This window comes from Tauraco erythrolophus, chromosome 3 (assembly GCF_009769465.1).
Source record: "Tauraco erythrolophus isolate bTauEry1 chromosome 3, bTauEry1.pri, whole genome shotgun sequence".
NCBI classification, from domain to species: Eukaryota; Metazoa; Chordata; class Aves; order Musophagiformes; family Musophagidae; genus Tauraco; species Tauraco erythrolophus.
In genome coordinates, this window is record NC_141467.1 from 60,986,578 (window position 1) to 61,130,756 (window position 144,179).

Below are 144,179 nucleotides of genomic sequence, written 5' to 3' on the forward strand. Positions count from 1 at the left end.
GACTCTTTTTCCATGTACCTTCCAAGATCATTACACTTCCCTGTGTACAGTCATACTTGGATAGCATCAGTGCTTTTCAGGAGACTTTTCTTTGAAAGTGAATCCTTAGGTGACTCGCATAAACTCGGTGTCTGTGCCTTTGCCTCTATTCCAGCAAAGGAGCAGTTTATGGGAGAGCAAAAGCAGCAGACAGAGAGCTCGTGGTAAACTTACAGCTGCAAAATTGCTGGGTTTGTGTTTCCCTGGTTTACTTTTGTCTTAGTGTGTGTTTAGGCCTCAGGTCTGGCATTACACGGTCTCAGTACAATCACAATTGGAATATACATTCGCAACAAATTGTGGTGCAAACATGAACATTTTAACTTTATTTTGCAATTCTGGTTAGAGGATGAACCACGAAACCCTATACTTTTAAAGTAACACATCCACTTCTCCTGCAGATTAATCATTCTTATGTGGCCAAAGGGAGTTGGTCCAGGCAGAAGGGTACATAGAATGATGTGTCTGATGTCAGTTTGGTTTAGAGCCAGGGCTGCGTTAAAAAAATAAATTTTAAAAAAAGGCAGGGAAGAATGAAGTTAGGAAAAAAGCCACTGCGCTGGATCACTTACTCATTGCTTGTTCTGTGAACCTGGATCAGCCTGATATGTTTTTGTCTTATGAGTCTTAATACTATCTGTGCCAAAGGAGTTTCTACAACTTTGTAATAACCTGCACCACTGCTCAGCTCTCTACCTTGCTATGCTATAAAATTGAGCCCAGATTTTCTTTAGCCCAGGCTAACTCATTATTTATCTGTGAAAGAAAGAGAGGACAATAGAACATCATAACCTTTTACTGATCAGAAGATCCATATACTTCTCAGTTCCCCATTCCAGATCAACAACTCAAACTCATACAATTTTTCTGCGCAAGTCAAGCATCTTGTTAGATGTTTAGACAGAGGCTCTATCTTTCTTGGAATGGGATACTCACAGTATTTGCACAGAGGAGTAAATTAGTTCCTGTATCTTACCACAGTATTCCTGCTAATACAACACAAAAAGTCACATCCTAATTAGTTTGTGATCCAGTCCAAACCTCTGTCGAGTGTACAAGATGACTGTGAATTGCCGTAAGAGATACATGCACGGTAATCACTAAAAAGCTGTGTAATTCAAAAGCTTGGCTGTCTTTAAGCCAACAGATATATTCCAGTCCTCTTTCCCTTATTTCGCATTACTCTAATACAACTCTGCCATCATGAAAGCATGCTTCTAAAAATATCCTTCAAAACAAATCCTTGTCACATAAATGACCAAAACCTACTTGCTTATTCAATGAGAAAGCTGCTATACATCTGCCAAATAAAAATGAAAATGCATCATTTAATCTGAAAAAACATGTATTGAATTTTTGTGTTGTTCAATCGTTCATTTTCCATAAACTGCGTGAGAAATCATGCAATGATGAACACTCCTAAAAACCTACAGTACCAGAAAACTTCTAAGTAAGGTGCATGATTCAGAAGTGAAACAAAGACACAACGCTGCTGGGCAGGTTTTGCCACACAGCTACTCACATACTCTTCCCTTTCGTTAAAGATGTCAAAGAACAATACTGAAGAAGAACCTGAAACAATGGATCCAGAAGGACCTCTTGAATTGAGCCACAGTGGGATGAGGTGGGGAGGGAGAGCGTGTCCTTCCTACTTCTTCTGTCCTTTACCTTTCTTCTTGGAAAAAAGCAAACAACAGGAACCAGCTTTTCTACTCAGACCACCATCAGTTCAATTGTAATATGGATTAAATACGAACGTGTGAACCATCCACATATCCTCAAAAGTAAGAGTGGATGGATTAGGCTAAATAAACCGCACATATCTGAATGCATGTTACACTTTTCCAATCAATAATAATTGTTTACTGTCCAAAGCAGCAGGAAATATTGTTAGATATATTATCATTCCAATAGTGCTTTATATGCCATCACTTCCTAATTGAAATATGAAGATGCTCTATTTTTAAAAGTATAGGTATCTGGAAGGAAATTAATACTTAGGGCTTCATTCTATTCTTGTAAATCTGAAACTCTGAAGGAAAGAAATCTGAATCTACAAATGTATTCTACATTTCACATTTATTCTTCCACACTTTGAAATGAAAAAGGTTGCGAGTATTTTGGAAGCTATGTTCTTTCTCTGATTTTTTATTTCTGCACATTTAGACATTGCTTCTCAGATTAGGTCTACAGAGTTACAAAATGGGTTATAGTTTCTATCTGTATTGTTCTTATATTTTATTCCTCCTGCAAAACAGATGCATCTCCTGCTCAGCATGTCGTGCTTTTTTCTCTTGGGAGAGTGGGTGGTTCTCACAAAAACATAAACTATTAAGCGCTGTAAGAGAGAAACAAATTCAGCACAAAAAAAAAAAAAATCCAGCAAAATGTAATGCTGCACTCTGCTGAAATAATCTCCTTTCTTCTCCTGACACTTCTATCGAGTCCATGACAATGTCCGTGCATTCTCCCTCAAGTTACAACAATATTATTTCCTAAACCTGGCTGAACATTTTAGAAAGGAAGGCAACTTTTAACCCTCCAGTATTCAGCTCATCAGATTATGTCTCAAGTCTGGTGTTCAATTCTCAATTAATAAAAGAACTCAAAATCGGTAGCAGCTAATTATAATTCCCCTACAATTGTCAAGGCCTCAGAAGAAGGTTTAGCAACCTGAAAAAACCTACACACAAAGGGATCTCATGACACAAGAGGATGACTAGTTATGTATCCAAAAATCAAACACAATCGAAATGAAGACAGACGTACTCATCTTTGTACAAGCTGGCATTTCATCTATAAAAGACATCTGTCACTTAGATATGGCACAACCCTCAGCACAACAGGGGGAGCATTATTAAGTGCTGTAGAGCAAGTCTGAAGCTCAGAGAGGCAAGTCAAAAAGGGACAGGGACTTCAAGGGACCTTGTCATTTCATTAACACTATTTCTCTGCACAATCTGCAGAATTCAGGCTCCAAAAAGGTTTCCTAGAACTGCGCAAAAACCACAACCAGTTCTTCCACCAAAAATTGTTTCATGCTGTCTTTGGTTGGGGGAGGTGACCAAAAACCTGTGTTAAATATTGACATCCAGTTGTGTATTTTCTCTGTTAGTAACTCCTCATCTTCACAGAAACACTTGGTTCATTCTTGAGAGAAAAACATTTTATAAAACTGTGGCAGTCAAATCTATAAAAGACAGATAAGCATTGGCCCTTCCCCTTTGCTACAGGGCAACAAGCAGCTTTGAAACATCCTCAATACTCACTGAAGGCCAGATTTTCAGGAAAGCTCAGGTGCCTCACTCAAGCATCACTAAGCCTGTGCATTGGCTAGTCAAGAGAAAGAGAGAAAGGAAAGAAAGAAAGAAAAGAGAAGGGGGGAAAAAAAAAAGAGGCTCTAACTACCTCTATTCTGTACTATTTTCTTTAGGACTGGCCTTGAAGTCAAGACCTCAGAAAACCCTTTTCAAATCCTAGGCTTATATACCACTGTGCTAAGAGCTGCAGCTCTCTGAGATCCTTCACTTCCACCTTTTGCTCTCTGCATCACAGCTCTCTTCTCTTTGTATTCCGACCCATGTGCAGAATTCATTAGCCACTTGCCTTCCATCACAGCATTTAAATAAAATGAGTGAATTTTCCAAAGGATTCAACACCTAAGAGCTTCTGTGGGGAAAAAACAAGCATTTAGCTTTTCAGTTCCTTTGGAGCTGCGGCTTTCAGCAGTTCTTGGTAAGACTTTTAAAGCAAATAAAAGGGGAAAAAAATGAGAGATATTTCTTACTTCCCCCTTTTCTCTCACTGTCTTGCAGCCCATGGGATCAGAGCGGATGGAGATGCGCAAACGGCAGATGCCTACGACCCAGGAGACCCCAGGTGCTGCACAGGCTCAGCACAGCACAGGAAATCGAGGGTCCAATGCCTGCTGCTTTTGTTGGTGCTGTTGCTGCAGCTGCTCATGGTAACCCCGCTCATTCCAACCTCTGGGGAACAGAATAGCAGGGGAGGGAGGCCATAGCCAGTGTACAGGACAACATAAGCCAAACCAACCACCTGGGTAATGCTGCAAGTCTGGGACTGAGAGAGATGACTCTGCTCTGGTACGAGACACAGCCTTGTGCTTGTTTACTTCCCTCTCCTCCCCATTGAAATAACAGCATTTTAAAAGTCTCTGTACAGTATTTCTGTTGTGCTTCCGTTGTAATGGAAGGTCTGTTCTGTGCAGGACTGGTTCTCCTCAGCCTTCAGCTTCACCAGGGCTTCCAGTAAAAATGAAAGCAATACCAGAATATGTAACAGCTTTAGATTTAGGACTGGGACATAAGAAGCAGCACAGACTTTTTGAATGGAATTAAGAGTAGGTGGAATAATTTGTAGGTCAGAAAACAGATAACCAGGTGCCCAGGACTGTTCTTTTGTTTCAAAGGCAATTGAATCTGTTGTCATTAATTAGTGCTGCCAATTCCTGGCACCTGCAATTCATGTGAAGTTAATCCTTGAGATCAGAGACTTTTTGCTGAAGATGAGGAGTTAGGCAGAACACAATTCAGGAGAATTCCCATTACAAGGTGTTAAGGAGGAAAATTTATCAGAGAAGTAAAGTAAAAGAGGAAAAGGAATCACTTGATTCCTTAACCTAATGACGTGTTCACCTTCTCTCTCTTACCAGCTCCTCCAGATCCAAGTGATTTCATTCAAAACTGAAGTAAACCTTCCCATACTCAAAAGTCTTGCGTCTGTTCAGGGCCAAGTGTTAATTAATGGGCAAGACCAGAACTTGCATTCAAATAAAGAAAAAAGTCTTCAACAGCCGTAGGGGTTCAACCAAAACACTGAGTGTTTCTTACAAAGAAAGACTCAGCTTCTTAAACCAAGCTGAGTGCTTCTTATAAACGCGCTGTCCACCACATGAACACTTAAGAGCAAGCAAACCTGGCACTGAGGTGAAGGGAAGAAGTCATAAATAACCTTACAGTCCCAGCTAGGAATCTATTCCACCATTATTTTTTTTTCCAGCAGCAGCTCGTAGCAAATGCTTTGGAGAACACCACTGGAAGGCAAGGGAAGAGCAGGTTACCATTCCTTTGCTATTGGTACTCAGCTCACCAGAAGCTGAGATACTAAATTCTGCCCGCTCTCATGCAAATAGTGACTATTTTGTAAGGACAAAAGGCTGCTTGGATTGTTTTGCAAGATGCCAGGTACTCTGGCTCTGATCCTACAAAGCTTTTCAGCAGGTGCTTAGAGGTAAACTCAGGTCGATTTTAAAGAGACAGTGAGCGCTGTGCCTGTACAGGATCAGAGTTTGCTACCTTGCAGAATGGCATCTACGTTAAAGCATCACCATACAAATTCCAGTGTCATCTGAACAGTTGTCCAGTGCCATCGCAAGTGGCTCAGTCTAGAGCTGCACATTACAGAATACACGTGTCGTTCCATAAAAGGAAAAAATGAGGCACATTTATCTACTAAATCAGAGTACATAAAATTTGCATTTTATCTTTTAAATTGTTGATGGAGTGCTTTTTTGCCATTTTACCTGGTATTTTCCAGGATGCTGATTTTCTGTGCACCTCACTATTAAAGTAATTCAAAGAAAGCAATTTACTCAATAGAGTGCATGAAAGTACCCAAATTTCATGATGCTTAAAATTCCTATTTGCATTTCAGAATCATCTGGGAAACCAGTAGAGGCTCCAAAACAGAGCAGCTTGGTTTAGCTTTAAAATATTTTTTTTTTTGAGAACAATTGTTTTCTAGTAGCAAGAAATGCAAAACAAACTGTAATTAAGCTATTTATATTCCCTATTCATAGAGCCTTTCCTCAGAATAGCTCAAGTACTTTGAACAGAAAAATTATGAATAGGAATAAAAATAACAGTCTACATGAGTCATGCAGCTGAACATCCAATGTTCAGCATACTCTTAATAGTGGATTTAGAATGAAGAAATGGTGAAATGAGCCTCTCAGCTGGATGCTCTGAGCCTGTGTTCATTCCTACAGCCAAAACTCAAGCCTCCAGCCTGTTCCTCTTCCAGATCCTGAGAAGATGCAGTATTTCACGAGCCTCTTTTTTTGTTTACCTGTACACTTCTATGGAAAGAGCCTGCCTGCAAGTCATTTTCCGAGGCAAGGCATGTTCTCTTAAGGAAACTTTTGTTATTTATTTTGTGTTTTTTCCCCTTTCGTGCATTATCCTGTGAAAACTGCAATGCTTTCTGTTGGATCTGTTGGCTCCCCTTAATCAAAAAATAACTCTTGACAAGAGTATCACTTCTTGTCTGTGTGTGAGGAATACAAAATATATCACTTTTCATATTAAATAAAAGGTCAGAATCACTGGTAAAAAGGGTAGTAAAGGATTGAGACCCATACACCCCAAAAGAATACAGTAGTAACATGAATGACTTACTTTTTTTTTTTTCCCCTCTGAAAAAGTGAATTGAAATAATTCATTGGTTTGAATGTATGGTTCAGATGTTGTGGTAAAAAAATGTGTTTGCAATAACTGCTCTCCAGATTAGCAATAGGAAAGCTTCCCTACCTCTTCAGTGCATGGACTGCCTTGGCAAAGGGAAAAGCAGGTCTCTGCAGATTATAGACTAACACTGGAAAGAGCAAGAGAAGGAGACAGCCAGTAAATATTAAGGCTGCAAATAAGACAAAGCCATGAGTTTAGAAGGCAGAAATGACACAAAAAAACCAACTGGTTTAACAAAAAGCCTTAATAGAGAGAAATGAGATTCTTAAGAATTAAGGCAACAAAACTGTTACAACATTAGCATTAAAGAAAGGTAACATACAAATGAAGAAATTAAGTTTGATATTTTTCCTAGAAGTTATACCAACTATATTGCTTTATTTCAGCTGGAGGACCTGTTTCATTTAAATTACATCTTATAATTCACCAGGACCTTTTCTTCTTGACAAGTTTTAAGCAGCTTTGAAGATTACATGAACATGTGTGTGTGTTTGTGCACATGCATTTCTCACTAAAATATGATAGCCTGTGAACTGGAACGTAGTCTCTATTCCCTAAAAGAAATATGTATATTCTCAAATCCAGTCACAGATGAAAAGAATCATCTGGCAACTACAAAAGGATTTTTTTAAAAAGCTACAGTTATTTAAACTAATATTTGATAAAAGCATGAGGAGCTGACAGCTACCCTTCCACGGGTCATGAAAAACCCTCTCTCAGTGATTGCAGCAAACTAACTTTTTTTGTAATGCTACAAACGAGCTAATACGAATTTCCAGGTCAAACACACTCAAAACAATATTCAGCATAGATATATCTGCTCTTTGTGCTCCAGGCCCACATTTGAAGCACATACTAGCACTTCCTTAAAGCTGCAACCAGTTACTGGCTATAGCTACATATGAACTCTGAAAGATGCTTACACTTCCAACATCACATACAGAAGTGTTGAGCTTGCTTCAACTTATGCTCCAGCTTCTGAACTCTGGCTTCTTCTAACATGGTATCAGCCATTCTGAACCCGAGTCTTGCCCTCATTGTGCCCTACGGATATAAAAAAAAGCCAAGGAGAAAAACAAAAACAAACCCAACCCAACCAACCTTGAAATCTAACTCACATAAAACAGTGCATCAAGTCTAACTAAGTAAAAACATTGCATCAAGCACGCACAGTTTAATAAGCATCAATAGAAAAACAGATTTGGTATGTGATCACGGGTACTCATGTAACATATCTATCCTATATATATATATTCATGTATACATATACACAGGGAATCGGACTTGATGATCCTCATGAGTCCCTTCCAACTCGAGATATTCTATGAATCTGCAATCCCTGTATAGAAAGTCTATGTGATTCAATATTGAACAGCCTTCAGCTATGTTAAAGTTGGTCAGATTATACAACTGTAAAATTAATGTCAGAGTGTAACTATGGGTAATGTGGGTGCTGTTAGCTCATGTTCTTCTGGCTTAATTTATTTTTTATATCAGAGGAAAGCATCTAGTATACGTTCAGCCTTTTCCTTTATAAAGGTGACTAAAATTTTGTTTTCCTACCTCACAGTCTTACTGTTAGAAATCAAGATGAAGAGAGAGCAAGGAGAACATCTCATGAACTGCAAGCAGAGGGTATTCCAAACTGCGAGGAAAGGTATGGTCTTTACAAAGTGTTCTGGCAAGCTAAAATGAAACAAACCCAACAATCAATACTAAATAATTAAAGTGAATTACCTGAAATATGCAAGTAACTATCATTATCTATTTGTCATTTATGCTGAATTTGCAGTCATCTGTCTCTTACCTCCTAAGGAACCAAAGGCCTGATCTATAATCTTTTACCTGATTTATATGCAGCGTGTAACCACATCCCCAATTCCATAACATGGCAGATGAAAACCAGCAGTGTAAACACAGTCTCACTTTTTTCTGAAATGATTTATAAATACATCCTGTTCCCACCCAGCAACTATGTAATGAACCTAACTGGCAGTGCTCAGCCTTACAAAAACAACAAATATAAAGAGGAACTCAGATCCTCCCAAGAGTCAGGCAACTGTCTGCAGAAGTGCTCAAACAGGTAGAAATATCTGTAAAACTGCAATAGAGGGTGCTTTTTATGGCATTTGATTAATTGCTTCTTTCTACTATTTTCATCCAATTTTTAAGAATGATCCAACAAGGACTATTAGGTATAGAAAAAATGCTTAGTTGTTGCAGAGGGACTTCTTTGTTGCAATTACTTTGAGTGGTAAACTGCAATTTCTGCATCAAAGCACTGGCAATCATCTGCATCTCAGCTTTTGATAAGCACAATACGTTTACTAGAGTTTGCACTTGGGTAGTTCTAGTAAGGAATTAGAACCCCATGAACCTTGAGATCTGGTTCCATCGCGATGGCAGATGCCTCCAGCCAGCTGCAAAGAACTTGAGTAACAATCATTCATTTCTCTCTTCTTGTCCTCTCCTTCCTCCTCAAGCCCTGCTCCTACTCTTGAAGAAGTAAATGCCTGGGCTCAATCATTTGACAAGTTGATGCTTACTCCAGCTGGCAGAAATGCTTTTCGTGAATTTCTACGAACAGAATTCAGTGAGGAAAACATGCTTTTCTGGATGGCCTGTGAGGAACTAAAACAAGGAATCCAACCAAAGTGTCATTGAAGAAAAGCAAGACTAATTTATGAAGATTACATTTCTATCCTTTCTCCAAAAGAGGTATATTTCTTTCTCCAATACATTCTTTGATGCTGCTTTGCACAGTAGTTCTAACACGCGTTTACACCTATGACAATACTCATGGAGAACATTTTTCCCCACATTCCACTGCCAACAAGTAGATATTTTTTGGGAAGAAGGCAGACCGAGGTGAGATGGTCAAAGTTGTTGAGGCAAGATGGTCAAAACTACTGTCACTGGCTGTTAAGAAAGCTCTTCCCATGCTACCCTAGCATGCTGATGTGAAGTCTTTAGTTTGAGGCACAAACATACAGATGATCACTTTATCCTTGCTCAACTTAAATTTTATTTGTTGAACAAATCAGGTCTTTTTTTTTCCACTAAGAAGGGGGGGTGTGTCTCTCTCCAAAAGCACAGTAACCACAAATAAAGTGTTTGCGAAGCACAAATTGCTCAAAGGGCTGCTGACAAAATATGGCATAGGACAAACACACTGACTTCCTGAAAATTTTCAAAACTACTTGTCACTTTGCTGTTAGCAAGTAAGTGACATTTTGAAGACACCTCAGTTCAGTTTGAATATAATCCTACCAAGTAAGCTGCAATTTTGAACCTTCCAATATCCTTGCAAAACTCAAACTTAATTGTTCGCAGTGCAAGCTGTGCTTATAAAAATGCTGTTTAAATCTAGTCAGTCTATTGCAGTAATACTAACATCTTTCTACAGACACTAGAGCATTGCAGAAAAAAATGAAAACATTACTTGTATGTTGTATGAATCATTATATAGCCATACCTGTGGTTTGCCTCAATCCACCCTGCTTTTTAACAGGAATTTGATTAAGCAACAGCTTCCTAGTTACAGTTTCCGTCTGCGTCATACTGCTTACTCCAAATTCAGTCTCTTTACAACAGCACCAACTCCTAAGGAAACAAACTGTCACAAAAAATTACAAATCCTCTCTACTACGGAGCAGGAAGTTGGTCTGGAAATAGTCCGCCAGTCTCTCAGGTTTCAGTAATAAGGGGATTGCAGGCAGCCTTGTTCAAAGTAAGGTCACCTCAGTGAGGAAGTTTCTCTATCCATACTCAAGAGACTAGTACTTCCAAATTTCAACACAGTCATTTTTTGCCCAAGTATATATTTAGCAGTTTTTTACATTCTCAAAGGACACCGGCTGAAATGGTTAAAGACGACTGCTTTTTCAAGCCAATAAAACAAACCTGAAAATCCCACGTGTACTATTCACTACTATTAATCATGTGACTTTGTATTTTAACACGCAGGTCAGTCTGGACTCCAGAGTAAGAGAAGTTATTAATCGAAATATGCTGGAACCCTCACAACACACCTTCGATGACGCACAGCTTCAAATTTATACCTTAATGCACAGAGACTCCTATCCTCGGTTTATGAACTCTGCTATTTATAAGGACTTACTTCGGTCCTTATCTGAAAAATCCATTGAAACATAGGATTTTTTCTTAAATGTATTTATTTTAAAACAAACGGAACTCTGGGCTACATCAATCCACAAGAAATTTAGAATTAATCAGATATTCACCTGAAAATAACTCAGGCAAGTTTTACCACAGACTGAATGATTTAAACCTGCACAAGGCTCTGACACAATCAGCTAACTACAGTTTCTGATCAAATTCAGTGTTACTTTGCAAAGGAGAATGAAGAGAATGAAAAGAAAATGTTCAAAAAATGCGGTATTTTTTCAAACGCAGCATGCAACTCAGATGCAAACCTGTTATAATGTATGTCTGAGGTACAAATGCCAACTGAGCATGAAAACTAAATTTTATTTTTAAGTGGAGTGTTAGAATTTTCTTTAAAACCAAACCAGTTGCCCCATCCACACTGTGACCAAAGTAAAAACAGTACTGTCAATATCTGGGTTACACTAGACTACGTTTCACATGTGTACAAGTTGTACCTGGCACAGGTACACTCCACTTGTCTTGGTATATTTAATGCATATACGGTGCGCTAATGGAAATCAGTATGGCAATCTCAAGTTTACGAAAGCTAATGGTTGAAATAATGCTGCCTATAAAAATCTTTTGCTGAAGAATTGTTATTTTACTACTAGAGTCTGCTGAAAGCATTTTTAAGTTCATATTGTTGATGTTTATAAAGTTAAATTATTTACTTAAGAGGAAGAAGAGTCTGGGCATTTAAATTCCGAAATAAAGCACAAGAATTCTCACATATTCTTCTCTTCCCTTGGTAGGTAGATAAAAAACCCCTTCACTATTCACTCCAGAGGGGATGGCAGTTATCAACCATCTTGGGTTTGTACATATTAAATTCTCCCACTACCTGACAGATCTTGTAAGGTTTCTATTACAGGTATGCACACCTTTAATCAAAAAAGAAGGAAGTTGAAAGTATTCTGTTCTGATACTGCACTATTTCAGACTGTCCAAAAGAAAACAACAGCTCTATCTCCTAATAAACCATGTTCATTTACAGTATCCCCAAAGCATTACACTTGATTTCTGGTCATATCACAAAATCAGTAATCACAGGAAGCAGTAGGAAGAAAGTAAGTTGAATCCACATGATCTATTTGTAGATCTGTTATTCTAATAGCTTCTTTATTTTAAATTACAAGACTCACAATTTCACTATGTTAAACTTTAGAATTTATAGTGGACTTCCACTGAATTGTGTTTTTCCTGAACATTTGTTTAAATGACACATATAGGTAGGAAAAAGACACGGAGAACAGAAAGAGTCATAGAATGGTTTGGGTTGGAAAGGACCTTAAAGATCATCAACAAGAAAAAACGCCCCCAGAAGGGATGCAGCAGACAGGCATAGTTCAGTGACATTTACTGTAGCCTTTCTAAAACCCACTCTTTGCCTAATTCCGACACTATGAAAAGCACAAAACGGAGACTTTCTCTGAAAAAAGGAAATGGGAATAACAAGGCAGAATTTAGGAAATCAATTTAATTGTTTCCTCAATGCACTCAGCAGGAGACACGCTCTCCCCTTCCTGCATTCGCACTACTAAACAAATAATGATGAGATTTTCATTACACGGCACCACAGGAAAAGACCAGATACACGGTAAGTTAACAGTAGCTACGGACCAGTTCCCATCATCTCCTTCCAAAAATAACACACTGTCCAATGTGTCAGCACAAAAAGAATAAACCAAAAAACTTCAGAGAGACGGCCAAACAAAGTGCTTTTGCCCTCTGTAGCACAACACTGGATGACTACGTTACGAGGAAGCCCTTCTATATACTACTACTTAAGACACGGTCCAGTTAGTGGTTGCCGCTGCTGAACGTATCAACATTGGTTATCTCCGCTGAGTTTGTAGTAAACATATCCAAAGCACTATCGATACAATCTCAGTTTAGGTAAAGTATTACGTGATAGGTGGTAACTTCAACAAAGCCATCTAGATATATCTGTAAGACAGCATTCATGGGCAGCTTGCAGTCAAACTGACAATGCTGTACTTGTTTTAATCAGGGCGGGTAAGACTGCTCTAAAGCTCTAAGTTGACTAAGTTTAACTAGGTCAAATTCAGCTTGCTGGAAAGATCAGACACACACACCAAAAAAAGTTCAAAGTGTGTCATCTCATGAAACGGAGGATTTTGTTTCTTTTAAGTTACCTCTCTTCCCTGCAAAGATACCTCATTAAGAGCTGGAAGACAGACCGAACACTCGTACTTTATATCAAACAATATATTCTATTATTCTGCAACAAATAGAAAGAAAAAGATGCAATGAAATTAGAAGGGCAAGAAAACTATATTGGTTTGGGCAGTTCTATAGTTAACATTGGATTATTAGAAGAAAATAATACGTTCTAAGCTTATTTTCCATGTGCCGCAACTTCTAAGCAATTAAAATTCTCCAGGCATTTTTCATTTACTTCTGCATTACAATACACTGACATTTGCAATGCACATCTTTCCTGAAAAATCTTACTAAATTTTAATGCTGTGTTTTAAGTTTAAGCTTACACTTGGCAGAATGCCAGTCCCTAAGTAAACTTGGTCTTAAAAAACCCAATCAATCAACCCACTCCTCTAAATACCATGTTTTTGAGGCTGCTTAATGTTGGGTTTAACTGAAGATGTAAAATCAAAACCAAACAATAAAAAACACAAAGAAACCCACCACCCACACAGAAGACAGGTTTTTAACTACACTTCATTACTCTATACTTGCTCATTATGCACAAACTTTTCTCACAGCGAAAGTGAGTTGCACTGAAAAGTTACTATAGACAAGCTGCTAGTTACATGAATAGCAGGAGAAAATAATCATATTGACACAAGATATTATTTATAATTCATCAAGTAAGAAATTATCACAAAATCAATTTATCCTAGCTTGAAAACAAGCACGGTTGGTTTGCCTTGGCATTTATTTAACTGCAGGATATCATTAAGCTCTAACAACTTTCCAGTCCACTGGTATTCTTTCTTCAATGCCTGCACTTCACACACCAGTAACTCCCACAGAAAGACTGCTCTTTTCACGAGCCTGCTAAGCAGTATTAAAATTGCATGGGCTCCTTCAGCCAACATATTGTGCTTTGCACTGACCTTTAAATTCCAAAAGTCATTAGCACAATACAAATGGAGGGTGAAAAATATTGTATTTTTATACATATATCTTGCCTGAAGGGCTCTACCATATAAAGATAGATTAAAATTAATCACACAAACATCATGTATTTGTGCATCCTGATTACAAAGGATATCTGAAAAAGAAAAAGTGAAAGACTATCTCAACGTGAAGTAATTTTTCAACAAGCTTGCTCTAAACAGTACTTGAGAACACGTGTCTTCTGCCATGAAAGGTTATCAGTATAATTTCAGTGACATTAATGAAATATTTTCTGTACTAATGTTGTAACTAAATTAATCCCAGACCTTTTAAAACAGTAAAACAATTCAAGATTAGTGATGATCTAGTGAAATAGAAGCTAATATACAGTTGTATGAAATTATACTTAAAGAGGTGAAACTCCTCAGGTTTATTTATATGAATGACTACTAAGGATCTATTTCAAGAGGTATGCGTTTGAAAGGTAATACAACCACTTTTTGCAGAATGAAGACTTCATGTCCATTTTAAGCTCTGCAAAAGCTGGTATGGGTTCCAAGTTTCAATTTAAAATTCACGTATGTGACCACAAGTGGAATCCTGAACTCTGGATAAACCCAGGCACTTCCTTCGCAATGTCTGGAAAATGCAATAGGGCTTCAAAGTGGGATTCACAAAAGCCAAGATCATTGAGCAGATATTTACCTTCTGCTTAGTGCTACTCAAAAAGAATCATTCAGTACCAGATATTTTAAACCCCACACTTTCTCCTGAGCAAGTTAACAGAATTATATATGAGGAAATGCCTTCTAATGGAGAATCCAGAAGCTGTGTTTTCTGAGCAGCAGAAACCAATAGCCTTCCTTGCAGAAGGAAGATGGCATCTTGAAAGATCTCCACACACACACTTTAAAAGGAACACAGCCCCCTCTCTTTCTCCATTACATTAGTTTAAAAACTGGCTTAAGTTGTAGGGCAACAACATTCCAGCCTCTTTCATCTGAGAGAATTCAAATGTCCATAAAGGTAAAAAACAAACCTGCTGTTCTTAAATGGGAGAGATTCATCACCAGTCTGCTGGCATCTTTCACTGCACGAAAGATCCGAATGTACTGGATCAGTCGTAGCACGACTGCAGCTCAGTAGAGAAGCCAGCCAGCTGGGGAAACGAGATACGGTCCCAGCCCCACCTCTACATTCTTCTCCTATCCAGACTTCAGACTTTGCATCCTCTGTGACAGAGGAGGGCAATCAGACAACTGGGAAAACTGAAGCACCTGTTAGAAGTGCATCCAAAGTTCACCGCTGCACAGTTTTATTTTTGGATTTGGGTAACCAAACTGAAGTACGAACAAAATTTAGGCACCTATGATCTTTTTTGGATCTACTTCTTGGACTTAATCTTTCACTGCGAGAAAAAAAGTGTTCATTTTACCTTGAGGGGAGAAGAGAGAAAGGGTGAAGGCTGTTGCCCACCCATAAGGTTAACATTAGATGAAACAACATTTTATTCAAACTCCTGCTTGGATATGCCTACATCACAGAAAGCACTATTGCAGTTCTAGTTCTTTTAATAAAGTCCAGATAAAATTTGCTAAGTGCAGAAAGACAATTACTGTATTTTCTTAAAAGGTAATTCTCCTGAGTGTCACAATCAGGCATAAAGATTAAAGGACACACAGCGTGTGGAAGGTTATGCAAATCAACCTGTGCCCACCCTGCATATATGTGGTGAACAGCAGTGGAAATTGGGGTCTACTTAGCATTCAATATGCACTCATTTTTAACATAATCTTTTGAACTTGCTTCTTTAGAAGGGTCCCCAGACAAAGCACTGTAATTGATATCAAATGTCTGTCATTAGTTTGTTGCTGTCTTAAACAACTTGAAAAAAATCAGTTATGCATCTTTAAGCAACTTTGAAGAAGCAATCCTGCCAAAAGACCTACGTACAGGTTGTTAGCAGAAAAAAGAATGTCTTCTGAACTAGGGCAGTAATATCAAATAAATTGAGTTAAAAACGTTTTTATATAAAGTTATGCAAGAACTTTAAATGCTGAGCAATTTTCTGCCTAAAAAAATGTTTGTAACTAAACTACTTCTATTATAATAATTTTTCCTTTCAGCAGAAAAGCCACTTTTCCTTCCTTGCACAAGCTGACTGGAAAGTTTGCTTTATAAAGTATTTACCAGACACTTCTTGTCTTGCAAAGCTCAAGTGTCATAATACTATTTCCAACTCATTTGTTACAACTGCCACCATCACACAAAAAAATATTCAACATAGAAAATCTTGTTTTTCCTTTACAGTCAAGGAATGTATTCTCCAGGAATCACATGTATTCTTCCCATCCCCCCATGAATCCTTTATACATTGCCAGGATACATTGCCTCCTCAGCCTCAGGCTTCAATAAATTAAATAATATAAACTTAGGTATAATGAAATAATTTAATCTCTTCTAAAGAGGTTGACATGTTTTTGCTTGAAAGTATCATTCAAAATACTTTTAAACAGGTGCACTGCTAAAAAGCAGGCTCTAACAAGGCAGTATTTGTATCATTCCACATATGGAAAAGAACATAACTTCGATAATTTGTTCTCACCTGCAGGTCTATGATTGACATCGGACACTCTAGACCTCAAAATTCAGTTCATGAACAAAATGAGTGTCATTTATATGAAGTGAATGTAATATTACCTTCCCAGCCAGTTCATACTGTGATTAATTGGTTATTTGGTGTCATTAGGACAGCCTACAACACAATGCCTTTGCTTATTTACAGTCTAAACCAAACTGAACAATTAAATCACATTTAACCAACTATTTTAAGACATTCCTAAAAATAATACTTACTGATAGGATGTAAAATACATGCTTTGGGCAATAAAATATATTGCATTGAGCAAAGCTGCTTACATAAACAAGCTTAACCAGCCATTGCAAAAGAGGTCATCATATCCACTAATAAATTTCCAAACCCCATGACCACAAATTTAGTCCTAATTCTGAAATGATATGTAAAAACTAGAGAGTTAACTATATTGTGATTTAGTAAACAACTAGGTTGAACTTAATTAGATGAAGTTAGATACCTTTTCTCTTTGCAAAACTGGTGAGCACAGTAGCAAGGAACAGATTCTATTCTTAGAACTGAACAAACGTGGAGAGGTAAAATACATATGGGAGGAGCATGTATGTTTCAGATCGAAAAAAAATACAACACATTATTCACATAGTTAGAAAAAAACAAGCCAATTACCAAAATGTTTAATTGGTAAAAGTTTAATGTCAACTTACTTATAAAAATGAAAAAATATTTTAACATTCACCATACAATTGAGCAACCTGGCCCTACTGACTATCAGCTATAGGAAGGCATTTAAGGAAATGATGGTTGTGTCAAAACAAAGGCTAACTTCAGGCATGTATGCTGCTTAAAAAAAAGAAACCAAAACAAAACCCTCTCAATTGCAGGAAGCTAGATGCTTAGCCTAGTTTTTAAAGCTAATTACAAAATCCTCTTTCACACTGGTCCAGATGTCTTGACAATTTCTTCTTCTAACAGAACTGTCAAAAGAAAAGAATTTTTATGAGATCTTCACACAGCTTATTTCTAAATCTTTGCAAGAAGAAACAGAAATATGACACCATACTTAGGATATGGAAATTACTATTTAAAGCATTTGCTTGTATCATAACCATTCCTTCACTCAAGCATCTTTATACAGACACTTCTGTAACTGCCACCTTACAGAAGGTTCTAAGAACAAATGAACTTTTCCAGGTACTGCATCAAACAAATTCTAAACTTTATAAATTATTCAGATATCTTGGAGTACAGATTTGAACAATATTCATTAAAAAGGTATGTAAACCAAGATGCATAAAAGAATTTTTTCTTAAAGCAGTAATCTTAATGTATGCTGCGCAACATGGTTCTGCAGAGCTGCAGCACTCAACGCAGAAAAAGAATGGAATGAGGGTAATCATGCTTCATACTGCATGCTATCACACCTTAAGTTGTAAATTTTACAGGCTTTCGTTTCAGTGTTTCTTTACTTTATTGGACTACTATTGTTCCTCAGAAGCTTTTATAATTCCCATTTCCTGAGCTTAAAAAAAAAATTCAATCGAGTAATCACTGCCCTACACTTATGCTGACACAAGAATAGTCATCCCTTTTTTTCACCTCCCTTTTCAGAGTAGAAAAACATCTAGAAAAAAAAACAACAAAAGATCTAGAAAGGCCTATTCCACTCATCAAAGCAGCGATTAAAAATAGTGAGAGTATATTTGGGTGGAGAAAGAGAAAATACAGCGAATAACTTGCCACTACTTTGTATGGCAAAGCAGTATTGTAACTTAAATGTCACAAGGACTAAGTCAGTGTCCTGACTTCTCTTCCACCTTGCAGCTACCCCACTTGTGTGGTCTCACACTTTCAGTCAAAAATACTTTCTAACCTAAAGTTATTTGCAATATCCACATGTAATATCATTAAGGGGCTAAGAAATAACCAATAGTCAACAGAAACTTATTTGTCATTTACTGTAAAGCAAAATTAAGCACAGAGCCCGCCTGTCTGCTACAAAACATGCAGAGCAGTCTAACACTCTTACCTTCCATCTGTTTCCACATTCATTACAGACAACAAACGTTGTCATGGGTTCATCAGCACTGCGGGTTTGAACCTTTGGCAAAGGCAAGAGCCAGAGCAGAAAAGGAAAATTAGTATCATCAACTTTTGTTGATGTGTTCAATATAAAGGTTTAAAATCAAACTTTAACATTAAGGAAACACATTTGGATAAAAATACAAGTTACCTTTCCATATCAATGGAAGCTTATTTTATGTCTACACTATAAAGTTATATTTTGATACACTTAGTAGCACAAAACAGCAATTTCAGCAGAGAAACTGACACATACTTGTAGGAAAAGATTCTGCAGTAAAACTACATGTTCAGTACAGCTTTACATATATTTACCAATGCAAAGGCTTAAAAGTCTCATGATTGAAAATCAGCTTTCTACTTAAAGCATCTGATATACAATATTAAATTATAAATGCAGCAGATCCTATGATCAAAATTACATGCCCTGAAGAACCGCTAAACAAATTAAAGTTACCCTTCTTGCATATATTTCCTAATTAAAAAAGGTTGTAGGAATGATTACAAATCAGGGTCTAGTGTTAGCCAAATGGTAAATTATATATATATAAAAAAATATATATGTATATATATTTTATATGTATGAGGCTTTGGGCAACCTGGTGTAGTGGAGGGTTCCCCTGCCCATGGCAGGGGGGTTGGAACTAGATATCTTTGAGGTCCCTTCCAACCCAAACCATTCTATGATTCTATGATCATTTTCTGCTCTTTATTCCATCTGTAAAGAAAAGTTTACACAGATTAAAACTAGTGAATTGGCTCTCTTCTACATAAAACTGTATTAGTAAGATGTAATAAGAAGAATTAGCAAAAACTCATCATTGCAAAGCAAGTGACGATTCAGACTATATAGATACTCAGCTTGGATTTACACAGAATCTTTGGTAAATTACAAAAGAATCTTTGGTAAAATACAAAAATTCTCAATGTAAACACACCTAAGTAGATCCAACTATCTTCACATATTTTGTAATTTGTTAGTATTTTGTTAAAAGTTCATTTTGTAATTAAAACTTTTTTTCTCTGTATAGGACGTAAGAATTGATAAAGGAAAATGAAGAGTCTGAATAACCACGTACCTGGGTGTATGTACAGTTCTTCTTTTTGCACTTGCCACATGTAAACAGATCAGTTTGGGTGCCTCCTGTTTTAGCCATCTGGTGCTCTCTGATAGCTTCTTTGGTCAGATTTTTGCGCATTTCTTTCAGCTCATCACTTGCCATTTCCTGTGAAGGACAAAGAGCAAAGAGAGTTTACTAGAGTTTTTGTTTTAAACAAGTCTTTACCACTGTGCAAGCCCATACCATTTTTTATTTAGAATCCATGAGCAACAACTCTATTGAAGGGCACATTCTAATTTTTAATTTTACAAGACTTAAATTGAGATATCTCACAGCACAGAAGCTACAAAGTTAAAAAAAATAATAATTTTTTTATGCAGCTGGAAAATATCAGTAAAAGTTACAATACCAAACACCTAGAAACCTTTCTATGCAAATGCATTTCTGAAGTTTAGAAATGTAACAGAGACACAAGGTAGAGAAGGACTTGAAAGCTCTGTAGAGAGAAGGAAAAGGATCCTTTCCCTAGGTTAGATCCTCACGTAATCATCTCATTGACTTACAGAAGATTATTATAGGAAAAATTTACACTATTTTGACTATTTCTATATTTGTACTGAGAAATACAGTATAGCTGTAATTTACCATATGTTACCAGAAGCCATATATACTTCGTTTCAAAACACCAACTGAAGAGCTCAGATTCACTGATTTTGTTTTTCCTTTAAAACAGTTCTAGTGTGCAGGATCTCCACTATGTATAGTAATCAAGTGTGCACAGCAAAACCAAGCTGTTCCATTTTTTTTCAACAAAGTTTTACTCCACATCCCGTGTAGATGTGAAATGCAAATCTTGTATTAATGCTGTTTCATTTTAGAACTAATCCTAACACTAAGGGGTTTTTTAGCCATTCAAATTTTAATCCAAGACATTAATTTCAAAAAAAAAGAATGGGCACTGGACCACAAAAACGTATGTTTGCACATATGTGCATACACACATGTAAAACAAAAAAACCCTCAAAATATGCACTGAAGATACAATCTACTTTTTCTTTACATATTCCTTTATCAGCTTCTGTTTGCCCTAACCTTTACGTAAAGCTGGGAGGGGGGGAGGGGAACCTACCCCAAAAAACTTTCCTTTAGAATAAAGCTAATCATTACAGTCATTACTTGATCGTAAATTTATTCTTTGTCTCTAAGATACTCTTTTATACCTGATTGGGTGAGGTAGAATCCAATACATACAAACAGAACTACAAAACTGAAATCAGATGTTAACTGTGCTCTCGTTTTTCTCTTCCATAAAATCTAATTCTTCATTTGACTTTGTAGATTTATTTTGACTTGTAAAGACAGTGAGCATCTGCACAGGAATTTGTAAAGACAGTGAGCATCTGAATAGGAATTTCTATTTAAGCATACAAAACGTTCTTTCAATACTATAAATTTAATTTGATTTAAAGGGCAATTCTCCTAGCTTCCTTCCCCTATCCCCCCATGGCTTTTTCTATTTATTGTTAAGAGTTTCCTTCAAAATCATTTGAAGTATTCTGTCAAATTTGAGGTAAGTTTTAAATAAACATTGAAAACGTGAACAGGAGGATTGATGTTTAAAATCACAGTGATACACCTCGCACAGGAGTATTCCAGCAGAGGTTAGCACTTGAAAAACAAATGGCAAGACAGGCTAAGAGTTACATATCCAGAAAGACGAATGGGTGAGCAGCTTGGAGTCACTAGCCAGGCATACTTATGTCTTCCTAAACTTAAAAAACGTCACTGATATATTATGTGGCCTTTTAAAAACACCACAATATAGCATGTTTCAGGAAATTTATATGCAACAGCTTATCTACCTTTTGACTTACAGACAAAATCAGATATTTAGGAATCATTAACACTTTCATTCCCTCTGCCCTGTAACTCAGACTGTGCAAGCCACAAACAAGCCACAGTCTTTCAAAAGTTCAGGCAGCTTACATAAATTATTTTTAGGGACAATAAATACAGGTCAGGACATAAGCCCAATTGGGAAACTGTTCAAGACCTATGTTTTACTTACCTCTGCTGTCATTTTGGCAAACTTGTCAGGAGGAATGTTCCCACACAACACATTTTTCCTTAGGTTAGGATTCTTTGCATCCTTGAGATTCGCTATTCTACTTCGTACCCTATTTTTGTATTTCATATCAGTGTTTTTTAATTCTTGAAAAATAGGTGCTTTGTATTTAAGGAACAAAACATTAACAAGTAAAACAGAGCACTATAAAGGATTCATTTTGGGGGGAAACTTTTCTAAAGCAATGTACTTCTCCACTGTTGACCAAGTCCTCCCCCCACTCCAACCAACAGTTACTTTCCTGTTCAACATGGCCAACTTCACATCCTTCTGAAGCTTAATCATAGTTTAGCACATCATCAATGAAATGTGAATTTTTGAGTAGCTGGATCTCAATTTAAATTGTGAAAAGTCACCCATAAATTTATATCCAGTTCCTTGACCTCATCCTGAGGATTGATTGTTTCTAAACCAATTATTCAAACACTGGCAGCTCACTAACAGAACTTTAAAACACATTTGCAACAGAAATAGGAAATTCCTTAACAGGAATTGTGTCTGACTGTAACTAGCGAAGGACATTAGCAACTTAGAATCATGAAGCTTAGACTATTTTGGTGCTTAAGAACACTCCCACAAAAAGTACCCTACACTAAAAGCAGCCCAGACTTCTGCTCTGTAACTATTCAAACACTGCTACCAGAACTAATTTCTTGAAAATTCCAAATTAATTTAGAAATAAACTTGTAGAAAATTTAAAGACATTAGAAAAAGATTAAAACTATTAACAAGAAAGATTTAAAAATAACATAGAAGAGCCCAGCATTTTATGTCAGAATGCTTCAGTAAGATAAAATATTGCTGCTGCAAGGAAAACACATTGAACTGAAGAAAACCTACACACACTCACCTACACACATTCTTACATGTTTTAAGGCAAATGATTTAGGTTGTGCTGGTTTTTTAAACACTAAATTTCTGCACTGATGTGTTGAACAGTCTGCTATTTTTGTTAAAAACAAAATTAAAAAATATTTAAAAATATTTGATATATAGATCAAGTTAATTTTAACAGTATCAATGCTTTTAAAAAAATACTCTCGTTCTAGAGCACGCAGACGTACAACAAAGGATATCTTCTTCGATCTGAGAACCCAGCTCTTCCTCATCAGCACCAATAGCAATGTAATCATCTGAGGAAAACAAATATTAAAGTATTAGCAACCTGACAATCTCAGTGTTCTATATCCCTGAGAGTCCCTTCAAAACTCTGAAACTCAACAAATTATGAAACAACTGCAGTGAATTTTCTTTTTGTATAAGAAAGTTTAATTTACTGTAGACTTATCCTTGCAAAACTTTCTTATTACTTGGAAGAACAAAAATAAGCAAAATTAAGATCAACAGAAGTTTTAAAAAGTAGCACAGCCCTAAATCTTTCACAAAACCAAAAATTCTGGTATCTAGTTGTAAATACAAGTAGTAACAAAAAAAAAATGTTGCTATATAGAAAAATTTTAAATATTCTAATAGACTTTGCAAATACCCATCTCCACAGTGTATCTGTGCGTAGAACAGACAATTATAAAGAGGAAACATTTTGTATTGTGTTTCATCAATTCTTTCAGTCCACACAATAGAAGCATGAGCAATTAATGTTTTGCATGCATGCAAGAGAAAGATTTCATTAGAAACACAGTAATTAAATACCAGATACAATATTATTAGATATTTTGAAAAAGTGCAAAGCAGAGACGTGTCATAAAACACATAAATTAGAAGAAATAAACCATAGCAATCTCGAAGACAATGCAACACTTGACCTAAAATGTCTCAAGATAATTGTTTACTGTTTCTGACCAAAACCCTTATTCATAAAGACAGCTGCCTTTCCAAGATAGCTTAGGACAAATTAGAAGCATGTGTTTTCCTCCTTCTCATTTTAACATGGGTGTACTTCAATGAGTAATCCAAACACCTTCTCCTTCCATCTCATGCAGAAGGCCATAAAACCAGAAAATCTTATTTTTTGAGATTGGCATTCAACCCATGGATGATCAGTTTATATGTGCCATAGAAAGTAACATAGCAAAAAGAGTTCTTGGAAAATTAGCTAAAATTAAGACTATATTGAATTATGAATACTAAGATGCTATATGCAACTCTGGTCACAAATTATTTTAGAAGTCTATGAACTATATATCCAGAGGAACACAAATTCATGGTCTTTAGTCAGCTTCAATTACTGTCTATATCTGAATTTATGTGAATTAAAAGAAAGAATAAAAGAGTGAAGAGGGTAAAAATGGATGATTCAGAAGTCTGCTTACACTGGGTCAGGTCACACTAAGCTAAGAAGAGAGGAACAGGAGGTGGGTCCTAAGTTCTGGTAGAAGAGAAGGACCCACAAGAAAAAATTCAGGTCATTCTCAGGATTCCAACTTTTAGTTTGCTCCTTATCCAGCACATCATGCAATTTGTTAGTTTAAAGACATCCAAGTGAACATGAGAGGGAGGGGGAAGAAAAAACCCCAAAACAGTCAAGAATTTACAGATGCCCAAAAGGCATGAAGAGAGAGCAATGCAAAACTCTCTTACTGTGAGTATCTCAAAAAAACTTCAAAATTAAATCAAAACAGAAAGGCAGCCTTCAGAAACCAAAATCTGAAGGTCCACAGGATCTTAGGTGTAATAAAGGCAGGTATGTATTTAGTGGCACTCTCAGTCAGAGATAAAACCAAATGAGGCATCGGGGAGGCAAGAACCTTCCTGAAAAGAAGTTCACTGTAGGCAAGATATCAGATGAACAGAAGTCACAAAATGTCCTGTATCATCAGGAACAAAAAATGTATATCAATACATTCCCATGCTATCAAGGTCACTCAATACCTGCAACTTGGGTGAACTGGCCTATGAGTATATACATACAAATGGACACAAACAGGGCTGATTCTACCCTATGGGGCAGGAGAAAAATACAGTGGGAAAGACAGAAAAAGAGATGAAGGAAACAGTTAAACTTGAAAATATAGTCTACAAAGCTCACCTCCCGTTCTGAGAGCTGCAGAGAGCATTTCTCTACATTTCACTCGTACAGAATCCGAAGTGCTTGGAGCCCGGGGAAAAGAAGGGATGAAAGAATTTGAGGGAGCACTACCTTCCTCCTTCCTGCTGCTGGAATTGCTACTTGAACTGCTAAAAAAAGGCAAAAAGAAAACTAACGTTAATGCTTTTTCCCCCCTCTCTTCCAATAACTTTGTTCCAGGGCAAAACATAGGTCTTTTGTTATATTCATTTGATGGTATTCCAAAAAAAGAACACAGGCTACCTTTTAAAATCTACTTATAGCTCTAGAGCCAATACAATTTTATAAGTGTCTTTAGAATATTCACCAAGGTATTCCACACAATAGAGACACAGTAGGTATTTCATTCTGTTATGTGGCATATAAGTTTTAATTCTGAGCTCTCTACATTAACATGAAATATTTTTTTTTTGCCATGGAACTTCAAAAAACAGTGAAGATACATTACACTAACATTCAGTCTGCAGTGAATGCATTGCATCCAGTCTGCTTACTGCACTGAAGTGGTACCATGGTCATAAATAAACAATTAATGTAGCTTTGCAAACTGTAAACCAAAAAGTTTTCAGCTTGCATCAGTACAAATGGTTAGAAGTTAAATTTCAGTTTGGAAATGGTTGTTGGAAACAGATTCACTAAAACCAGAAATGTATAGAAGAAATGAGCTTGCAGATGCTATTTTGCAACTGTACTTCAGCTCCTATAGTGTCATTTACATGGGCTCATTTTTCTGATAACATATATTTTGTGTATACTAAAAAAAGCACAGAATGAGTTTGTTTATTAAACATAAAAGCTAACAGACAAAACAAGCATTCTAAACTTCTAACATACACAATTTCTACAAAGCTGTGACTGAAAGTTGTTTTACAGTTCTCAAAGCTCAGTGCTAGTATTGAGATAAGAAGTATTTGACAGATGAGACATGGAATAAACAATAACTAGTCTGGCCATATCTTGACCTGTGGCTTTTATATTTTTTTAATGTCAGCAGCAGTAGGATTTACTTCCCTAACAACACACCATTTCTTGAACAACTCTATGTGTTTCAGAAAAAAATGTGGAAGCTGTCTCTAATTTGGCAAATTTGGACCAAATATTTTAACGTCAATTTATACTGAGATTATTTGTATAGTCATGAGGAATTCAGCACCTTTCTTCTCTTGCTTCAGGGCTGTTTTGCGAGGAAGATGCAGGCTCCTTTTTCTTTTCTTCAGAATCTTTATCAGTTGAAGGTCCATCTGGAAATACAAAACATGAGAAACTCTCTTTTACCCAGAAATAGTAACCAATTTAAAGCAGTGGTAAAATATCTTTGATGATTTCTCCTGAGCCAGTTGGAAATGCTATCAGCTCCCACTCTCTGCTTTGACCTTCTCTTGCAGTACAGCCTTCTACTTTCCAACACCCTCCCCAACCCAGCAAATGGAAAATATCACAACACTTCAGATCCTTCGACTCAAGTCCAGCATCTGCTTAAACTAGCAGTGAAAATATGATGAAAACATAGACTTTTATGATTTATTTTTGCCAACTTTGCTCCATGAGGTAGATAATAACTTCTTAAACTACTGCATCAAGTCTCTGGAGTTCACCTTCCATGTTTTAAATGTAAGTTCCTATTAAATACATGTCATTCTTTTTAATTATGTTCACAAGATTTCTACCAAAGGAATGAACCAAACGAAACTGTGGTGTGAAAGCTACCATGGTTGCCAAAAAAAATAAAGATCATTTTCACATGCTTTTGAAGGAGTTTTCCAGACACGAACAAAGTATTTTCTGTAACAGCTCTTAAACTATTTGCCTCCGTGTTTAAAAATATTTGAATTTGCCTTTCTCATACAGGCTATGTTTAATGATGATTTTATAAAGAAGAAAGATGAAAGCCTTTACTAAAAAGGGCAATCACAACATTTAACTTTAGCCTAGTGAGAAAACATACATCTTTACTTTGTAAAGTGAATTCAGAATGGCTAAATCGAGCTCCTGCTTTGATTTGCTCTCTAGAAAGGCTGACTCTCTCCATTGCCTACAGAGAAAACCTAGTGAGATTGGCATCACTCTTTGACGGATTTTGTGAATTCCTCTCTCTAAGCCCTCAGAAAGCTGCCATTACACTTCTAAATCCATCGACTATATTATTGGAATAACCACATATTGCAAACTTTGAAAAGAACTAAAAATAGATTAAGAAAAGGAGGGAAATCTGATAAGGCTCAGTCTTTCTCATGAAGATGTCCTGAACTAGGTATCTAAAAGCATCAGAAAGTATCCTCATTTCTGGAAAAGCCCCATCCCACATTTCTCAGGGGAACTTGGTGGTATGGAACACACAAATTCAGATCTCTTATTCAAGCACTAAGCTTTTTTTTTTCCCCCTAGAGAGCACAAAATCACTGTACTGCCTTATTTCTAATGGGAACAATTTACATGTAAAGCTAAACAGAAGAGACTTTGAACTGGATTTTGATCCTTTCCTTATCTTTTGAGTTAGTTAAGGAATTTAAGAAATCAAACACCACTTTGTTAAAAAAATCATCACCATAAAAGGAGACCACAGAGATACCTGTACTGGATCAAACCAAGCACCCACCTACTATCTTGTACCTAAAAAGAGATGCCTACGAAACAGTATAGGAATCAGGCAAGCACACAAAGATATTCTAGAGTACTTCCCCAGTCTTCAAGAGAGTCAAAGTTTAGTGATTTCCTCACCCACTGTTTGTATTCAATCCTTGATAAATTTCTACATTACAGGGAAAAAAAAAAAAAAAGAAAACAGTATATGATGCACTTGGAATGATTGTCTTTAATAAGCTAAAGGTGTTATTCGAAAAATCTTAATAAAGATATCAATTCAATCAATTATTATTTATAAAAAAGTCATTTCACTAAGAAAGCAAATGAGGCTATAAAACTGAATGGATCACAGAAGTTCTTTGCTGTGACACCTAAAGTGCACAACACTCAAAGAAAACAAATCCCTTTTTTAACATGCATATTCGCATGACTATTTCTATGGCAACAAATGCTTACACGATTTGTAATTTTTTAAAAAATTCTAAATATGCATGTTACTTCATTTACCCTCATCATTTTTTAAGTACATGATCATTTTTATCAGAGGCTTGAAGACGAACCGATAGACCAAACAGGTATCCTAGGGTACAGCTCGCGTTCTGCAAAGCAGCACAGCTGCCTTACAGCTGTGCTCTGCTTCAGCCCATTTACCTTCACATTTTTTTGTGGCACACAAGTTGTCAAATTCAGAGTTGATCTAGGTATCTCCTGTTTATTTTGCGTCAAACACACCACTATGGTATAGCTGGCACCTAGTTTTAGTTTATCAGAAGCTCCCATTTGGCCCAGCACCATTTCGTCACAGAAGGCAGGCACCTGAGAACATCTGCCAATATCCCGACAGCTCCTTTCACTTATGGAGCGCACGGTATACGTGAGGCACACGGATAAAGCAAGAGGTAAAAGCACAGCTCTTCCTACACCTGCGGATTAGTCTATGCAAGCATGTCTCAAACCAAGGTCAAACTTCAGCAGCTGAGACAAGCAGACCATCCTCAGCAAACTTGTCTTCAAAACGGTAATTTCTTTAATCACTTAGAGAAGAGCTTATAGATGCTTCTGTTTAATCCAGTTTCATAAATCTGAAAATAAAGTTAACAATATTCTCTGTCTGCTCAAAATATTCTCCTAAATGTTGAAGTCATTCACTTGTACAGATCACAAATTGGAAAGCACCAGAGAAAGGAGATCCAGTGCCAAGCAGTAATGATCCTTTAACTCATGTATTAATAAAGATTTCTTATTTTATTAAAATATTGTATTGACAAAAGAACAGAATGCAATTTACAGCCTGTTAGACAGCATTTCAACTATCCTCTGGGGAAAAGAAAAAAAAAGTTATCCTTGAGAAACTAAAAGCCCCTACTCATTTACGTATTTTACATTCAACGGCTGAACTCTAACGCAAAGGAAGAACGACAATTAATGGGGACTACAACAACCACAGAAATTCTAACAAAGACAGATGCAAAAAATGGCCCTTCTGTGAAAGCTATTTAAAAATTCCAATGAACATGTAATTCACATCAGGAAGTCTATAAAACGTCATAAATATTCTATTTATATATATTAAAGTTGCTTTAAAGCGGCACAATTACCTTTTCAACTTTGTACAGCTATTAAAAGTTATTAAACTTTTTTTCAGAAACAAATTGAAATTGTCATCAATTTTAGGACTGAAAACTGTAACTTCACAGTTTTAGCTAGCTTCAGAAGGCCATAAAAAATATTTAAGCTTTTTATTTTCACATGACATCAGCTAATTTATATTAAAATACAAAAAACAAGCTAGTAACATGAATTTACTATTATCTATTGAAATAAGACTATCAAATTCTGACTACTGCATTGCAGTTTCTATCTGAAACTTGCAATTAATTTGGAAGATACTTCTACCTTTTCCAGTGAAGGAATCTCTCCAAGGTAAAACATGACATGATGGTGTTCTTTGTTACCAGAACAAAATTTTTAATGTAATAATATATGGCCACAGATATCACAATTAATCTGAATGTCAGAAGTCATTAATAGCTTCATTGTAGATTCTTCTAATTACAGTTATATTACAAGTGAACTCAAGACATTTGCTAGTAAGAAAAAATTAGAAAATAAAAAGATGCAATGTTATTAATTTATAAATTTAACTTTATGAAATTTTTTAAAGTAAGAATTTTGCAGAAATGTTAATGAAAGGTGGCTAGTTATTCCGTGGAAGCACATGAGAATTTAATTTAGTGGGTTATCGTATGTTACTGATTCAGATATTATCACCATAACTTGGAAAGCTTTCTGAGTATTCAGTTTAAATAAGTTAAAGGAAAGAGATATGAGAACAGGTAACAGATAACAGTCATTAATTTAACAATGACTCTCATATTTAATAATTCTTTAGGCCCCGTTTTCCAGACTCTAACCAAAATAATCTTGAGATGCACTTCTCAGCAACTCCTCTGCAAGATGTAGTAAGACATGAAGGTAAAAATCAGAAAATCTTCTTCCTAGTAGTAGCATAGGGAGGAGTAATATCTAAAATCTATAAATAAACAACAAAATCATGTTTGCCATTTTTAAAGATTTTTTTATCATAAGTCACAAAGGAGCATGACATATTCACTTCTTTGCTACACGTTTTCTCTCCTATACAGTATGATGCAATTTGCATCATGTGTTATTATCTCTCCACTGATAATCCTAACAAGTTATCAACAGTACTACTAATTGTACAAGGAACAGTTCCAAATATACATTTGACAGAAAGGTATTTCCACAGGTCATACTTGATATGGAAACGAAACTATCGAAATTATTTTTGCAGTTGATTCTACCTGATATCTTCAAAAGACATGTACTCTTCTCATCAATAGTAAACAATACCCTTAAACACTATTAAACTGTAATTTAGGAACTTGTTTCATCAATAACATTTTTTTTGAGCAAAGCCAGTACGTTACTAGATGTCCCTGAACAACTTTACCCAACAGCAGCATTATCACACCTGTAAGACAGTCCTGCACTGTACCAGCTTGCTCCAGTAGAATCAAACCCAGGTTCGAAACAACAAAGCAATCTGAGTAAAACACTTCTGTGAAGTCTGGCTGGTGGTATTTTCTCTTGACAATGTTAACCACTTCAACATTGTTTTAAACTAAACTTTTTAAACTTATTGCACTTTTTTTAAATAGGCATTTCAAAATGTTTGTGGCCCCATTTTTTTTTTTTTCTTACTGGCAATAGATGATCACGCTTGCACTTTGTGTCAAAATTGTTGTGCAATCATTCTGTATTTCCAGTTCAGTACATAAACTACCGGAGTTAAGTTTACTTAGAGGTCTGGACATTCTTTTTCACTGTATACTCTTAGAGTTGCATAAGTAATTATTTGTAATGGATATGTATAGATTGATTATCTACATAGCATACTCTATATACTCAGCTACTTGTCAAAACAATTGTATTTTACTCTGAGAGCAGAACTTGCTTCTGTACGCAAATCGTGACAACACTTGCAAGTCCTCTGCTGGGCAACTTGCAACTCCCCTGAAAAACCACTGGTAACCCGGCATAGCTCCAGTCAGGCCATAAACATGTGGCGATTCTCAACCTTACTTTGATTTCTTCTCATGTTTCCCATGAATTCTTAAAAGGTGAGGTGTGATAGCATTGAACTTAAACAGTACATGCAGCCTGAACAGTTAATCATTCTTGCCTAAATTCAAAATGTCGTTTATAAAAATAACTCACAAAGACTTCAGATCTGAGTACAATGCTTGGTGCGATTAACAGCTGTCCGCTTCTGTTGCCATCTTTGATCCACACCATTTTACATGCACTACAAACAGCATAATCGAAACTGATTTCTCAAGCAGCTCAACATACGGTATTTCGTATTCTTCTGAGAAAGTCAAAACTAACGATAAAACAGAATAAGAGTACTTTGTAAGACTCCCATCCATACTTTGTGCAGCTCAGATAAAACCTCATAACTATGGAAGACAGGGTAAGTTCTAATGAATCACTCAGTAGTGAAACGAGCAGTGAAACATTTGCCCTGCTATGCTTTATTACAAGGTCTACATTATGATCAGGGAGAATTTAACTATGTAAGTTTTAAATACAAGCAGTGCTGTATTTTCAGGAATAATTTCATTTTATATAATAAGTGCACGACCACAACTGTACTAGATCTGGCACAATAATGCACATGCAATAATATCTGCCTTGTAACGAAAATTAGAGAAGGTCCCAGACCCCTGGACTCAAGAATAAAGTATTCAGTTCTGATTAATGCCAAACATTTGCTATTTACTTCCCAGTTCATCACATTTGACTTCACCTGATATAAGCAGCCTTCGGTAGAGTCTCCCAATTGCCTTAAAGCAATCTGAATGTAGCAAGCTATGAAAAGGGGAAGGTCCACCTTTCTCCAGCTGTATGTTACTGCTGCAACCTGTGCAGGAAACTAACTGCAAACAGGCTGGATGAAGAAAATGATACAGTTGAAATCTAAGCCAGAAGAAATGAACAAAACATTTGTTTTCCAACTGGTCAGTTCCCAGCTCTGGCCTCCTGGGTAGCCACTGGAGTGCTACTGGTAGCAGGGAGCAAGGAGGTACCTGTCCAGAGGCCAGGTCCATCTCTTCCAGCAGAAGCCTACACCCAGTTTGACCTGCCGTGACAATCTTATTCCAGACTTCTACACCATAAACACCCTCTGGTCCTCAGGCAGGAATAATATTCCCCATGTTTCACAATGTTTAAACACTTAAAGATCAGTCAGCTGTAAGTAACAATATACTAAGACAAGTTTGACTGACAAGATATCGTGTTAAAAAAAATGAGACGGAAGACTATTTTTACTGTCTCAATAAATAAACAGCAATTCCTTTGCTCAAAGGACAGCAATACCCAGAAGGGTTAGCCCTTCTCCAAAAAGCAGTATCCAAGGTCACTCCCAAAACCTGAGAATTCTATGGGAAAAAAGAATATTTCCTCTACTTTGTTACCTAAACTAAGTTGCAGTATCAAAAATTCAAACTTTAGAGAAAAAAATGAAACAAAACAAAAAAACTTTGATAAAGGGTTTTTTTTAAGCTTAAATTAATAACCTGAGAGCCAGGTCACTCAATCCAGCTGCTGCTTTTATAAGTTTTTAGAGTAACTCAAGCTAATGTCCATTTCTCCGCTTATGTATCTTATGGCTTTTATGCATTGGATATAATACAGTTGGACTTTGAGTTCTATGTGGAAATTTAAACATAAAAAGTACATATCTTCCACTATTTATCAGTGATCTCTAATCAGATCTTTATTTATAAAGTATGCATTTAATTTATAGTAAAAGTCATTATCATGATTTTTAAAGTATTTTATCAGTATTTTATCTAAATTTAATTACTAAAATTAACCTGATTAGTATTATCTAACTTCTTTAAGGTAGGTTAAAAAAATATGTCTGCTGTACAGGTTGTGGCTTCTTACTAGAATACAGAAGTTGAAACTTGTCACAAATTATCCATTTCTACATACATATACTGTCAGATGGATACAAAGTTATTTCTACACCATTTACAAGAGCATAATAAAGTATCTGATAAAATATTGCATAATAGATAAATACGAGGCTGCCTTCAAATGGCTGGGGACTCTAACACCTCCTAGTGTTTAGCATATTTTTCTAGACAGAATGGCAAATATTTAAATTAGTAGAAAATAACATAAATCATTTTATATTTCAAAATCTAGTTTACCTAAAATTGGATACAAAGAAATAAAACAAGTACACCACAGTGTATGAACAAAAATATATGGTCACAATTTAATTTTAATATATTTGAAAACACTCAAATATTAAGTACTACAAAATACACTTGAATAAAATGCTACTAACAGAAAGGTTTCATTAACTGCCTTCATTGCTTTAAGGGAAGTTAAACAAAAAGTATTAACTCACTAATTAGCAAATTGTTTATAACTATGAAGGTTTTAGAAAGTGTAGATCTATTTCTCACTACCTGTAAGTTCTAACAGATGTTTAACATCCATTTTTATCTGGGTTTTTTTTCTTCACAAACCACTTTATAACCAAACTTCAAAGCCTCCACACTCTCATGAGATTTTGAACAAGTTCTTCAGAATGCTTGTTACAGTTGACAAAGGAAATAGTCAGGAACAGGTTCGTTAGTGCTGACTACTGCAGTACAGTCACTCTAGCTCAACAGCAGGCAACGAGAGTTCAGAAATGAGTCATGTCACAGAAGCTGACTTCCGACTGCTTGCCAGCCCCAGTAAAAATATATTAACTTTTTCTCTGAATACACTTTCACAGTTATGCACTGGTGATAGCCAGAGAGTGAAAAACAACTACATCAGTGCAGAAAGTTTCAATACTTACACAGGAACACAAATATATCTAAAGCAAGACGGTGTCAAGGATTTGCATCAAGACTGCATACAGTTAAAACATGCAAGAGCAGGGAAAAAAAAACAAAACACACTTTGTGTCACCATACCTAACAGTTTCTTCCAAGACTTGATAAGAGATTTTGCTAAAGATGTAACTTCTTCATCTGTACTTTGCTTGCGTATTGCATTCACTGACATTCCAATTCTGGTAGACTGCAACAGAAATAAAAATATCCGCTATAAAAGGTGACATGAAGATAATTTCACAACTAAAATATATAAAGTTGTACTTTGACACTGTTGTTAAAAGTATCTTTTTTTTTTCCTTGTTTTTGGTTTCGTGTGGGTTTTGTGGTGGTTTTTTTAAAGGATATCAGGACGAAATGTTGCAAGCCTTTACAAAACTTATTTTAACAACATGCACGTTTTAAAAAGAAATATAACGTTACCATTTGTTTCCATCACAAAAGTTTGGGAGCAGAAGGGTTAAGGGGAGTTAATCACAACATTTTTTCTCCCAAACCATTTCAAAAAGCTCTGGAGAACTACTTACCTAAACTAAGTATGACATTCAAAACATCTAACGTGAAAATCATATATCCATCTTAATGTTATATAAGTTTTTTAGCAAAGGTTCTAGCCTCAAAAATCTTGTTTTTCTGTGAAGCAATGACTGTATTTGTATTTTGGCACGATTAGAAGCTTGCCAACTGCTTTAGTGACTTCTTACTCTTAGAATTCCCATTTGGCGGCTATGGAAGAAGCTGTAATATCAGCTGGGAGTGACCACGTTTTAGGTTCCTAATACTTTTGGCAATACTAAGATTCTTTGAGATCTTAAGCGCAGAGTTCTGCTTTTAGGTAAGACTAGCCTAGCTCTCGCTATGGAAGAAGCTGTAATATCAGCTGGGAGTGACCACGTTTTAGGTTCCTAATACTTTTGGCAATACTAAGATTCTTTGAGATCTTAAGCGCAGAGTTCTGCTTTTAGGTAAGACTAGCCTAGCTCTCGGAAAAGGCCAAGAGAGTGACACGCTTTAAACCTTTGGCACTACTGCCACCTATAGAGTGAGAAGGAGATGAATTTACAATCTACTCCTTTAAAGACTTGGACGAGGAGGACATAAATTTAGCTCAACAGCAACAGAAGTTCAATTTTAGAAGACTTCTGACTAACATGTTAATCTAACAAGTAGAAGATATCCACTTTTCTAGTTTCACAAGAGAAAAACGTTTAACAATACAAACAGTATTTTATCATCATTTCATATTTTGATTGATGACTGAATTTTTCAAATTGTTCTTAAGATGCTTGGTTTTGTTGCATTTATAATTTATGGTAAATTAAATATAAATTATTCTACTTACTTCTGCAGTAGTTCGTCATAAATTTCTTTCTCCTTTAAAGGAAAACTTAAATCTCTGTGGCTCACTAAAAATGGAAATGATTTGTTCCTGTAGATTACTCCTTACAACCTACACAACACTTTTGAGGCACCATGGATGTGCTAAATGACTGGAAATGTACTGAATACTCAGTAGCTATTTCAGCAAAGGAAACACATAAAATAACCTCAGGTCTGAGCATCAGTATTTTGGATTAAAGAAAACAGATGGTTACTCACCTGTAACTAAAGCATCTCAAGATGGACTCTGCCCATTCAGACTAACGGTACTGGCCAACTCTCCTGACATTTTAAACACATATCTCGACATTATGTTCAGACAATAAAGAACACCATGTGCTTGGAACTCCATAAAATACTCACCATACCTGAATGAGAAAAATGTATTTACAACAAAACTCAACCCTCCACTGATAACTGGGCACAACCACTGTCTATCCTCATCAGTGAAAAGACATCAAGTTACAAAATTACTTCGGTGAATCTCAAAAACTCCAGTAAAACCCAAAATTAACCGGATAAATTAATTTCTTCTTCTGTTCACATAAGAGAAACAGATTATTGTAACTGTCTAAACTGCCAGCTTTCCTTAAGGCCATACATAAACATAGCTCATTTGTTTGCTTTTATAGAGCCCTTGATCTGGCCTTGCCTAAAGAAAGGAGAAGGAATGATCTATCAATTTATTTGCCTGCAAGCTGACACAGGTAATTCACAAAAGATCAGTGTTCTCACTGATCAAAAATGAACTCAAAATGACTGCGCTTTAATAACAAACCAGCTGCCAACAGAAATTTGAAATTTCTTCAGTTTTCCAGCCTATGAAGCTGTTCTTGTGAGAGCCATTTTAAGTGGAAAACTCCGGTATTTTTGCCTAGCTCAGTGTAATCTGTGGAATTGCTTTATCTCTGTGCCAGTTTATAAGCATGCAGATACACGAAAACCTTCCTCCGCCTGGCCAAAATGCATTTTTAATGGATTGTTCTTCCCCAATTGGAATTCTAGAGCACTTCTCACCTGCTTTCTGAGAGTAAAGAGGTTCAGAGACAGTATAAAACAGCTGTTTTCACCCCTGAAGCATTCAAGCTGTAGGCCAAGCAGCCTTCAGCTGGCATGAGCAACAGCCTAAGTAACCTACACCTGAACATAAAACAAAGGATAAAACAAAGGGAAAAATAGTTGGGGAAGAAAGGCAACCACTGGAGCAAGCAGAGCTGTCACCAACTTTGAATTGTAAGAGAGCATAAGGAGAGAATTGGTGAGCACCTGGACCAAAGGAGACCCAAATCAGCCCCTGAAGAATAACCACCTCCAGGTCACCAGGTGTCCCTGGCTCGTGAGCCATGGAGCACATCACAGCCTACTTCTGCATACGTGCGTGTCATTTCCAGTAAAACCTGTTTGTTAAAGACTGTCTGTCTGTCTCACTTTTTGGCTGTGCACTACCCACAATTAGCACCAGGGACAGGATGCCTTTAATACTGTGCGGCTGCTAAACAGATTTGCAGTTCTGACCACCGGATAAATCACGTGTGAGGAAGGCTCCTGGCTCCCTGCCTAGCTGAGCAAGGATCAGAGCTTGCTTACATAAAACTCATTAGATACGACACAGTCGTATTATTTTCTGTAACCACTTCAGCTTTCTGTGGCAAAAATCAGGCAAGAAAGACACAAGATAAAAGCACAACTCCAGGCTACTGCTGTGCCCCTTCCTATTCCACACACCTGTAAATTGTTTAAAGGGTGTCGTCAGCTCAGACCAAAGCAACAGTCATGTCACTTTCCCTACTACACAGGAATAATGGAACTATTACATTAGCTAGCAGTGCTTTTCTCAATGTAACCAGCTTTCAAAATGGCTTAAAAATGGGTGTGGAAGTCCGCTTTTCACTTGCATCCTGAGTCTCAATCAGTCCAAACACATCAACAGATATCTCAGTCTATGTAGAGGAAGTAACTGCTGCTGCTTCCTCATGATCACTGGCCTCCTTGACATCACCACACCGCACCAGAGCAGTGAGTATGATAATTTTGCATTTCAACTGTTGCTCCAAGTCCTCCACTGCTTAAGTAAATTTTGGAGATTAACATAGAAAATTTACAGCAGTCTTTACATATTTATAAAACTCTCAACAAAAACAATGTAAATTTGAGTCTAAACATGATGCTAAATGCAATCTTACGCAGCGGAACTGTTTTGAATACAGCAGTGGATACTTAAGGAAAACTTCTTAAATAAGCTACAGTCAACCTACCATGCAAGAGCAGGCTAAAACACCTGATCCTTTTAAACCTACTGTAACACAGAGAAATCTCCTTTACAAATACAGGTCGTGCCTGCCCCAATACATATTAAAACCAATCTTTTATGATTTCACTCTAAAAACAGGTACGTGTCTTATGGATGGAAATAAAGAAGCTTCTTTCAAGTAGGATGGAAAAGTGGACAGAATTAATATGCGATCCTATATACATGAAGTCAGAGTCACACAAGTGCCCTAAAAGGCAGACAGTTGAGTTAGTTTGTACTTAGCAAGATTAAGAGTCCTCCTCTGATGATAATATTACTAAGGTTTGCATTGCAACTAATGAAAGAATAAGTCATCTACTTGTAGATTCTTCAGATCTCCATGATTCAAGGGTAAAATTGTTCTGCTGTTCTGTGTAAAGCTTCTCCTTCTAGTCTCATTCTTCACACTAAGCGGAACAGGTTTGCATAGCAGCATCTGCAGAATTTCCAGAGCACTTGCAGAGAGATTTTTCATTCCAAAGGTACAAAAATATTATTACAAAATACTTTGTATTAACACCTGCACAAAGAAACTCAAAAGAATCAGGTTAGCATGAGGGTTTTTCTCAGTTATGTTGTTGTTTTGTGTGGGGTTTGGAGTTTTTTTTCAGCAAGGTTTTATTTTGGGTCTTTTTCAAGAAAGGAGGTTGGACAATAAGGGAGAAGGTTGTAGTGTCATATCAGCCATGTTCATTCATGCATGAAGGTGATACTTTCAGATTCCTATTTTCTGTCACAAACAGAATTAGTAATAACGTACTAAGTACATTCTGCAAATATATAGGATGTACATGTCAAGAATGACGTTGCTACTGACACTTAAGATTTGAACTTTATAGCTAATTCTGTATCTGTGACCATTAGCTATCAATTAGAAAAGAGTTACTTTTCAGTCTTTTCCAAATCAGGTGGCTACCACAGCAAATCAGGTCTTACATTTACCTCTGCCATTCAAAAACTTTCACAGAGATAGGAAATATCTAATTACTCTGGAACAAACGTTGTTAATTGATGAATTACATGACAAACTCTGAAACTTGACATGTAAATAAAGTTCACTGAGTTATTTATAAATTCTTTCCAAAAGTAATATATAAAATACTATGTTAGAGATGTAGACATAAGCAATACTAGAGACAACGTGCATGCAAGTGAGAGAGGCTGTACACCACCATTTCTGCCCAGGGGAGTAAAAGGGGAGGAGGAAGAGTAGAATTACCTTAAGAAATACACTACTCAGAGTTACAGGGCCGGGGCAGGGGCAGTGGGGGGCGCAGGGGAAGGAAATGGTCAAATACAACTTGCCTGAACATATGATCTCTGCTTATCCTCACAATTCAAAATCAGAACTAACTACATAAGAAAACAAGTTATCAGCTGTAATCGAGTGCATTCCCCTTCAGAAGGAAGGAAATACATCACATCTGTGTTAGTCAGAACCTACGATTATATGTAAGTATGTTGGGTTTGTGTGGTGGGGTTGTGGTAGCGGGGAAGAGGCCACAGGGGATAGCTCCTGTGAGAAGCTGCTGGAAGCTTCCCCAGCTCCAAGTCAGACCCACCTCTGGCTGGGGACAAGCCAACCAGCACCTCTGTGATAAACATATTTAAGAAGGAAGAAAAGAAACTGCTGGAGGGGAAGGAGCAGCAGAGAGAGAGGGAAGGCACTGGCCTCACTCCTCACCTCCCATGCAGGTGGCTGTCTGCAGGGGCCACCAAGGCTCATCGGGCTGGTCGGGTCCATCATAGCTGCAGCAGAGAGAGGAGTGAGATTCGAGAGAAACAACTATGCAGACACCAAGGTCAGTGAAGGAGGAGGTGTGTCGGGCCTGAGATTCCCCACAGCCCATGGTGAGACAGCAGGTGTGCCCCCTTGCAGCCCACAGGGATTAATGGTGGAGCAGAGACACCCACCTGCAGCCCGTGAAGAACCCTAAGCCAGAGCAGGTGGCTGCATCCAAAGAAGCCATGGAAAGCCTATGCTGGACCAGTCTGCTCCTGAAGGACTGCATCCCATGGGAGGGACCCAGTTCACGAAGAACTGCAGCCTGTGGGAAGGACTCATGTCGGAAAAGTTCATGAAGGACTGTCTCTCATGAGAGGAACCCCTATATTGGAGCAGGGGAAGAATGTAAAAAGTCCTCCTCCTTGAGGAAGGAGCAGCAGAAACAGCCTGTGACAAAATGACTTACAACCCCTGTTCCCCATCCTCTTGCACCGCTGGCAAGGGAGGAGGTAGAGCCAGGAAGAAGGGAGGGGTGGGAGGATGTTTTGAAGATTTAGTTTAATTTTTCATTATCCTACTCTGATTTGATTGGTAACAAATTAAAGTGATGTTTTTCTCCTAGTTGAGTCTCTTTTGCCCATGAGTGTAATTGGTAAGTGATCCCTCCCTGTCCTTGTCTCGACCCACGAGCTCTCCTCCCCATCCCCCCAGGAGTGGGAGGAGTGAGCAAGTGGCTGCATGGCGCTTAGTTGCTCACTGGGCCTAAACCACAACAGTAAGGTAAGTTTATAAGAAGCTCTTTCCCTTTGTCCACAACAAAATTCACTACTTTGAACTTAAACAGAAAGATAAGACTTAAGAGCTTGCTACTAGAAGAAAACACTTATCTTTAAGTGCCTTATGTTGAGATGAAATAAGACTAGTTACCCTATAATAACACTGATTCTTCCAAGGAGTTTCTACATAGGAATCTACTTTAAAAGTGCGATCTTCTTTCAAATTTGCTGGCTTCACCTTCATCGTTATGAACATTATGAACATTGTGCAACACAACAACAAGAAAATCATACCTGTAACAACTCAAGGGTCATGGGAATATTCTTAAGCTCCTTCAATAAATCAAGAGCTCCAGCCTGCAAAAAAAAGAACGAAAAACAGAAAAAAAAAAGTCAATTTAGTAGCAATAAGGTACTTTAAATACCTTATCTGCCTTCAAGGCCCCAGACTGGATTCAAACCATCAGTTCCCAATTTACTCACAGAACAACTGTAGGACAAGGAATGTTCTGCTTCACAAACTCTATGCGTTAACAGGCCTTCACTCAGAAATCAAATTATTCACTCAAAGACTAAAGAAGTTTTATCCCATACAATCCAAACATCAGTTAAAGTATTCTGTCAATTATCACTTAACGAATGCACATCCTCAAGAAAACAGCCTCAAGGGCCCTTCACTTGACAGCATCAGAAACAAGGCAAACAACAGCAGCAATTTGCAGTTCAGAACAACCTCACCTGTTTCAGCACAAGAACTTGGAGTTAAGAAGCTCTTCACAGTCCCTCAATAATGCATATATATATGCACATATAACTATATATATAAAACATGTATAGCCAACATCCTTAACCGTATTTGTGGTGGTGTGCTAAAGCCAGAAAAGTTTACTGGTTTAAAAACTGCGATCAGATTACACTATTTCACTAGACACAGCTATAGTTTCTCCAACAGAAAAAAACAACTTTGTGAGCGTGTCTACCAGCAAACGCCCAAATACAAAAAGCTGAACAAGACTTGCTTTCAAGTCTTATTTTCAACTGTGAAGCTCAAATATTAATTCAATGAAATAGATTAGGCTGCATAGATTAGTGCAGACAACGCTCTTCAGCCTGTACCAGGCTGGCCAAGCATCAACATGTTCCAAACTGGAAACCAGAGCCCATCCTTAAGTGCTCTAACATCTGAGCTAATGCACTTGTTTAATAAACTGTCACGGGTTTTTCTTTTTTCCTTTTCGCCTGCTAAGATAAGGAAGGGTATAAACTAATACTGTGTAAGCAGTAATCTTTTAGATAGATAAATTCATTTCAGAGATTGTACTGCTAGGCTAATTATTAACGACAAACTCTATACCCAGCTACTCTGAATAACAATTAATTCCTTGGCAATGCTGGCCTTACTTTAAAAAAAAAAAAGTTCTCATAAATGTAAGCTCCATAATTTACTTTAACCTCTACATCCTTGATGCGCTCATGCGGCCCAGAAGGCCAACCGCATCCTGGGATGTATCAAGAGAAGCGTGGTCAGCAGGTCAAGAGAGGTGATTCTCCCCCTTTACTCTGCTCTTGTGAGACCCCACCTCGAATACTGTGTCCAGTTCTGGTGTCCCCACCATAAGAGAGACATAGATTTGTTGGAGCGTGTTCAGAGGAGGGCCACGAAGATGATCCAGGGGCTGGAGCACCTCTGCTACAAGGACAGGTTGCGGGAGCTGGGATTGTTCAGCCTGGAAAAGAGAAGACTTCGGGGGACCTAATAACTGCCTTCCAATACCTGAAGGGAACTTACAGGAAGGCTGGGGAGGGACTTTTTACAAGAATGTCCACTGATAGGACAAGGGGAAATGGGTTTAAGTTGAAGGAGAACAGATTTAGATCCGATCTTAGGAAGAAATTCTTCAGTACGAGGGTGGTAAGACTTTGGAATAAATTGTCCAGAGAAGCTGTGGATGCCCCCTCCCTGGAGGTGTTCAAGGCCAGGTTGGACGGAGCCTTGAGTAGCCTGGTCTAGTTGAGAGGCGTCCCTGCCCATGACAGGGAGGTTGGATTACATGATCTCTGAGGTCCCTTCCAGCCTATGTCATTTTATGATTCTATGATGTTTCACCACTTCTATTTAAGCAAAGCTCTGCACCATCCACTTCTTACTGTGCACATGGTTATATCAACCTCCTAAAGGCTGAGATGTGTTTTGCTGTTATTCAAGGGTCTGTGGTTCAAAACCTGTGAGCTGTGAATTGCAAGAAGGCAACTGACTTCGCATATAAGAGGCCACTCTACCCAGGCTAAGCCCATTACCCTCCTGCTTTTTAAAAAAAAAATCCATGGAGGCTTGGAAAAAAAATCCCACAAAAATCCCATCTTGTAGATCTTTGGGATTTGATTCCCTTCTCTTTCCTTACCTCTCTCTCGATTCATTCTATTTTGTTTACTTTAACATGCATTTTGCTCATCTTTATTTTTAAATTCCCCTTCGCCAACTTCTAATATGACACCTGTTGCACAGAAACTCTATAACCTCGTGCTGCATCTGCAGCTCTTACAATTTAACCACTAAAGATAGCATGTAAAATAACCACCAAGAGGCTGAGAAAGACGAAAGTGGAACTTCTGCGTCACATCCAAACAGGCACAGCTTTGGACATTTTCGAATGTATACTACCTCTGCTTTTTTAAGCGCATCTGACAGCAAAGAAGCCTCTAAAAACAAACATTTCACTATGTCCCACCTTACACAAATACAACTCACATATAAACCCAAAGCTTTATTATTGTGCCATCATAGCAAAAAGTCTTATTTAACTTTTATCATGATATACACAACAATTCCAATTTTAACCATTGAATCTTAGCAGCGATAATGCAAGACTGGGAAACGTCATGGTGTTTTCAGGTGCTAAATTGAGTTAGCACACTAAACCATTTCTTTCTCTAAACAGCCATAAGCATGGTTTCTTCTGTGCAAACAGAGATTCAAGTAAAGCAAGTTAATTATCTTCACTGCTGCAAACCAAAAGCAAATTCAAAAAAAATTTTCTTAGCCAAAACAAAACGAATTACAAAAGTCAACGTGACATTTAAAAAACATACAATCCACTAACACTTAGCTCTAAACCAATTAGGTTATTAGCAAACTGTACATGGTATGTGATTTCAAAATAAACACAGGCTATCGCAGTCTGCAATTTCAGCATAACAGTACTGTAATGCAAAGTAGGAATTACTGTGCACTTTTCACTTCATCTTAAAAATAGTCTAGTCAAAATTTCTTTGCATCTATAAAATTCCATTTCAATTGTAGGTGTCAAAACAACTTTATTAATCCCAGTCTTAACATTTTCCAAAACCAGTAACTTGATACACAGGAGGTTAACAAACCATGCAACTAGTCAAAAAACAAAAACAAACAAAAGCAAACAAAAAAACCCAACCAAACAAACCCCCCCAAAAAAACCCAAAACCAAAACAACCCAAACAGGAACTCTATACAGAAGAATGCCACCTACATTTCATGCTGTTTTCTGTACCAAATCACGAAAATTTCTAATGGACTAAAGCTTTCTAAGCCTTCACTCTTCTTGAATCAATCATATTAAACACATCAAGAATTAGGTGCCTTAAAATTAAATTTAAATTGAGTTTAAATTCACATCAACTAAACAGTTTTTCATAATCACTTTTCTCATCAGAAAGTCAAATGCTCTCTTTTCCAAAAAAAACTAAGTGGAAGCTGCACAGTAAAACTTGTAATTCCTATTCTTCCAATGTAAGACTTCACTGTTTAAAAAAAAACAACCATTAAGAACATTATTATAAATCTTCTTTTCAAGGCATTTCTATAATTTTTTAGAAAAATGAAAGGCAATGGCTCATTCCACTTGGCTGGTTGGCTTCCAGTCTACCTTGTTACTTGAAATAACAAAAGTCAGCTTCATACAGATTTAGTAGATTACTCCTCTCAGATTGTCTCAGTTGATCAGGTCATAACACCAGAATGATGTTGTATATTCATATTTTAAAGCTATGCTTCAGGTGACAGAAAACGGAGCGCGTTTCTGAAGACAGTAGAGCTATCCAGTTATAGTTTTGTTCTATTTAAGGGAGCAAACACTTAATAACATAGACCGTTTTACATTATTGTCTCTAAACTTACTCAATTGTCCTTGATTTTTCTAATCCATGGGTGATTATTTTCATACCTACTTATTACAGCAAGTTAATGAAAGAAAAGCTGCACAACAAAACACAACAAAAGCTAGAGGAAGACGCTACATGAGTTTTAACGCAACCATAGTTACTCTGAAGGGGAGTGATGTCTACTTCAAACACGCAACCAATATTTGAAGTAACAGCACAAAAATCTATCTCATAGTGCATTAAATGCAACATTGCAATGATTATTTTGTCCTTCAAAATGAAAGAACTGCGTAACACTAAACTAGTTATGAAATCCGCACAGCTACAATTAAATACTTAGTTGAGGCAAATCACCAAGAGTCTGACTCAGGAAGGGTGTCTGCCCTGACTGCCTTTTCCAGTCATCAAAAGAAACGCCAAACAGCACTTCGCCACAAGCCACAGAGTCACTTTTTGTATGAGAGATTAAGGATCTCTCACCATCTGATTCTTAACAACTTCAGAGGGAAAAGGTATCGAGGTTGGGTTTGTTGGGTTTTTTTTATTTTATGGATAGGTTTCATCAAATCATTCTCATCCAAAGACATACACCAAATACCTGTTGAGTGAAAATGGAGAAAGGAATACAAGAGGTTGTCAGGAGCATCATTATCCAGCGGGTACTTATGTAAGAATGCATTTATCAATTCAGCTTCATCTTTGTGAGACAATGAAGTACCTCTTCATAGAAATTACCTTAATAATTTTGCTAAACTTAGCATTTTAACTGTAGGGCAGGATTAAGTAGGAAATCACGTTGTGCAATTAAAGAAGAAATACCTTACAAATGACAAAGACTATTAAAAAAAAAAGCACCGAGAAATCTCTTGGGTTAAATGTACTTCCTCTCCTACCATACAACTAAGGGGTTTTATCAGGGTACACACATGTCCTTTGGATAAACCGTTAGATCTCAACCATCGGCCACAGAAGCAGCTCAAGCCCTCAGCCTTAGAAGGTTTTTGGGACAGCAACAAACCAACAACAGAGCCCCTTGTGTGCGGTAATGAGATGGAACGAACGAGCTCCGTTCCGACAAAGTACAAAAGCACAACTGCTTCTGGTGCCACACGTGCTCTCTGTCCTGGGACGGGGGTGAAGATGAAGACCCAGCTGCTGACTCCAGCTCAGCACAGCTGTGCACGCCGCGTTTGGCCACATCAGACCAATGCTGACCCCCAGCAAAGACACCGCACTGCTCCTGAGAGCTCTTGACAGTTCATTAGGTTACATGCACTAGAAGGTGAATACGTGTCCCCAGCTGCTGCCAGGAATTACATCCAAACTCCTAAGCCTCTCAGAAGACAGAGAAATACACTGTGGCCACCAGAAGCACCTCCAGTGTCACTGCAGCAATCCTCCCCAGCATCAAGAGTAATTTCCGTATTACCTGGGAGTTATCATTTTCTTCTTATTATCAGAAGTCTTCCAAATAAAACTCAATTGACTGCACTTTATCGTTCTCATTACCACAGTACTTAAACATTTCGCAGTCAGTAGATTTTCACCCTTTCGACACCGCATAGGAAGGATCCCCTATCCCAATTTTAGAAGTCAGAAAACTGAGATGCTGAATCCCTTTGTGCTGAAAAGCATGGGGAATAGAAATAAAAAGAAAGACGGAGGGAACAAAAAGGAAAAAAAATAATCAAATTAATAAATGTTAGTTGTAAAAAATTCTTTCCACTGGACAAGACTCCTGTCTCCAAGCTGTATCATTAGAGGCTTCAAATGTATCGGAGCTAAACCATACCATATTACGGAACATAAAGAATTTTGAAACACAGCAAAGCATGGCCTGTGTGTACTTGCAACGAATTTGCTTGAATTCTGAATCAACAAATTTCATTGGTTTAATGCAATTAGTACCTCTATAAATATGCAAATCTTATTATAAAATATTATTTATAATTTCCATTATCTTAAACAGAAAAAAAAAGACTTCTATAAACTGAAATTCCACACCGCCCAGTTACGAACTATCACTAATATTGAGCATTTAATGCGCTATCACAACTTATAGAAAAAAAATCTTAACTTTATGTATTAAAACGGTAGCTTGCAAGAAGAGCAACAATTACAAATACACAAATTAGAAGAGAGTAACAATGTGTCCACCCAAAAAGAGGTAATAAACAGAGTTTACAATTCACTTGTACGCTATTCTATGTGTAACCCTAATCAGTCGTCTGGCTGTTGCTGCACACTCAGATTTTACTTATTTTGATGCTTTTGTAGGGACAGTACAGACATTACATGTTATCTAAATAAGTTGATATCAAGGGCACACGTAAGATTAACACTTGCAGTAAGCGAATTGAATCCTACCTAAGTATGTTCTACCTCCATTCTGAGCCTGAAGTGATTCCCTGAATTAATAAATACAGTAAAAGTGATAACGATACTTTGTTTCAGGGGTGGTTTTTTTTTAAAAAAAAAAGCGGATCACATCCCCCGGCTGCTTCAGCAGTTGGCCCACGCAGCTCTGCTCGCCCTGCCGAAGCACCAGTAGGGCTCTTCGTTCCCGTTCCAGTTCGCACGCCCCGCACCGAACTCCCGCTTTCAGGCCCGAAAGCAAAACCAGCCCGCCTGAAGGAGACCGCCGCCGCCCGCAGGCCCCCTCCTCCGACTGACCGGGCGTCCCGCACCACCTCGCGAACCGCTCTCAAGCGAGGCTGATCCGGTGACTGGAACGAGCGCGGAGCGGAGGGAAACGCCGTTCGGAGCCAGGGTCGGTGCCGGCGGCAGGGACCTCTCAGCTCCGAGCCGCGCCGGTGCGGGGGAGGCACCGCTCCCTGCCCGCCGGGGCCGAGGGAGGGAGGGAGCGAGGGCCGGCTGACGGGGCCAGACCCCCCGCGCCGGCCGGCGGCTCCGCATCCCCTCGGGGCGGCGCGGGGGAGCGGTGCGGGGGCAGCCGGCGCCGAGGCCGCCGGGCAGCGCGGGGAGACTCAGGGGCGGGCGAAGGGCTCCCGGGCGCCGCGCGGCGGGAAGGGGGAAGGCCCCGAGCCCGCGGGCAGAAGGGAGCGCGGGGCCGGCCGGGGCCCGCGGCGGCTCCCCGCCGCCGAGCCGCCCCCCGTCCCGTCCCGTCCCCGCTCACCGCGTTCTTCTTCTGCACCATCTTGTCCATCTTCTTGGCGATGCGGATGATCTCGTCCTCCGTGGTCATGGCTGCGGCGCGGCGCGCCGCGCAGGGCCCGGCGCGACGAGTAGGGAGTGGGAGCCTCCGGAGCGGAGCCGCCCTCCCTCCCCCAGGGGCGCGGGAAGCGGCGGGGCCGCCGCCGAGCGCGACAGGCAGGAGCGGAGCCAGGCCGCGGCGCAGCGCCCCGACCCAGCAGCCAGAGCGGCGGCGCCAGGCAGCGCGCGTCGAGCGCCGGCCGCGGGAGCCAGGCAGCGCTGCGGCACGCCGAGAGAGCGGGCGCGCCCGCGGGCCGGGGCGGGGGCTGCGGGGGCGGGGCTGCGCGGGAGAGTCTCGCACCCCGCCTCCCTCCCCCCCGCCCCCCCCCCCCAAAAAAAGAGCACAAAACCCCACTGAAGAACGATGAAATGGTTTGACATCTCACAGCGTATTGCCCTCTCCAGCTCACAGCTTTTCAGTGCGTTGTCCTGTTCGTGCAACGCCCGATGCGCGGTGAAACGCGGCACCGGTAACTCGCTTCCGCTGTTCAAGCTTTTCATCAGGAGTCAGAAGGCTCAGAATCGCAGCAGACTCCTGATTTTCTTAGCTTTAAAGGGATGGAAAATCCCCTCTTCCCTGTAGCCGACAAGTGGTTTGGTTTTTGTTTTTGTTTTTTAAAAAAAAAGTCTATCCCAAAAGAGTTACTTTTGTGTAAAATGGAGTGAGGATTTCAAATTGCAATTTCAGAGTTGGTACAACAGAGATGGAGATAAACTTTTGCACTGGCCAAGTACCACACTGTGATGTGCTACAGTGCTTCTACGTCTTACAACTAGTCTAAATCTTGTACGTGTTCCAGTGGGACACACCGAATTGCAACAAGAGTGCAACAAATTCATATTGTGTACCAGCAACGAAGTTCTGCTCATCACTCCAGTTACGTGCCTTGTTACTGCGATTCGTGGCGGGAAAGAACAGCCTCATTAAATCATTTTCTCTGCAAAACAGAAACGCTTACTTCAAGAAAACGGCAAGTGTACCTGAGGGCTACAGAAAGACCACACAAAGATTATCTCCTGCTCAGGTCCAGGAGGGTGCTTGTACACTCTTCTGGTACTCATTGTTAGCAAACAGTTTCACGCTGTGGATACCTGAGGCGCACACTGGAGACGGGTGGTTTTCGGGCACAGAGACACACAAAGAATGGTGGTTTTCGGCGACTTGTACGAAGTGCTCAAGACACACAGTCGTCGCAGCGTCTGCCACCTGAAAGGTCTGCACACACACAGACGTATCAGAAGCTGTTAAAATTATTTGGGAGGTAGACAGGATCTTCCCACAGGTTAGATCTGGGCCGTGAACAGGACAAGCGTACAGAAACTTTGTCTGCAGCTTTTCTGTTTGTTCTGCCCAAGGGGGGAAGGCAGGGCGGGGGGCAGTGACGACAAGGACAGACACCAACAAAGGAATGATTCATTAATGAAAGGAATACCTTTTCTTTCAGGGTCAGATTTTGGGGAGGGGAAAAAAAAAATAAAATAGCAGTGCTCACCACGACATTTAAAGGATCTCATCAGTTCAGGTTTAGACGCAGTAACCTAGTACCTGTAATAATTAACTCCGGTTAAATAAGATGCTAACCTCAAATGAAATTTATCATCATTTTTCCCACAACCACGCCAACAATAAAAGCAGTACACTGTGTTAGCAAGAGCTACTGCTACACTATTTGGCAAACAAGCTCGTACACATTCTATGGTAGGTGCCAGTTAGGTGAGAGATAACGCTATCAGAAAACTAGAAATCTCCAATCAGTATGGTTAATTTGAACATAATTTACATTCTGGAATAAAGTCTTCCAGTACTAATTTCTTTTTAAAATACACTTCAACACCACCTTCAATTGAAAATGCATGGAAAGAGTTTAAAAATGCAGATGAAATCTATTAACATGCAAAAAGTACCAGGTAAGGAAATTATGATTGTAAATTAAATGCTATATAGCACTTATAAAAGGCCTACTGCAGGACTGTAAGGGGAGCACGCATCACACTTGTTCCACATCTCAACTAATAAAAGTACCATCAGAGAAATGTTTCATTAGGGAAATCAAAAACTAACCAGATGGTAATGCATATCCTTTTTTGCAAATGGATGCCCTAAAAGAAAATGAAATAGAGATCACATCATTTGTATTGCATGCTACAACATCAGAATGATGCTCAATTAACTGAACCAGTACTACCCAGATTCTTTAGATTAGCTCCTCCGTCATCCTCAGGTCAGCAACTCTTCATTGCAAAGAAACACGCAGCACTCTTCATGGTTGTTCTTTCTTAGTTGGTTCTAAACTAAGCAGCTTTGTACAGCATCAATCTCTTCTATAACACGCCATTTTAAGTCCAAAGAACAGCACGAAAGTTCAACCATGCAGCTACGCAACCTTTTCCTTTCCGTTTTGCTTCTTCCTCCTAAATAAACCCATTAGAAAGAAGAAACAACACACTATTTGTTGCACTGTGTTACCTGTTACAGCATACTCTCACCGTTCTTTCGCAACGTTTTCTAGAAGGTATCATACACCTGCTGCTGCCAAGAGCCTGCATCTAACATGCTAGAGCCTGCCATTTGCTGGACCACAGGACCTTCTCAATACTGAGGCTTAATAGGCAGAGGTGGCTCTCCTAAGAGGGCGCACATGCAAAATGTTTTAGATTTTTACTAAATAGTCTCATTTGGGATGAGACAGCATCTTGAGAAATTCAGGGGGGAGACGACACAACACAAACAGTAGCACACAAGATTTGTAGTGAAGGACCTCTGAACTCCTATCAAGGCACTTAAAATCCTCCATTTCCAGGACTAACATTCTGCATGGAAAAAGCTCCTCTAATCAAGTGTTAACACAACTATGCAAATTATAAAATTCACAACATTCCAAAAGGTTTTATGGAACCACGTGCTATATCATGTGTTAACTCGTGCCTCTCCCCTTTATTTGAGCTCTCAGCATCACAATGACTTAGGTCTACCAAAACGGAACTTCAGTTGGCCTAAATCAGCCAACGGATCCCCAGCCTCTGCAGAAGAAGAAACGAGCCCAACCACAGATACATGAGGGGAGCTGTAGCAAACGGGTGTTCCGATTCCTCTTAAGGGAAAGATTTTCCTCAAAAATTTCTGAAACAGTAACATGCATCTTGATTAGTTGTTTCTATTATTCTTCAACAGATAGGTTGGTTTTGGTGCGTTTGTTGTTTTCTTTTTTTTACTTCCTCATACTAGATTTTAATGGTATGGCCTGAAGTTAGATCAAGTATCATTTTCAAATTCTGGTGTTGGCAGTATGTTACTAAGTTCATTTTAAAAATGTCTTCCCTTTTTTTTTTTTCCCCCCCAATATAGAGATAGTAACTGGAGGCACTTAAATATTAAAACAAAAAAAAGTTAAGAAAATGTTTTGGTTTGTGTTTCTTTTAAGGTCACGTTATTAGACTGCCACTTCAATAAGCCATGTTCTCTATTCTGGAGCAACCTCTACTTATTTTTTGTACATAGACTGAAAATATGTAAGCCTTTTAAAGATCCCTCCCAAATAATTTTAAATATTACAACATAGACAGCAAATAATTTCAAGCAGAAGATACTTTAAGAGTTTGCTTGTATTCACAACCAGGGAACATTTGGGCTCCAACTTTTAGACTCTGCTCATGCAGACAAGTAGCCTTTTTAAAAAAAGAACCTTAAATAACTCCTGAGGGAAATGTATCTTCCTCACACACAGAAGATAAACCTCCCACTTAGGTGCCTGAAGCAAGGTTCACTACACCTTGGCAAACTGGCTAGGAGTTTTAAGTTCACAAGATTTGCAGAGAAAAAGGAGGCGACAGGCTGCTGTTTTCTAGTAAATGGAACTCAGAGAAAACTATTATCTACTAATTCACTTTGTGGATGTCCATTAAATTACACAAGTACTTCGTTTAAATCAGTTTTAACCAGCTACATCAAAGGCACTTCTTTCACTCTAAGAGAATTAATAAAACTTGTTATCCCAAAGGCAAACAATGGTAACATGGGAGTGGCAAAGAACAAAAAGAAAAGTGGGGGAAAAATAATCTGTTCTACAGCTATTATTCTTCAAAGAATCGCATTTCCAAGTCAACTAATAGACATTCTGAAAACTTATTGAGAGTCACCTTCTTCACTTCCACCAGTGGTCTCATACTATATTTGATAAATATATTTAATAAAATAGTACACTGTAATTTTTTTACTATGCTAATTCTAGGCAATGTTTCTCCTCACAATTCTCTCCTCAGAACGCTAGGGCTGAAAGTAAACAGAAACTGAACATTACTCAAAGTTTTTCATAAAATATAAACTGACAGATTACTCTGTATAGTACCTTTATTGTTACTAGCTATTCCTATATCCTTAAGTTGCCACAGTATATTCACATACAGCACTGCACCTGATGTGCATTTCCACACGCTCATGAACTTTCAAACTGGGCTCCACACTGGCTTTTAGACAACACAGCCTATGGAGAAAAGCAGCCTTTTAGTTGCTTTAAACTGCTTGAGGGGAAAAGTCTACCTTTACTACATGTACACTCCATTCCCTCTCAAGTTTCCTCAGCATCTCTTCCCAGATAATCTCAAGTTTTCTCTAGAGTGCCCCACATTACGTATACCTCTGATTAGCCTCAAATATTTCAGTTAACCTAAAGAGCACGTGTAACCCCTGGCCTGAAAACTGCTTCTTTAAGAAACATATTAAGTGGTATGTATGCCAAACCTAATATAACTTCAAAGGCTCCCTGACACTGTAGAATCTCCACAGAAAGATGTAGCAATCCACAGTGAGATGACTTTGGCTCTTTAGTGTCCTAGAATAAGGCTACTAAAAAATATTTTAATTTCCTCTACCTTTCAAAATTACTGTAAATTCCAATAAAACAAGTTAAAATAAACCTAACCCAGAATATTAAAAAAATCAAGTTCATACTTAGCATTCTCTCAACAAGATAGCAAAACATAAATTGGTGATTTTTTTTTTCTTTTCACTCACTACAAATGATCATTCTTTTGCATTATAGCATCATGCATACATTACCATGCAATCCATTCACAAGAAGCCTCTAAAGTGCCTGTTTCACAGCACATGAAGGCTCGACTTCTTTCAGCTAGGTGCGGAAAAACTCTTCAGTACTTTCCCAAACACTGATTGAAATTTATTTCACAACAATAAAAACGGAAAGATATTACATTTTCCCTACTGTAGAAATAACTTCCAAAGTTAAGATTTCTTATTATAAATAAAATTGGTAAATTACATCTTAGATGTTTACATTAAATATAAATGGCTTATACTTCATAACACAAAGAGTAAATGTTCAGTATTTCTTTATAAAATTTAAGATACACCGGCCTTGTACATATGGCTTCATTAACATCTTACACAGTTTGTTCTCAGTCATATCCATCAACACAAACAGTGCCTCTACATAAAAGATGCATCCTAACGATTTCAATGAAGTGCAGTATACTCCGTTAGAGAGAACATGTTTTAATTAACAGTTCTAATACCAGTTACAGTGTACAGTACTTTTACCAATCTACTGTGTTGTAATTATACAAGACAGGAGGAAGAGACCAAATCCCACAGCCCTCATCACAGTACAGACCCCAGCGCAGGTTTACCTCAAGAATGGCTGGAAGATTTGGCTTATGATACATAATCCAACATGTTTATTAAAAAGTGGGCAACATATTCCCCCAAGAAGTCAAGACTTCTGACTGCACAAAACTGCAGCCAAATTTCAGTACCAGTTTGAAATGAAAAACACATTAGGGAGTCAGATACCCACTGAAACAAACTGATCTGCCAGCGAGGTATTTTCATAACAATGCTTTTGCAGGTTTGACAGACACCATCCCCTTTTGGGGAAAGTCCAACATTACAAAAAATAAACTTAACTATTGGACAGCTTCAAACTGTAGTTTATGAGGATAGGACAGTCACATTTAGAACATTGACAGTCCAACTTCTCCATTTTAACAGAATATTATGAAAACTCCCACACCAGACTGAGCTATCATTCAGCCTAAAAATACATGCAATTATGACAACAATCCCAGCATCAAATCACCTCAGGTCGTGAAGTTCAGCTGCAAGATCATACACACAGCTTTCCCACTAGCTAGGAAGTTACAAAAGACAGGAGCTCAAGATACACACTGTAATATGGGAGGAGACAGGATAGGCTTCGAATACATCCTTGAAGTTTCCTCTAGCTTCTGGGCTCCTTAACAACCCCCAACTACAACATACACATATACTCCTGCGAAAAAAAACACTTGAGAGGAATTCTTCATAGAATACAGAATTCAGAATAGACAACATTTACTTACATTTACTTTGGTAACACAGCTCTTTGTAGATAAAGCAAGCAGCAAAACAACAGTATGAAAAAAATCTTGTTACGATAGCTGAATATTTGAACAAAGTTAGCACATAAAGCATTTCTAGAAAAACATCTGAAAGTGTCATGGAGACAACAGTCGAAGCTGACTTGGATCAAAATGTGTAAGTACTAGAAACTGATCACAAGCTGTGAACACAGTTCACCGAACTGAAGACAGTGTTACGAAGCTAACACAGAATAAAGCTAGGACTGATCTCATTTTAAAATCTTAGAAATATATTTTTAAACTCATTCTAACAGAAGAAAGAATATGTGAAATGAGCACACAGTCAATCAGAATTTGTACAAGACAGCTAAACAGCATTATCAAACGATTTACAAACAGAACAAGAAAATAATAAAGGAAAAATTAGAAGCTTACGCAGAACTTTAGAAACATGCCAATGTTCAGGGAATTATTTAGACAACAGAGGAATGAGGATAAATCTAAAAACTAGGAGAAATAACATAGTTTGCTTACTAAGTTTGCAACTGAGCAGGACTGCAAAATTAGCTAATTCAATTTGTGAATGACTCCAAGCTAGGACATACTGCTTTCTCAACAGAATTTTGGCACAACTACAATAACAATATTATGGCTTCTTCTGTGAACTAAATTAACTGAAAGACAAATTGGCAGATCTACAGAACAGAGTGACTGAGGGACGACTCAAAAGTTAATAGACATGCCCTCTCAACAACACAGATGGAGTATCTAAAAGTGTTTCGACACAATTTAGAAAAAAACTCTTTTTCGATTTTACATATTAAGAAATGTTTAATAATCCAGAGAAACTGGATTAGAAAGAAAAACAGCTTGCTAAAAATGAAGTGCAATACATACGAGAAAAAAAAAACACTGAAAACTGAGAATTCACACCAGGTGAACAAGTCAGATTCCTGGCAGCAGCTGTGTTAAAGAAGGGATATAAAGGCATAATGCCCCATTTATGCCTATGTACTGGCAGATACCTCGGGTGTAAATCCATATACACCATAAGAAGATCACTTGATTACTCTGGGAGAGGAGAGAGTACCTTAAACGCAGGTATGAAGCACAGTGCTGACACAACAGTTGCATCTAAAACAGGAATATTCTTTGCTTACAGACAAACACATTATAGTATAGAATATTGTTATGCAGCATATTATGTAGTAAAAATGGTAGTGTATTTTTTAAACATTCCTAGCGCGGTCACAGCCTCCGAACTCTACAGAAGAACAGCTGTTTCCAGAAGTAAATTATGGCTCTTAACTGCAAAATGCTCTTGAGTGTGCACCAATTTCTGTAACCCAGTGCGTTCTAGAATTTTAAGCTTCTGAAAGAAGAGAAATTCTATATTTTGTAGGGTTTTTTTTTCCCCACAGTAGGTCTTCATATTCCTAGGTTATACTGATCTAGGGAAACGTAGAACAATATATTTGAAAATAAAATTCTTTGTTCTTTTTCAGAAAAAACTCGAGTCTCATTATGCAATAAAAGAAAGTATTAGATGGTATCAATTTAAAGTTTAAGTAAGTTATATTCTAATTGCACTTATATTCCTATTAAAAAAAAACCCTCAAATTAGTTAATATCTGTGTTACAGATGAGACTTCAACAATACACAAAACTACACGGCTGCATTATTTTCAGTTAGTTACTGTAAAGCGGACAGAAAAATCAAAACTATATTGCTCAAATGAAAACTACAAGACTAAAGCACAAGATGAATATTCAGTATGAAAACAGGAATTTTAAAACAAAACTCAAATTACTCCTATGCGCTTCTTCAGAATTCTGTTCCAAGTCAGCATTTGACATGAGCTTCCAGTAATCAAAAAACAAAAGACGATAAGCGACAAATGACAGTCTAACAAGGAATGAGTCCCTTTAGAATTTCCACAATACCTACCTAAAGGAAAACAGGTAACAATTGAGGTGATGTAAATATAAGAAACACCTTCGCTGACTTCTAGCCATCATAGGACAGCTCTCCTTACCTGGAGTAACAATTAATGTTTAACATTTAAAGCTTTGTCCTTGATAGCATTTATTCTCCCATCATATGCCCACCATGTTACATGTTGTGTACTTTATGCATCCATTACACAATGGAAATGTTTTAACATGTTTTCAATGAGTATTAAGAATAAATCATGTCTCAAGTATAACTAAATTGGACACATTTATGCTGCCCACTTAAATTGAGTTTTTAATTACTTGTACAAATAGTTTAAAATTCTGCAATCAAAAAAAAAAAATCAGATGCCTTAAACCAGTATGTTTAGGTTACATTCTGTCATTGTTACCTAGCTGCCTCATTCATACAGTCGCACCAGTGGATGATTAATACCAAAAAGAGTATAATTTCTTGTATATGGGTATTATTTAATCCTTACCCTAAGTATAAATTTGCAACACAGTAGTAACACTGCAGGTATAGAAGTAATGCTTCCTATCTGGCATATGAAAAGATTTACACTCTACCATAGTTGATGCTGGTGTATTTATAGAGAAGGCTTCTCACATATCGTTTCAGTCCACGGGAGGTAGATGTTTGTCTATGAACTGTTTTACATCCATCATCTCCTGTTTAAAGACAAAAGAATGTATTAGTTGAAGTTGCCCACTAACATATATTAAGCTACGCTAAATCATGTCCCAACATTTCAGTTATAATGAGCAGCTGGGCTACAAATATTGAGTAGTTACTCGATAAAATCATACCCCTTTGCAAACAACAAGTCAAGGCCGGTAACTGTTTAAGGCACTGTGCACTCATTAGAGGCTAGAATACAAGAAAGAGCAAAGACTGCTTTCTTTCTCTCTCTCTCTGAAGTTGAGCAGGCAAGCTACACATAATCATCAAGTGATCTGAACAGCAGCAGGCTGAGCGTGGACAGGATTTGAATGGAGCTAAGGCTGTAGCTTTGTGTATACTTTTGCAAGTTAGCAGTAGTGTGAAAAGCCAGCAGCTCCTCCTCCGAACCATTCAGTTTCACCTTCGTGATGCTTCCTTCCTTAAAAAAAAGCAATACAGTGAACTAGACTGGCAAATCAATCCATGTCAAAAACAATTTAATTTTAAATTTTTTGTTCCCACAAGATGTAGCAATCCAAAATAACAATGTTACTGCTGCTGAAAACCAGCAGATCTGTTCCTTCCCTCTCCTGTTTCTTTCTCCTAATGTTTACTTTTCGCGAGTTCTGATGCCTCAACTCACTACAGCTACGAAAACCGAAGCCAGCAGCTTTTGCCATTTTAGCAAGTTCAAATAGTTCAAAGACGTTTCTCATCAGCTCCAGAGCTGGTGCAAGAAGGACGAGAGGGCCACAAGGTCATGAGCAGAGGGAACTAGTCCACCCCTTTCTGGCAGCAGCAAGGCATTACATCAGCTCAGCTGCCTGCTGAGCCACAACCATAAATATAGGTTCAGAGAGGCTCCCTCTTCCATACCATCAACTCTCCCCCCCTATTCCTTCGATGTCTCCATCCACAGAACTAACAGAATTATTCTCTCAAAAATATCACGTTGGATTTGTGCTGTGAGAATTTGCCTTCCAATTTAGTGATTTTTTTCAAGTTAGCAACTAATAAAACTTAGCGGAAAAAAAAAGTATTATAAACTAACCAGCCTGCTCCCAAAAATACAATCTTCTGTGGAAGTTTCAACTAGTCATATAAACTTTTGACTTGGAAGCTGTTTCAGCCAGGCACTCAGTTACTCCCTAAAATAAGTCAGCAGCATCAAGCACCTGTGATTAAAAAAAACAAACAAACAAAAACCCCAAACAACTCCTCCCAAAAAAACACCTAACACATATTTGTTTTGAAGGAAAAAAAAAATAACCATACCTAGCAAAAAACATTGTATATTAAGAAAATTACCTCAATACATGAGCTATGCATCATGCCAGAGTACGTCCTGAAGGTTATGTTGGCTGGATTTATCATACTCTTTAGCCTCTCAACAGTAAGGGAACCGAACATTAAGGGAACCAGTGGGTCACAGTCCCCATGGCACTGAAGAACAGCAATCTCCTTGTTGGCACCACTGATAGGGCCCTGGTAGGGGTGGAATTAGAGAAGAAAGAAACAGTAAGTGGAGGTAAGGCTAACATCTTCGAGACACAATAACTCCATGGCACTATGCCCTGTGACATACAAATAAGCTGAATTCTGAAGGAAAAAACCACAATGTATAGTACGCAAGTTCCTTATGAAGTAAGCTCTGTGCCTGACAACACATTAAGTTCAAAAACCTGTAAATAAAATTTTGGCACTAACTTCAGAACAGAATAACATGATTTCTGGCCAAGTAAAAAAACTGATACTTTGTTTAAATACTTAGTCTCTGATAAGATAGTGCCTTGCAGATGGAACAAACAGCAAATAGAAAATTTCCGTTTCCTAGAACATGTCATTTTAAGCAGAGATAGCTACTGAGTATTTCCTCATTGTCCTGGTTTTGACCAGGACAGAGTTGGTTTTGCTTTTTAGCAGCTAGGAGAGCTTCATGTTTTGGATTTAGTCTGGGATTTGTTACGAGAAGAACGTTGATAGTGCACTGATGTTTATAGTTGGCACTGAGACCTCAAGGACTTTTCAGCTTCCCACGTTTTGCCAGAGTGCAGGAACACAACAGGCTGGAGGGGAGCATGGCTGGGACAAAACGCCCACAACTCCCCTAATGATTTGAACTTAGATTTAGGACTGATGGCCGAATTGGCCAATTAGTATTCCATATCATGCAGCATCATGCCCAGTATATAGATGAGGATTGACCAGGAAGAAGGGCTTGTCTTCCAGAGACTCTCTCAGACTCTCAGAGTTCTCTCTCTTGCTCTCTTTTCAGGCCTCTTGCTCATCCAGGATTGCAGTGTGAGGACTTAATCTGTTTTAGCATCACTTGCCAGGACAGGACAGGCGTTGGTCACCGGGTGGTGAGCAATTGCACTGTGCATCACTTGTTTGCATGTACTATTATATATATATACATATACACACACACACTTTTACATATATCTTCATATATTATTACTTTATCATTATTACTTTTAATTTATTATTATTAAATTGTTCTTCTCTCAACCCACAAGTCTGCTTCCCTTTTCTCCTTTAATTCTCTTCCCCATTCCGCAGGGGTGGTGTATGGTAAGCGAGTGTCTGCATGGTGTTTAGTTGCCAGCTGGGTTAAACCACAACACTCATTTTCCCTATTTGCCAAACTCTAAAACTCCAGGGCCCTATTTCAAAAGCTTCTGAGTTATCAAACAACTGTCAATATTCAGTAATAATGATGGCCACTAACTCTTGCACAAGACACAATCTTCAGATATACTCATTCCCCAAGTGCAAATTACCTCAGGAAAGAAACATAAATACCTGAGGAAAAGAAGTCCGTAGAGGAAGCCAACAGCTGAGGGCTACAACACCTGCTAATTTCTGTTGCGTTGTAAGAGCTGTATACAATGATAAAGCACCTCCCTAATATAAACAGATATAAGTATTAGAATGGAGATGGTAATGTTCCTTTTAATACTTGTTTCAAAGATCTCCGTTTTCTCCTTTAAAGGTTTTCTTCTATTCCAATCTATTCTTTCTCAGAATCAACACTAAAACCAGTATTCCTGTACAAGATTTATTTTGCTTTTTCCCCACCTCCAAGTCCATGTGATCAATTCAGAAATAAAACAGCAAATTTACCGTAACTAACATCTGGGGGAAAAAAAAAATAAAAAACAACAAAACATGAAAAAACATGAAAAAAGCACTATCACTCATGACAGTAATATCACTACTTTAATATTTACTTGTACACAGACTGGGGAGTTATTGCATGGATCAATTAATCTATTAACCTCCCTACCACACGTCTTACAAGTATGAAGGGAAGAATTTCCCAAATAAATTTAGACCATCAAATATCTACCAAAGTAAAGTGAAATTAAAAATATTACCAAGATTTAAGCAAAGCTACGTAAGTTACATGCATAAAGACTTTAAATAGACTATTAATTCTAGTACTACTTCTCCAAATGCATGTTTATTTTCCAGTGAATAGTTAATTCTTTGCATAAAACTAAAAGACTTTATTTGTTAAGGCAAAGGAAAACTGACAGCTTCAAATTTTAGGAGGGTCTAACATCAGCTCTTTTCAATTTAAGTGTCTAGATAGGAAATTAGGAAAGCTAAGTTACCTCACTAGTAAAAGACACAGTTCTTTCCAAGCACACCTTACCTGAGAAAAGCCTCCCAGAATAATTCGATTAGAAGGAATTCCATTTTTTACTTCTTGATCTATCAGTGCTTTAACTGCAAGATAGATAAAGGCCAGTAGTTAAAACCCACTCTATTCTGTAGAAAGTCTATAAGAGGAAAGATACCTTCTCCCTGATGTCAACAGAAAGCTAGTGAAAGGAAAATCACCTGCTACACATTAAAAAATATCAAAAGATCTAGAGCATGATCAGAAATTCCAGTGCCCCCGTACCATTTCCAAAGAGAAAAACATGCAAGTAAGTCTCACAGAAACCCCACTTCCAGGAAAATGGTATCCTCTTCTAACTATCCAACATCACAAGTGGATGCTTGTACAGCTCTAACCTGTGTGCTACCCAGAAGCTCTTAAAAAAAAAAACCCAAACAAACAAAAAAAGAAGTACACTGGCTCCCACGTACATTTCATACCCGAGAGTATGAAGGGTTTACACTGGTGAACTACTCTACTTACTCATGAAGTTCAAAAAAAAACAAACCACACACACAAAACAAACTATGCACTTGGCTAAACTTTGATCAGCAATAATACAATATATACACAGTACTTTTCCTAACAATTTTGTGTTTAGAAAATCTGTTTCAGACTGATAATTCATTTTTAAGAATACACAGAAGTACTTTAAAGATATAAACAGTATTCCTAAGCATACCATTCTCTGCTGCCTGCTTGATCCCAACTTCATCTTCCTGTGAATCTGGAGAAAGTCCAATGATATCAAACCTTACAAAAAAAACAACAAGAGCATTACTCATTAGAGCATCCATTCCACTTCCTTAAAACACAAATAATAAAATTGGGATATTTTCCAGCTAATCATGTTAGCTGATATATCAGTTACTACCAATCACCCATAGTTCACAAGAACTAGAGAACAATCTGTGAACGTTGCTAAAAGGCTAGATCTAGTCAACAAAGCTTTTGAGTGTTGCTGTCTTCTGTAATTTACTGCAGATTAAGCAGTTCGGTTTTGATATTTCCTCCAAAAATATCAGCAGGAATTTCAATTCAACAGTTGCATGTACAAAATTTAAATAGTGTTTCAAGAAATATAGGAAAACCAAACACGAGTTACTTGAGAAAAATAATCTGAAGACGACTGGTTTAAGACCATTGAAATCTACCATATTTTTCCTTCTTTCTATTCAGAATGGATGTTCTAAAGAACAGTTTCTAGATATCCTACTGACCCACCAAATACTGCTCACTAGTAGCAACAGTTATTTCCACTTTAAGTCTCCACTACTACTATGAATTCACACACGATACAGACTAGAGACTATACTTGTAAAATAAAGTGGGGTTTGTATTCTAAGACATACAGATTAGTCCTGAGGAATTACCATTACCATAGATACACAAGGAATTAGAGCGTACTCGTGAGAGCCCTTTTATAAGAACAGAACTAAAGCAAAAAGCTTTTTATACTTACATCTGACTAAAACTAGCCATCCAGGTTGTTCATAATTTTTAATTGAGAACAGTGAGTTCATACCCCAAGACATCTTCTGACTAGAACTGTCTGCAATTGAACAAATACTTACCATGACGGCATAGCCATGTTCATGTTCAAAGAAACTGGCATAACTGGCCTGAAAAAAAAAAAGAGAGTGAACAACACTGACATAAGATATATACTGAAATTTAATAATGCAGATACAGTTGTCATGAAATTACATATCCCGAATTCTGTATTACTTTTAAACCATAATTAACGTTAGCTACTTTGTAGCATCTCTTCAAGAAAGCTGTCTTGAAACCTGCTAGCCCAAATTTAATATCCAGGGCTGAATTATCACTCTCTACGGACAGCAAGCAAAATATCAATGGGCTGCCTTACATACATATATGCATGTATGTGTGCACATATAAAGCACGTCTATATATCTATCTATCTTATATGCAGCACACACATGTATCTTATTTAATGATTTCTAAGTAATAGTTAGTTATCGCAGTTCCACACACCTGCTCAGTGGATGAAGGCACCTTAGACAGTAGCATCAGCAAACCTCAGGAAGCAGCTGAACACAGCACAGTGGCGGGCACGAGCCCGGCCACACGCGCTTCTCTCAACAGCAGAATCCGCTTAAGCAGTGCCTGCCTTCATGGCAGGACTCGTTCCCACCCTTATGCTCCTGTATGGCGTCTTTTCAGATGTACCAAGACATCTCCAATGGACCACGTCGTGAATCAAACCTAGCTATAGTTTTAATCTACTGAAATTGAGGAATGTCAGCTCTGTGGGGAAAGACTGAACGAAGACGAAGGGCAAGCAAAAAGAACGGCAGATATCGCTACGCTCTCTTTGAAGGGCTCAGCAAAATGTGGCCATGTGGTAGAATAAATAAATAACTCACAGACCAGCAATCAGTAATACAGCAAAACATTGCTTACTTATCTCCCTATCATCCCTGCTCCACGCCTCCCAAGACTGCTGGAGCAAAAGACAATCTGAATTTTGTGTTAAAATAAATGAAGACTATACTTAATTTGTTTTTCTATCATTAGGTAAATACTAGACAGATCTTTCTAGATAAATGCTTTATTTACTGACTCCTGACCCTGCTCAGAAGTATTTCACTTCTCAAATTGCACAAAGACAGCTCAAACTGCATTATTTGCTGAAGATATAAATATCCTGTGAATCTTTGAAACTTGCTGTAGGTAACAGAGAAATTTAATCTACTGTACACACACCTCAGTTTAAGAAGTACATGTACCTAAAACACAGTATATTTAATGGTCAGTAAAATACAAAAAATTGCTCCTTGTTTAGACTGGCTTTTAACAAATGACCGTTGGGGAAAAAAAGCAACCAACTCGATCCAGCGAAAACAAAGTCAAAACAATCTAATTTTGCACATAAACTTTCCAAATATGTTTTCAGTCTGAATTAGTAACAAAAGCAATATGAATACAAAAGCAGTTTTGCCCCAAAGTAAATCACAGCAGTTACTAAAAATAACAAAATATTTAATAGCATCAACATTATTTTAGAGTGAAGTTTTTATATAAAATGAAACACAGAGACATCTAAATCCCATTTGACTTCTTCATCTCTGCAAAGGTGTTAATATGAACCTCTACAGAAAAAGGTAAAACAAGAAAAGTTACAAACTTACGCATGCGGGCAAATGTATTTTACGTGGGGGCTTTTGATACCTGCAAGTGCTTCTGACCACCCATGCCTGTGAACAAAAAAATATATTAAATGCCGTTTATATTTTGGCTTAGCTCTTATTTCTATGTTGGTGCAACAGCACAGAGCAAGTATAAAATTTGCTGAATTAGATCAACATAAACATATTTCTAGGAAACTTTTGTATCAACTGCAGTATGCTGTGAACATAGTACTAAACTTAGAAGGTTTGTTCTGCCTCTGAATATCTGTTGCATATCTGCATAAAGCCAGGGACGCTTTATCTAATTTGACTATCACAGCTGCAGAAACACCACTTCGGCTCCAGGCAAAGCCTGCTCTGTATCTGGCTGGCTTTATTAACTTGGCTGCCAGAACACGTGAACACAGGCATCCTGCTCCTTGGCAACTCCAGCCCAGGGGCTGCCTTCCTGCTCCTGTAGAGTTAAAGCAGCTTCTTTGACAGCCATCTTCGCTTTTTCTGAACCACATTTCTTGATGTGGGAGAGCAGCGAACTGGTATCTAAGCTAACTCCACGTGGAGCCAACCTAATCCATCAGACCCATTAACTTTGGCTCAGCTCAAATGCTCTTAGATTCAGGCAGTCCTGAACAACATCCCAGACTGCAAGATGCTTTTTCATCTCAAGCACGTGCTGTGTGAACGCACAGAACAACATGAGATCTGCACAACAGATGAGTTATCAAGCTTCCCACAACCGGAAAACAAGAAGGCATCATTTAAATTAGTCAGCTCTGAAAGACTCATTCCAGGACTCATCTAGACATGAGTTGAGCTGGACCCAAATCTGAACCTGTGCAGAACCACTGCCTGTGCCTGCACTTTGCTTTCCAGAACACTCTCTAGCACCTGTGTTTCCTGATTTTTCTTGTTATTCAGTATACCTAACTCACCCACTAAACTAGATACTGGAAAGGTGATTCTAAGCAGAAAACACCTGTAACAAATTCATTAATGACACAGCTGAACTAATCAGAACAACAGCAGAGAAGCCATAAAAGCATGTTTGGTTTAGTTTTAATTCTAATACCATCCTGAAAAGTTAATGTATGCTACTTAAAGACATTTCAAACACACGGACAGCACGGATATTTGAAATTCTGTGTGTGTACCTCAGCTTACTTCCTAACAATATTTTTACATATACTATTAACAAATTGTGAGTGATATTACTTGTATAATATTTGCAATATCACAGGCCACCAAATAAGAATGTAAAGGAGAAAGATGACTGAGAAAAACAATTAGGTAAGAATCTGGGGATCTTGTTTTAGCCAACTATGAAGATGAATTCGACAAATTTGGAAAATAATATTGTATAGACATTTACGCAGACTCTTAAGAACAACCCTCTATGTTGTACCTTTTGGTTCAGATTTTGGCAAGTATGTACCAATCGTTAAGTGCCATTTATATAGGAGCTATGAGAGAAAGAACACAACCTCTGTTAGACACTTCTCGGAGAAGGAAAATACAGTTTGTAAACTGAAGTGAACAACTTAAAAATTCATATGAAGTGGAATAGGTCAGTTTAAACTGTGGGAAATCATAAAACTGTTCATTAGTTCTCCTCAGACAATTCTTTTTTTGGCCACTACTGCAGCTTTTTTGGAAAAAAAAAACAAAAAACAAAACAAACTGGCAGTATGTCAAGGCTGGTTTTAGCTAATCAGATCTGCAGTGGACTAAAGGAACAAATACAGCTAAATCACCATATTTCCACAGAGATGTTATGACTTGTTAATGCATACATTCCAGTACACTCAGTGCATTTGCAAGCTTGAGACTGAGTATTAGGTTAGCTTTGTCACCAAAAGAGAAACACCACATTCATATAAGGAATACAATTTACGTTAAAGAGCAAATCTCTGTGCTTTTTTCCCCTTGCCAAAACCAACACCAACCCGATTTGTAAGGGCTCAAATTCCAAAGACTCAAAAGATTCTGCAATCACTTGCTGAATATTTGGTGCCAAGATGCAGGAAGCTCTGCTGCCTCAGCTGTGTCCTACTAGCAGAAAGGAAGAGGGATAACGCAAACAAGGTGGTGTATCAGCACAACAAATGACAGCAAACATCTCCACTTGTAGAACACACTGCTAAGTAGGTGGACTTGACTCTTTTTAACTTATTAAGCATCCAGGTTATGCAAGTTTAAATTTTGACAGCTGACATTTTTTTTCAGTTCTTCAGAAAAAGCTTATGTCTTAAACACAACAAGTTTCAACCTAAAGACAACTTTCAAGATCCAGGTAATAAAAACAGAGTTCTAAAGAAAAAAATCATTTAATTTTGCCTATAAGGAAGCACAACAGACAAAACACTCATGCTACTTATTTGCAGTATCTAAGTGCTGATTCCTTCAAAGTCTTGTACCAAAAAAAAGTTTCAACACACTCCTAACTTGTTCATTAAATGGCTTTAATGAATGTACACTTATATCTTGGCACACACAAGCTTCAAATGGAACCATTACATCACACCTAAAATGCCTCTCAGAAGTTCCTTACTCTTTCCATTTCTACTCAAATGTAGAAGTAACAGGAACAAGGCAAACAGGGTATTTCACAGCTTGGGGGGGGGAGTGGGGGTGTGGTTGGAGTCTGAAGACCACATCTCAGATATAGAAATGTAAACATTAGGTGACTACTTAGAAGTTTGCTTAGATAAATCAAGTAAGCCTGGATTAAAATGTAAATGTGACATGCTGAAGTGTGAAGTGTGACATGGCCTAACAGTATCTACTAGCAAAATAAGCAATCCACGAGTCTAGGGGGAAACAAAAACAAACAAACAACCCCTAAATTTAGACAACCACAGGAATAACCAGGAAGCTGCTCTCAGTTGAGTGAAAGATCAGAAATCCACAGATTTCTTTTTCCACCAAGTTTGACTCAAGAACAAGAAAGGGATCACATTCAGACCAAATTAAATAAGTGATTGAAAAAAGAAAAAGCTTTTGAAGACTAATGCTTGAAAACTTTAAATAAATAGTTATCACCATCATATGAGCATACATTGAGTTTCACCTGTTGTTAGCCACTACAATCAATCGAGGGCAAAATAAGAAGCTTAAGCAACTTTTAACTGCTCACGTCTTTAAAACATGCAGTCTTACATTTGAAACTATAGTAACTATGAAGTATGTAATAGATCAGAATACGCACCCAGTATCTCCCAATCCATGAAGAAAAATGACCTAAAATAAACGAAAACACAACAGAGTGGTGTAAGATCACTGAACCGCAAGCGCACCTAACCCACACGAGATCCCGCACGGTTCGGAGCACGATACGACTTTCCCGAAAGAGAACTCCGCTTCGCTCACTTCCCATGCCGCTTCTCCCCTCCCCGGCCTCCCGGCCGCCATCAGCGGGCGCGCCCCGCCCGCGGCCGCGGCACGGCGCCGCGGGGCCGCCGCCGGGCACGGAGAGCGGCGCGGCCGCCGCTGACACCGGTGACCTTCCCCTGTCCGGCGGCTGGCTCCCGCCGCGAAGGGAGCGGGACCCCGGTCCCGAGCCCGGCCCGGCTCCGGCAGGAAAGTAACGGGAGAGACCTGTCAACCCGCTCGGGCTGGGCCGCCCCGCCATATATATCCCCTCACACCGTGCGGACGCCTGCCCGCAGCCGGACCGGGCCGGGCCTGACCGCGGCGTCGCCCCCAAACCGCGAAGCCGGCTGCAGCCGACCCCTGCCCGGGGCTGAGGCCGCGGCAGAGAACAAAGCGGGGCGGGGGCCGCCGCCCGCTAGTAGGGCGGACCCCTGACCGCCGGCGCCTCCCTGCGAGGGGGCCCGCGGCTCGCCCCAAGCCCGCACTCACGGCAGCTGTCGCCTTCCTGGCGGCCGGAACGATGGCGGGGAGCGGCGCCGACATGTTGTTGCCGCACATACACCGCGCTGCGAGGCGGCCAGCGGGACACCGGCCAGGAGCGGGGAGGCGGGGCGGGCGCCGGGCCAGGAGGGCGGGGGAAGGAGGGCGGGCGGGTGGTGAGGTGGGAGGGGCGCGGGTGGGCGGGCGGCCGCCGGGGGCGGGAGGACGCGGCTGGTGCCCACAGCCCGCCCCCCCCCGCCCGCCCGCCCCGCCACCGCCCCGCTCCCGGGCAGCCTCCCCCGCCCTCCCGCCCTCCGCCTCGCGAAGCCATTCCCGGAGCTGATTGGCTGCCGCCCGCGTGGCGGGACAGGTGGCCCCCGGGGCGCGGCGCGGCGCGGGCGCGCGGCTGAGGGGGGTCGTCGCCGTCCGTCAGCGGGCGCCTCTGAGGTAAAAGGTTAACGTGGCCTCCGCGGGTCCGGCGCGGCGACCCTGGCTTGCTCCTGCGGCCTTGTACGTGCCTTCCCGCGCTGGCCTGCTGCGTGTGAGAGGCGCAGGCGGGGTGAACTGCGGCCTGGGTCAGGCGTGTGGGCGCTGCGGACCTCCAGGACGAACCGGCGGCAGATGGCGCCTGCGAGGGATAGCCCTCAGGGGAAGTCCGGCTCAAGCCTGGAGTGTTGAGAAGTGACAAGTCTGCGTACACTTGTTGAAAGTCAGGCTCTGCAAAGCTGCTTCTGTCTTTGGGCTCCCAGTGGTTTCGAGGAGTTTGAACTGTCTTCCGCCTTTAAAACTAGGTTTCAAATAGCCAGATACGTCTGCTAGATTATATTGCACTTTTATAGTATAATTTGTACATGTCTGTGGTTTGAGTGTTTCCTGTAAAAATCGGGTTTATGCTGTATTACAAGGCTTAGGGGAAAAGGGAAATTACAGTGTTCTTAAATAGGTAAATATAAAATAGTAAGTCATGGGAAACAGGAAAACCAGCAAAGAGCATTGTTAGACAGAACTCATTTGTGCTCATCAGATCAGATGCCTTCATCACTAAATTAAGTCCCTTGGCTTACAGCCAACGAGTCAATGATTCTTATTCATCTTGAAATGTATTGGGCTATTCAGGAGCTCTGTATTGAAATTACTGGATCATTCCAGTCCATTCTCAATACTTGGACCAACTCTGAATAAGCATGGCAAACACATTTCTATCAGAATGAAATACTTTGTTCTTTGTCTTCTATTCCATACCTCTTTGTCAGATATTTCCTCCCAGAAAGTCAATCTACTCATTGTATTTGCCGGGTGGTATCTGGCTAATGTGGATGCTTTTTGGCATCTCAAACAGCAGCTGAATGCACGCTATGCTGCTTTCACATCCTTCCCACTGGCATGTTCCATACCAGGCAGGGATGTTTTTTTCACAAAGCTTTTGCTCAACAACATTAATATTTTTATCAGCATGGCTCTACAAAGTATATTGGAGAAGCCTCTGCACCAGCTGTGTAACATTAAACCTGCAGCCTCTTTTGCCATGATTGTCAGGCTGCTTTGATACATAGTATTTACACCAGAAGAACTGTTACTGCTAAAGTTGAGTTATTCTCACAGGTAGCGTTTTGTGTTTTGATTTGTCTCTACTTTAGTGTGTGTTCTTGCCTCATGTACTGTACCCAAATCAAATCTGTTAAGAAAATACAGTTTATGCATAAAAGATTCCTAAAAGATTAGGAGCTTCACGCTGTGTCAGGTGCCTATCAAGTGTGCTGAACCTGACTCTTGCTGTAGAGCATCCTTTTGGGACATGAACAAAGTTTCATCTTCCCTCTCCTGCTGTGCTACTTACCACATAAACGTAACTTCCGTGAGGTTGTTACTGGTGTCTCGCTGGCTGCCTCACAGCCCCGTGGAAGTGTAGCAACACACATGATCTTCCAGCCTAGGAGATGGGTAGTCTGCTCATAATTAGACCAAACTTTTAATCTTTTAATCAGTATAGCTGGAATGATCTTACCTGAGTTCCCGGTTGCTGCTTGTATGGCTCAGGGTCACTGGAGAAACATGAGCTCTGTGTGGATCGGGCATTCGTGAGTCACAGGGCAACAGGATGGCCTGTGCAGGCATGGGGTAGTCTGTGGTCACAGACCAATGTTCAAGGAGCCGAGCTTCTGAAATCCTGAAGGAATTGCTGAAAACATCTGAATTATGAATCTTTCAAAGACTTGTAAGTTGGCTGTCTCTTTACAGTGAGATGTCTATCATTTGAGTGATATTTTTCTACCTAATTTCAAGATTCTGCTTAAAGTAGTGAGAGCTTTACGAGGCAAACCGTGCTCTGAACTATGTATTTTTCCTTATCCTGGTGGCTGAAATGGACTTAAACGAGATAGTTGCCCATACCAGCGTTTGGTGTGCATTGTTACTTTGTAATTTTTATTCATTTTTTGAAGGGGGTAAGAAGCTACACAGATTTCATACTGAAACTAATTTCTGCAACATGATTTCCATTTCACCCTTATTGACTCTCAGAACTGGCAAAGCTGTTGCATGATGTAACCTGAAGTGGACATTCAACATGGAAGAAGGTTTTGCTCAAACAGAAGTTTCAGGACTGAAAGCAAGGATATTACACGGCAAAGTACTGGGCGACTTTCGCAGAGGGAACCAGCCTTTCTGCCCTGCAACTCCTCAGCGGCAGCTTCCCTGAATCAGTTCTTCTCTCCGTAAGCCTACACCCTGCATCCACTGCGCCAGAGGGCAACTAACTTCCTGCCAGGCCAATATGCCGATCGAAACTGCGGTGTGATTTTCCAGCAGGTCTACTTTTTAGATTAAAATAATAGAAGTGCTCAAATACTGCAGCAGTACAAAGGCAATCTCTAATAATAATGCACGTTTCCGGTAAGAATCCACCTTTAAACTTTTGGGATTGACACGGAGCGCTGCACTTTCAGTAGATCGGTGTTCCGTGTGCCGACAGTCGGTTGTTTTTAGGCGCAGTGTGACAGTTTTAAAGGCTTGGCTCTAAATTACTTGGCTGAGATCTGTGTGGATAACGGAAAAGTAGGCGCTGGAAAACGAGATGTAGTTCGGGACCTACATTCTCAGCGAAGGCAGGATGGCAGCCAGCCGGCTGAGACCCAGGACAGCCCGGCTCGGTCCCGCCCAGCTGGCGCCCAGCCCGCCGTGCCGGGCGGCCGCCGGCCCCGAGGGCGTTTCTAGCCGAAGGCGACACCGCTGTCCCGGGGTGGCCCGCCCGGGCCCGCCGCGCCTCTCCCCGCTCTGCGCCCGGGCGCCTGCGGATCGCCGGGCGGCTTTCGCCGCCTCGCCGCGCCGCAGCTTCACGGCCACCCCCCTCTTCCGCCCCGGCGGCGGCGGCTGCGCGACACTGTTGGGAAGGCGCGGGAGGCGCGTTTTACGCTTCTGCCGTAAAGCAGCTCGCCCGGGCGATCGTGTCTGCCGCCCTTGGGAGGTAAGCGGACATGAGCGGGAATGGCGGGAGCAAGGCCTTGGAGTTGCTGCGGTCGCTGCCCAGGGTCAGTCTGGCCAACCTAAGGCCCAGCCCAGGCTCCAAAAAGCGGGTGAGTGCTTGCAGCCTGTCGAGTGCGTTGCGGGCACGCTTTTCCTCCGGTGCAGGGCTCTGCCTCAGCAGCGGGCACGGCTGACCCTGCTGGCGATTGCCTCGAGGGCTGTCAGAAGTCCTGTGGAGAGGCTGCGGCAGGCCCAGGAGAGCGGTCTGGCCAGAATAGGCTTGGGAAGGCAGAGGAGTTGGTGTCAGTGTTGTGGGTTTTTTATCCCTGTTCTTACCCTTAGCATGTCTTGTAGTCGGCGTGTGTGTCGTCCCCACAGAGAACTGGCTGATGAATGGCCCTAGCTAAACCTCAGGGCCATCGCTGGGGGGCGAGGGGAAACAGTAAAAAAATATAGAATACCGAATGTTTATGAGATAGGGTAATACATTTGAAAAGGGAAAGTTAAAAGACTTGAAAAGGAATGTGATGCCAGCCAGTGCTTCTTTTTGCTAGTGCTTTCTAGAAAACAAAACTAAATGTTGTCTTCCCTGTCTCCTTGTAAAGTAATAGAGGAATAAAGGAAAGAAACCCACCTAGTTTAAGGGAAGCATAAGTGAACAGAGAGATGAGATTCAAGGGCTGAAGTCATAGGAATAGAGAACTGTCAGGAAGCACCAAGCAGCGCTTCCCTGTCAGAGCTCAAGGCTCCCTTGAGATGCCTACAGAGCCTGAGTGCTGCATCATTGCAACCCGGTAAACCTGTGACAAAAGCAAGACAATGGAAATTCTTCCCCCCTGCAGCTCTTGGGGTTCCTCTGTTGAGTTACTTTGCTTGGAGCTGTGAACACCTAGCTTGGCCAGGGTCAAGCAGAGCTGGAAGAATAGGCTCCATACAGGGCTGAAGTGATTCTTAAGGTTTTTCAAACTAAATCCAGGCTCCAAAACAGCATTCTCAGGTTTAGCACATAGAAGTTGCGAGATTATCTGAACTTGAGGTTTACATAAAATACATGTTTTCCTGCCAGTGATCTGTTTCAGGACTTTTTGTTTTTCAAAGTACCTGTTGGGTTGAGGAAAACACTTTTTGATCTTGAAAGTAGAGCTTTTTATATACTCACCGTGTCTTTCACAAGCAACTTGCCACTCCGAGTAGGAAGTTAGTATTTTTTTCTTTTTTTCCATGGTACTGCTATTTACCTTCAGTTAGAGTTTGTACAAGTGACTTTAGCTCTGTTTCTCTGGTATTTTTCTTTTGGTGTCTGACAGCTTTATTTTGTGACTAATGAAGTTCTGAAATAAGCAGATTTAAGAGCCCTTGACTGCACAAACAGGAGCTGGGAAGCTGCAGGGGAAGAAAGAACCACAAATATTTTGGTTGGCTTCACTGACCATCTAAAATCCGGTCAATCTACTAATTACGTTCCGTTTGTGACCAGGTATTGTCGGTGTACTTGTGTTTAAACTAAAGTCACCGTGTAATCTGGTGTGTGTACGGGCAACTACCAGAAAGGGTGGGTGGGCCAGCTGTGCCCTGCCTCTGTCTCCAGGTGCTCACACCCGCCGTGCATTTTGTGCTGCTGCTAGAGATTGTGTGGTGAGCCAGAGCAGGGAACTAAACCAACTGAAAACCAGTGAGACAAAAATTAGTCTTCATCTAGTTTAGTTCCCTAACCTGTACAATGCAGAGCCACGCAACTGCTTGTGGCAGCACAAGAGGCACTGTGTAAGTAAAGAAATGTACCGTGTGGGCTGGGGACAAGAGAGCTAGCATCCTTTAGTGGCGGGTATAGTCTAGTCTAGTGTAAAATTGCACTTGAACTCCATACCATTTAATACAGGTAAGATGTGCATCTTGGATCAGATGATGTTTCAAATACATCAGAAAAAAAAACATTAATATGTATCTGTACTGACCTTTCTACTGAAATTTCAGTGCAGGTTAAGTGCTCCATAACTTTGGAAGACTTACAATGAAAAGCATAAAACATCAGATTTGATGTCTTTGTGGTGTTAGGCTAATAATCGAGTGCCATGATGTAATGAGCAACTTTCAGACCTCAGTTTTACTCGATAGTCTGTGCTGCAGTGTAACAGCATAGAGCGGTTTGTGGGATTAGGATGCTTGAAGTTTGGCTATCCAAGTGCTGAATACAAAAAATGAGGAAGTGAAGAGGCTTACTGTAATCTTGAAGAATGACTTATTTGCATTATTATTGATCTGACAGTGACTAGGCTGTGACTTGACCAAAGTTAGCTTATAAACAGCACAAATAACGTTTAGAATGTGTTGCTTTACAAGTCTCCCAGCCTGACTGATTCACATTGAGGAACACAATGGACATAGCAAATGTGTGAATTGTGTTGTGCAGATATGAGACTAGTTAGCAACATGACATTGCTCCTTCCGTGTGCATTCATGCTCCAGTGAATGTTAGATTAAATGGGAAACACTTTGCGAGATCAAATGGATCCATCAAAGCGACGCACAGATGTGATTGTGCCTCTTGGAGCTGAGCAGTGAACTCTACAGTGTGCAGCCTGGCAGTGAGATTCTGAAGCTTGTGACTCTGTCTTGTCCCTGACAAAGCATGAAGAAATCAAAGTGAACCTTAGTGCTGCATATTCTTCAGTATATGAATTAAATAATGTCACCTTACGCAGTAGGTTTTTAATAGTTAGGTCAGAGTGAGTGGACTCTGCTTCATTTGATAGCTGTCACTCCCAGCTGCTCATTTCCACCCTTGCTTACTGCCTGTCTTGTAATCCTATAGATATTTGTATACCCATGAATTGTATTGAATGGTGCAACTGACCTGGATTTTAAATTCAAAAAAAAGGGTTTTACTTTTGCCTAGCTCTTTGATCCTGTTCGCCATTGAGCTGCGCTGGTGCTTCTGCTGACACAAACAGATGAGTGCAAGAGGATTGCTGAACTTATGCTGATTGCTTATGGCTGCAATGCTCATTTAAAGTGCTCAGGAAACTAATAGCTTAGTATCACAGTCTTGATTTAAAAAGTAATAGAAGTTTAAAATACGTTCTTCTCTCTTGATTTGTATTTAGTAGAAACTGCAACAATTGCAGACTCTTTAGAAAGTCTGAGCCCATGAAAAGTGTTGTATGCGTGCATAGCATATATAGTCTGTTCCCTTGCTCCTTGAAGTAGAAATGATTTGTTTAAAATTTTTTTCCTTCTTTTTTCATTGTCAATATTTGGAAACTTCTGAGAACTGAGCAACTTTCTCATGAAATGGGAGAAAAATACCAACAGTTAATTCAGGAAAATTATCTAACTTAAAGAGTGCAGGGTGTAAGAGGTAGGATTAAGTACTAGTATTCTTTTTATCACAGCATGTGTTCATGTAAACTTTAAGACTATTTGCGGTGCCTGTCTAGAGCAGTGCTTTGCAAAAATCACATTAACTGCTTTTCTGACAGTTGTTTTCCTTAGAAAAGAGCTATCTCTTAATTTTTCCCCAAGATTCAGCATTTTGCTGAGTTGCTCATGTCTCTGAAATCTCATGTTTTATAGACACTTATCTCCAAAGTAGTTGACTAAATGTATCATTGATTATTTTCAAGGAGAAAAGACGTGGCCGTGGAAGATATGGAGGCAGGAAGTGTGGTCGAGGTCACAAAGGAGAAAGACAAAGAGGAAATCGCCCCCGATTGGGCTTTGAGGGTGGTCAAACTCCGTTTTATTTGGTCATACCAAAATATGGGTTTAATGAGGGACATAGGTAAGTTTCTTCACGTTTACTCAGAAACTAATCATTGTCTGCTTTTCGTGATCTTTCTTCTGAAGCCAAAATCTAATATGCCAAAACAGGCTGCCTAGCTGAAAATGAGGTGTTCCTCTCAGGTTTTAGCTTCCTTACCAGCAGAATCTCCCATTTCTTGTGAGATTACTTTTTTAATAAATTCTTTTTTTTTTTTGGTGGTGTTTTACAGCTCTGCTTATGTGCCCTTTTCTTTCGATAATCTCTCATACGTAGCAATCTGCCCTCCTTCTACAGCTGAGTGTATTTCTCCTCTCAAACTGCTCCTCCATACATGCTTGTTCCTCCCTTTGCCGGTCCGCACAGCAGATCACCTGTTGAACTGACTTGGAACAGTCACATTGACTTGAGTGAGGATGTTAGGCATGAAAGAGTAATCCAAAGCCTTGCTTTGTTATTTCTCTTCACTTCGTTCACCTGAAACTCTGATCTGCTGCTATCCAAACAGTTCAGCTTCTCTTCATGACTCTACTGTTTTTTAGCCCTGCAACACCTGCAGTCTCTCCCTGTCTGCACTCCATCTGTTCCACTTGGGATCTTAATGAGTTCTTTAATATCAAATCTGCTGGATGAAGCCATTAAGTCATCTTTCATTATTGTTCACCTCAGACGTTCTGCCTTGTTTGATGCTTCAATCCCCTTTTCACATTGTGCTTGTGTGTGCCATATCCCTCTTTCACCTTTTTAATGTTTAAAATTATTCTTCTAACCAGTCACTGTTCTTAGCTGGAGATCTGTATGCCAGTGTTTTATTAATTTCCTTCACTATATTGACAATTACAAAAGTTTTCTGTTTGTTTTGTTGTTGTTTAAAAATGAGTTTGTTTCCTAAGATAGCATGTATTTTACCTTGATCACTAACCATTGTGTTGCTTTTAGGTATGACCATGAAAGCACTGTGTGGATACAGAAGTTGTTATAGGTAGTAGTAACAAAAACGTGCCACGCCTAGCAGACAGTCTCAAGAATGAAAAGACTTGTGAATTGTTAAACTTACAGTTTAATTTTATGTTTCATTTGTTGCTAAAACTTCCTCAAATAGCTGTGCATTTTTATGTTTCTAGTCTGTATGCATGCAGTATAACTTACAGACCTGTCCTGGTTATTAAAGGCTTTCTCTATGACTTAGGAGTTTCGAAGTGTGATTCAAACTCTATCTCCAAGCGCTCGTTTCCTCCTGTTCGCTTAACTCTTGTGATAAGAGTAAATGAGAAGCACTGTTGATAGCTGAAGACAGAGTCTAGATCTGCAGCCCTGCAAAAGAAATGCTGCAGAATGCAGACACTGAGCTTCTTATGTTAACAGTGGTCACAAGTTCTCATTGTTTTGTTTGTTGCATTTTTTTTTCCCCTTTCCCCAGCGTCAGACGTCAGTATCAACCACTCAGTCTTAAGAGGCTGCAGTACCTGATTGATTTGGGTAGAGTTGACCCCACACAACCAATCGACTTGACGCAGCTCACTAATGCCAGAGGTGTAACAGTGCAACCTCTCAAAAGGGATTACGGTGTCCAGCTGGTGGAGGAGGTATGTGTATAAGAAGACACTTATTACTTCAGGCAGTGTGAAGCCTTGGGTTTTCAGTTTTTCCAGCCAACCAGGCTGTCAGATTGTCCTTCCCATGTTTTGGAAGCATCTTTGCTTTTCAAGATGACTCAAGGGCTGGAACACCTCTGCTATGAAGACAGGCTGAGAGAGCTGGGGCTGTTCAGCTTGGAGAAGAAAAGGCTCTGGGGTGATCTTATGGCAGCCTTCCAGTAACTAAAGGGGGCCTACAGGAAAGCCGGAGAGGGACTTTTTGCAAAGGCGTGTAGCAACAGGACAAGGGGCAATGGCTTTAAACTGAAAGAAGGGAGATTTCAATTAGATATAGGGAAGAAATTCTTCACTCTCAGAGTGGTGAGGCAGTGGAACAGGTTGCCCAGAGGAGTTGTGGCTGCCCCATCCCTGGAAGTGTTCAAGGCCAGATTGGATGGGACTTTGAGCAACCTGATCTAGTCGCAGGTGTCCCTGCCCGTGACAAGGGGGTTGGAGCTAGAAGGTCCCTTCTAACCCAATCCGTTCTATGATTCTAAATTAGTTAGCTGTGGTATTTTTGTCGTAATAAATCCACTAGAGGGCACTGTGTGTTAACAAAAAATCCCCAGGATGATGTTTTAAGGCTTAAGAGACTACAAAAATAGTAGTTAAGGGGCCACAACAAGATGTCGAGCAAGTATTTTGCAACAGAAGACTAGAATGCGCTGAAAGAAATGTATCAGTATTTTGGACAGACAGGCTTATTTCATTCAACCCAAGTGACGGAGTGTGAGCAATTTGGTTATCCGTTTTGCTGCAGGGAACAAGACAAATCATAATATTTTGTGGGATTTAATGTTTCCTACAACTTTACAGAGAGGAATAAATGTATGTCCAAAAATACTCATTTTAATATTACTCTAACGTGTTGAAATTTACAGGGCGCTGATATCTTTTCAGCAAAAGTAAATATTGAAGTGCAGAGGGCATCTGAATTAGCAATTGCAGCCGTAGAAAAAAATGGAGGTGTTGTTACAACGTCTTTCTACGATCCAAGGAGTTTGGGTAAGAATTTCTTTTGATTTCTGACTTTTCGAATGCGTGAAGATTAAATGATCCAAATCAAAGTTTCAAGCATAGTTCTTACCAGAAAATCGTCCACTTCTTCTATCATAAAAGCTTCAACAACACCTTGTTACAAAATGTTGAGCTGTAATGCATCCTCAGTTTTGCTTTTTTTAATCGTCCCCCTGTTTAGCCCTACCGGCATTAGCCAGTTACCAATCAACCAGTTAAAGAAACCCGAGTAACTTTATAAAGAGAGGAGCTAATAAAAAGTTGTTTCTTTCATTTTTTTTGTCTTCCAACTTTCTCACGTGTTTAATAACCTTAAGAAAATTCAGGAGAAAAGTTAGATTTAAAAAAACACTACGGATGGTTATATTTTTAATTTAAAATACTTTTCCAGTTAAAGTGAGGAAACTAAGTTACAGCAGCTCAGGATCGTTCCAGTCAAAATGGCTATTGTTTCCAGAACACTTTCACTGAAGAATGAGGCTTTGCTTTGCTTGAGGCTGCATCCTGCCTAATATTCATTCATGCAGTTTTTATGGACAATAATGAAGCTTTCGTGTGTGAACGAGGCTGAGAACACGAGGAATAGACGTTTTTAGTGTGCAAAATACGTTACCCTGTAGCGATACAAGTTATTTTTTTCCAATCCAGAAAATAATCGAAATACTAAGGTTAAGAGGATCTGGAATGTAATTTACCAAACTCAGGAGAGGATAGTCTCACAAATGACTAAATAGGTGCACATGCCATTGGTTCTTTATTTAAAATACTTCCAGAAACACAAAATTTGAGAGTTGTAGGTACACTGTGCAAACAGCCATGCAAATGCATTGCTTCTAACCTGGAAGTCAGGACTTTAAATAAATGGCGGCATCTGGCTTAGTTTTTGTATCTTTCCGAAGTAGGCATTCTAAATGTATTAGAAGTAGTGATTCATCAAGATTGTCACTATACATATCAGTTAAACAGAGTTGTTTGATTGGTTAAGTGAAACTTGGAAAACACTCTCATTCTGAACAAGAATATTCTTAAGATCTGTTTTTTTGTTGTATACTTTTGAATAAGAATTTGATTTATCTAGCAAAAAATACTAAATAAGGTGTCATTTAATGTCTTTAAATATATATCATAAAGCACAGTATCTAATTTTCTCTCATCTTTGCCCACAGAAATTTTATGTAAGCCAGTAGTGTTTTTTCTCCGTGGCCAGCCTATTCCAAAGCGAATGCTTCCACCCGAAGATCTAGTCCGTTACTACACGGATGCCAGGAGTCGTGGGTACCTGGCAGATCCATCTAAGGTTGCAGAAGCCAGGCTTGAACTTGCCAAGAAATACGGTTATATCTTACCAGACATAACTAAGGACGAACTCTTCAAAATGTTAAGCGCACGCAAGGATCCTAGACAGATATTTTTTGGTCTCGCTCCAGGATGGATTGTAAACATGGCAGACAAGAAAGTTCTAAAACCAACTGATGAGAAGCTGTTAAAATACTACAGCTCATGACTGCCGGACTGGAGACTACTGCAGGTGTACAGGAAACATCTGGGTATGAAATAATGGATATGAAGTGGTGTTTGTTTTTTTTAAGACTCTTGTTATACTAGACAAAACATAAATTTTTGTTTATGTAATCTTCTGGTGAAGCTCTCAACTGTTTTTGTTGTCATAATACAGTGTATGAAAAGTCTTAACATTTGGAAACAGTGTAGAGTCTGACATAAAGTCTGTGTTTGGGCACTTTCTCTTGGGATGATTTGCCAGTTATTTTTTCAGACAAAATGTTTTGATGTTGCATTTATTTCAGAGGAAGATTCTAAAGAGTAACTTGACCTAATAATTAGTTTACTTTCCCCCCTGCCCCTCAATTTAAACTCAATAACATGGCTGTACGAAACTAATACTTGTTTTACAATCATATTACATAGCATTATATTTTATGTTTTAGAAAACAGTTTCTTAAATACCTCGAAGAGGTAGGCCATCTATTTTCGGATGGGGAAAATTAAAAGCAACTAGAAATAACAAAAGTACAGAAGAATTCATTAACCTCTTCAATTCCATAGCAATGTTTTGAATTTTGCTACTCTCATTAGTAGCACTAGAGCTTGAGAAGTCTTGATCTTTGTTTTATTCCTTTAGATGTAATTGAGAAAGACGGGATGTGCAGTTAGAAAGAACTGTAAGATAGCTGTCTTAAATCAATGGCTTTTATTATTCAAACAGAATTTCCAGCTTGTTCAGACACAAATGTGATGTCATTAATTAAAAGACATAGCAGAATCCAGAGTCAGTGAATATTAGACAGTAGATCGTGAAGGACAGGGATGCGATGGACGAAGTGCACCATTAGGGTTCAGTTTTTGGCTTGATCACAGATTGAGTATGTGGCAGTGAACATGAACATTTAGATGATGTGAAAAGTTGTGAACAAATTTATTTTTATGGGAGACTATTTTAGTCACACCGACTTGATACAGTCTTGAAAAATATTTTCCAACAACTGTTTGTTTCATCAATCTGTCCAGAATAGTGTATCATTACTGTGCAAGAGTATTCTCAGTGGAAGCTTAGTATGGAGCATTTGGGATGGTGAACCAAGCAGTAAATTGAAAGATGAGAGAGGAGGTGAAGTCAGTCTATCAGAACTTGATATGACTCCTCAGAAGTTAATGAGATGCTTCATAATTACCTGAACTTTAACGGAAGCTGAATTTGACTTTAAAATAGGGATAATTTCGTTATTAGGATGCAGGAAACAGTCCGGAAGACCAGAACACAAGAATAAGTCTTGCTTTCCAATTTTCATGTGCCTTTGGAAATGCTGCTTGCAGTTTCCTGTAGCTGCCAAACCATCCCATCTCATAGGGGAAGCCCGCTGAGTGCCAGAATCTCCTGTTTCTCCTGTATAACCACCTGTATTTCACTTGTGTGCCTCAAGGTGGAAAAAATAAAAAAATTTACAAAATATCTTTTTTCTTTCAGAGAATAACAAGAAGCAGATGATTTTTTTTGTTGGTGTCTGTCAACCAGTCCAGATCTTTGCTTCACTCAACAAACTGCCTTGTCAATGAACACGAGCATCTGTAATCACAAAACAAAATAAAACAAGTCTTCTATTCTCGTGCTGATTAAATAATCTGAAATCCAGAGATTAACAACGTGAAGTCACTAATCTTTGACAATTTACTCTTCAGCTTCTATTGTCCATTGTTAATGCACGTTAGATGCTATCAGTAGTGGTCATTCTCCTAGCTTGTGGTTTAAGTTTAGGTGAAACACAGCAAAACAACACCAATATAAATTTGGATTGTGAATAGCAGGAATTTGGTCTTAGTGGTGTTAACATTCATATTTTATAAGGTGCACAACACTTTTTTGGCACATTAAGAATAATACCGTGTGCCAAAAAAAGTATAGCCAGCGTTAACTTGAATATGAAGTAAATAACTTTCTCACTTTAGATGTATCCTGTTCTGCATCCTGATGATTGTTGGTTTGGAAACTAAAATGACAAGCAATACTCTTTTTTTTTTTTTTTTTTTTTTTTTGTTATTACAATACTACTGCCTCCATTTGGGAAGGAGCTGGAGGGGGGGAAGAGTATTTATTGCCTTCCCTTATTTGTGCCATAATGTTTCTGTTTTTATGAATCGATTCACAATTGTATTTTGTGGAGGTGGTGGTACTCAACAGGAAAGCTACTTAACTGGAAGCGAAGAAGGAAGTTAGTCATGTTAGTGAAGACCAGAAGACAAAAGTGTTTATGTATCATTGTGTATTTTTGGGAGGAGGAGAGGGGGGAAGGCAACTTGGTTTCCACTCCTGTTCTTTCTTTGTATTAAAATGAACAAATTGCTCTTAGCAGTTTCTTTTTGTAAAAAAATCCACTTCTTTGATATACACACGCGTGCGCGCGCCGATTCGTGTAGGTTTCTGAAGGGTTTTCAGGTGAAAGGGTAACTTGGATAAAATGATAACAGCGAAAGAAAGAATGAAAACAGGAAACAGATGTCTGGTGATGTGGAGGGATTGGACAGCACTTATTCAGTGAACGACGTCTTAGTCACAAGGCAGCTGTATCCTGGCTCTGATATTATAACGCTACAAATACCTTGGAGCCAAAACAGCCACGTTCCACAAAATCCGGTCATTCTGCTTTATAGGGGTGATCTTTTATCATCTTATAATCGGAGAGGGCAAAAAGGGCTGTATGTTGCCTTATTTAAAATATGCAATACTTGTCTTTTTTTCTCTCTTCTGTTTACAGTAGCTAGTATTCGGTAAGCGTTGCTCTGGGTTTTATTTACTAGTGAAAAAAGCGACAAGGCTATAGAGGATTTCCTGTTCATTTTATCTCGTCAGGAACGCAAGTCTGGCAACTGAATACAGAATTATCAAAAGCACAAGTAAGTTATTGACAAGGTTTCCAATAAATCTGTAATAAACAGCCTCCCAATGGACTGTTGTTTATGAGGGGGTCAGGCTTGCTCTGGTGCAAGACCTAAGCCCGCACTGGCATGTAAGGCCATTCTTTTAACTTAGGAATACGTACCATGTTTTCATGTTCGTAAGATAAATGATTGCCTTGGATATCCTGTTTTGATGGGGGTTTTTCATGTGCAACAATGTGTTACACAGCAAGCAGCACCCAATCTGCTGTCACCAGAAAATCGCTGTCGAGTAGCTGAGGAAAAGCAATGTTCCTTGTGCCATAAGATACTGAAAGCCATGTCAATTTTCATCAACAACATCATACTTTTGGATGGTTCCTGGATAAAACTGGTTATGTATGTGAGTCTGAAATAAAAATAAAGGCCTTTGAACGAGTACGTACCTTGTTATATTGTACTCTGATAATCAGAAATCACCTGTTTCTTGTGAGAGAGACTAACAGCAGCCAGTCACTACTGCTGACTGCAGACTCAAATTGAAACTACTTATAAAAATGCATTTCCCTTTTACTTATACTCACAAAAAAGACACACTGGCTTTTAATTCATTTACACTTCATAATATTGCATTCATGTTTAACAACCAAAAGTTGACTGTACCATTGACTGATTTCCAAAAAGGAATAAATTAATTAAATCAGTGGCAGTGATCTGGATCTTCGCTGGCAGTGTGCCAACACCGTTTTGACATACGAGCATAATTGATGTTAGTGCTCCAGGAAGTCATAATAAGTGATCAATTATGAAGATAGCTTCCCATTGCTGTTTTATTATTTTCTGGTTTATTGCTAAAATTTAAAATACTAATGCAAAGCTAAAATTCCACTGTTGGGCACTTGCGAGTTCTGTAAAAATTAGTCCTAATTTGAAATCGGTGTGCAAGTTTTGTATTTTAAATATTTAAGTGTTAAATTTACGTATATCTAAAACAAGAAAGACGCTATGTTGGTCCAGAACGGCCACTTTAATATTCCATGTGCAGATTTATTTCTTAAAGTTTCTTGATCTGATAACTCGCAGCCTGTACTGCAGTGTATTGTGTTTTGGTTTAGTCTATAAAAAGATGTAGTTAGAAGTCCTGGTGTGACAGTATTCTTACCTATTAGGAAAATTGTGAGCTTTTTAAGCTCCTTCAATCTTCTAGCCCAAGCGGCCCATTTTGGTCTTTTATAGCAGAAATACATGGCATTGTCTAAAAGAATTACTGGTTTCTCAGTGGAAGCAAGCTGTCCTCAGATCTATTCTGTCTCTTTTGGTTAATATTCCATCTGTTGCATCTGCATCTTCCCGAGGTCTCTTCTGACTTCTCCCGTTGCAGTGGTGGGAACTACAGGGCTCAATCATTCTCACAGTGTCATCCTGTCTGGCCCACTCTGAGTTTGAAAATCTGGTCGTTTTATGCGCCTCTGGAGCAGGAAAAGTGTTGATCATTCTTGCATCTGTTTATACGAGGGGGTTTTTCGTGGCTGGGGTTTCCTGGACTGGTGTTGCTTTTGTTGTTAAAAATGTCAACAGCAATGTTGTTTACTTGTTAACCTTGTAGGTTCCGAGACGCACACGGGCTGAGTTGGAGGGGCCTTTGAGCAATGGATTTGGAGTTTGTTCAGAGTCAAGGAATGCTCCTGGAAGGGTGTCTGTGCACACAACTCAGAATTACACACACTAGATACGAGTTGCCATGGACAGGCAGTTTTGCTTTCCATGTGTCAAAGCCCAAATGAGTCTCCCCTTGCACTTTTGGAAACCCAGCTCTGTAAGGTTCCTTCTAGTTTCGTGGTAGGATTGTCCTGTCTGCTCTCTAATCTGTAAGTAGGGCAAGTCAGCCTGAAAGTCTGCTATGTCTTGGTGTTTACATTTTTATTGTTACTCCTTGGGTAGGTAATGACAGCTAGCGGTTTGTGTACGTAGAGCAGTCTATGAGAAATAAGTTGATGTGTAAATTTACAATAAACTAGGTCTCATAAACTAGGTCTCTATGGGGTTTTTTTTGTGATGCTAGAGTAGTGTGCCTGCTCTCAGTGTGGAGTACCTTAAATTAAGAAAATTATTTCATTCTTAGTATCTGAAAAGGGAGATGCTTTCTTTACTTTGTTGAATGTAGCTGTGATTCAAAGCTTCCGAAGTTGGAATCCAAGCTCCCTATAAATTTAATGAGATACTGTCTTAATTTCAAAATTAGTGTGAGTCTAAATTTACGTTGCTGACATGCAGACAGTTGTTTAAACTCATTTCATAGTCAGTAGGAATCTGATTGGTAGAGTCAGCGGAGCCTGGAGAATCACTGCCTTTAGCCCGGAGCAGACATTTGAGCAACTCAATTGCGCTCTAGGCTCCCCTGACTGACAGTATTTTTAACATACAGTGCGCCTGTGTACACCTAAAATGTAGGTGTCTGGAACTGAATCCTACTCTGTGGGATTTTCAGTGACCTGAGATGCTTGAAGTTAATGGTGGGAAGACATCCTTGTGAATGACAAGTGACCAGTGTGGATTGCCTAGCTCAGCATTGGGAACTTCTGAAGTTTGATGTCTGGGTCGTGTTTGTCTTTGAAAATAAGCCTGCTAATTTAATAAAAAACACGTCAGAGGACATCTTGGTGCCACAAGAGGTGAAATGCTGACAATTAGATGATCTGTGTTATTTTACAGCTATTGAAGAGCACAACTTTTTCAGGGTACAGAAACTGGTGGCATCCTCACCTAGAAGCCTCTGACTGACTCAGGGTGGATGACTCTCAGTTCACAGCTCTGCACTGGTATTGCCATTCAAAATTTGTCTACCTGCTTTCTTTGGTCTTCAAGTAATGCGTTGTATTTGTGCTAACTCCAACATACGCATTTCTTCTGTAAGCAGAGTATAGAAATTAAAGTCGCCTGAACTTGCAAATGAGAAAAAATAAGGAGAGGAGGATAGTGTCCCTCTGAAGGGTCTGCTTCAGCAAGTGGTACTTACAATGGTCAGAGAAGGTGACTGAGATACTTAAACACAAATGTTGTCTCACTGCTTTTTGAGAACGTGCAGCCCAGTGTGTCTCTTAGGGTTCCCCCTACAACTGCTGTGATGAACTATGTATAAAAGACAGATTTGGGACTGATCCTTCTACAGATTTTGACTTGCCATTTCTCCTGATTTCAGTGATTTCTGGGTCCCTGAAACTTTATAGACATGTTTGGTTTTTGGTGCATAGGCAGTCATTTATCCCTTCTCTTTTGGTTTGTTTTTTTTATTATTATTATTATTATTTTATTTGTTTTTTGGGTTTGTTTTGTGGTGGTCTTTTTTTTTTTGGCAAGGTGATTGCACTAATCACCACAGCAGGCAGTCTGGGCATGGGCCATATGCTAGGCTTGAGACTGTTCCAGTCAAAATATTATTCTACTGGTTTTATCTTGGGCTTGGCTGGCTTGACATTGCTGCTGCCCTGACTTCTAGGACCTGTGAAATGTCTGGGCTAACTGTGACTTTGTTATTGGGTTTCGTTGTTACTGTTGTTATTGGAAGACTCCAGCCCTGCCAGGTTCATCATTAAAGACAGATGTCTGCTGTGAATGGTCGTGAAATGAATTACCTTAGCAGGGATGTGAATGTGTTACAAAATTCTACCCGGGTCAGTTTTTCTGCACTCATTTGTATGTATCTGAGGGAACTGGAGCGCTGGGATGCTATGATTTTGTCTGTATTATTGTGGAGAAGCTTATCTGCCCATTAAGAGAACCTAAGAAAAAAATAGAGGGTAAAAAGCTGTCAGTTCATTTTTGCTGCATCTTGTGAAACGTGCATGCTTTCCCAGTTCCAACTGTTGCTCTCAGCTGAGCTGGATGACTTTGCTTGCAGCACAGTAGGAAACTGCAATGGCAGCAGAGCACATGGGCAGTGACTTGCAGCTATGGTACTGTAGTTGGCCCTGGTGAAAGAAAAGAAAAGATAATCTGTTCAGACTTGGGAACATGAGAATCAAAGGTATGAAAGTCTCCATCTGAAGAGATTCCAAAATCAGAAACGTATGAGTATCCTGCAAACACCACTGAAACTCCACCGCATGTGTAATTACTCTGTGTTTGTGCTGACTGTGCTGTTATGAACTGTAAGTGTTCAAGAAATCATTTAAAGAGTACATTTTAGATGTTCTTTGTTGTCCTCAGAGTTCTCAGCCCTGCAGGGATCCTGTTTCCAAGCATTGTTTCTGTATCCAGCAAGGCTAGAAGCAATTTTAAGGAGTGGGAGCCAGCATTTTCATGTGATGGCATTATTCCAGGAACTGGTGCTTTAGGATAAACAGCAAATATTGTGAGGCTTGCAAAACAGTTTCTGATTCGTTGCTTGTACCCTGCTGATTTATTCCTTGTTTGAGAGCATAACTACTCTTCTGCTGTCTCTGCAGTTGACCTCCAGTCACGTCTCCTTGGCATGAAAGAAACATGCTGTCGCTTCCAGCATCCAAACCCGAGGGTAACAAATACTGTATTACCGGGTACGTAATCATCCCACATAAAAAACATCCTGCTCTGCTCCTTTCCCCAAATCACAAGACTGCTACGATCATTTGTAGTGCCTAGAGTTGCATCTGCTCGCTGGGACAGAGAGAAGGTCCAGTGTCCTTCTCCTTCTGGTACAGGCAAGGCTGACACCTAGTGACCAGACACATTTATTCCTATGGGAATTCGCTGAAGTCTGGCGCAGTGACTATTCACTTTCCTAAGTCTGGAAGGTTTAAACTTCCAAGTGAAGAGTTCATTTATTTCATCAACACTTTTGGCCTTTTTTTTTTCCAGTGTTGGTAGTGTACTCTTCTCAAGATGAAGTTAAGGTAGCTTGAAAGCTTGTTCAAGCTTGATGTTGAAGCCATGAAGGTTTTGCATGTAGTCTCTGGGGAGCTGGGCGTTGCAGCTGCTCTGAGCAAACTGTGAGATGGCTGATAGCAATCAGCAGTAGGTTCAGAATATGATCCTTTTGTGCCTTTTCCTTAATAAAATCATGGCTGACCTCGCTGTTTGGATTGTCTGTGCTCATTCTGTTTTAAAGAGTCCAAAATCAAGCATAATGGCATATTCTTGGAATTTTCGTTATTCAGTTACAGAATTTTCTATCTACTGATGTCTGCTGGCCAGGGATAGCCTCTTACAATGGCACTGCCACCTGGAAAGTGCTACCTGCTCCATCATCATTGCAGGTCCTACTGGAAATACTTTGAGTTCTGTGCCTTAGCAAACTGGGTATTAAAGAAGAAGAATAAAACCTAGCTAAAAGACTGTTCCAGAATGCTTCTGATTTTTCTCTGGTTACCTAGATTAGCGTTCCAAGAGTATAACATACTGCTGAAAATTGCGTGTGACCTTTACTAAAAGATGTACCCATATAAATTCAGAGAAACATCCCCTTAATGTGAACCAAAGCAGACTTCTCCTTGTAAGAATAATCATTGATTCCAAAAATAGACTGCAGAGGTTCTCAGTGGTTCTTCACATCAATGGGTTTCACGTGAAACCCTGTACTGAAGCCCTAAAGAAGCCTTCTTGGAGTATTCCTTGGGACTGGAGGAGTTTTTTTCTTTTCAATGTCTTCTGTCATTTATATGTTTCTTGAAATACTGGAAATAAATATTTCGGTTGGTTCAGCATGGCTCTTTGCTGCTAGCACTGTGTTTGGCTACACAAAGGGTCAGAGCTCAATGGTTTTTTTTGTGGCTAAAAGGAAACTTTGATTCTTCCTGAATGAAATAACTAGGAACTTGCACAAGCCCTGTGTTGTTGAACGGAAATGGCAGGCCTTTTTTCCTTCAGATAATCTTTTATATCTGACTCAGATACATATAGCTCAGGTTCTGTATCTGTGGCATGTTTCTAATTAGCCCATGAAAAAATAAAGGTTCTGTATTTTTAAATCCACTGATTTTTCTTCTGCTAACCATCTCTGATAGGATGTGCCTCTGGAGGGAGGGCTAACAAATTCCCAAGGCAAAAATCTCTGTGAAAGGCAGCAGATTCCAGTCTCTAAGCAATACAAACTTCCAAATAGCCATCATCTTTCCAAAAGTCTGGGATTCAGGTGCTCTGACATTGTGTACATGAAACTCTTTGTTTTTTTATGCAGAGTAGTCCACATCATCATGGCCTATTTTTTTGGCATCATCACAGCTTTCACAGTTTTGTTCCAGGGCTGCAAGGGCACCACCAAGCCTGACCATCCCTGCCTGACACACTGGCCAGTGTCCCTTTCCCATCCCCAGGGAGGTGCCCGATGCCCGGAGCTGGGGCTGCCCTGGTGTCCCTGGCTGCCCCACTCCTGGCTGGGGTGGTGGGACAAGACGGCACAGGCTGCCAGCCCCTGCCCTGTTGCCCTCTCGTGGTGCCATGACACTAGGAATGGGAACAGCAAACTGTCCAAACATAGACGTACAAAGTGGTTCTTTTGCCCTGCCTGAAAAACTGGTGGTGCAATTTGGTAAGTGTCTCAAAACTGTCACCCAGTAGTGTTTGCCTGAAGGAAAAGCTGTGTTTTGTCTCTTGTGTTTGCTGCCATCCTTGATGTCTCTCCAGAAGGAACTCACAAACAAGGCTAAAGGGTTATTAATTTGCATAGTCAATTTGAATAATTATTTTTAAAATTCACAAAAACTTACTTCTAAACTTAAAATTTCATTCACAATGAAAAGCTAATGATCAGTTGTGATCAATAGTCACAGAACAGGTAAATGTGACTTTGATCACATTACTTATTATAAGTAATAAAGAAACTTCAAATTCTTCATTTTGAAAGCTAAATATTGGGGACCCTGAAGACCTTGAATGTGATCTTTGAGTTTATAAGGAATGCAGTATATAATGATTCCACTTTTTTTTTTATTAAGAAATTGGAGTTTTGTTAATCGATCAGACTAAGCCAATTGTTTTCATTATTTCAGACGACAAGTGTGGGATTCCTGCCTTTGTTCAAAGCAGTGTCATGGGGAAAAATAGAGCTCCCAGTATCAGAGTAACTTCTTGTGCCTATAGGGAATAAAGCAGGGCATCTGTTACGGCTCTGTCTCCATGGACAGGTAGATGTCGCTTCTGGAAAACCTATTCAGAGCCTCAGGCAAGCTGCGTAGTCTTTATCAGTCCTGTGCTGCTCTACTTACACTGGTAGCAGTAGTACCCAAGTAGCAGGTGCCCTACGGTAGGGACAGGTCCATATATTTGCTCCAAAATAACGCGTCGTATGGAGGTCCAGCAGTGCAGACATGGGAACGTGCGCGGGCACAGCCAGGGGAAATCACTTCAATGAATCCCTTGCACTCAAAATGCCCCCTGAAACCCTCCTTCCATGGTGGCTACAGTCCTCCAGCGACGTCCCAGCCTGGACACGATGGCACATGGCGAGCCTCATGACCCAGGCAGGTGCTGCCATGTCCTCCTCTCTGGTGCCGTGACCTGGATGGGGAGCAGCTTGCGCGCTCCCCCACTCCGTATCAATGGTCGAACTGTTTTGCAGTTGGGTTGTGAGCCAAAGAGGTGGCCTGCCCCCTTGTCTAGCAAGGGGTTTGGGAGGAGTTCTTCTCTGACAGAGCTCACCTGCAAGGCCCCTGCTATCAGCTGCCACCTGGTAATGTGGGAAGAATTGTATTTCCTTTCTTCAAATAATGGCAAGCCCAGCCAGGACAGTCACGGGCCTAACTCTGCCTGCTGCTGCGACCAGCTACCATCATACCAAATAAGAGCCTGATCTTTCAGACTCATGTGCCTTTGTCATGAGGTATTGCGTGCAGTACTGTAGAACCAACAAGTAAGGCATGCAGCTCTGCTGCTTTTCTTCTGATTTTATTGTATCCAAAATCACAAGAGCTTTAGTGATACTTCTGGCTATCCACGGAGTCGTGCCGCTTGCACGTATACTTCCTTTTTTATATTAGAAGATTTTCTACCAGTTCACTTGGATTTTACCGGTGTTTTATTCACAGCGTCACTAGATTCATCATACACTTGCAAATATGAAATACAAAGGCATTTCCTAATTTCAGTCACAGCCAAAGTTAAAGGTTAAATGAAAGTTAAATCTAAACGTACATGTTTATAAGCTAAGCCTTTAGTTCTTCTCATGACTCAGAATGTCTCCCATTGCATGTTCACTTGAATTTTACACAACTGTGTTCTAAAAATACCAATTGATGAAACTTTAAGATTTTACACTGGTAGAGGTTGAGTATTGGGCATTTGGTTTTGATAGGAAGCCACAAGGAAATGCACGATTCTACATCAAAACACTATAGGAGAGAGACTTCTGAGTTTATATCTCTATCCACTAATTTTCTTTGTCAGAAGAAGTCAACTGTGATCATTGTGCTTATGGTGTTTCTGATTCCTTTTTGAAACATGAATTTTTGAAAATTTCTAATTTCATTTCCTTATAAAAGCTTATCAGCTGGTCTAAAAGCGAAAGTGGTAAGGTAGAGGTTTATGCATTAAGCTATACAATATAGTGCCATTTAAATAATGATGTGTCTTTTGTACTCACTGAGGAATGGCTGAATTTATGAGTGATTTGTTCCAATGATTAACGTGAACAGAGAACACTTACCAAAAGAAAGAGAGGTCAAAGGGAGAATATAAAGGTCTTATATGAATGAAAAAGTTATCATGACATGGAAGAAACTTTAAAGGCTATTTAGTTTTCCTGGGAATCAACTGTTTTCTCTCTTTTCTTTGCCCGTTTCAACCTCTTCTGTACCGTCTTTCCTAGGATGCTAAAGCCTGTGACCACATGAAAGACAGATCTATGGGTCCCACAGGACTCAGGTCATCCTGACTCATGACACAGTTCTGTTCTGATTAACCCCTCTGTATTAATTTTTTTGGATCAACTAGATTACATATCTTCTTTGTCTTTTTCACATCCAATATGAAAAAAAATCTCCACCAAGGTCTCATATTCACTATGAAAATACCATATTTTGCTGCCCCTTGACTGATAATCAAAATCCGGTCAGCAAGCTATTCCCTGGCTAGTATCTTTTTTTGCTAAAAGCGTAGTGCACATAAGTCACTGATTTTGTCAAACTACAGCCTGAAGGCCAAAAATACACCATCCCAGTAAAAAATCTTTACAGAGTTTTCAAGTAAAACTTTGACCTAGATGCATGGTTATAGTCCACAGTATTTCTGGATGTCTGGTAGTAGTAGTCCCTTGGTCACAAAGTTTAGGAGGTGCATATAGAACAAGAGCTGGGGATGCTGGCACAGCTACTTCTTCAATAGGGAGCAGAGCTCTCAGCTGCAGGTCCACCCAGAAAGGAAAGGAAATATACTTGGTAGCTAACACTAATGTCAACCGACGTTCCTAGAATATGATGGCTTCTTATCATAACCTCTTGCAGTCAGAAGCTGATTCCTTCAACCAGATTCAGGGAATGCCACATTCAAGTTTTCCTGTTTTAATCTGATTTCCTAAGGAAAAAAGTGTTGTGCAACACGTTTGCATGTCTACGTACCCAGTTGACTTCCTTGTTGTTCATTTTGAAACCTTTTGAACTGTTTCAGCTCTGCTTGGTGGAGGAGTCGAGTGTCAAAGAGAGAGAGGTCCCACAAGCCACATGAAGACAAACAACTGGACTGGGAGAGAAGGGTCATGTGTCCTCACCGATAGACGGGTTTACATGTAAATTCTTCTTATTAGACTCTAGCAAATGTTGCTTCCAGACTTCAGCTAGAGAAGCCCGGCTTCAGCAGAGGTGATGCTCATAAGCCATGGGTGAGGGCGTGTGTCTCCTGCCCCTGGTGCTGTTTGAAAGATGCACACAAGGGTACTGAGTGGAGAGGGGAACAATGAAACTGAATCCGCAAAATATCCTGTCAAAAGTAAAATAGAAACATTTTTTCCCTGAATGTTTTTCAGTCATATAATATTATTCAGCTTAATATTGCTTGTAACAGTAGTAAGAGCAACACTTTCAATTGCAGTGTGATTTGTACGAAGTTGACAGCCCATTAAGGCTAGAAAAGTGATATTTAAAGCCTTCTGCTTTCAAATCAACAGGTCTAAAACTTTCAAAACTATTCAAAGTGTATTTAATACAAATTCAATTCAGTAAGCTGAATTTTTACACACTGCTTTGGTCCAATTTTGTCTCCATTTACACTCTGCTTTTTCTTCCCTTGCCACTTCTAAACAAGAGAGACAGGTTTTGTTGATCAGTGTCAGAAACAGATAGCTGCAGAGCACAAACAATACAGAGAATAAGAAAGGCTTGGAGCTGCTATTAGCCTAACAGAAGATTTTTATTAACAAAATAATTTCCTAATTCTCAGTGAAAAGAATCACAGAATCACACAGAATGACAGAATGTTAGGGATTGGAAGGGACCTCAAAGGATCATCTAGTCCAATCCCCCTGCCGGAGCAGGACCATCTAGATCAGATCACACAAGAATGCGTCCAGGCGGTTTTGGAACATCTCCAGAGAAGGAGACTCCACAACCTCTCTGGGCAGCCTGTTCCAATGTTCTGTTACCCTTACTGGGAAGAAGTTCTTCCTCATGTTTAAGCGGAACCTCCTATGTTCCAGCTTATACCCATTTCCCCTTGTCCTGTCATTGGATGCCAGTGAGAAGAGCCTGGCTCCATCCTCATGACAGTCACCCTTTACATATTTATAAACATGAATGAGGTCCCCCCTCAGTCTTCTCCAAGCTAAAGAGACCCAGCTCCCTCAGCCTTTCCTCATAAGGGAGATGCTCCACTCCCTTAATCATCTTTGTGGCCCTGCGCTGGACTCTCTCAAGCAGTTCCTTGTCCTTCTTGAGCTGAGGGGCCCAGAACCGGACACAATATTCCAGATGCGGCCTCACCAGGGCAGAGTAGAGGGGGAGGAGAACCTCTCTCGACCTACTAACCACACCCTTTCTAATACAGCCCAGGATGCCGTTGGCCTTCTTGGCCATAAGGGCACATTGCTGGCTCATGGTCATCCTGCTGTCCACCAGGACCCCCAGGTCCCTTTCCCCTGTGCTGCTCCCCAACAGTTCAGTCCCCAACTTGTACTGGTACATGGGGTTGTTCTTACCCAGATGCAAGACTCTACACTTGCCCTTGTTGTATTTAATTAAATTTCTCCCCACCCAACTCTCCAGCCTGTCCAGGTTGAAGAACATTCACCCTTATACCATATGTGACTTGACGGTTACTTACTGGCCACTCACACAAATCTAAAGAATAATGTTCTACGTAAACTTATTTTGCAGATTCAAATTTTCAACCTGCCTAAAAAAATTCTCTTGTTTCTTCGCTACTAGTTTTCTTTGGGAAACGAACCAACTTATTTTCTGCCCTGGCTGGAGCTGGGAGAATGTACCTGCCTGTGTAACTCAGCGGGAAACAAGGAGGGAACTCAGCTACGCATGGGGCCAGCAGGCCCGCTGTGTGTTTTGCTGCTCAAAGAAAGAGCCTGGCAGGTGCTTTCCATCATCTACCAAGGGGATTTAGCCACCAAAATATGCTTATTGCTAAAATACCACGTTGTGCTGTAGCCCAGCCAGCAACTAAATGCCACACAGCTGCTCACTCACCCTCCCTCACCACCAGGGAATGGGGAAGAGAATTAAAGGGAAAAGGGAAGGAGACTCATAGTTTGAGATAAGTACAATGTAATAATAACAATAATATATGGAAAAAATATATTAGTAATACATACAAACAAGTGATGCACAGTGTAATTACTCAACACCCGGTGACCAATGCCTGTCCTGTCCCAGCAAGAAATCCCGAAACAGCTAAGTCCTGACACCGCAATCCCAGATCAGTGAGAGGCCTGAAAGAAGAATGAGAGAGCACTCAGATATGGTTATAGTTCTGATGATAAATGATGCCGACTGACAATCTAGCAGCATTATTTCCATGACCCACCGGGCAGCTCCCTCACTGTGATCTGTTGAGAATAAGCCCTTGACACAAGCTTGTATTGGCCAATTTAGCCCTCAATCCTAAATCTAAGTTCAAATCATAAGGGGAGTTGTGGGTGCTTTTCCCAGTGATGTTGCCCCCCTCAGCCTGCCGTGGACCTGCACACTGGCAAAAACATCAAAAGCTGAAAAGTCCTTGAGGTCTCAGTGCCAACTACAAACATCAGTGCGCTATCAACATTCTTCTCATAGCGAATCTCAGACTAAAACCAAAACACGGAGCTCTCCTAACTGCTAAAAAGAAAACTAACTCTGTCCCAGCCAAAACCGGGACACACCAGCACCAATAAGGTTGGGCAGCCGGCTGCCCTGCAAGCGCTGGGGGCTGAGCTGGCTGCCTTCTGCAGCTGCAAAGGCCAACGGTAAGGAGGGGAGCAGCAGCGATCTCCAGCTTGAGGCCATGTTTTTCAGCATGTTGGAGTTCGTGCTGTCGGTGAACAAAGGTGGTCGATGTGTGTTTCTTTCTGACCCTGACCAAAAAAATCATAGAATCGTAGAATGGTTTGGGTTGGAAGGGACCTCAAAGATCATCTTGTTCCAACCCCCCCTGCCATGGGCAGGGAAACCCTCCACTACCTCAGGTTGCCCAAAGTTTCATCCAACCTGGCCTTGAACACTTTCAGGGATGAGGCATCTACAACTTCTCTGGGCAACCTGTTCCACTGCCTCACCACCCTTTGAGTGAAAAATTTCTTCCTTGTATCTAATCTAAATCTCCCCTCTTTCAGTTTAAAGCCATTGCCCCTTGTCCTATCACTACATGCCCTTGTAAAAAGTCCCTCTCCAGCTTTTCTGTAGGCCCCCTTTAAGTACTGGAAGGCTGCAATAAGATCACCCCGGAGCCTTCTCTTCTCCAGGCTGAACAGCCCCAGCTCTCTCAGCCTGTCTTCATAGCAGAGGTGCTCCAGCCCATGTCCCTTGTTTAGGAGTGGCAAGTGAAAAAAAAATGCAGAGTGTAAGTGGAGACAGATACAGAGCTGGAACAGCGCAGCATGCAAAAATTCAACTTACAGGACTGAATTTAATCCACTTGGAATAGTTTTGCCAGTGGCAGTAGCAATGTGCAGAGCTGCACAAGTACGGCAGCATCCGTCGTCATCAGCAGGAAGATGCGTACAGGGTTATACAGTGAGAGGTACACCCATCGCCTCCACCACCTTGCAAGAAATTAGAGTTAAGGCTGCAGTGGGGGGAGGTGGGGGTGTTTGGGTTTTTTTCCCCAAAATTAACAAAATCTCGGAAGAACGACAGCGGTGTGGTGGCCGCTGGGGGGAGATCTTAGCCCGGCCCGGGGCCGCGAGCGGCTCCTGAGGGCCGGGGCGAGCTGGTTGGCTCCATTTCTGGGTCAGGTATCGAAATTAAAAGTCTCTAATTCTGGAGGAGAGGCTCGGGGGTGTTCTGAAGCAGGAATACTTCAAAATGTGGTTTATGCCAAAACAGAGAGTGCTGTTTAAAACGATGGAAAATGTCCCCAGACGTCTTTTTGGAATAAATCGGTCATGAAAGCTTTTAACACTTTCAGTCACGCATGGAGATTAATGAGGCAACGACTTTGGAGGAAGGAAAGGAGAGTTTTGAAAGATAATGGTTAGTAAATGAAAAAGGTGCTACTCTATTACCTTTACATTTCCTGGTGTTAAAACTGCAATCTTTCAGGATATCTGTAAGTCGGAAATGGGAAGATGGATACTCTCATTACACTGAAATAACAAAGTGGTGGTGAACCCTGTAAGACTGTCAGGAAAAGAAGTAGCAACGATAAAATAAGCAAAGGTCTCTAGTAAAGACACTTCTTCTTTCTCTTAACAGATTTAAATGGTGATGGAAATTGTTCACTAAGTATGATACATTTGGACCAGTTTTCAAGGGGTTTAGAATTACATTATGATACATCACTCCATAAACAGCCCCACTGAGCTGCTTATGAACTTACTGTTTAGCAGGAGTAGACTCTAGCACTCTGCTTACAAATTAAAGAACTGAACGTACGCTGAGATTTAGTATTCCAGGCAGGAAAGCAGCACCAAGCAATCGAATACTGAAACCAGTATTCCGGCTTTGGGAAATTGATAAGGCACAAATACACAGCATTTTCATGTTCATTTCTATAACCAAAGTGTTACGGGAAAACAATGTTGTGATGTGCAGTCCATGTTCGTAACACGGCAAGAGGCACTGTAAGTGTCCTACTGAAAGGGTAAAAGGCATCTGTCTATTCTCCTTTTCACCCTAGAATCAAGCACTCTACCATACTGTGAATCCAAGCACAAAGTGGCCAATTCCAGGATCCTTCATATCACAAAAAATTAGAGCAGTAAATTTCTGGATTCTAGCTGTGTCACCTCTTGGTTGTCAATAGGCTATGTTAAGCTAAGACATAAAGCAAACTATCTTGCTTTTACCATTAGTGAGTCATCTATTTCTTCTTCACTTAGCATTCAGGAAAAATGTGAATGTATTATGAAATAGGATCTTCAGATTTCCTCAAGCTTGGGAAACTTTTAGCATAAGTTGCAACGTGTGTTGGAGAAGGACTATCCTGACAAGATTTTGTGTTTTAGGTTTTGGCAACCTAGTGGCTCCGTAAACTCTGCTGTTTTCCTGAAGTCCACTACTGTCAGATGCCTTATAAGATAGGAAATACACCGCTGACTCTGGGAAGTTGTCCATTTTCTTCCAGAAAGCATAGCAAAGGCTTGAAAACTGATTGTCCTCAACTTCTTTGGTTACAGCCCTGAGGAAATAAGACAAATGTGAAGGAGAATAACAACCTATGTAAGATCAGACAACATTCACCTCATACCCCAAGACAATGTAACATCTCCTGTAACATGTTAGAGATCTCTCACAAAAGACGTTTTCCACCCAAAACAAAACCAGATTGAGTTTACTAACTTCAAAAACGTTCAAAAGCAAGAGCCATTTTGTTTGTCTTCAATCTTTCTCCATATGCGCACCAAGTGTACTAGGTGCAGTGATCAAAAGGATCATATACTTTATTCTGCTTCTTTTTGATGGAAACAATCATTTGCCAAAGTCAATGGATTAATTTTCTTCCATGATGTGCCCATGAAGTCATAAGCCCAGCTGCAACTTAAGACCTCTTTCCTACACATTGACTGGATGAAAGCTTTTTCCCTAAGTTTATCTTGAACTTCCAGTGGAAGTTTTGTCATTAAATTTTGCTAGTACAAGCGGGTAATCAGTATCAATCGGTTTCCTCTCCTGCATGGCATAAAGAACAGACTCCTTAAACTTTCTGTCATGTGCAAAGGCAAAAATAACCGAAAAGTTTGTTGACTACTTGCACTGTATGAACGGCATTGAGCTTCAGGAGACAAGAAGCCATCTTGGAACATTCTGGAATGAAGTGAACTAAATTGTTTGAGATGCCCATTTGACCTCTGTGCCTCTTAATTTTGAGACTCAAGTGCACAACTAAGGTTGGATGATTTGGGGTGACAACTCTAATTCACACAACACAGTCATGAGCAATATCAGCTAGAAACTGATGTCATTCAGCACACTCAGAAGATCAGATTCTGACCAGTTTAAATCCAGGCTTGCATGCTAAAGTCAAAGAGCAAGGAGACTGTCCACCTTGCAGAGTTTTTTCCATTCCTATTGATCTTCACCATTTGGAGAAGAGAAGAGAAGAGAAGAGAAGAGAAGAGAAGAGAAGAGAAGAGAAGAGAAGAGAAGAGAAGAGAAGAGAAGAGAAGAGAAGAGAAGAGAAGAGAAGAGAAGAGAAAGAGAAAGAGAAGAGAAGAGAAGAGAAGAGAAGAGAAGAGAAGAGAAGAGAAGAAGAGAAGAGAAGAGAAGAGAAGAGAAGAGAAGAGAAGAGAAGAGAAGAGAAGAGAAGAGAAGAGAAGAGAAGAGAAGAGAAATGTCTCCTGGCATGTAGAAACGTGTAAACCCTCTCTTCAACATGGTAGAACTGGATAGCCATAGGAAATATAAGGTACTCTGCCTGTATGTGACAAGTGATGCATGAGATTTTTGCGGTACAGTTCAATAAATGCAATTTATTATTTTGGAAGGTCGAAGCGATTCTTGCAGTTTTTGTCATCGTCTCTTTGAACAGATCAATTGGAGTAAAATGCTGGGCAGACTAATAAAGGATTCCTCGGGCTCTCCCACTATGTGATGAAATTTTTATATTTTTGAGGTAAAACTACGGATCAGCATGTGAGATGTGGCCCAAGTTCGAAGAAGAGTTCCCAGATACCAACGAACCTGGTCCATGAACCAAGCTGATATCTTACTGGTCAATTGCTCCGTTCAATTGCGGACAAGAAAACAAAATCCTGTTTATTTCAGAGTTGTCCTCAGCGTTTCCACAGGTTTTGCAATACTGCACAATGGATGGAGACTCAGAACAAAAGCACAAGGGCAGGTTCAGTTACTTCTGAATTTAAACCTTCCTCTATACAGAGTCTCTTGTAATATTAAGAAAAAAAAATCCCTGCTGAGGCAATCCTCTACTTATTTATTTCAGGATCACATGAACTGGGCAGAGAATGTCCTAAGCTTTGTTCCTAGCTCCCAATTTGACAAGCTGTCCAGAGTCAAAATAACCCTGGCCTCATACTTCTTCTTAGAGTCTCCTGCTGAGTGTAAAATATGGCTGTCTTGTAGTTTGAATAAGGCTTTTAATGTGCCATGGGATGTCACGGTCCACAGAAATGGAATACAGTGTTCTGCTTGCTGAGAAACAGAAAAAAAGCTAACCAAACTGGTTTCTTCCTCCTGAGTACATAGTGACTGACTGGAAATTCAGTCACTGAGACTAAAAATATCAGCTTCGATCACACAAAAAAAAAAAAAAAGAAAAAGAAAGAAAAGAAGCCTTTGACAGAAGGATTTAGTCTTCCCTCAGCATGAACATCTATTTGCCACTGAAAGTTTGGTGAGTACACCAAAGCCAAATAATGTAGTCTTGTCTCCCAGCGCATCATTAACAGACTGTGGGGTAAAGCGGATGTTATTTCTTTGAATTAAGCCCTCCAGGAGGGAATGATCAGAGCTGTCACTGAAATCATGCTGTTTTAAAGGTTGTACATGGCTGGGGGGAAAATAAGTGTTTATTTGCCAATATAAAGAGAAACAACTCTTAAGAGCAGGGATTTGTTCCTCCCCACTGCTATGCTTAAGGGAGCTGAAGTGCTGGTCCTCTGGTCCTCGTGCCCATGCGTGCAGGCACAGAGTGCTCTGACCAGACTCGTCACTGATTTCTGTGGTGGTGCAGATGTCAATGAATACAGGAGCACTTCAGGAAGAGCAAACAAGGAGTGCAGCATCAAACAACTCCAGTGTTGTTGAGTATTCCTACAGGTTTCTTACCACCTTTCTCACCTCTCTTGTTCCTGACGAGGTGTTATGAGCTGCAGAGCAAGATGAGATGTGAGACATTAAATGAGTGCACTTTTCTGTCCAGCCCTGATGAAGGCTTACCTGTGGAAATGGCCACTAGCTGATGATGAGATTTCAGAAGCAAAATAAAGAAGCATTGCTTTGAGCCGAATTTTGTTCAGTGGACAGGAAACCTGCTTGGAAAACGCATGGTGAAGGCTATGGATGCAGGCTTTGTGCGTAAGTGCTGGAGTATGTTGAGGAGTTGGTGAGACAGCTTAAAGATACCTTCTGGAAATGTTTGCTGCCTCTCACTGCCTCTACCGAGGAAGACCCTGGCACAGCCCTGATTCTGAGAATAATATTGCTTTTCAGCACTTATTAACTTCCAAGCCAATACTGAGCTGTATTTTCTTCTAAGCCTTGCAACATGCTTTTTATCATGTTGGACTAAACCGAGGCTAGTCTCCATTTTAATAGATGTATTTTCCACAGGAAATTAATGTATTGTTTCCCCAAAGCTATTTCAGTCTGTAAACTTCGCTGTGGTCTGCCCAGTTGCATGTTGTTTCAGCCAGCCAAACCAACCTGGTGCCCCTGACAATCCTCTTAGTAGTTTTGGCCAAGGGAATTGTGTCAGGCTCAGATTTACTACTTCGGTCCTGCAAATGACAGTCCCCTACAAGAGATCTAGTGGCTGAATATCCCTGTGTTTTTTTCCCAAAGAAACCTGCTTACAGAGAGAGTACGGTGTTTTCCTAGTTGTTGTGTTAGTTCTCTGACTGTACATGTATCACGGTACCCATAGATGCCACGATATATGGTATATGTAGACTGTAGGTGTACCGTGGTACCCGGAGATACCAGTATACTCTGACTGTGGAATTGTATATTTTTAGAAGTCTTTTCAGTCAAAATGGTTGGTGGGGGTTTTTTTATTAGCATAGATAGTTTGAATTCTTCCTTTTCTCAGGAGGCATTAATAAAACAGCAGCAGGGGCACAGCTTCACTTTTAAGGTGACAAACGCTTGCAAACGACAACGATCCCTTCCCTGAGCCATTCTCCATCGAGATGACAAGTAGCTGGCGGCTGTCAGGTCTGTGTAGGAAATCTCCACAGCGGCGCTGAGAATGTTTATTGTAGGGAGAGAACTTTTGCCCTGTGAAGTCACCTCCTACTAGTCACCAGTAGGTTTCTGATATTCTATCACAGGAAATTCCTGGTGGACCACAAAAGCAATCCCCTGAGTCCAGCTGCTGGGGGGAGAAGCGGTGCACCACACCGCCGGTTTGAGCCTCAGCCTCCAGAGTGGGGCAGAGCACCTGTGCCCTGCAAAATACAGACTCTGTGCTCCTCAAACAATGTTAAAATGAACTATACAGGGGGGCAAAGGTCAAGTGAACCATTATTGTGCTGCATTTTATGCAAACAAAAAAAATGTATTAGAGGATGTGCTTTGTATTGTAACAAGGTACTGTAAGATTATATTTAGGCTTCATGTCTTTGAAGCCCTTGGTAACACAACTGTATAATCACAGCTCTTGATGTTAATGAGGAAGTTATATTATAAGGTACCCCATCTAACTGGGAACAGCGTAGGAAGAATTAATAACCTTTAGGAGAGCATATAAAACCAGCTACCAAGACCTCAAAAGCTAGCTCTATCAGATGAATATATAAACATTTCTGCAAAGGAGAGAGAAGAAAGATAGCAATTGGCAATCACTTTTCTCACCTTTGAATGCAAAGGCCTTGCTATGGACAGCCCTCAGTAACATTCCATTTTCCTCTGCTCTTCTGACAGGATTCCAAGTTAGCTACCTCAGTAAGCAAGCAAGACTGGATGAACCTTTGTCTGCGTGAGTTAATGCACAACAAGGAAGCAGCCTTGGAAAGGATGAGCACCATGTCGTTGGATGCTATAGGGCTGTGTGTCCCTTAACTAAAAGGCAACAAAATTCTCCTTTCTTTTAAAGATAGAGACGCTATGAAAGCAAAATACTGACCTCTGATAAAAATAGATGACATGATTCCAGAGAGCTGCTATTAGTTCCTAACCAATGGCTGATTTCATCTGCTGCAACCTCGGGATATGCAAGTCTTTTGAAAAGGGCCCTCTCTGGATCTTGAAGGATTTTGATGCCGCACTCCTTGTTTGCTGCTCCTGAAGTGCTCCTCTGCCCGTTGACTTTTGCATTGCCACGCCATCGCTGACTAGCCTCCTCAGAGCAATCTGTGCCAGTGTGTGTAGGTGTGAGCAGCAAGGACTCAGCACTTTAGGCATCGGCTCCTTTAACCCAAGAAGAGCAGCAGAACAGAATTAGGCTTTAAGAGGTTGTGTGGTTTAGGGGTCTGGTGGTGGTGGTGGTGTTGAGTTAATGAGTGTGGCTATCTCCTCCTTTTTTCACAAAGAATATTTTGTAGAGGGGAAAACTGGTTGTGGCTGATCATAAGCACTGTGGTAGCCTGCAGCAGCTGCACCAGGTTCTTGCAATCCTCTAGACCTAGGAGGAAGACATTATAAAGATGTTCTCCGAAGGTGCCCATGTGACTTAGAAGCACATGCATCATATTTCAGAAGTGATTTACTGAGAAGTGATGGGCTGGGTAGGGCCTGTAGAGAAGTCAGATGGGCATCTTTGAAAACTGTACCCCTTATTTTAAAAGAAAGGAAAACGTGAGGCAATCGCAGCTGATTCAGCATCCGGCAGTCTCAGCCAAGTCATATTTTACCTCTTCCCTTCCCTCCCCGCACAAAACTTCCAGGAAAACCTGCAAAGAAAAGGCCTATGTGGGTAGGAGGAGACCTGCTTTTAATTTCTGTACCTCCTATTCAACACAATGCCACACAATGCACAGGATGCGAATATCCCAAGGCACCTTACACAATACAAGTAACAAAAGCGCACACACATGCACAAGAAAGGGGGGAGCAGCAAGCATGACAGGGTCATAAAAGAAAATGCAGGTAAAGCTGTCTGTAAAATGCTTATGTCAAAGAGACTCACGGAAAAATCATCTTTAGAAAGGAGGAAGGGGAGGGGAGCTGAAGAAGCGTTCAGGTGATCACGAGACTTCGATTTCCATTTCAGAGCAGGATTTATCTGTTTCTCTCTATCACATTGAAAGTAGTGGCCAGATCTTCATTATCAACAGAGGAGGAGTCTGGCGCAATGAGTCCTCAGTGCACCATCCACTGATGCTCCTACGATGCTATCTATAGAGCAACCTGGAGCCAGCACTGAGTCATATAACGGCTATAACGATAGCAAGGAGAAATTGCTGTGGTTAGAAGCATACCATGGCTACTCCTCATTTCCCTTTCTTCTGGCTGTGGAAAGTAGAGTGTGTATAGGAGCAGTTCACTTCCACAGACCCACCACCTCCTCTGGTTAAAAGAGATCATTCAGGGGACAGGACCAAAACCACTGTTCTGATGGTGGTGCAAAGAATTTGGAGAAACGCCCAGCATAAAGGTTACTGTCAGCACTAAATGAGTGCATCACAGCCTGATCAAAGAAATCTAAGTTTTCTTCAACCCTCTTGCTGATGCATTGCTCTACATTTCCATGAGAAAGACCGTGTTGGTGAGTGAAGCACCTGGAGCCTTGCCTGACCTGCTCGCAGGCTCAGGCACAACTCCCTGCTAAAGGAGCTCACAAGATCTGCAAAGAAAGCATGTAGCCTCGAGAGGTTTGCAGCAAGAATGTATTATGTGTTTTCAAACAGGAATAAATGCAAAAGGCTTTAAAATAAAAAAGTGAGAGACGGTATCTTTACATACTTTCTTTATTAAGTAGACCATTTTTTTAAATGTAGAGGGCTTCATATGTAGATAGGAAACACTACATGATTTTTAGTCACAACAATGTTAGCTGGAGCACAAAATCAAATGTTAACGTTCAGAGGCAGAAAAGAGAAACTGCAGGAAATTTAAGTGGGATATAGCCATGAATCACTTCTCCCTAAGGAATATGGTCACTGAAGTAACTTGCTACATGTTACATCTGAGTTTAAGAAAAAATTCAGTTGGCATTTTTTTTTATTATTACATTTGCATGTTGATGGGTAGTTGCTATCAGTTGCTATAATTATAGTGGACAAATAGGATTGTTTGCAACATCTTAGCTGCCTAATCCTGAATGGAAAAAAAATGAGCAATACAAAATTGTCCCTTAATAGAGGTTGGGCTACCACATCAGATCCTTGCTTGGTGCAATGTTACTGGTAAATTCACTAGGACAGAGCAAGAAGAACAACAAAGATACCAGAGCAGTATTTTTTTCATTATACAGTGAGACAGGGCAAAGGTTTTGTGTAATGGCTCTTCAAATCGTGACCAATGACCCAGACCCATCAGCAATCACTGCATGGCATCCACACGTTTGGTGAGTTGTAGAGCTGCAATTGCTGTACTACTCAAAGCTACATGAAAGTTTTCTGTAAAAGACATGTGCTTACTGTGTAATATTGTACACCATTATTCCTTACATTGCATTCCAGCTTTGGATTTTTTCTTAAAAAAAAAAAAAAGAGCAAAGAAAGAGTTACTTTAGCTGTGTGTAGCGGTATCTTTTGCAGCAAGAAGATATTTAGGGTTTTTGGAAGCTACTCATGAAAATTATTTTTTACTAGGTTTATCTTTCGTGTATGTTTGTGCATTGTAACTAAAGTTTTGTGTTTTAATGACAGATTGGATAAATAAGTAGCCCCTCCTTCAGCAAGGTGCAGCCCAACTCCCCAGTGAGCTCCTCACCTACTGCTTGTGTCCCGTTCCCACGCAGCTCTGCAGAACCTGGTCTTGGCTGGTACGTCGCAGCTCAGGAAGAGGAGTCATTTGTTGCGTGGACATTGGACTGACTGGTAAAAGTGACTGACTGAAAGTGAATCAGTAAGTTAGTTCCAGTAAGTGGTTTCATTTTTCTTGTGTTTAAAAAATTTTACTTGGCTAAATGCCAGTCGTTTGCCTAGAAAGACGCTGAACACAAATGATGCCTGCTCCGTGAAAGTTAACCTATACCATGCCCCTATAGCCTGTTAGCATGTTCTTGTATCTATCAGGGTGCACTTATAAATCTATCTTTTCATTGTAAAATAGCTCCAAAAGCTTATCCCATGGATACTCTGCTTATAGTTTTCTTGCAGAAGATAGACCTCTTATCTGTGTGAGATGTGTTGATATATTTCCAATCATCCAGAATCCAAATTTCTGTGTGGACAAGTGGTTAGATGCAAAGTCAATTTTTGGAAGGCCTCAGCTCTCAGATGGGGATTGGATAGACTGAATAAAAAATTATGTTCACTTACCACTAAGCTTTTCTGCATTTTAAAATTATTCCTATTCTGCTCTGATGAAACCAAGAACTTATAAGGGGACTGGAGTTGTTGTTTTTTCTATATGCAAAACCAGAAAGACTGAACCACTGCAAAGTAGTCCTGAGACACGAGGTCAGGAATTTAAAGGAATATTCCAAGAGACTGGCCTGATCAACAGAGTTTTGGCTGCTCTGTAGAGGAGCTGTCCCTCTCACTCATAGGCTACAATACCAGTAAACTATTTTAAGCAAAAATTTACTTTGTTAAGCAATTAATCCTGTTATTTTCCATAGATCTACCTTTGAATGCCAAGATAACCTTACTCTGCACAGAGTACAAGCTAAATTGCATCTACTATCCTATAATTCCAAATTTTCTCCATCAGATTCTGGGTGGGAAAAAAAAAAAAGAACAAGCTATAAAAAGCTGAATAAAATATCTAAACTCCACATAGTGAAAAGCTGACAGACTTAATTCATCTTGAGGGGAGAAAGGGTTTTCTGTTGGGGTGATATGTCTAGAAAGGAGGAAGTTTCATGTGAGCAAAGGTACAAAGAGAAGCTTGCTGAGATCTTTGGAGCGTAATAAAGCATAACTCAATCATAGGTGACTACTTCACATCATGAAACGGATTTGACACCCCAGTGTTTCTCTGGCACACACAGAGCTCTGATACTCTGATACTCTGATACTCTCTGATTAGACATCAAGTCATAACCCAGATGGAGAATAATCACCAATATTGATAACCTCAGCCTGGCAGGGCAGTGGGAAATCGGTCCAAAGCCTAATTTTGTGGTTAGGACTTCTCTTTCATTTCGGTTTGCTCCAGAACCACAGAACCACAAATGCAAACATCTCAATTTTTGTGGACTGTTAACACACAGAACCTGAGATCAAGATCAGAGCCACTTTCTTCCCCTCCTCTTCTGGTCTGCACTGGGTTCCACCAGCATCTCACCTAACAGTGACAACAGCGGTAACAGTGATATTTGCTTTCAACTATCTCTATTAAAGTCCTCAGAGTAGAAGTACAACTTTGCAGCTTGTGACCCATATTCAGTTTGGCTCATGTTTGTGTTTCCAACTAATCACCTCAAAAAAACCCCAAACAAACACCAAAAAACCCAAATCCTTCTATTTCTACCCCACCACTGTGGCTCAAACATGTCAGACAAGATGATATGTTCTTCTAAAGCTGCTGGTAAAGGATCATGCACTCTTACACTTAATAATGTGAAATAATACACAACACAACCGAGTTTTGTGCTTTTGCTGGTTGTTACTATGAGGAATGAGTGAGTGACCATGTTACTGACTCCTGCATTTTCCAGGAATAAAATTTATTTCAACAGCTATGCTGTGAATTTGAATCCCCTTCCTCAGTCTTGAATAATTAATCTTGGGAAGGAGAGAGAACATCACCAAAGTATGTCTCAACCACAGGTGGTGAGCATGGGCTACTCTGTTTTTAATACATGTTTTGGCCAGGAAGCTTCATATCCAACAGACATTCTCATATTTATATAAAGAAAAAAATATCACAGTATCTATCTGTGAGTGTTTGAACAAGACTTGTACGTTATTGTCTCAGTTATAAAGTGACTCATTGCAGCAGGAATGCCAGCTATGAGGAGAGGAATTCTTTACATCCCACCCAAGGGAGTAAGAGGGAATCTCAGGCACATCCCTGCATGAAGTCCAATGTGAGACAGCTTCCAGCTGTTGGACACAGCAGGACTTAAAAGTGAACTACAAAGTAGGGGGGAGCGTGGGTGTATTTTCCTTTGACTGCGCTGTAGTGCACAAAAGACAGCTAGTTTTCTTCCTGATTTTTTTTTCCTCTGTTTGTGTTTCTTTAGTTTGTTTGTTTTTTAACATCAGGAATTTGAGTTTTGCTTGTCCCTGGAAGACTCTGTGACTAAGCTGAAATAGTAATAATGCAGGAGTGAAAGCTGAGAAGTCAAATGGTACAGATATAGTGGTGGACTTGACAGTGTTAGGTTAAGGGTTGGACTCAACGATTTTAAGGGTGTTTTCCAATCTAAATGATTCTATGATTCTATGATTCTGTGATTTCTGCAACTGAGGCAGTGTCAGCATTCCTCAAAAGGTGCAGCACGTAACACAGCCATCTCTGTCTAGTTAACATTGCACTGACAGTTGAGTTCTAAATTTCTTGGCCATGTACCTATAGGGTGCTGGGATGGCCAGTTCCGCGTGCTGACAGCCTTTAAGTACCCTATGCTGGATCTATAAAGCATTTTTTATTCATACATCCTGGTGCTTGACAAAAGAGATGAGCTTTTTGAGTGTTGGCTCTTTGTGGAGATGCCAATGGGTATGTCAGTTCCTTGGGACTCAGGCTGTCTCCATGAGAAAGAGGTGTGGATGTGGGTGATCTGGGGAGCAGCAGCCATCATCTCCAGATTGCCAGGGGAAGAAAGCCTGGGCGGGTGACACTGGAAAGGGACCTCCCCCAGCATTTTCCTTCCTGTGGGTGTGGGTTGGTGTGTGCCATCAGTTGAGCAGTCACGGGCTTCTCCTGCAGGTCAGTGTGCTGCTGCTGCTAGGAGAGATTTAGAAGGTTAGTTGGATAAAAGCATGTGTGCCAGAGCAGCAAGAGCGAGTGGTTCTGTTGTGAGTGCTGGACACCTTCACACAAAACACAAATTCCTTGGACAGTCCCTGGGGCAACTGATGCTGGTGCATTACAGCTCAGGGTAGGCACCAGAGCCTGTAGCACCAAGGAGGTTAGCAGAGCATCAGCATTGAGGTAGTGACAGGGATTTGGCTTATATGTGGGTTTTGGAGCCAGGCTCCGTGCATGTGCCAGTGGGGATGTCTTCCAACAGCTCTCTGTTCCTCTTTTAGGGCCGTCACTATTGCTTCACCCCTTGAATTACACACTAGTGTGTATGGTGAAGCCATTTCTTTTTTCAATATTGCCTGGCAAGGTGATGGAAGGTAAGAACAGTAATATACACACATAGATTTGGAAGGGATTTCTTCGGCCTTCCTTTCAGGCCCCTGATCTCCCAGGTATTCGTGTTGTAAAACCACTTTCTAGCTGATGATCAGTTTCTCTGGGGGTATATTTAAGCCATAATGAAAACAGAGGCATTTTAGTGATCCCCTTTCTATGCCAAAAGAGGATAGACAAAAAGATGATGCAAGCTTACTTTAAAGAAAAAAACATCAAGAGGGCAAACCAATCTCTGTAGCCTTAGAAGTGATTATTAGACATACTCATTTATTTTCTATTTCTGTGTCATTAATTGTAGGTCACAGCAGTACCTTTAAGGATAAATCTGGCCACAAAATCCTGAAAAGCATCTCACAGCAGGGATGACAGACTTTGGAATCCATGGGTGAGCAGTGGCTGATCTGGCTCAGCAATTTCATGAGCTAGGATTGATTAATACTTCTTTCTAATGCTACCTGTACAAAATGAATAGGCCTTTGCCATTTAGTGTGGTAGTCGTTCACTTGTCATTAGTTTAATAGTGAATTTAAGCTTTCCCACTTCACAAGTGCTGCCTTTATTTTCTATTATATGTCTGTGGGTTTTGCTGGTTTGTGTACCTCCAGATACAATGCATCATATCTGAATTATTTTCTTAAACAGTGCTTTGAGAAAACTTACAGACTACCTGGAGGATGAGGCCTATTGTAGAATCCCCAAACTTTCAAAATCCTTGTATTTAACCACTGTTTGAGCTTTCAATGTATTGGCCATGAAATTGTTCAGGTTTAGCCTTGCTCCTTCTGAAGCTACTTGTTAGCTTCATCTATCTGTAGATAGCTGATTTATGATCTTTATTGCTTTGTACATCTGCCTTATCCTGATTTTTCTCTTTCTAATTTAATGCCTGAAGTTATATGAAACCCTGAATACCAGTGGTGTCTCATTAACAGAATTTTTTCTTTCCTGTACCTTGATTTGAGCTTAGATCTGATAACTGTGGACAACTACTTCTGATGAATGAATTGACAGCCCACAGTATTGGTTGCCAGATTCAGCTGACAATGTATCTGTATTTTTCTAAAGATATTAATCAGCTGTATGATCTCTAATGACTCTTGTGACTAAAAACTTAGGGGCTAGAGTGATGAGGTAAAGGACACACTTCCTAATGTCATGTTGTTCTTCAGTGCTCAAACTTGTCATTAGCAGTACCAAATTCATAATTTCTTCCAGGTATACAGCATTATGCAGTTGATTAACTGTATTAAGAGAGTATTAATTTAACAAAAATTATTTATTAGCAACATTCAAAAAGAAGTTATTGAATGGATGAGTGTCTGCTCTTCATGGTGGGGAAAGAGTCATGTCCCTAAATGACCTTAATTTATTAAAATCCAAAATATATCACTCTGTCATATCGCTTTGAATTAGATTCAGTGATTTCTGTCTTTATTTAGTTTGCAGTCATGTTACCTCATCCCAAGCCGGCAATGTTGGGCCACCTGGGAACTCGTGGGTGCTCCAGCAAGCGTTGATGATTCAGGGCGGTAGGTGGCACGCTGCCCTCTGAGTCACCGTGGAGAAGTCCTTCCTCACCACATGATGGGCACTGTCTACTGAAGGAGTCATTTCTCAGATGAGGTGTAAAACTGATCCTTGGAAAAGCCAACGTGTTTTCTTACTGGAGAGAAAGAAATGTTCTACCTAAGGAGTATTTCTCTGTATACTTCAGCATTTCTTTCGAACTGCTGAAATATATTCCAGCATGTTGTTCAGTAGCTTCCCTGTTCTAGCTTGAGTTAAAGGCATTTGTGAAGGGTGAAGTGACTCACAAATGCGTAACACTCCTGCAGGTGCATTTACTTGCAAAGCATTTGAGGGTTTAGCACTATTCCAATAAGTATCGTTTAAGTTGTGAGGCTATACAGTGTAAAAAGTTTTGTCTTTGAGCTAGGTTTAACTAACATACTAATAAAGACCAAACAAAATTTCTGTCTTTTTATCGAGGCAATACTCAAGGACTCAGATTTTAAAATGTGGTTGCTATCAGGGTTGCTGTGAAAAAATGTCATAAATAGGTTAATGGGGCTTCTTTCTGCGTGTGTTCGGTAGTGAGCACGTGCTGAAAATGTGAATGATATGTGAGCATATCTCAAAGTGACTGTCACAGCTTACTCTCCAGTTAGCTTCTGCAAAAGTTGTCGTTCCTGGCAGCGTTTTCTGCTTCCTTTGCTCACACAGATTTTGGGTTCTTGACATGCTCTGCCAAGGGGAGTAGGGCTTCTCCAGCCCAGCCCCAGCCCCATGGGGCTCCTGCTGCATCACTCTGTCCTCCGTCCCCCACGGCCTGGCTGGTGAAGAGCATAGTGGAGGCAGGGAAGACGAAGTGAGCAGGAGGTCAGTGGCAGCCTGGAGGAGAGGCAGCCTCTATATCCCTTGAATCCTTCCCTTCTCTGGGGAGCACTGATGGCAGGAGCTGGAGAGACAAGAAGAGCTGGAGAAGGCATCTGAGGGAACAGCTTAAGTAAGTTTGGCCACCCTGGCTCTGCTACCTCTCCATTGCTGACTCTATAGATGAGCTTAGAAAAGCTTCTGCACGGTGGTAGGCACAGAAACATGGAGCGGCTGGCTACAGGGACAGCCTCCATAGGCAGGAGGAGTACTCTGCATGAGTCAACAGGAAAAAGAAGGAAGGTCCTATTCCCTACGTAACGTGTGCATTTTTCAGGCTGTTTCTGAAATGCACACATCCAAAAAGTGATATATTAGAGCTCAAAAGCTAGAATAAAGATAAAAATTTAGACGTGTGAAATAAAATCAAACCTAAAGTGTGGCAAAGGGGTTCGTGGGTTTTATTTAAGTCTTTGAAGGGCCGTCAGTTCTGCTGTGCAAATACAATGAGCCAAGAAATATAAAATACCTAAAATGGCAGAATCTGTGTGATCATATATTTGAGACAGAGCCTTCTCTCTTTTATCTGAACTCTGTTTATCTGAGCCTGATGACTCCAGTGGAAACAGTCCTCTGGACATTAATCCAAAGTGAAAGAGAGTTGGTCCTGATGTCTCTATGCCACTGATAGATAGGAGCACGGCTTCTGAACTGTAGTCTGGGAGTCGTATTGTGGATAATACACCTTTAACCCTACCTCGGCAGAAAGGGTTTGCATTATTCATCATTTCTTGTCCCTATCCAGTTCAAGTTCACAGTGATAAATCTAGCTTATAAGGCACTTACAAAGATGGGTGTGGTGTGCTGATAGCATTCATGATTAAGTGCTTTCCTGTGTCAAATATAGCCCGTAATATACTACAAACAGGCAGTCGATTTTTATACAAACTGATCTGGCTGCTATCAGACTCTGACATTTTATACTAATACTTAAAATAAATCTAGAAACAGGAAAGAAAGTACAGAATTATTGTTTTAAGCTAACTGTGAGGGCTTATCTTCAAAGTGGCAGAGTTTCTATTGTATTTAAAGAAACCAGTCAGTATACTGGCGTAAAGGTTAGAAGTACGCATGAAGCCGGAGTTAAGTTCCAGTTTTCACTTTTGATATAGAGCCTCTAAGATGCTTTTGGTTCTAACACGAAGACTTAAAAATACTTCTGCTTTATTTTATTTTTTCCAAGCTTGCCAACTTTTCGTTAAAACCTACTCCTATTGAAATCACTGGGAGTTTTGCCATGCATTGCAAAAGGACTGGGATGTGGCAGCACGCACTAAAATCTATGTGATTTGCTGGACACTGGAGCCTACTTAGGCAAGAGCTTGGGACATGAGAGCTAACATTAGCATTCTTTTCTTTCCATGTCTTATCTCAGGTAACATTTGCGTGTCTTTTTGAGTTCCTAGTTTTAAAGGCTAAGAAATGCTAAGGCTTGGGTCCTCTTGAAAAGGAAGAAGACAATTTTCTGTCTGAAAGTGCTCACCTTAACGTGTTTCAGAAAGCAGGTACTTGACTATAAGAACGGAGCGTAAAGTTTAGTGAGGAAACTAGACTAGAACTCAAAATCAAGTTGAAAATAGTAGAAGAGATTTTAATGAAGTTCATTAAATGGTCATCTGCTCAACAGAGGACACATTTCTTAATCATGTTTGAGATTTTGATCAGCTTGAGGCTACTTCCACTGCCAGGTAAAGCTGTTTCCATGAGTTTACCTCAGATTCAGCTTGTCAGCCATTCGTGCAATGCATGCCCACATTCATACTGGATGTAGGTTTGGTTTCAGCTGTGTTGTGCTGAGGGGAAAGGCGGATCACACTTGTACCATGATGTGATCTGAGCTTCCCTTCTCACAGTCTGGACAGATCAGGTGTGAAGATATCTTGAGTCTGACTCATCATAAGCATAGTATGGGTGCTCAGAGTTTGAGCTCCACTTGGACTAAAAGTCAGTGGTTCAAGCTGAATGTGGACCAGGATGATGGAGTTTCCCATCTCGAGACTGTTCTCAGGCCTGCTGGTAATTTTATAGCAAAGATGTTTCCCTTGATTTTTTTTCCTACAAGCAAAAATGTCAATTTCTGAATATAAGGAAACGTGAGACTTTAACACAAAACAACATTTCTACGATGAAGAGATAAAAATGAGAAACTTCTTCGAAATCTGAAAATTTGGTGACTTTAAACAAAGGAGTGACAGATTGTTCATGAAACATGCATGATCCTAAAAAGTCTATATTAATTATAGCCTTTTCTTTTCACTGTTGCCAAAGGTTGTTACTCTTCTCATAAGGCCCAACCCTATGAAACATGAGCAGGGAACAACTTAAACCCAGCTAACTTGCGTGTACAAGGTTGCTCAAGATTTATGTATCCTTACTTAGAGCAAGAAAATCCAAACTCCAATACTTTTTGGTAAGAAAAGACAGTTTTATTAGTCTATTGGGCACATATTATCAGATGAAAATGTTTTTTGTCTCCAACTAGTCTGAACAGCAAACTTGATATTTATTTTTTTTTAAATCAGTGTAAAACCTTTTGGTTCAATACAGGTAAGGGGGGCTATGTGTGTCAGATGAGTGGCTGACTGTGGAGTAAAACTTTTCTAAGGAATGTATCAGAACGCTTTTTTTAGTAGTTATTAGAGTACACATTCCACCAGTTTACCCACCATGAAAAAAGTTGTCGCTACAGCCTATTACTTTCTGAAGTCATCTGAATAATTAAATGTATGTCTCTTTATTTATCTTAAGCATAATAATTTTTAGCCAAAAGAAAAAGAGGAAAATATTTGTACTCCATTTGTTTCTTCTTGCTGACTGGGGTTCTAATTCAGGTTAGAAACAGGAATTTGTGTGTAATCAGTACATTTTACTTGTGCAACATTTGTGTCATCAAAGGTACAAATCAAGTCCTGAGAAATGAAAACTATATTTAAAAAAATTAAAATTATCACAAAAATCACACTCCTGTTTTTGGATTGTGGCAGTTTGGTGGGTCCTTTTAATGGGCTGGGTTTAACACACTGCAATGGCAAGGGGTGAGGCAAAATTGAAGGAAAAAACGCTTGACTGACAGCACTCCACCCAGATAAGGCCACTGCTTAGAGAAACTTGGGAATGGCTCAATGTAAGTGCCGTGCCAGGAACACACGCTCCGCTGCATCCAGGAGTGATTTTCAATCATCCAGCCCTTGAGAGGTCAGTGGTAGCAACAGCCTGCAGGCTTGTTCTCTCCTCTCAACACAGGAAAGACTCATGCCACTCCTGGGTCTGATTTAGGTCTTTTTCCTTACAACTTCAACCTTATTTATAGAAGCACGGAATAATTTAGATTGGACAGGACCCCCAGAGGTCATCTAGTCCAACCAGGCAGGGCTAACTTAAAAGCCAGATGAGGTTAATCATTGTCTTGTCAAATTTTGAAAGTATCTGAGGGTGGAGATTCCCCAACCACTCTGGCTGAATTTAACCACTCTTACCTGCATTTTTTTTTCTTCTTATACTTGCTGAGAATTTCCCTGGATGCAGCTTGTGTCCATTGCCTCTTGCCCTTTCCTCTAAGAGAAACTTGACTCCATCTTGTCTACAGCACCCCTTTAAGCAGTTGAAGATCATAGTCAGGTTCCTTCCACCCCTAACCTTTTCTCTTCAGGCTGGGCAAACCTAGTTTCCTCAGCCCCTCCTTAGATGTCATGCCCCACATTCTTGGTGGTCCTCCATTGGACTTGGTCTAGATACGTTGGTGGCTTTTACTGGGAAACCTAGAAGTGGACATGACAGAGTACTTCAAATGTGACCTCACCTGTGCCAGCTGGAAGGAAACAGCAACTGCCCTCAAGAAGCTGGCTGCTCTCTTGCTAGTGCAGCCTGGCATGTGCTTAGCTATCATTGCCTCAAGGGCGCACTGCTGACTCATGTTCAACAACTTCTTCACCCCAGGTCCTGCTCTGCAGAGCTGCTCCCTCCCTAGTCAGTCTCCAGCTTGCAGTGTTGCAGAGGCTTCTTCTGAATTTTATGGAATTTCTGTCAACTGGAAAGTATGGTGTATGTAACATCAGCAAATCCGTCATTCCTTCCTCCAGAGGAAAGTCTTTTCTATGTGTCTGTCTTTGAGTTTTGACTTTCTGACTTTTGCCAGAAGCCCATGGGCAAGAAACTAGCCTGCATCCCATAACTTTGGCTCTCTAATGGCTCTCCAGTACAGAATTTCTGTGCTTTATAATCGACCTGCATATGAGTGGTTCATCTCAGATAGGATTTGTCTGGTGCTTCACAGATGAGACTAGGTCTAACTCCTTTAGAAGAACATACTATTTGTGTTAGGCCAAAAAGCATCAGAGGGAATTGCAAGTGGTTGTCCCACTGGGCAAAATGAAGAAAATGCGAGTAGAAAGGACGTAACCCTAATTAAGTTATTTTCAGGCCTCTGGAGGAAGTATTTAATAATTAGAGAAAATCTACAGAAGAGTTACAAGAAAAACCACAAGGAATGTCATACAGGAATTGTCAGTCAAGAAACTGGCATACAAGAAATTGTCACCATAAGAGCTGAGTTAGTTCATCCTAACCTTTCTGGTGTCATCCCATGGAAATGTGTCATAAACAAGACCCTATTTCAGCTCTTGAAAGTGAGAAAGTGTGTAATAATAGCTCTTTCTCCTGCTGTTGGAAAACAAGAGAAATTTCTGGACATACGTGCATGAGAAATCAGGAAACATTAATTATCTGGAAGCATTTGCTTTTAAGCACAGGTGGCAGAAAAAAACCCAGAAGTCTTAATTTTGTACTGAATGCCATGTCTCCATTTCTGTTGATAGTATTCAGGAGATCGCTAATGGAGTCCATTGAGATGGCAGGACTTTGAGGAAAACCAGGACATTTACATTTCACCTAACGGAAGTTCTTCCAGGCTTCTCCCTGGCGAACAGAGAGTGATTGGCCACAGGTTGTGTATCAAACAGCTGAATACACAGACCACAGTTTCTCAAAAACATCATTTGAGTCCTAAACTTTTGAGTAAATCTTGTATAATTTGTGGAAAATTCTTAGCTTTTCACTTGAAATGCTGAAATATCCCTTGCTGTCTGTTTACATGTGACTTACGTATATTTGCTATGCAGCACTCCCAAAAATGCGTGAAAATGTTTGAGATTTTTTTAAAAGGTTTTTTAAAAGGCTAGATCATCAGCTGTTGTGTCAGCAATATACAATTACTATCCTAATTAGAAAAGGCCTGATATTGAAATCTATGGGTGTTCTGCTGTTGAATTCAGCTGAGATAGATTCAGTGTCTAAATCACAGCTAAACTTCTGCAAGGTCAAATAAGAGAGGCGAGCAGGGGTAAACGGTTCCCTCCATCGTAATTATATCAATGACTGTGTGTTTGTCCTGTGGAACAGGAATACCTTAGAGCAGGAGATGAACATGGAAGTGTGCCAAATCCTGATGTCTTTTGTTCATGTCACTGTGAGGAGGAAATTAGGGAAACCCTCAGTGTCTGACTCATGGCAGACCACCAGTGGCATCAAGTTTGGAGTTAAGAGAAAAATGTAGCTGCTGAAGGCACTACGGAGAAATCATGGCCAAAGCCATTGATGGGGCTGGCTTCACGGTTCAGACTCGGAGGTGGCAGACTGATCTAATTTCTGGGATTTGACAAAAATAACACATCAGGATTAAAAAGAAAACAAACCAGAAACAAACTTACGTGAGGAAAAAAAGTTAGCTCCAAGTGTCTGAAGGGCCTTTGCTAGACGTCCTCAGCAGTGCAGTTCTCACTGTTCTGGATCACTTCTTTACTGTTTATCTTAAGTAAAGCCCTTTGTAATTAAGTTAATACTGATTTAATCATGACAATCATAGCTGGTAGATATCCAAGGCAATTATAACAAAAATTAAGCAGTGTACAGATTGCATCTATGACAGATTGAGGAGTAAAAGAATACTGCAGGGGCAGGTCACACTGCAGTTTTCCTATTGTAACTGCTGTTAAAAACCAAACCAAACAAACCAGAAAGCTAGAGCTGCTTCTTCTGCTAGCATTTAATCGTGATTTGTGTAATAAACTCGGCCTAGTTTGTTAACACAATCCCACGTAGTGGTGAGGATTTGACAGCCACATTATTACATTGCGACTTGGCTTAAAGGTGGTGGGAGACGCACTCATTGTGTTTTAGGTCATTTGTGTTCATTAGCGAGTGCGAAGTCATCAAAGCCGTGTTTGCCTTCTCCTGCTAAGCGAGGCTGTAGCTCTCTCACCTGGACTCAGCATCATTCAGATATGCAGCAAGCTTGTCCCATCTGACACCTCATCTCCTGTAGAGAATGAATTGGGATCATGAGGCATTAGGCACAGCTCCACTATTTCTTCAGGTTTTTTAATTACCTGCAGAGCTGTCTGCCCAACAGCAGCAGTGGATTGGAGGAGTCTTGGGGGCAGGTGGTGGAGCCACTACCTGCAGTGCCAGTACAATACTTCATCAAGCTTAGGTCTCCATCCTTAGGCTGGAGCTTGCTTAGATAAGGTAGCCAGCCCTAGCAGAGGAAAACCCTTTAGCATGATTCATGTGTTACCTGAAACAATGTCACAGCACCATTTCAGATTAGAAAATGTAATTACCCTGATCAGTTGTTTACAAAGAAATTGTTTGAAGCTTTCCAAAGACATTGTTTGCATTCAGGGCAGTATCACTTCCATTGTGTGTTTTGTGTACTGGCCTGATAGATAATGATGGGAGCTCCCAGAAAATGACCCTCCCTCAGAGCATCAAAGTTTTAAAAGTGTTTGTAACCCAGCTGTAGTACCTCATGCAAGATGCAAAATGTAACAGCCTCTAAATCCATGACTATTAAGTTCATTATGTTTTAATTTGAAAATTGGACACTCAACTTTTCAAGGATTTATGGCCTTATCCTGCACACACTGAAGTCAATGGGAGTTTTGTCCTTGGCTTCATTTGGAACAGGATTAAGTTTTTGTGATGTAATGTTTGATCTCCAAGCAATGTATTCAAGAAATAACTAGATCTAAGTAGTTATCAAGATCACTCGCAGCTAATCAGATAAAAACCTTACCATTTTGAGGGAAAGAAGGAGGGTGCCAGAAATTCAGGGCCACTGAATGCCATGGGAAGACACAGTGGAGTGCATTTCTGTGTTGACAAAATTTAAATCACAGTCAGAACTGTTCTTAGCTAGCCCAAGCTGGAAAAAGCTTGGCTGTCTTGCAGAGCTGAGCTGCTCTCAAGGACTGCCATGTCATTTTAAATTGCAGTTCAAAACTGATCCTGAACTTAAATGTTACGTTGCCCTGGGGTCAATTTAAGAGTCAGATCTCTCAGCAGTTATAATCTGGAAATAAAATCTGGTTGGACACATTTGAGTACTGAGGCTTGCTACATTTGAACACAGACAGGTTTAAACTTTTTTCTTTTTTTCCTTCTTCATGCTAATGTAAGGCTGCTGGGAGTGGAGAAAGGGAGAACTGACAGTAGCTCTACTATATTGATTTTCTGGAATGGGAAATTTTTCTAGAAGGCAGGAGCTTTGTAAATTAATTAGCTTAACACAGTGACAAGACCACTAGAATACACAAGTGAAAAAACCATCCTTAACCTTAATTGTGCTTTAATAAGGCTGATTTCACAGCTGATATGACCGCATTCTACAGCGACTTGACTTCTAGTGCTTTACAGACGTGCCTTTTGACCTTCACCGTATCCTTATGTAGACAGACCCTAACTTCCCTTAGTCTCTACAAATGCTTGAAAATGACAAGTCTAGCACATCCAGGAATTTGTGATACTTAATTCACTAGTTTTCAGCTGTTATAAAGGAGCTTCAGCATGTATAAAATGTACAGATTTTGATTAAAAGGATGCCTTTATTACGGAGGATATGCTGAATGCAGCGTAGGCTGCTCAAAAACCCAGCTGAGCTCAGTTAGCTCAAACTGCCAGCAAGCTGATTTGCTATCCAGTGACAAAACTGGTTTGTAAGGTTTCCTCTCATTATGGTGCTAGTGGCTAATTGCATGCCCGGCATTGGTGTGATGCTGGCACAAAGCTGGAACAGAGATTCACGTTTGCAAAATCTGGGATATAAGCCTGAAAACAACTAGCCTGGAAGGCAAGTGAAATCTTTGTGCCAAACTTGCTGTATGGCATTTATTAGCTATTGCTTTTCAATGGCAGGGGTGATGCATTTATAGTAATCTTTCACCTTTCTTTGACAGCAAAGAAGCAGTGGTTTTAGTTGTCTCCCAAACCCACCAGATTGTCTGTACCTGTGCAGAGGTTTAGAGAGCTGCCAGAGCCATGAAAGCATTCCCCTGTCATCCCTAAGCAGTGGCTCCAAAGATCTCCTCCCCCTTCACTCCCTCTTCACTTCCTCCTCCTCCAACTTGCCCCCAAGGGGTCCTTTGCTGCAGGCTGTGCCAGAAAGAAAATGCAGATCCTTATTTTAATTAACCTTAACGGCTGGGAGGGCTGTTGACACCCCACCACCACCACCACCTGTGTCAGAGGTCTGCCTTACGAACATATCTCATGTTGGAATGGCTGAGAATTAAACGTTTGCTGCAGTTCATTACACTGGTTTTACAAATCCAGAGCTAGGTCTCACCTTCTCCGCAGTAGAGGTGTGGAGATCTCTCACCTGGCACTTCTGCACCACCATGCCGCTCTGATGTTGATTCTGTCGTCAGTCTTCCACTCATTTTTGGTAATCAGATTACAGAATTTCCACATACTTTAGTTGTCAGCGAGGAAGTGGTACTTGTCTCCCTGTGCCCGTCACAGCATTGCATAAAGCCACTTCCTACATACAGTATAATGAACCGGAATCTCTCCTCCTATAGAAGACCACATCCTTCCTCCACTTGCATGCACAGAGCCTGGACATGTAAATGCATGTTAATCCATGGCCTTACACAGTGCTATTTCTCCTGGTCTCTGTCTGAAGTAGCCATCCAGGTGGAATCATTCATGAAATCCAGATTTCTTTTTTCACCTGTGCAGTAGCTTTCCAATATCCTGAAAAGGAGATTTCTTTGCAATGAGACAGAAAAAAATTCTTGAAGAGTTGAAGCCATTGATTCGAGCTATTTCTCTCATTCACGGAATAACGTAGACACAGCCAATAGACACGCATACAGGTATGAGTGTAGCAAGGATATCCAAGCGTTTGCAGCACTGGAAGACACTGAAAATGTGAAGGGGTCTGAAAAACTGGTATTTAATGCACTGATCTTTGGAGCCTTCACAATGAGGCATTGTTAGATATAGGATCTGCTAAACAATGAGTCCTTGATAGGACATAATACCTATTCAGAAGCTCAGCTTTGCACACTTGCTCTTAAAACATCCTTAGCTCAACTTAAATTTACCTTTGTTGCACACAATGCACATGTGACAGACGGTTGCATTCATTCATCTACTTTATTTAGATCTCTGACAGGCTTACCTACTGTCTGCCCTAAAGCTGGGAGTGTTATGGGTTCTTGAATCAACGGCTATTGATAGCTAATAGCTTTTGGAATGGTCACTGTCAGATGCTTCAGGTGACACTGAAACAACATTGAGGTAAAGCTGAAACCTGGAGCTCTGTGAGCATAACCTGGTTTTGCCTAGTTACTCTCTGTGCATACCTTATATGCCCTGCTTGGACAGTTTCTCCTTTTGAATAAGAAATGCAGTTTACAGCACACACTGTACTTTATCTACCAGCCATCGAAGATCCGAAAGTATTGTTTGTTGTTAGCAATCAGTTGAGCACCTCCTACTACCGCAGGCTGATAGCCAAGCTGGTAGGTCTGGAAAAGGGATAAGAATCCAGGACTCAGTATCCTAACTATATGTAATGTACTCTGCCAGTCAAGCAGCGGCTTTCCACAGCGAGCGCCCGCCACTGGCATCCCTCTAGTACGATGGCAAATGACAGCAATGAAAATGGCACAGGTTTTCAGCAGAAACAGTTTGTTCTGCTTTGGTTTCTTAACCTGCAACTGCCTTGCAAACAAAGTTGCTGCTTTTTTAAGCTTGCCTTCTCTTTCAAATTTTGCCAGTGCCTCGTACAAACACCTGAACAGAAATGGTCATTTGAAAATATGTAACTTTTTGAAATCTCGTACATTGAAAAATGGAAACTTCAGGGCTCCAAAACCTATGGAAATTTGTTTGTCCATTTGTTCAGCTGATTTTAGAAGACTGGGTAACGCTTTCCAAAAGCTAAAAAAAAATTTGAAAATAGGAGTGGTTTTCATATAAAATGTGTACATAAATTATGGCTGTTTATGGCAGTTTCTGGAGACTCATTCAACTGGAAAAATATCACCTCACTGGAGGAAGTGTTGAGATGCTGCCATTCCAGAGACCAAATCCATAGTGTGGCCAGACAGTCCCTTGTAATTCTTCCCAGAGGTTGAGCGTTCATGATTCGAATTTCTGTCTGCCACAGTGAAGTGCAATGCTAATGTGTAAAGGGGGGAAGAGAAGAAAGGAAGAACTGCTAAGTGAACAAGTTCATGCTTGTCCTTTGGACAAGCCTGTTCTTGCTGTGTTAAGAAGACAGTCTGCACAGTGTTTGAAGCAGGAGTGCCAGGCTAACCTTTCAAGGAGGAGAACTTAGGCATTAAGAGAAGTAATTGCCTGTGTGATGGGCCAAGGGACCCCCAGAATGATCTAAAAAGCCCTTCAGCATGACCGTGATTTTGATCAAGCATAAGGGTGAGGAGGAAGTAGTGCATTTGCATAAGTATCTTGTTTAACAGTTAACAGAATAGATGGAAATTAAAAGTAGAAGCTGTGGAATCTCCTGGAAGAATATTTGCCACCTTTAAGCCATAAGGAAATGAAAATGAAGTCTTAGCTCAAAGTCTGAGCAGAAGAGATTTCACTCAGGGTTCTTGGCAGCCTGTTCAATGCTCGCGCTCGCCGCTAATTTACATGCTGTGGTCGAGAGACAGACTGGCCCAAGTTTTACAGCTATTTCTAGTCCTTTGATAACTCCCACTTATCCCTTCCCTCCTACAGTGCTTTAAAATGACACTGGGTATTTACGTTTTTGACAGTGAGAAATATAGGCTAGCCTTTTAAATAGCCATCTCTTTCTATTACCAGGCAGCCTGATTATCTGTGATTGAAGAGGGCGAAAGTCGTTGGCATGTAAATCAGGTGCTTGGCGAGGTGGCAGACGCAGGGGCTGTGGATTGGCAGGCATGGCCACCGAGGTGGGGAGCCAGTGCCGGACACTGCGACTCATCGGCTTTGCTTGGGAGGCTCAAAGGCCCCCTGAAAAGGGCTTGTTTCTCTTTGGTGTCTGGCCACCCCTTTTTCCAATTTCTTGAAAATTAAGCCACCTTTTCTGTTAAATACTCATGTATCTTAAACATCATTCTTACAGATTTGTAGGAAGAATGCAATCTCATCTAGCTAAGGATGAGACTAAATGCTTATGGCTGTTTAGCCTTAGAGAAGTAGCTGGCTGCATTAGAATTTGCCCTTTGATTGCTTGTTTACACAGTGTTTTCAGACCTGTTTTCCTAGAGGTTAAGGGAAAGAGTCTCCGAGGTTTTGAGCACGAATCTCAGCTACCCTCTGTGCTGGGCTTTACCAGCTCTATGTCACACCTTCTAACAGGGATGCCTTTATTATCATCGCACCCAGCTTTGCTTTCCTGCCTCCTGGTGCAAACTGGGACAGAGGGGTCCAGAACTCACTAGGCCCAGGTTTTACAATGCTTTACCCTGCACTGGGTATGAAAGGCAACTGGGAAAAGTCTGTCTGAATTACCAGAGCAGAAGTCCACCTAAACAACAACTTATCAGACATCTGCTTTGTAAAAGAATCGCTCGGTAATACTGAGGAATATCACTGGAAATACATATTTCGCACACTTTATGACTCATTGTTTTTCATCTGCCTTGTTTGAGTAGAGGCAGTGGAAGTGAAACATTTAGTATTTTGAATAATTTCTTTATCAAAACTGTAAGAGCTTTGGGGAATTATTGGATTGAAAAGCCTGATATAGGTGTATGTTATTTGTTAAGGCTAGTTAAATAATATTCTCATACACTGAAGTAGACAGTATTGGCTGATTCATGGCTATAGCATCCCCTACAATTCCCCTGAGCATCTCACAGTCTTCTGTTAGTTCTTTCACACCATGCTTAGAAAATAAAGGTGGTTATCCTGCACATGCACCATAGGGAAACCTGCCCCAGGTTACACAGAGTGTCTGTGGTGGATCAGAAACCTTGTTGTCAGTCTCTTGTGTTCCCTGAACCAGAGAAATGCAACTTTACAGACTGAGATCTCGTTCTTTTCTACAGCTTGGATCCACTCCCCAAGTTCCAGCTGTCCTCCCTGCACATCTGAGTGGCTCCTTGTGGCTCTTGTTCCTGTGCCTGCAGCCTCCCTCATACCCAGCACTCTCTTCCACTGCCAAAAAATCCTTGTGCCTCCAGCTATAGCAATTTTGTGCCCTCTTCCTAAAGCTGTGCATTCCAGCTTGGTGGGGATGTGCAGATTTAACTGCTATCCGAGACTCTTTGTCCCTGGGAGCCAGGTCAGCTCAGTGCACCCAGTCTTGCCTCCCTGCCTCCCTGGGTGCCTGCAGCCACTGCAGAACCAGGACTGCCAGGGTTTGCTCCCAGCTCCCCCGGTCACTGGGCCCCTAGTTTGCACTTGGGTAAAAATGAGGGAGAGGCAAAGTCGAAGTGAAAATGTTCATTTTTTTCTGTTGCAATCCGTGATCTGATTCAGGCCTCTGCATGAGAAACAATATCCCACTTTGAGAACTGCTCCTGTGTTGGGGAATGGCTTAAAGAGCAAGACTGGCACCATGAGGATAAGGGCCAGAGCAGGCAGAGGCGACTGGTTTATTGCTAGTGCTGTGAGGCCAGCATTTTGTCTGAGGAAAGTGTTTTCCTTCAGGGTAGGGGCAAAGAAGAGCTGGCTTTATTGCTGGATCTTGCAAAGCCTGCAGATCTAGGGATAGGGTTAGGGACAGCAGTGTGAATTACTCCATAGTTCTGTGACTGCTAGAAATGTCTATGATGCAATTAATTGCTGAAGTGAGAAGTAGGGCCTAGGACACTGCAGCTAAGATAATAAGTTTAAAGCTGTTTTTTTTTTTTCTGGATCCTATAAAAGCTGCAGGGTTTTTAATGACAAGTTCAGACAGTGAGTTTTGGAGATGTATTTGGGTCACTAGGCAAAACTACTGCTTCCAGCCCTAACAGTAAACATATTCGGGATACTTTTATAACTGTATAGAACTACTTTCTCATAGTCGTGCATGAGTAACTTAATCCATCTTTACCTTTAGTCACTGCTTTGAGGTGACCATAGACCTCAGTCTGTTCCTGTAGGATCCTGCAACCTCCTTAGCTTTTTAGTTCCTACTGTCCTAAATTCAGAGGCCATCTCCAATACTAAGCTTAACTTGGGCTTGAGACATGAACGACAGACTTCCTGTTAACAAACTTGAAGCCCTTTGCTACTGCCTTCAGCCTTTACTGGGCTTTGCACACTGCCTTCTGCTCCAGCCGGTTCTAGCCCCACTTTTATAGCCCATTAAGCCCAACCCTGTCAGTGCTGGTTGTTTCAACACCAGTCTGCATCTTTATCCACTTTAGGCATCTCTCTTGGTGCCTGCCCTCATCATACATCTCCAGGTATTGTAAAATTCAGTGATAAAGCGATCTTTTCATCTCATGTTGTGCCCAACTGGAACATAAGCCCAACTCTAACTGTAGGGTAAGGTACAGCACAGCAAACCCGTGTTCATGCCAGAACTCAGCAGAAGTCATTCACTCTTTTTGGCTTAGTCTTCATCCTACTACTGTAGATTTGCACATCCAGTAATAAAATCAGCTCTGTCCTGGACACAAACTATAACCCCAAGATGAGACTATAGCCTGGTTATAAGGATGATGGCAGGAGTTAGCAGAGCTATATGCTTTGAAGTATGCTTTTTGTATCCTTGTTTATGCTGCAAGTTACACAGGGTCACTCAGCTGTGATTAAGACTTAGCCTTGAGTATCACAAAGGTGAAGATAGTTCACTGCTGGATCCTACAAGCTCTGCAGGGCTAGGATGAAGGTTCAGTCTGACAGGTGAGAATATTTAAAGGCAAGTTTTAAAGTTTTAAAATATCTTGGGTTCAAGCTAGGGCTAGGTAAAGTTTCTCACAATTAAGTATGGAAGATGTGTGTTTGTGCTAAGTCCCACTAGAGTCACAGCTCCTCTGGGTACTGACAGAGGAAGGTTTCTTGTTGTGGATTGAAGTCCTTGGGCTACCATTAAATTATGGTTAGTTTAAAGTGTCTGTAAAAGAAAAATTAAGAACTGAGGTTGTTACTGGATGCTGTATCATTGGTCTTGTTGGCAGAACTGGGGTGAGCAAGGAATTAAAGAATTTCATCACAGCCAAGAGTTACGTGGGCTTTGGGTTGGGTTTGGGCTTAAGTTTCGGATAACTCCAAGGTAGCTTTATAGTTAGATAGATAAAGCTCTTAGAGATAAAGTGAAGACCAGAACTATTAACATATTTAAAGAACAAATGTGTGCTATTTTTATTTCTGCTGTAGGAAGGATTTCTGGGCTGCAATGAGGCTATTCTGGGGATTAGGGTAAGGATTCTGGACAGCCAGAGCCAGGTGTATTTCTGAGTCATTCAAATCATTACAAGGATGTGGGCTTTTGCTAGTCCTGAGAAAAGTCTTCTGATTAGTGCTGGGGCAGGTACAAGTCACTGGGATAAGGTTCAAGGTTAGTGTGTGCCTAAACACAGCTTTATTCTCCCTCCATTTGCCTGTGGACAGCAGCACATGCGCTTCCTGTTTGTGACTTTTCTAAAAATGAGTCCAAATGGGAACAGTTCTGGTCTGAAGGGTCTTCAGGTTTTGAGAAAAATGGGGTCTCTGTTTGAACTCCGTGGTTCTGCTCCCATTCATCCGGAATTTGGAAATACTAAATTCTGAGTAGGAAAATACCTAGAATGCAGCACCCTGTTTAAATACTTGTTTTTGATTTTTCAAGAGTAAGCGTCGCAGCAGAACTGTAACTGTCTTTCCTGGTGCCTGTTTAAGCTATGCTTATTTTGTTAGAAAACAGCTTAATTGTCCAGGGTGAAGAGTTAAAGTTTATTTTTATGCCGCTCTGTTTTTAGCTGCAGATTGACATAACTGGCTAGTAGTGGAAGCCCCTTTGTATAAAACATCCCTTATCGTATCTGTCCCTCGAGCATACTGTGTGCCAAATTATCATTCCTAATAGGCTGGTTGACTTTCTGGACAGAGGAAACATCTTGATAAGTTTGCTAAATATGTTATGTCAGAGAAAGTGTATCGCGGATCTTTTATCATTTGCCTGAGGACACACTCGGTTCAGCTCTGAAGTGCCAAATTCCCTAAGCTCACCTGTTGAGCAGCCTGTTATTCACAGCATCTGATTATCCAACTGTGTACACTTGGCTGCCATTTTTTCAGAGACACTTACGCAGTGGCGTTTTGCAATGACGTCAATTCTTTTCCTGTCTGACCTAGAAGACTACAGTGACTCAATGTTGGCTAGGCAGCCTTAAAGATTAAATCGAGGACACTAGCTTAATTACTTTAACAGTCTCTTTAAAGGATTTCCCAAGAATGAGAATCATGACAAATTGTAGCTTGGGGGATTTTAGTAATTCCTGAAACTGAAGCTAATGATGCAACTCAAGATATGCTCTGCATTCCTGTTGTCACACTGCAGATATCTTAAAAGAATAATCAACATCATGGAGACTTTTGTGCTACAAATCCTAAATGCATTTGGCGCCTAATTCTGATGCACAAATTTGTGAGATGAGTCCTATTAGCCCAACTGGAATACCTTATCCAAGTCAGAGTTGCAGGATTTGGCCATAGTGGAGTATTTGCAAAATACACCCAAAACTTTTTTATATGTAGTTACAGTAACTCGTGAAAAATTAAAAATAATTATACTGTTAAATGTTCAAATCTTTCATCTAAAACTATCTTCAGATTTTATTTCATCTGCAGACCTTTGCCATGCCATTTGGATAAGCTGTGTTTCAGTTGTTACTAAAGTGAGTGCCTCTGCTTAACTCTTTGCTAATAAGCACAACAAACTAGATTCTGATTTCTGCTACTTCTGCATATTATGAATTAAAGCCAGTGACTTTCACCCCATAGCTCAAGCAATACCATCGTGGGGTTTTTTTAAATGCATTTAACTTTGCATTTGCTATATCTGAGCAGAAATACTGTGGGGCTTTTTGATTTTTCACACTAAGACATTTTATATTGGTGTTATATCACCAAGAAATAGTCAAACCTTTGCCTCAGTTACAGTGGTGCATTTCCGAAACAACTTTAGTACAGTTATGGTATTTACTTTACATTTATACTGAAGCAAATAAGAAAGATTATTAGCAACCTATTTATCATTATGATCAGAAAAGTGCATCCATCGCAAACTTGGTATTTTCTAGTTCTGCATGGGTTCTCACTATTTACAGCTCACTCCAGCTTACAACATCAGATCTGCAGGAGGGAGAGAATCCACTCTTGGAGAGCTGGAGGGAAAGGAGGCTGAATAAGTCTGAAGAAGTTTTGGGGGCTTCTATGCAAAGCTTAAGACTTGCTTATCACCTCAGAAAGCCTTCTCTCTCCGTCATGTAGCTCTCCTAACCACAGCTGGATTTTCCTTCCTGTAGACTGTAGAACTGGTGGGGGAAAAAAGCTAAGGTAATTTCCCTAAAAATACTTTACTAACGGTAAATTAGGATTGAGAATAATAAATGGTGATTAAACTATAGTATTACTTTTAAGAATACTGCAGGTAGTACGTCCTCAAATTGAAGGAACTCAGGGTAAGATGCACTGAAAGGAGATCCCATGTGCTTGAAGCTGAGGTACCAAGATCCAGATCCACAAGGAGGGAAAAAAAATCTTTGAAAGTTTTTTAGATTTCTGTGGTTAGTTTTAAACCAAAACTTTGAAGGTGTTTGGCTTTTTATTTGATCGTAGGTATTATCTGTGCTATTTAAAGTATAGGTTCCTAAGACACAGCAACAATCTGAAAGGAGGTCACTGGGTGCGAATGCTTGCCAGTCAGCTGCATGGCATGTCCATAAAAAGGCAAAGGAAAACCATTAGTTTGGTATCATCAGTTAAATGTGCCTTTTTTCCTCTTTTTTTTTTTTTTTTTAGATTTACTAATTTAAAAGGGTGCAATGTTGAATTTATGATAACCGATCAGATACTTAAATGATTTACCATGGTTATAAAGCCTAGATATGCATGTTTTAGCTTGGTATCAGTCTACCTCTCAAAACTATCTGAAAAGATACCTTTCACAATGCTTAAAAAGCAGCCCCCCAAACCTGTAAAGAGAACAGCCTCTCCTCCATGGGCTGGGGTCCTCTGGCTTGACCAGGTCTTTTAAGAACATCCTCAAAAAACTCTAGAGTACTATGAAATACCCAGGTTATTTACCTTTGATAAGAGCAACAAGAAACGCAAAGAGAATTGTTTGCTCTGGGGGAGAGGGAGAGCTGCATGATCTGAAGAGTTTTATAGCCAGCTGTGTGTACGGTGCATCCTGAATTCCACAGTAGCTCTTTTTAGCAAGGCTGGAGATTGCTTCTTTCCCAGCCCTGAAAGCTTACTTCTGCAGCCCACAGCTTCTTGCATCCAGAGCAACCACGTTCAGCCCCCGCAGTAATATTTTTAGAAAGTATACTATTAAAACAATGTGGTGATCCTGTTCATCCCATTATATCCAGGTATCTTGGACTTTTAACTGTATTTTTAGTTAAACAACTTTGAAAGAAATAAGTATGTGACGGTATAAAATAAGTGCTAAGCTTTTAACCTACTTATGTTCGAAGCGATAGGGGGAAAAAATTTTCAAAGATGCTGTCCTGAGACTCGGAGTTGCCTTGACTTCTGTGGGAACAGACGTAGAGGAAAAGAGCACTTTTGAATAGTTTAGTATCTCGGGAGCACACTAAAGTATAAAAACTAGCTCTGAGGAAATTGCCATGTCCTGAAATGCAGTCATATTTCTAAGTAAGTAACATGAAAGAGTCACAAGGAGATGGGTGAGTGCTAAGTCATGAAGGCAGCGTGCACGTGTCATCTTGGGGAGAAAACAGCTTCTGCCTGAAAAGATCTTTACTTTTCTTTCTGAGTGGTCATACAGATGGGAGGTATTAACAAAGAGTAATCAAAAGGGACTTAAATCAGGAATAAACTGATATATGACTCGTCATGAAATATTCCTATCTTCACAGCTATTGTGCTCTTTATCTAATTTCCCTAGCTATCTGATCAGAGCTGTTTATTTCACTGTTGAATTATTGCTGAAGTCTGAGAGGGCGCTGCTTTAAACAATGGAGCTGGTCAACAGTGTTAGCAATTCATTTCCATAGTATCTAGCCCGGTACGGGTCTGCAAAGCCTGGATTTGCCCTTGGAGCTTCTCTCGTACCAGATAGCTTCTGTGGATATGACCAGAACAGTGCCGAAGTTTAATGATGGCAAGACACACCCTGTAGAAGGCTTTTTTGTCATGAGTGCACTTGGTATTGCTTTGGGTTATGTATTTGCTAGTGGTGACTGTTAAATTTGAACGATAAGGCTCCCTGGATCCCAAGAAATAAATGAGAAGCTTCCAGCATTGGATTGCCTCATGTGATTTTCTAGGCATTTTATTGAACACTTATCTCCCGGTTTAAGCAGCAGGGAGTTGACAATAGGCAGCTCTTGTTTGAAGCTTCCTCTGTTACTGAGCTGGCTTCCCTAACTCCTTCTCCAAAGCCTGTATTTACTAGACGCGCTCAAGCTGCGTTACCACGGTGAGCGTGGAAGGGCGGGACAGATGGAGCTCCTCTTTCTTGGCTTTGTAATTTGTATTTGGAACATCGCTGTATTTCCACTTACAACTTGTAACCCTGTTATAGCTGAATCAGGAAACAGACATTTTATAACTGGGCCTCCTAATTCGCGATAAGGAATATGTCCACGCTGTCATTACATGCATGATGGCAAGACTACTCAAGCTGCGAGAGACACCAGAAAGAAACCGTGCCACATACATAGTAAAGCAGTGACCCAGCCTTTGCTGTGAGCCGTCCACCATGAACCTGCAGCCAGACTGAGCCGAAACCCAGGCCACCGAGGTGAGGCACCGGCATGCAAAGGGCACAGAGAGCTACGACAGGGCTGAAGTTGCATCTGTTTTTTTTTTGCCTGACTGTGGTATTATACAGCATGATGCTCAGGTTACTTTTTTTTTTTTTAACCTGGTAGATCTGGACAATATTTTTAGTAGTAACTGGTTGATGCCCCATCGTTACCAATCTGAAAAAATGCAGTCACTGGTAGTATGTGATCTGAGGCTTTAATCTGCTGCAGTTGAGGCACCTAGCAGATAGCACTGGGGATATTCCAGGTTTTTCTCAGTGCTGATCAACCTAGCCAGGAGGTATTGTCTGCCGGTGGTTTTCCAGTTTTCTGGGAGTTTGAAATTGGCTGTAACAGAGTAGCAAACCCTCGCGAAGTGTGTGTATGTGTGTAGGGGTACATGTTACTGCTGCTTTTACATCTTATTTTATCATGAGAACTTTAAAACCCAAATGAGTCAAGGCAGTCGCTGAATACATGGTTGCTGCATACAGTGAAGCAAGTGTAGGCTGCAGCCGACCTCTGGAAACACATTACAGGAAAGCTGTTGGCCTCAACTTGCATTCCTGAGCCGCGGAGCAGGCTCTCAAACTGCTGTCTCCCATGAAGGAACGTATGACACCAGCAGAGAGGTTGGCTTTCTGGAGCAGCAAACAAACTCCCGGAGGGAAGGGAGCCCTGCCACCAAGCTCAGCTCCCTGCCTGCGGTCCTGGGGAGACCCACTGGGACCTCATCTGTTTGTTGTTTTATCTCTGTTGATCTGACACCGGAGCTGGGCTGGGAGGTATCGTTTCTCGTCTGTTCTTAGGGATTTTGACACCTGCTATAATTGTCCGAGCGGTCGTTTGTGGAGGGCTCAAACACTGCGTATTTGCACATTGCTCTGGCAGGTTTCGACCTCTTCCCTGGCCGCATCCAGACCTAGTGAAAATAGAGGGGAATTTCTATGAATGCCAATGAGACTGCATCCAGTTAAGCTGAGATTGGTTTTGATGCCAATTTTTTCTTGAAGAAACTGTCAGTGATAATCAGTACTGATCTGTAATCACCCCCACACCAGGCCCTGTGCTGGGTTTGGACAAAAGTAAGGCTTTAAATACTATCAGTAAAGGAGGTCTAACTGGATTTACTTTTCAGATGGAGAGCTCTAACTTGGTTTATGATGGCTTGATTTGAAAGTCTGATTCCTCAGAGAAGCCAAAATTCCTGAAGTTTTCCATCAAGGAGATTTCAAAGGTGCCTGAACTAAAACAAAACAGGTAGCTCCTGGCTCCCATTTGTGTGGATGCAGAGTTATTCCTACTGTGAGCTCAGGGCCACACTACCTATAAAATGACAGCCTTGGGAATTGCCAAGTAATATCACTTGTTTTGCATCCTGAACATTATACAGTACAAATAGGATACAAAGTATTATTATTGGCAGTGAGAGACGACAAACCTTGGTTTTTTGCTTGTACACAAATTGTTTCCATGTTTCATTAGCTTCAGGAGTTATTCTGCTTCTTTCCTCTCCTTGGGGACAAAAAGAGGAACTCGAATACAGAGTGTAACCCCTTCCATACCATCCTGTCACCGACTGCAGAAATCCTGTCAGAAATGTAAAAAACTGTCATGACTGATCTGACTGTTGCTTTACTTTATATTCATGCAGGATTTAAGAAAACATCAGGCAGGATGGAGATAATTGCAAGCGAATAATTGCAAAGAATAGAAAGGGATAGATGGGTAATTACAGAGCTTCTCTTAGGGACAATATTACTTGTCATTAAATTTGATGGACTGATTTTCTTTAGGATAAACAGGCAAATGTGCCTTCCTAAACACTTAAAGTTACTTCCTAAGAAACATACATTTTGTTTAGGTGTAGTTAACCCTTTCTGAAAGGAATAAAATTCTGCTAGGAGAAAAATCTTTGACTGAACTGCTGAGCGCTACATGTGGATTACAGAAAGTCAATCAATCACATAAATTTTCAGTCTTCCTGTTCAAGAAATAGGACAAAATTGGACTGATTTATTATTTTGATTTAATAGTAGTGTGTTAATTTCCTTGTATCTCAGTAATATTACTTGTTTTGTGATGATTCCTAAGATGGGCCTGCCCCAGGCTCTTACATCTGAGCAGTTATAAGCGTTTGAGGCATCTGAACCCAGGTGTAGATCAGGATTTTATACTTGTTTCCTTTTGGACTGAAGCCAAACCCAAACATTTCCCTGAGCTTTAAAGACATTTACTGTCAAGACTGGGTGTGGATCCAAATACCACAGTTCCAGCAGTGGTGGGCACAACATAACAGTAAAGGAATATAAAACTTCCAAGACGTTTATACTTGTGCTTCAGTCAACTCTCTGTTCTCTGCCTCTGAAAGTGATAAAAATCCTGTACTGGGCAACTAGGGGAGTATCTGCCCCCAGGGTAAGCTTCACTTGGACTGCTAAAAATGATGGCTTGGCCTGTGCTTTAAAACTAGGCTCCTCACTGCATCACTGCTGCGGTTTCCCATACAATTTCTCTGGGGTGCAGGACATGGGGTGCAGACCCTGCTCAGCCAGGTGGGCTGGTGGGCCCTGTTGCGGCTCCTCAAGGGGCTGGGGACTGGCTTGGAGTAGTCTGGGTCATCCCATGTTGGGAGTCCTGACGAGATCCACATAAAATAAACTCATTGTGGATCAGGACCATGAGTAGGTCATTTGAATAGCGATGCCTTAAAGTGCGAAGACTTTCATGTTTTCTTGATGCTAAAATTATGGTGGATATCCCTATCCACATAGAACCATAGAATCATCGAACAGTTTGGGTTGGAAGGGACCTCAAAGATCATCTAGTTCCAACCCCCCTGCCATGGGCCCGGACACCATCCACTACACCAGGTTGCTCAAAGTCTCATCCAACCTGCCCTTGAACACTTCCAGGGATGGGGCATCTACAACTTCTCTGGGCAACCTGTTCCAGTACCTCACCACCCTCTGAGTGAAAAATTTCTTCCTTCAATCTAATCTAAATCTCCCCTCTTTCAGTTTAAAGCCATTTCCCATTGTCCTATCACTACATGCCTTTGTAAAAAGTCCCTTTCCAGCTTTCCTGTAGGCCCCCTTTAAGTACTGGAAGGCTGCAATAAGATCACCCCAGAGCCTTCTCTTCTCCAGGCTGAACAGTACAGTTGCAAGCACATAAATGTCCAGTGCTTGTAAATCCTGGTAATAGGAAAAGATGGCATCCCAGAACTGTCATTTACAATAACAACCAAAGAGGTTAAAAAAAGAAAAGGACAAGTTAAAAATGAAACAAGATAAAAATATGCCATGGGGCAAATCTGTTGCCGCGTTGCCGCTGAGTGATGGAGTTTCCATCGACATTCCCTTGGCAGTGCTGACTTGTGAATAACGTACACATCCCCAGTGCCTGGCAACGCCAGCGCAAGGGTACGTGTATGTGCGTGCACTGCCCCACGCCACTGCGGTCTGTGCGCAGAGATAATTTTTTCCTCCTCCAGGGTCGCAAAGAGCAACTGTACAAAAGACTTTTTTTAATAGAATATGTTCTTATCTTTCGTAAAACATGGACCCACCCGACACTTGGACTGGTCTGTGGGCCCCACCCTTGCCCTTTTGTTTGGAGCCTGGGATCATATGATGAACTGGGTTAGTACGTTGCTGTTTATGTTCTTCAGACCTCATCTATTTTGTTTTACGAGAATATATCACGCTGCTATGGACTTACTTGTGCCATGGTAGGGAGTATTAGTGGGTAGCAGGGAGCAGAGTCCAGAAAGGGGAAGGAGGAGGATGGGATACATCTGTCATGATCTGCTGATGTTTCCAGGCTTGGGGTTGGTGACAGCATGATGCTGGTGTTTTAAAAATTAAAGGGCTGAAGCCTGAGCTCACAGTTCTGAAAATCAGGAGCTCCTGATTTTCAGAAGCACTGAAATCAGTGGCTTCTCAGAAGTGCAAAATTCATGGACCTGAAATCAGAATCACACCTTTGAACTCTCGGGTTTTCAAAGAGTCTTAATATGTTACAAATCAGGTGGTTTATGACATTTTGGCAGGCATCTGGGACATGCAAAGCAGGCGTCCTTGGCTGGTTTCTGATGTTTCCCAGTCTGATTCATTCACTTCACCAGACTGATGCCCGGTTTGCAGTGAGATGCTACCGAGGTGTTTCGGGTGCTCAAGGCCCGGCATTGAAGCTCTAACGCAGACTCTGGAGGTTGTGCGTTATTGATCGTGTTCTGGTATTTGTCACTAGGCACTTTTCCCACAGGACAATGGACTACTAAATCAATACGGGCAGACTCGGTGCCAGACACATGGAGGCTGATGGCAGGGGCTCTGTGGAGCCAGTCGTCACGGAGGAAGACCCGGGAGGAACCTTGTCTCCAGAGATGTAGCCTCGTCTGTCACAGAGGACAAAAGAGCCAACCCTACCACTCTGAAGCAGAAGGGCTTTGTCCTCTGGCACTGAAAACAGAGGAAGGCAATGAGGTAAGTAACAGCCTTTCTTGCCCTCTGGCCTCTTCTGCATGGCTAGCAGTGAAGGGGAGTTAGGAAGGAAGGGCTTTTGCCCTTCTGCTCTGAGAGCAGAGTCCAGCATTATGCCTGACACTTCTGCGTGAGGGTACAAAAGTTACAGCAGTTCCCCAGGTGTGCAAAGGGGTCCAGGTGAGAGCCAGATCACATGGGAATGTAAGCTTTTGAGTTAGCACCGACACTCACTTTGAGCTGGTTTTGTCTGCTGGTTTTTGAGTCTTCTCTGCTGTGGTTTCCACCCAAATCACTTTTCGCACAACGTCACAGCAGGGTGTGTTGACAAGGCCCAACAGCTTGGCATGAAAAGCCTCCTTAACACTTGCCACCCATCTCCTGCCACTTAGCCGTGACACTGACCATCCTGTCAGCTTTCCTAAGGATGTACGGAATGCCAGTGGAGGATGGCTTTTAGTAAGGTAGGACATCCAGAAACTATTGGCTTGACTGCAAATCCAGGAGGCAAATAGTGGTTTATGGGAGAACCTGAAATCTCAGCCTCTTCACTCCATGGTACGGGACCAGAAAGCCTTGGAACGGTGGGTTTAGAGCCAGGGTTTTTGGAGGTGCCTCTGGCAAAAGAGCTGGAGGTGCTGGACCCAAACCTCAGACCTTGGAAGCACAAAGTCCTCCATTGCCAGATGTTGGAGCTAGAGCCAAGGACCCAAGAAAGCACTTGTGTCCCTGGCTTTAAATCAGTTTGTAGAAGTGACTGGAGAGTTCCACTATGAGTCTACCTTGTGTTTGGTGAAAGAATACAGTCAAAACATATACATGTAGCATTTTATGCTCTACAAAATCCTCAGCCAGTTCTAGAACTGACACAAAAAGGAAGCCATCTTATATTATTTTGCCAGATACTGGGCAGCATAGGAATATTAAATAGTCCTGCAAAATCCTAAATCCTAAACTAGATCAATTCCTATGTTGTGCCAAAATTATCAGATTAGTTTAGAAAATAGCAAGATAAAGTACATTGAAAACAGATAGCACTAAGACTTGCTGGCAACATGTCTGGTCCTACAATAAAAGGATTTGTAGAGTAAAATTAAGTTATTTACCTGAAGGGTATGAAATTGTAAACCAAGTATTGCTGTGTCAGTCCTGTGGTTACCTGTTTAAGAGGGCATCTTTCCATCTTTTCAACATTTGTTCCAATCGAGGCCATGCTTGACTTCGGTCTGGCAGGATAGCCATGGTAACAGTGTGCTTCCAGGTATTCATCTGGGTGGGGTGAAGAGCTGGACACCTTCCAAAATTCTGCTTCATGCGTTATTAACGCCCTGAAACCCAACTTGCAAGTGCTACAAAATGGGGGAAAATAAGGATTGGAAGGGGAGGAGCGAAAGAGAAAAAGAAGCTGCAGTATATGAATCTTTCTCATAATAAAATTCCAAGTGATGTTTCTATATCTTGTGTAAACCCAGGCTGCATATAATCTTATGACTTAAAATTTGCTGCAGTGCAAGTGAATATGACTCATGGAAGAGGATGTGATGCTTGCAGAGTAAAGACTTTAGGAGGCTTCTGACATGAGTAAAATAGATGATGGAGCAAACATAACTGAGAATACAGAGTCTGCCATACACGCTTCTCAGTTAGTTTATTTCTTTATCGCCCTTTGTTTCTTTTATGTTAACATACAGAAATCTTCTACATCTGATCATTATATTGGAGATACTGTCCCTGCACCCTGGTACCTTTACACTCAATGGGACTGTGGAAAAAGCACGTTGTGGCTGCAGCAGAGAGACTGGGATTTAATTTGCTAAGAGCAAATTCCTGTTCATGTCTCCTTATTCACCTTTTCTTTATTGCAAGAAATGGCAGTAAGAAACAAGAAGCATGTCAAAAAAGAAACCATCTATTTAGAAAAACACCAACTATTTGCAGAGTTGGAATGTCAAAAGCCATACTCTGCTTATTTAGCATCATGTGGGCCAGTGGAACTGCTCCTAAACCATGTTGGAGGAGTAGTGAAAAAAAAAAACAAACAACAAAAACAAACCCTAGATACTATCCACTTACCAGAACAGATATATTTAAGAGGGATGATGGTTACTGCTACCTTGGTTGACACATTAGGGATTACACTGGATATTTCAAGTATGAGCTCTAGAGCTTGAACTAAAGAAGAAATGCTTATATATCACATATTGCAACAAGTGCATAACCTTGGTGTTGCACGCAATAGTTGTGAAGAGAGGAACATTTCATGACTAGTCATATATCTACAATACCTGTTTCTTGCAAAGTGCCCAGGTAGCTGCTTTGCCAGTGTGAGGAACTGGGCTTGTTGGACTACCTGAAACACACCTGGTACATTCAATCACAGAGCAGAAGGGAGGACAATGTAAATGGGTAAAATTCAGGGGGTTTTGTAAGTAGCTGTGGGGCAGCCTTTGACTGCTCTCTGTTAGTATATTATAAATGCACTCTCCAATTTAAGATCTATCCAAATACTCTGAAGACTGATTTACATTTTTTTAACAACTTTACTGCAATGATTGCTTGCTTTCATAGGCAGATTTACATGAGTCAAAATACTCAGAAATGAGGGTGGGAGGAAGAAGGTCCAAACTTGTTCATGGGCAACGCAGATATGTCTTACATAAAGGTTTGTTTCTGCAATTCTTAAATTTCTGTTCATGTTTTCATAAAGCTGTATGAATTTACATGTGGAATATATTTTTAAAAGAAAAAAATAGAGAAGGCAGAGGATATTAATGATTACAACATCTGGTTATCTTCTCATTTTGAAGACACTACAATGCTTGTCTCATAGAGCTGCCCTTCTGGGCCATATGAACCCTGTTCTTCTACAAGACCATGTACAGATTATGTGTATTACTAATCACATACTGAGTTCTGGTTTACATTTTGTCACTAAACAATTTGTGGGTAAAGTATAGTGGTTCAGAAACTGCTTTCGGAGGCAGCCTAGCTGTTTGGGCAGTGACAATCACCCGAGCAGATGTGGAGCAGCCCCGTCTCCAGGAGCATGAGTCAGGGATTTGAATTAAGAGAAAGATGGGGGTAAAATTTCAGGGAAGCAGAGCTGAGTAAATACCAGTGCTCCACAGATAACACTTTCTGGCGAGTTGCTCACAGACATGGCTATGTGACTGAAAGTGAATGAGTTAACACATTTAAAGGAATCACCATCCCTTAGCAGGAAGTTATTATCCTTCAGCTGAGGAACAGTAGCTGTGTGTGTTCTGCTCTATTGTGGCGTTAAGGACAATGGGTTACTTTAAATCATCTTAAAGAAAGCTATTTTGATAACTCACTTCTGTAGGAGCAAGCCCAGATTTTGCACCAGTTTTTCAAGGAAATATAAACTATTATAAAGTTTACCAGTCCTTTTTTTGGGAGGAGCTGTCCCACTGTTTCTCATGGACACTTTGGCTGGTTGGTCTCATTTGGAGAACTAAGCCCCAAATTTGAGGCTTTCAAATGCAGGATGTTTTGAATTAACCTCATATGCCTAGCTGGACAGAATTTTTTCTTTTAATGGGACTTTTTGGTTTTGCATGACTCTAACATAGTTGAAGTGACTTCATAGGAACATAGCAAAAATGTCAATGAAGAAGTTGACTTTTGAACAGAATGAAAAAACTACCCTGAAAATGGTAATGCTTTCTAGTGAGAAGCATATGAAAACAGGGATTTAGAATAGAAAGTTTTGCAGAATTGACATTAACTGTGGCAATCAATGTCACTGTTTGTAGCATGAATGGACAATTTATTTCCTCACATTCTGAGCTTTTGCAGTTTTGAAATGAGCACTTTTTTCTTTCTCTCTCATTAATTAATTAATTTGCCTGTGACAAATTATATCCCAACTCCTTTGCTCATCCATTGACTTATGTAATGATTTACAGTTATAGTTTTCTATCTCCTAATCATGAATTGAATGGCATTCTAATACATATGCATCCCAGGAAGCCTAACTGTATAAATAAATCAATCTTTTCCAGGACAGCTCTACTGAATCTATCATCTGTAGGTATGAAAAGAAGAGAAACAAGGTCCTTATAGGGCAAATAAAGACCATAGGACCTCCAAATGAATCATATCCATTCATCCATCTAATAGGCATACTTTTTTGCGTTGTCCACGCAAAGAGATTACAAACGTCTCACAGACTGCAGCAGATGAAGGTTAGAAATCTGTTCTCTGTGGCTTCTACTGAGAATTATAGAATAAAAGTTTTATGTGACAATAAAGAAAAGGCCCTTTTCTGGGTAGGAATGAGTTCTTGTTTGCACACATACATTTCTCTTCAGGTAATGTGATTTTGTGAGGTGGAATAAGAGAGCATATTGCATAAGCCAGTAGATACCATTTGCAAGATAGAGATATACAAACCATTAAGACCAGTTCTGTAACATGGGGTGGAATTCTAAAATTTCATCTTCCCATCTTAAAGTGAAGAGCTTGAAAGTTAAGAAAGACTGTGAGAATCTTCATCTGGAGGGACCCACTTGCATGACGTGTCAGACTTACATTTATTAGTCCTTAACAAATGGCAGGATGAGTCTTGTATCTCAGGTTAAAAGGAGAGGAGAGGTCTGAATGATACCGTTCCTTTACTTTCCAGTAAATCAAATACAAGCTGCACTGTGTCTGTCTCAGTTACTGCCATGCCTGGTGACTTCTGTATTGCTCCCTTCTCCCTGTTCTTGGTGTAGCATTGAGCTTTGACTAAAAGAGATGTATTGACCTTTGGAAAGAGCCCTTCTCCCATCCTGTCTTCAATCTTTCTCTTCCTTGCTGAGATGATGGAGGGCAAGGGTGGTAGTAGTTCTTTCCAGTTTGCAGCTGGAGGAGCAGCACGTTTCAAGTATCAGTCCCATACAAGTATTGTTATTTTTCCTGTCATGTTTGTTGGGGTACAGCTTTCGTTTATTTTTCTTGCAGAAAGGCAGGAAAGCCAATCTGGAAAAAATACTGCTCACATGTCATCAGTAATTACTTGGCCGTTGTGCCAGGCATTGGCTTGCTGACAGTTTCAAGGCGGAGCGTGGGTGAGACCCAGCTGCAGCCAACAAGAAGAAAAAGGGAAAGAGATCTTAATCTGACTTGGGCTTCACTAGCCCTCCCTTCTTTTCCCTTCCATCTTTCTCCTCCTTGGGGAGCCACAGCTATTACTTCACACAATTAGCTCTCCCCATTCTTCACAGGACTGCCAGTCTCTGGGCCGTGCAGCTTTCTGTCCACTTTCTTCCACTAAGTGTAACATATAAGGAAACAACTTACCCTTGGGAGGGAAATGCCTTCTGGGAATAGAGACCTTGCCCCATCTCTAGGAAAAAAAAGATAAGTAGCTTAATCTATAGAGTGTGTGAGAGAGACAACAAGGCTCACGATTCTGCAGATGGTTTTCAACATCAGTTTTTAAATTTCAGCCGTTTCTGAAACTATATCTATAATTTACTTGATATCTTAAAAAACATTTAGGTCATTGTCTGGAAGGGATGAACAGGGTTCATACAATAGCTCCAAATGCCAAGCTTGAATAAGATATTATTGGATACAGAAACTAAGAATGACTAATATTGCTCAGGTGGGAGATACCGTGAGGGCAGGGGGTAAACGTGATGTATGGAGGGTCAACAGACAGGACTCTTCTCTCCCTGACAGCATTGGAGGAATGCCTGAACCAAGGTTTGGGAAGCAATTACAAGATGTGTGAAAAGAGGCTCAGCGCTGGCACAGGACAGGGCTGCAAACTGACCTTGTGCTACCAGCTCAGGTAACTGGTGGCCCTTAAGACAGCCAGGCTGTGAGATTTTCAAGATTTTCAGTATATTTTTTTTTAATGGTCACCTTCATTCAGACTTAAGCCAGAACTCTAGTGTCTTTAGCTGTAGTGTTGGTTGACTGCTGTGTTCGTCTTTACTGTGGCTCATAAGTTGTTACACTAGGATGCTGAATGCTGCTCACAGAAGGTGGAAATGTAGATACTGGGGTAATTCTGCATATGGTAGAAACTAATGTCATACCCACAGTCTCAAAAATGTGACAGAGGCAGTAAAACCAACACAGTCAGCACGTATAAGCAGTGAGTGCGATCTGTAAGGCTGCAAATTTGTACTTTTCCCCTTCTCCTCAACTGGTCATCCAGCAAACCTATTCCAGAAAGCTGTAGAGTACACTAGGAGAAGCAGTTCCCCCCAGAAGCCCCTTATGAATATAGGCTAAGACCTAGGATAAATTTTTATTCATCTCTCCCCTACTTGCCTCAGTTAGCACAGCTGTGAAAAGATATCCTGATGTACTGCTGAATAGCTGTTCCCTTCCTCTTCCTCCTCTTCACTCAAATCCTTCACTCCCACAGACCTCTGCACAGCAGAAATCTTCTCTCACTACCCCAAATAGATGACAACATCCCAACCGGCTGTTACAGAGCATGCTCTTAGAGAAGAAGGTACCGAAAAGAGTTTGCCAAGAGCCTGATTTTAACACACAGATTGCATCTTCACTTCTTCAGTCAGCTGCATGACATCTTGCTGACTCCACTCCTCCTGCAAATTAAGAGCCTATGCTCAAACTGTGTCCTCTGAAATCTGTTCCTGCATTGACATTTTGGTTTTTCATCATACACAGAGATTTGTCTGAAATTCATGGTTTATTGATAGGAAATTTGTTGATGTTGTTTTACATTTAAAAAGAATAATTTCTGTTTTGAGGAAAAAATATAAATAATTCAGGGGAATCTACAAGGAGATCTGAGAACACCTGACAGTTCATCAATGCTTTTTTATGTGACAGAAATGAGAGCATGTTTCATTGTGATATGTGCTGAAAACCCATCTCAGACTGAGAAACATTTTTCTCCCTGGCTACACCACCACAAAACTGTCTAGCACTTGCCAACATGGATTTAAATTGGATTAATCACCTTAAAGAACAAGAATGTGATGGGAAGATACTCTCCACTCTGTGCAAGCTATGTCTAGATTCAGCAAAGAGGAGATCTGGGGAGCCAGGGGGGTTAACCTGGTGAATTAAGTCTGTGTAGACATAATCAATAACGCTAAGAGTTAGGTACTTCACTATTGATCAGCAGGGCTTTGATTTAAGAATCCCACATTAACCAGTGATAAAATGTTCCACACTATTTGTCTGGGTTTTTAAAATGTACTTTTTTAAAAAAAACTGATCAAATACTGGGGCACCCACCAAATGCAGCAAAGGGGACCCACCAAATCTCTCTTAGCTTTTAGGCAGGTGATATAGCAGATAATATAGATCTGTGGCTATCAAACTGCTATCAGTATCATGTTAGTACCTATCTGTGTCAGTATTTATAACCTGCTAACAGCAGGGAAGTGATGTGGTCTAATGACCTGAGGACAGGACTAGGAGCCAAGAGGAAGTGGGGAAAGGAAGCTGCACAGAAGAACAACTTCTCTGAACAGGATGTCTGGTCCTGCTGCAGCCCAAATTTTGCTGTATTTTCCTTTGGATTTCAGTACATCTTGGAGGGTCATTCTCCTGATTCATTAGGCATGTTTACAAACTACAAAATTACATGGCTGACCATCGTACTAATTGGTCAAAACTGGACTTTGGCTGGTTACTTCGTCATGGTCACCTGACATAATGCTGTGTAGTTGCCTCCTTTGGCAGAGCACTCAGTCAGGTCACAAAGTCCCTTTCATTACAACTCTTCAAAGTCCTACTTTAGCAAGACAGCTTTCCAATGTGAATATAGAAACCTTCTGGTCCACCTCAGGTTATCTTGAGAAAGATTCACTAGGATCTCTGAAAGTGAAAACTCTGAGGTTTTCCTGTTGTCTATCATTTTCCTGAAAGTTTCTGAGAAGTATGGGTTCTGGGGAGAGGAGACTTAGCTGTATTCGAATTAGTAAAACCAATTTCCATCGAAACCCCCTGTTTCTTTACAGGTTTTGTTCAAGGCCAGGTTGGATGAGGCTTTGAGCAACCTAATCTAGGGGAAGATGTTCCTGCCCATGGCAGGGGGCTTGGAACTAGATGATCTTTAAGGTCCCTTCCAACTCAAACCGTTCTATGATTCTAAATAAGTGAAAAGTCAAAGCCACCTCCTTCATATACTTGGGAAAAAACTGTATAGTTGGAGCAAGCTCTAGGTAAAGACAAGGCAGGCAACTGCTAAGGCAGAAGAGTGACCATATATGTGAAGTTTTCTTTGCTTCTACTGGACCTGTAGAAGACCAAACTAGATGCAGTTGCTGCTCCTCTACCCATCCAAGGGTTTCATGTCCACAGGGCAGTGGTGGCAAAGAGGGTCCCTTGCAGAAGCAGAATGGCTAGCTGAAATCTTCAGGACTCCTCTTGCCTTTTGATGCGACCCCCTTTCCTGCTTCCTATAACAGGAATGATCATGGCTTTGCCTTCTGTTTCAGAGCAGCAAAATTCAATGCTTCTGAGAAATAGAGTTAGCTCTGAGTACCTGCATCTAATGTGAGAGATGTTACTTTTTACTGCTGTTTGCTGATGACAGCACTTACAAACATGTTATAGGAGTCACAGGATATGTGAAGGATGATCCCAGCCCCACTGACTGCATGCATCACTCAGAAATTATGAACTTGACAGGCAAAGCTGGAGAAAATCAACAATTCCCTACTAAGGATTATTATATTCTATCCACTCCCAGCAGTGCGGGTCTGTGGGCTTTAAATGAGTTATTGCCAGTGTACAGTGGTACAAATGGAAGAAGAAACAGCCTCAGGAGAAAGAGAGTTAAGCAGTGGGGATGAGGCTGTGGTATGGAAACAGGATTAGGTTGGGTCATCTTAGAGTTTGAGGTGAGTGTTTGAGTTGTTTGATGAGTTTCTGTCCCCAGTATACACAGAACTTTAATGGAGCAATATTGTAAAAAAGTTCCTTTGGCCAGGGTTTGTGTCAGGTAAGGGTGAAACTGGACAAATAGATTATGGAAGGTCATGGAAGCAGCATGGAAGAAGGTGCGGATATGTTTGTGAGATAAGAATGAAAAAGGAGTATTATATGAAGGACGATTGATGTCACAATGAAAACATTTGAAGTGATGTTGTTAACAGATGTAGGAAAATGTGAATATTTTTTTTTATTGTTCTTTAATTTAAATTCCTGTTGTTTTCTTTACAGTGCCAACAATTTCTTAGCCTTGCCTGTCCTTATACTACATGGGATTCTCATAGAAGAGATGCTTTGTGCTACATCTCACTTTTGTGCTGTAATACCTATGTTTCTTACACTCTGGAATGCGTTTCTGGCAATTTGCCAAGCATGAGCGGAAAGAGGCAAAGAAACCCTTTTTAGAGGGGTGAGGGTTAGGATAAAGACTGGAGCTGGTAAGCCTGGGCATGGAACATTCTTGGCTACAATTTTTTTAGAGTTTGTAAACAAAATGGAGTTCCTAATTAAAGCAACCACTAAAGCATTTAACTTGCCTAACTAGAACTGACTCAGTAGATTATCCCAGGTCTCACTGACCCTGGCATGGTGACAGGACTTGTATTTTGTGTGGATGAAATGTCCAATAATTTCTCCAGAGCATTATGTGCAAATAGGCTTTTCTTTAACAGCAGGCATGCATGTCTTCTCCTTCCACCTTCCTGCTTATTTTATCAGTCAGCAGATCTTAGCTAGACAATGTGAGAAAACATTAATTTCTCTTCATCTTTTTGTTCCTACATGTCAGAAAGAGGATCAGACATTTATACAAAAAATATGATAATGCTTTTCTACAAGGGATGCAAACCTTGTCATATACTACCTTCAATTTAGAGGTCTGGGTGGAAACTCTTTCTGGTGCATACACTGCGAGCAGTTGGGGTTTCTTTCATTATTATTTAAAACATTTAGTGTTCGCTCCCTTTCAGAGGCAGGATTCTGGGTGGATCCATTAAATATCAATAACCTTAAACCCTAGAAAGGGCAAGCAAAAAGCGACAACAAATAACCAGCATGTTGCTGCTGAGCTTGGTAACCCATCTTTATCCTCTGTGTATTCTGGACTTTAGTATGTGGAGTTTATATACTATTTTGATGCAAGCACCTCAAAAGCACATTGCAAGCATCACAATGAGCACCTTTAGAACAGTAAAAATTTCTATGTGCTTTCTTCATGGATGGAGATCCAGAGACCTGATGGAAGTTATCCAAAGCACTACATGTCCCAGTGAAGGCCTTAATTCCCTTAGTCCTGTAACTATGCTGGTATGAGTAGGGAAAGGATGAATGAAAGGTCAGAAAGAAAACGAGAGAGAGAACAGAAATGTAATAGCAAGCTTTTACTTACTTCACTAACTAGTGAAAATGGAAGAAAAGGGGAGAGAGACATCAATTAAGGGAAGTGATGGACTACTTGTAATAGGAAGTAATTAATGATATTTTGGTTTGCTAATTCATTGTGTTTTTATCTGTTATCTTTCTAATGTGAATTCTTAGGCTCTCTCTGTTTCACAGAAGAATCGAATGCCAGGTACTTCAGGTATACATGTACTAAACTTCAAGCCTGTGAGATTGGTCTCGCTAAAATCAACAGAATTCCTTGTAATGTTTAAGATTAAGCATGAGTGCCTCTTCTTTTGAGGGTGGCGTAGAAAGGAAAGCTGGCCGATGGATATCAAACTTTTCATAGATGTCTAAGACTCGTGGTTTAAATTGAGAGGAAGGAAGATTCACTGACTGAAGAATCTCCTATTCAGTCCTCATGATGTAGTATGAGAAATACCCTACAGGATCCAAGCATGGTCTATGTCCACAGTCTGACTCCAACGGGACAATAGGAGATGTTGTTTGGAGAAAGGCCTGCAAGCCTAGCCACATTCCATGGTGCTTTCCCCTTAGGCTTCCCAACAACCACGATTGTCACATGAAGGATGTCTGGGAGCATGTCTCTGCCTTTTCCCTTCAGAACGTATCTATGGAGCTGTTTCCTATAAATTTGCCTAATTTCTTTTCAAACCTGCTGCCACTGCCTCCTATGGCAGCAAATTCCCAAAGTTTACTACCTGCTGTGCAAAGAAATATTTTGCCTCTTTTAAACCCATTTTCTAATAGTTTCAATGAGTTTCCTCTCATTCTGCTACTGCAGAACTGGTTGTTAACAATTTTACCTTCATCACATACACCTTATCTGCTGTCTTCGTGATGATTTCCATCACATTTCCCTCAGCCTTCTCCTCTCCAGCCTGAAGAGACACAATCTTTTTTCAGTCTCTCCTTGTAGGACAATCCAGTTTTTGACCTAATCTACTTCTGCACTAT

General features: G+C 40.3%; 4 protein-coding genes across 9 annotated transcripts; 2 read left to right on the plus strand and 2 right to left on the minus strand.

The window, feature by feature from the left end:
- Window positions 1-3,857: 3,857 nt before the first annotated feature.
- On the plus strand, window positions 3,858-10,679 carry RGS20 (regulator of G protein signaling 20). The gene is given in 4 exon segments (XM_009988609.2): window positions 3,858-4,003; window positions 8,095-8,181; window positions 9,008-9,242; window positions 10,491-10,679. Coding segments are annotated over 4 exon segments (657 nt in total).
- A 6,418-nt stretch (window positions 10,680-17,097) lies between these two features.
- Window positions 17,098-47,207, minus strand: TCEA1 (transcription elongation factor A1). Of its 2 annotated transcripts, none has more exons than XM_086608645.1 (10): window positions 47,139-47,207; window positions 40,160-40,222; window positions 33,775-33,880; window positions 25,836-25,923; window positions 24,644-24,792; window positions 22,734-22,790; window positions 21,601-21,755; window positions 19,551-19,697; window positions 18,419-18,490; window positions 17,098-17,366 (listed from the first exon to the last, which is right to left on the minus strand). In XM_086608645.1, exons 1-10 carry the CDS (start codon window positions 47,205-47,207, stop codon window positions 17,358-17,360), a joined length of 915 nt encoding a protein of 304 aa, XP_086464771.1. In that variant the 3' UTR covers window positions 17,098-17,357. The 2 variants fall into 2 exon arrangements, with proteins under 2 accessions (XP_086464771.1, XP_086464772.1); XM_086608646.1 differs by having other exon boundaries at window positions 24,644-24,789; window positions 47,139-47,190.
- A 4,367-nt stretch (window positions 47,208-51,574) lies between these two features.
- On the minus strand, window positions 51,575-66,965 carry LYPLA1 (lysophospholipase 1). 4 transcript variants are annotated; one of them, XM_086608648.1, is made up of 9 exons: window positions 66,870-66,965; window positions 66,217-66,248; window positions 63,012-63,077; window positions 61,431-61,478; window positions 60,539-60,609; window positions 59,848-59,921; window positions 58,992-59,093; window positions 57,495-57,629; window positions 51,575-56,194 (listed from the first exon to the last, which is right to left on the minus strand). In XM_086608648.1, the coding sequence occupies exons 1-9, from the start codon at window positions 66,936-66,938 to the stop codon at window positions 56,141-56,143; spliced, it is 651 nt and encodes a 216-aa protein (XP_086464774.1). In that variant the 5' UTR covers window positions 66,939-66,965; the 3' UTR covers window positions 51,575-56,140. The 4 variants fall into 4 exon arrangements, with proteins under 4 accessions (XP_086464774.1, XP_086464773.1, XP_086464775.1 ...); XM_086608647.1 differs by having other exon boundaries at window positions 57,495-57,671; XM_086608649.1 differs by lacking the exon at window positions 61,431-61,478 and having other exon boundaries at window positions 57,495-57,671.
- A 3,329-nt stretch (window positions 66,966-70,294) lies between these two features.
- Window positions 70,295-80,982, plus strand: MRPL15 (mitochondrial ribosomal protein L15). Of its 2 annotated transcripts, none has more exons than XM_009991897.2 (6): window positions 70,295-70,432; window positions 73,946-74,103; window positions 75,503-75,668; window positions 76,601-76,724; window positions 77,903-78,283; window positions 79,720-80,982. In XM_009991897.2, the coding sequence occupies exons 1-5, from the start codon at window positions 70,334-70,336 to the stop codon at window positions 78,238-78,240; spliced, it is 885 nt and encodes a 294-aa protein (XP_009990199.2). In that variant the 5' UTR covers window positions 70,295-70,333; the 3' UTR covers window positions 78,241-78,283; window positions 79,720-80,982. The 2 variants fall into 2 exon arrangements, with proteins under 2 accessions (XP_009990199.2, XP_086465407.1); XM_086609281.1 differs by having other exon boundaries at window positions 73,949-74,103.
- The last annotated feature ends 63,197 nt before the right edge of the window (window positions 80,983-144,179 follow it).

Excerpts from the sequence above, each read along its gene's own strand:
- MRPL15 (XM_009991897.2), top strand. The coding sequence starts at position 70,334 with ATGAGCGGGAATGGCGGGAGCAAGGCCTTGGAGTTGCTGCGGTCGCTG. Across the intron at positions 70,433-73,945 it reads GCCCAGGCTCCAAAAAGCGG|GAGAAAAGACGTGGCCGTGG; the intron begins GTGAGTGCTTGC and ends ATTATTTTCAAG. Across the intron at positions 74,104-75,502 it reads GGGTTTAATGAGGGACATAG|CGTCAGACGTCAGTATCAAC; the intron begins GTAAGTTTCTTC and ends CCCTTTCCCCAG.
- LYPLA1 (XM_086608647.1), bottom strand. The coding sequence starts at position 66,938 with ATGTGCGGCAACAACATGTCGGCGCCGCTCCCCGCCATCGTTCCGGCC. Across the intron at positions 60,610-61,430 it reads AACATGGCTATGCCGTCATG|GTTTGATATCATTGGACTTT; the intron begins GTAAGTATTTGT and ends TTTTTTTGTAAG. Across the intron at positions 56,195-57,494 it reads TGCATAGCTCATGTATTGAG|GAGATGATGGATGTAAAACA; the intron begins GTAATTTTCTTA and ends GTCTTTAAACAG.
- TCEA1 (XM_086608645.1), bottom strand. The coding sequence starts at position 47,207 with ATGACCACGGAGGACGAGATCATCCGCATCGCCAAGAAGATGGACAAG. Across the intron at positions 33,881-40,159 it reads TGACCCTTGAGTTGTTACAG|TCTACCAGAATTGGAATGTC; the intron begins GTATGATTTTCT and ends TTTCTGTTGCAG. Across the intron at positions 25,924-33,774 it reads GTCTTGGAAGAAACTGTTAG|ATGGACCTTCAACTGATAAA; the intron begins GTATGGTGACAC and ends TTGTATTTCCAG.